The 135,885-nt window shown below is 48.8% G+C and overlaps 9 protein-coding genes across 29 annotated transcripts; 5 read left to right on the top strand and 4 right to left on the bottom strand.

Annotated features, from left to right (window-relative positions):
* Positions 1-2,132: 2,132 nt before the first annotated feature.
* EXOC7 (exocyst complex component 7) lies at positions 2,133-23,527 on the top strand. Of its 13 annotated transcripts, XM_065852053.2 has the most exons (22): positions 2,134-2,317; positions 3,020-3,085; positions 4,195-4,379; positions 5,059-5,164; positions 5,672-5,894; positions 7,538-7,705; positions 8,712-8,723; positions 13,570-13,662; positions 14,657-14,725; positions 16,066-16,211; positions 16,538-16,690; positions 17,337-17,435; positions 18,017-18,079; positions 18,366-18,432; positions 19,123-19,161; positions 20,210-20,275; positions 21,003-21,123; positions 21,544-21,639; positions 21,931-21,994; positions 22,520-22,561; positions 22,734-22,867; positions 23,278-23,527. In XM_065852053.2, the coding sequence occupies exons 1-22, from the start codon at positions 2,258-2,260 to the stop codon at positions 23,378-23,380; spliced, it is 2,175 nt and encodes a 724-aa protein (XP_065708125.1). In that variant the 5' UTR covers positions 2,134-2,257; the 3' UTR covers positions 23,381-23,527. The 13 variants fall into 13 exon arrangements, with proteins under 13 accessions (XP_071672913.1, XP_065708125.1, XP_065708126.1 ...); XM_065852054.2 differs by lacking the exon at positions 8,712-8,723; XM_071816810.1 differs by lacking the exon at positions 13,570-13,662 and having other exon boundaries at positions 2,135-2,317.
* A 6,048-nt stretch (positions 23,528-29,575) lies between these two features.
* On the bottom strand, positions 29,576-32,122 carry GALR2 (galanin receptor 2). The gene is made up of 2 exons (XM_065852615.2): positions 31,659-32,122; positions 29,576-30,335 (listed from the first exon to the last, which is right to left on the bottom strand). The coding sequence occupies exons 1-2, from the start codon at positions 31,997-31,999 to the stop codon at positions 29,576-29,578; spliced, it is 1,101 nt and encodes a 366-aa protein (XP_065708687.1). The 5' UTR covers positions 32,000-32,122.
* Positions 32,123-35,598: 3,476 nt separating this feature from the next.
* Positions 35,599-49,813, top strand: SRP68 (signal recognition particle 68). Its single transcript, XM_065852449.2, has 16 exons — positions 35,599-35,764; positions 37,436-37,502; positions 38,051-38,164; positions 38,315-38,510; positions 39,281-39,363; positions 39,587-39,696; positions 40,066-40,148; positions 40,393-40,533; positions 43,634-43,732; positions 44,052-44,116; positions 44,432-44,591; positions 45,280-45,374; positions 45,617-45,746; positions 46,188-46,263; positions 47,002-47,054; positions 47,519-49,813. Exons 1-16 carry the CDS (start codon positions 35,614-35,616, stop codon positions 47,744-47,746), a joined length of 1,851 nt encoding a protein of 616 aa, XP_065708521.1. The 5' UTR covers positions 35,599-35,613; the 3' UTR covers positions 47,747-49,813.
* Positions 49,814-57,635: 7,822 nt separating this feature from the next.
* EVPL (envoplakin) lies at positions 57,636-82,295 on the top strand. Its single transcript, XM_065852400.2, has 22 exons — positions 57,636-57,878; positions 63,736-63,835; positions 64,265-64,419; positions 65,067-65,190; positions 65,803-65,928; positions 66,249-66,287; positions 67,082-67,243; positions 67,852-67,959; positions 68,872-68,967; positions 69,429-69,554; positions 70,452-70,598; positions 70,744-70,898; positions 72,400-72,497; positions 73,308-73,489; positions 74,260-74,438; positions 74,882-75,020; positions 75,584-75,777; positions 76,095-76,245; positions 76,819-76,902; positions 76,988-77,098; positions 77,803-77,895; positions 78,473-82,295. The coding sequence occupies exons 1-22, from the start codon at positions 57,805-57,807 to the stop codon at positions 81,920-81,922; spliced, it is 6,093 nt and encodes a 2,030-aa protein (XP_065708472.1). The 5' UTR covers positions 57,636-57,804; the 3' UTR covers positions 81,923-82,295.
* Positions 82,296-84,759: 2,464 nt separating this feature from the next.
* Positions 84,760-91,343, bottom strand: CDK3 (cyclin dependent kinase 3). Of its 2 annotated transcripts, none has more exons than XM_071816729.1 (7): positions 89,423-91,343; positions 88,549-88,626; positions 88,025-88,145; positions 87,582-87,752; positions 87,050-87,151; positions 86,051-86,254; positions 84,760-85,656 (listed from the first exon to the last, which is right to left on the bottom strand). In XM_071816729.1, exons 1-7 carry the CDS (start codon positions 89,548-89,550, stop codon positions 85,531-85,533), a joined length of 930 nt encoding a protein of 309 aa, XP_071672830.1. In that variant the 5' UTR covers positions 89,551-91,343; the 3' UTR covers positions 84,760-85,530. The 2 variants fall into 2 exon arrangements, with proteins under 2 accessions (XP_071672830.1, XP_071672829.1); XM_071816728.1 differs by lacking the exon at positions 84,760-85,656 and having other exon boundaries at positions 85,667-86,254; positions 89,423-89,595; positions 89,725-91,343.
* Positions 91,344-91,447: 104 nt separating this feature from the next.
* Positions 91,448-95,056, bottom strand: TEN1 (TEN1 subunit of CST complex). The gene is made up of 4 exons (XM_065852600.2): positions 94,978-95,056; positions 93,940-94,046; positions 93,662-93,819; positions 91,448-92,365 (listed from the first exon to the last, which is right to left on the bottom strand). Exons 2-4 carry the CDS (start codon positions 94,023-94,025, stop codon positions 92,229-92,231), a joined length of 381 nt encoding a protein of 126 aa, XP_065708672.1. The 5' UTR covers positions 94,026-94,046; positions 94,978-95,056; the 3' UTR covers positions 91,448-92,228.
* Positions 95,055-113,611, top strand: ACOX1 (acyl-CoA oxidase 1). 3 transcript variants are annotated; one of them, XM_065852230.2, is made up of 14 exons: positions 95,055-95,227; positions 96,361-96,520; positions 100,958-101,118; positions 105,857-105,964; positions 106,479-106,598; positions 107,167-107,282; positions 107,481-107,650; positions 107,925-108,087; positions 108,791-108,981; positions 109,223-109,402; positions 109,988-110,093; positions 110,174-110,317; positions 110,866-111,072; positions 112,070-113,611. In XM_065852230.2, exons 1-14 carry the CDS (start codon positions 95,113-95,115, stop codon positions 112,118-112,120), a joined length of 1,992 nt encoding a protein of 663 aa, XP_065708302.1. In that variant the 5' UTR covers positions 95,055-95,112; the 3' UTR covers positions 112,121-113,611. The 3 variants fall into 3 exon arrangements, with proteins under 3 accessions (XP_065708302.1, XP_065708301.1, XP_071672828.1); XM_065852229.2 differs by lacking the exon at positions 100,958-101,118 and adding an exon at positions 103,990-104,150 and having other exon boundaries at positions 95,056-95,227; XM_071816727.1 differs by lacking the exon at positions 95,055-95,227 and adding an exon at positions 103,990-104,150 and having other exon boundaries at positions 96,382-96,520.
* A 1,055-nt stretch (positions 113,612-114,666) lies between these two features.
* Positions 114,667-125,907, top strand: FBF1 (Fas binding factor 1). Of its 5 annotated transcripts, XM_071816482.1 has the most exons (25): positions 114,667-114,765; positions 114,962-115,080; positions 115,406-115,433; positions 116,126-116,167; positions 116,480-116,570; positions 116,828-116,879; positions 117,217-117,249; positions 117,386-117,530; positions 117,793-117,906; positions 118,763-118,883; positions 119,108-119,241; positions 119,662-119,752; positions 119,868-120,317; positions 120,559-120,653; positions 121,127-121,185; positions 121,587-121,721; positions 121,900-122,000; positions 122,270-122,443; positions 122,943-123,050; positions 123,299-123,414; positions 123,694-123,812; positions 124,339-124,506; positions 124,690-124,873; positions 125,201-125,352; positions 125,602-125,907. In XM_071816482.1, exons 3-25 carry the CDS (start codon positions 115,409-115,411, stop codon positions 125,707-125,709), a joined length of 2,817 nt encoding a protein of 938 aa, XP_071672583.1. In that variant the 5' UTR covers positions 114,667-114,765; positions 114,962-115,080; positions 115,406-115,408; the 3' UTR covers positions 125,710-125,907. The 5 variants fall into 5 exon arrangements, with proteins under 5 accessions (XP_071672583.1, XP_065708397.1, XP_065708396.1 ...); XM_065852325.2 differs by having other exon boundaries at positions 114,667-115,080; positions 117,808-117,906; XM_065852324.2 differs by having other exon boundaries at positions 114,667-115,080; positions 119,871-120,317.
* Positions 125,908-126,277: 370 nt separating this feature from the next.
* PCTP (phosphatidylcholine transfer protein) lies at positions 126,278-134,442 on the bottom strand. Of its 2 annotated transcripts, XM_065852467.2 has the most exons (6): positions 134,266-134,442; positions 132,081-132,198; positions 128,983-129,062; positions 128,492-128,663; positions 127,942-128,009; positions 126,278-127,514 (listed from the first exon to the last, which is right to left on the bottom strand). In XM_065852467.2, exons 1-6 carry the CDS (start codon positions 134,410-134,412, stop codon positions 127,449-127,451), a joined length of 651 nt encoding a protein of 216 aa, XP_065708539.1. In that variant the 5' UTR covers positions 134,413-134,442; the 3' UTR covers positions 126,278-127,448. The 2 variants fall into 2 exon arrangements, with proteins under 2 accessions (XP_065708539.1, XP_071672649.1); XM_071816548.1 differs by lacking the exon at positions 127,942-128,009.
* Between the last annotated feature and the right edge of the window lie 1,443 nt (positions 134,443-135,885).

Below are 135,885 nucleotides of genomic sequence, written 5' to 3'. Positions count from 1 at the left end.
CGTCCTCCTTTCATCCGCTGGCACAGAAAGCGGCTCCTCAGGGCCTGCGGGGACCCTGATGCTGGCGGTTGGCGGGGCGGGAAGAGCGGCACGGCCGCGGTGACCGGCGGGAAGGCAGAGGACCAGGATTGTCTTGAAATTGCTGTTCCACCGGCTGCACCCACTGCTGGACAAACAGCCAGGAGAGAGCTGGGGGGGTATTATAGCCTGGCGCTCCTGAGCGTGCTTTGCACCCTTTTTCCCTGTGTTTTAACACACGTTCAAGCTGCAGCGCTTCTACTCTTTCTTTTTCATTTTGCCAGAAATAACCCCGGCTGCTTTGAGTCTCTGCATTTGACCAGCAAGGCAGTTTTTTTCCCACTGCCTTGCCTCGGATATGGCATTGCATCTCATGTTTGCACAGACTCCGGCAGTTTTTACATTATTTATTGGCAAACCGACTTTCTGAACATTTTTTCACCCTTTATACACCACCTGGCAGCTGGGACATTGGCTGGGTGCCTCTGTCCCAGCTCCCCTCCTTTGCTCTGAGGGTTCAGTCACCCCATGAGTGGCTGAGGAAGCTTTTTCACAGACTTTTCAGGAAATATAAAACACTGTCCAGGGGAACACGTACAATTGTTCCCCAGGCTCCGCAAGGGGAGATTTCCTTTTGGCTCTGGCTGTGCTTTGAATGAGGGGGTGAGTGTTAGCAGAAGGAGCATGGATTGCTATTAAAAAATAAAATATAATAATGAGGTGGCTCTGCTGAACAGGATAAAAAACCCTTCCCAATCAGACCAGCCCAGTGGGGAAAAGCACAAGAAGCTCTGGGCGCTGACCCTGGAAAGGGATCTTCTCTTATACCCATGGGACCAGATCATCTCTAGCAGATGTCCCCATAAAACACAGGCTGGCAGCCACGGCCGGGCAATGTCACACACAGAAAACACAGCGCCCTGGCTATGCATCGCCGCAGCCAGAGCCCAGGCACGGCTGTTTGCTGCGTGATAAGGTGGATCATGAAACATGCTGAAGTTGTCGAACAAAAGAGGCCCTTTGGGGCTGTTTCAGCTCCTTTCCAGAGCCTGGGGTGGTTTGACAAGGGGAAGATGGATGGGAACGCGCCGGTCCCTTTGCATGGCAGGAGAGTTGCCTTGGAGCGGGACAAGACGGCGGGAGGCTGGCACTGTCTGTGCTGATAAAAGCAGCTCCCTGCTCCAGGCTGGTTGTGGTTTATGGGGGGGTGGAGCCCCATAACTGTTTGTGATAAACTCAGCCATCCCCACTGCCACTGCAGGAAGGAGAGAGTGGCTTCCTTTCAGTGCTTAAAAGGGCCCGATAAGAAAGATGGGGACAGACTTTTTAATCTGTTGTGAAAGGACAAGGGGTGGTGGTTTTAAACCAAAGGAGGGGAGATCCAGGCCGGACATGAGGAAGAAATGTTTTACACTGAGCGTGGTGAGAGCCTGGCCCAGGTTGCCCAGAGAGGTGGTGGATGAACCATCGCTGGAGACATCCCAGGCCAGGCTGGACGGGGCTCTGAGCAACCTGAGCTGGTGAAGATGTCCCTGCTCATGGCAGGGGTGGCACTGGGGGAGCTGGGAAGGTCCCTTCAACCCACACCATTCTGTGATCCCATGATTCCCTGTGGTGTAGCCTTTCTTTCTGGAGAATAGATGCAGAACAGAGGCGGAGTGACTTGCATTCCTGCAAATGCCTACATTTCCATAATTCATGTTGAAATTTATTTTATTTCATTTCCTTGGGCTTAAAACCCTGTAATCTTCCTCCACACCTTGTTTCTCTCCCAAGGTGTGCAGCCTGGGCACGGCCACCCCAGCAGCTCAGCAGGTGAGAAAGCTGGGTGGCTTTGGACACCCCCTCAGGACAGGTGGGGACGTCGCTGACATTGGGGTTGGAGCGGCTGCTCTCCCCCAGGCCGTGCCGGGGATGTCGGGCTTGTGGAGCCCGCCCTGCCCTGAGGAAAAGGCGCTACCACACTGGAATCCGCCTCAGGACCCCAACATGGCCGCCACCACAACTGCTGTGCCCGCGCGTCTCTCCCGGGGCCCAACAGCGCATGCGCCGCCCGGCCCGTGCCCTCCCGGCCCCTACTTAAGCGGAGGCCGCTCCCTGAATGGCCGCTGGTCCGGTTGCGCATGCGTGGTGCATCTTGCCGCTCCCAAGATGGCGCCGCGGCGGTAGACGAGGGGTGGGAGGCGGTGTTCGCAGCGGGACTGAGCGGCGGAGCGCGGCCTCGGCGCCCCGCGACAGGATGATCCCCACCGAAGAGGTGTCGGCCCGCAGGAGGGAGATCGAGGGCAAGCTCAAGCAGGTGTGGCTGGGCTGGAAACCCGCTGCAGGCACGGCCGGGGCCCGCAGGCCCAGCTCGTTGCCTGGGAGACGGGGCCGGGAGCTGCCGTCCCCGCCGGCCCCGGGAGCGGCCCGGGGTGCTCTGCGGGCCTGCTCACCCCGCTCCGAGTCTGGCAGCACCCCTGGGTAGCCCTGGTTTTCAGGGTCAAAGCGTGTCTCTGCTCTCTGTTTCCTCCTCTGTGGCCTGATGGCTTCTGGGGGCTCCTGTGAGCAGCAGGCTGCTGTTTCCCCTCCATCTCCAGGCTTTGATGACTCAAAAACAGGCTTTGGTGGTCAGTTCGTGTTGGCCACTTGAGTTCATGGCAATTGGTGGGATGGTGCTTGTCTGATGCTTGTGTTATGGCAGGGAAACGTGGTCTGAACCAGTGTGTCCTTGTGATAAAAGTGCTAATATCATACTGTGCTGTCACTTGAGTGTGCTAAGGCTCATGGGCTTGGGGTACCAGAGTAATTCATAAAAACCTCAGTCACTGTGTTATGTACCTCTCAGCTTGGGCCAGTTGCTGTGATTGCTGCTAGGAGGTGGCTTATTAAAATGTGGCCTCAGTATCAGACTTGGTTTGCTGCAATGTTTAGCAGGACATGTAAAAACCTGCATGTAATGTTTAGTGCCTTAAATGCTTACTCTTCATAATTGCAGACTGTGTTTTCATCCTACTGGCAGGAAGAAGAAACTCTGTCCTTTATCAAAGAGAGCCTTGAGAAGAGTGACCAGCTTACAAAGAACATGGTAAGGTGGTCCTTGAAGTTCAGCCCTAATGTTGGACCAGGGTTTACCCCCTTTTCTTTTTTTTCTTTTTTTTTAGGAAAATCTGTTTTCAAGGCTGTCATTGTGCCCATCTGAGGAATGCGGAGTAATGAACCGCTTGCTCTGCATCTGTGTTTTACACTTCAGTGACTGGGCAAAGTAGAAAACTGATGGATGTTTTAGTACTAAACTTCTCTTGTGGGGGAGTGTGGGCTCAAATGAGCTGTTGGGCTCATCTCATAGTCTCTTTACAGCCTGTCCTCTCTCTTGGGAAGAGGCATTAATGGACCCCAGACTAGTTTGTGCAACAGCGTCAAGTTGTTGCTTCATGAAGTTAGGTCTCATTTGGAGTTTTATTTTGAGAGTGTTCTGTTTAAGAGGTAGAAAGTAATTATTGTGCTTTAATTGCTTGTAAGCCCTCAGCTGGTGTACTGTGTTCAGTTTGGGGCTCAGTGCTTTAAGAATGTCATAGACACCCCAGAAGAGCGTGGAAAACATGAGAGTGAGTCTTGAAAGAATTTAATTTTGGCCTAGAAGAGATGACATTAAAGTGCCCTTTATGAGCTTACTAAGATTTTTCTACCTTTCGGAAGCGATGTGACAGTCCCTTTTAATGACTATATGTCTATGATGGAAAAGAAGGTTCACACTAAACAGGTCCTGTGCCTTCATGTCGTGCATCTCATGTGGGTCTTAGTGATATGGAGGAAAGTGGCCGCTGGTTTACGCTTTTGTGGCTTGTTTTATCTGGAGCACCTCCAGGCAGTCCCTGTGGATTTGTTTTTTTGCTGTCAAATAACATTTTGGTCCTCCTTAGTACTGCTTGAAACATTATCCTCACACTTTAGAAACCTTTAATTCAAGTTTGGCTTATCTCTATATGGCAGGTGGTCTGTTTTGTGATTATTAATAGAAATTAGGACATAGAGGGATTAAACAGCCCACCTAAGGAGCCATGGCAAATTAGTAGCAGAGTCCAAAATGAGAAGCTGGGACCTGAAGGTCCTTGATTGCCTTGTTCTAACTGCTCCCCTACTGCATGAATCCATGTGGAAGGATGTCCTCAGCGCTGTTTCTCTCTTGGCGTGTAGGTTTCTATCCTCTCCTCCTTTGAAAGTCGTTTGATGAAGTTGGAGAACTCCATCATCCCTGTCCACAAACAGACGGAGAACCTGCAGCGCTTGCAAGAGAATGTGGAGAAGACCTTGTCCTGTTTGGATCATGTCATCAGTTACTACCATGTGGCTAAGGACACAGAGAAGATCATAAAGGAAGGGTGAGTTGAGCAGCTGGATCTTGCTGGGGAGCTTCATCATATTGGTCTTTGGGACAGAGGCAGGGGAGCTGACTCCACATGCTCATCATAATGTTCCTTGTACCCTTCCCACACTTTCCCCACCATCGCTCCACAGCAAAGCTCCTGATGTGACCTTCAGCAACCCCGAGAGGGTTAAGTCTTCTTGAGCTCTGCAGTACCATCTCTTCCAGGTTTTGCAGACATGTTGCCGTATGAATCTCATGAGCATTGGTGGCTTCTTTTCTTTCCTTCACCCTTTTCCCAGAGGTTTTTCCTGCCCTTTTGATGTTGCTGCATCCAGGATGAAGCGGAACTGTTCTGGAACCCCTTTCAGTCTGCGGGAGGGTGTTGGGATAGCTGTTGTCTGGGGTGGGATGTGCAGCTTCCTCTGCCTTTCCATTATTGGCTGACTGGGAGAGGAAGGCAAGGCTGGTAGTTGTGTGCTGCTCAATCACAGGTACTTCTGCACCTGCTGTGTGGACTGGGTGTTCTACTGTGGCACTGAGTGGAGGCAAAAGGGAGTCCCGTGATCCCTTCCTAGTTGAAGAAAAGGGAACTGAAATTTTATTTGCTCTTTTTATCCTGAGTTTGGTCTGGTGTTTTCTTAGTACCTTCTTTCTTCTTGGGGTACTGATTTTATTTTTGGTTTTATTTTCAGCCCCACTGGGAGGCTGGAGGAATACTTGAATTGCATGGACAAAATCCAGAAGGCGGTGGAATACTTCCAGGACAACAGTCCAGACAGCCCGGAGTTAAACCGTGTGGTAGGTTGTGGGTCTGGAACCTGGCATGGGTGAGACAGGAACAGACGCAACCCTGCTACTTCTCCTCTGGCAGCTGCTTGCTGCCTCCTTAAAAAGGTGTGTGGGCACAGCTGAAGAAACAATTGGTTTGGCTTCTGTTTAAGTCTACACTCAGCAGCATTTCTGCTCGTGGTGTTTTGCTCTCTTCATGCACTGCACTCCTGAAAGCATATCTTGCACGTGTGGTGGAGCTCATTTAATGTCCTCCTGATTAGCTCTTGCCAACCCTTCAACTGCTTGAGCAGCGTGGGAGATGTGTTTAAATCCCACTTGAAAACTGAGCAACTCCCAAGCGTTTTTTTTATTTAATTCACTTTAAAAGTCTCTTAGTTACAGGTGTTGCTGGAGCTTGAGTCACAAACCACTTGACAGTGGTTAGAAACACTTCAGAAAATATGTTCTTGTGTAGAAATACTTGTGGGTGATTACAGAAGCCCTGTGCTCCTCTGTCCTTCTGTTTTGTGCCAGAAATCCCTCTTTGAGAGGGGTAAGGAGTCTCTGGAATCTGAGTTTCGCAGCTTGATGACACGACACACCAAGCCGGTTCCACCCATCCTCATCCTGGACCTCATCAGCGGGGATGATGAAATGGAGACACAGGAGGAGATGTCTCTGGAGCATCTCCCAGAGAGTGTCCTGCACGACATCATCCGCATTTCTGGCTGGCTGGTGGAAAACGGCAGGAATCAAGGTTTGTAGTGCTGCATGTTGTTTTATATTAGGTGAGTGCTCTCCAACCGCTGCTTGTGTGTGGTTGAGAGCAAAAGCAGGGTGTTTGGGGTTGTGTAGCACTGCACAGCTTGGCTTGTAGATCACACTCCTTCCTCCGTGAAGCCCCTGCTCAGGTGCTGCTGTGACTAATAAACCTTGAGTAGTGCTGCTATTGGTAGCTACCAGCGCTAGCAAAACTAGGGACTGCCTTAGTGGCTCCTTTCAGGTGAGTAGTTCAGTCTGCTTTCAATCATCTTGAGATCGTGTTTGTTTTGGTTTGGTTTTTCAGCATTTGTCGTAAGACTCAAGTGTAGTTTTTCAGTTGAATAAAATGATCTGCTGCTGGATATGTTGAGAGTAAAAGCTGTGTAAATAAAGTACAAATTAACGTAATGCATAGTCTGTCCTGTAGCAGAAATCCATGTAACTTGCCTCTCTAATGCCTTCTGATGGAGCTGCAACTATCTAGTGCTCAGGTATTATAAACGTGCAAGCCACAGGTCGCTTATTCCTTTTCGGGCACTATGAACACAACTTTTTGCATTAAATGTGACCGAGGGTGCAGGGAAAGCAGCACAGAAGACTTTCTTCAGTCAGTATGTGTCTCTGCTTCTCTGCAGCGTCAAAATCTGCCTATAGCTTTATACTCTATGTAAATTTTATTAACTCTATATAACCCTTAACTTTTCCTTTGGGAGTGAATGACTTTGCAGACTTGTTACAGGAATCCTGTACTTTCACATACAGCTCCTGAAATCATCCCCCACCTCAATGATTGGCTTCTGAGTGGGGATTACTGTGCTTACCAAGCACGACGAACATCTTTGAAAGCTCCTTAAGAATTTTGCCATGATCAAAGGCAACTCAAGCTTATATAGCGTATTTTGTTTAGCCAGTTTTATTTGCTTTCAAATGATGGACACCTCATTTAGTTCCTGAGTGCCCTGAATCCAGGGAAGTGTGTAAAGTATCTCATGAAGAAACTGAGCACTTGAATTGTTCAACGTCTCCCATCAGTTCTACAGCTGATGTGCTCTTGGTAGTGATGCACAGGCTTAATTTAATCTCCTTAATGGGAGAGATGGGATGAATACTGCAGGGTGACCTCATCGCTCTCTGTAACTACCTGAAGGGAAGTTATAGCCAGGTGGGAACTGGTCTCTTCTCCCTGGCAGTTAGCAATAGGACAAGGGGGCATGGGCTTAAACTCTGCCAGGGGAAGTTTAGGCTGGATATTAGGAAGAAGTTCTTTACGGAGAGAGTGATCAGGCATTGGAATGGCTGCCCAGGGAGGTGCTGGACTCACCGTCCCTGGAGGTTTTTAAACTGAGATTGGACATGGCTCTTAGTGCCATGATCTAGTAAATGGGCTGAAGTTGGACCAAGGGTTGGACTTGATGATCTCTGAGGTCTTTTCCAACCTAGCCAATTCTGTGATTCTGTGAAAGGAAGAAAGTTTTTGGAGAAAATGGGAGAGGCTCTGGGAGAGAAAACCGCTTACTTTGAGTCCTACATCTACACTACTAAGTCCCCTTAGGGGCACAGAGTGTTTCAGGAAAGGTTTATTTAAACATTTAGTGTTCCCGTTTTGCTTACAATCTTGCTTCTACTTTGTCTCCTTAGATTTCATGACTGTTTACTTCCAAATCCGCTCAGTCCAGCTCGACCGCTCCATCAAGGGGCTGAAAGACCACTTCCGTAAGAGCAGCTCCTCCTCGGGGGTGCCCTATTCCCCTGCCATTCAGAACAAAAGGAAGGACACCCCCACCAAAAAACCGATCAAGAGACCAGGTGAGTCCCTGCAAGGGGGATCTCTGTCTTGTCCATCCACTTGTCTGAGTATTGAATGCGTATCTGCAGGCCCTCTCACTGCTGGGGTAGCCTCTGTGTCTGAGGTGTGCTTTTAGGACAGGAGTAGGGGTGTTATTTCAGAGATAAGCACCTCTTCTCTGCCCTGAATTCAGCAATGAGAGTAAAGACATTTTCTGTCTCCCTTTGTCAAGTCACCAGGTCTATTCTTTGGGTTCTGTAAAGGGAGGAGAGGGGTCTTGTGTACAGGGAGAGAAAAGGCTGTTGCCTTAACAAAGGAGTGAAGTAAAAAGAGACCTGAGAGGGCTGTAAAAGGATATGATCTGAGAACACCTGTCCTCAGCCTTGGAATATGGAATATAGCCTGTGCCACAGCAAGATGAAACTCAGATCTGATAACCAATTATTAAAGTGATGTGTTTTATGAATAAATTCTTGTGCTAGGAAATAAGGAGCTCATCAGGGGCTGAGATGGGGACTAGGTAGATGCCTTCAGAAATAACATCTGAAATTTTCTGACTTCTGGAAGGACTGTTAAAGCTGTTGCCTTGATCTATCTCTTCAAGAGTCATGAATGTGACTGGTGGGTTATTCCACCTCTCCTCATAATGGAGTTTTGCTGCATTTTTTGTAGCTATTGAGACCAGTCACTCTGGTGTACAGAGCGCAGAACTGGAGTTCCCGTCTCTGAAATGTGCCATCTAGTGGGAGCACAGCCAGGAGAGCACAGCAATATTTTACCTCTGTGTATCATAGCATGCTGTAATAATGATGGAAGTCAGAAAAGTTTGTATTTCTCTGTATTTGCCTGGCAAATACTCTGCTACCCCAGTGGTTTTTTGTGTGTGTGTTGTCCAAATGCTTTTACTGGGTTCAGGAAAATAGTAAGAAATGTGGGTAGGGAATGGATGGGGTGGGCAAAGGGAGGAAAGTAAATACCCATTTTAATTCTGTTGTGTTTATTTTTATAACCCTGATGTGAATGCAGTCCTCATCCCAGGTAATGTGTGTCTATGTGTGCGTGTGCTGGCCCTGGTGCTCGCTCTCTCTCTTTACTTCTGTGTGTGGAGAGGCTTTGCTGGACCTCTTCTTGCTAAAGCAGAGGGTGTGCCTGGGATATTTGGAGAGGGAGAACTGCCTGGAGAAGGCTGTGACATCCAGAGATCACCCCTCTGATCTTTTAAAATCAATCTGTGCCATTTCTGCTGTGCCCTGGAGCTGTTCCTGAGAGCTGATACACAAGTTGCAACTGGGGAGTGCTGTCACTCTCTGCATTTCAGTGGGTTTTCCCCTGACAAGGAGATGTCTCACCTCACACTTGGCTTTCCTTTGGAGTTTGGCAGTTAGTTACTTGCATAATAATTTGTCTCCAGTGTCAGGAGACATGTAAGGACAGTATCCTCCCGCAAAGGAGAACTAGCTATGCTGCAGATGGCAGAAAAACAGTGTTTAAAATTGCTGCTAAGCATGATGGCGGTCACTCATGTTCAGCTCCTGAACAGTGGCTTCTACCCAAGAGCATGATTACAATAGGTAAAAATTATTTATTTTCATTTTTCTCTACTGGAAAGATGCCAGGTGGGGATCTGTAACTGAGCCATGAGCAACTTGGGTTGTGGATGCTTCAAATCTGGTCCACAGTTCCCAGTTATCACCTGATACGGAAAAGATCGCTGGCTTTTGGTTGCTGTGAAGTCTGCATGGTTGGCCAATGTTTCTGAGCAGCCTGGCAAATGGCAACATCTTCCCTGTGCTGTAACTAACTACTCAGGGACAAAGGTAGATTTAAAAAAAATCTCTAGAATTTTTTTTTACTGTGTCTCAGATCTTGGATGTTCACATAGAAAGTAGAGAAAGGAGCCCTTGAGCATTTGTTCCTTACAAATGAGGATCCTACAAAATGGATGCATTTGAGCATCCAAAATTACTTGTCACAATGAATGTCTCTGCTGTAGATTTGCCAGAAGATTTTTGCCTCTCTTTGTCCAGGTCAACTGGAGTTTGTGAGATGGGCCAGGTAGAAGCACAGAGCACAGTCTGAATGCACTTAGAGCTGACAGTGTCTGAAGGAAAGAGCATTTTGAATCATCTCAAGAAAAAGTAGTGGCTAATTTGTCTCCAGTCTTCTGTGAACAAGTACAGAGAACCAGACTGTAGATCTTTAAGAATGGGGGTGGTTAAACCTCATACACTGACCGTCTTTTTGGCTACTAAATTGTACTAAAGTGAAATTAAATATGGGAAAAATAGTCTTTGAGCAGAGATTCACTGTTTTTTCTGCAGTTCTATCAGCTTTCAAGGACAGCTCATGAAGTGGAGGTCTAACACCTTCTGACACAGTAGCAATATTCATCTCAGTGTTTAATTCCCCTGATTTTAGGCTTTGTTCAATTATGGACAAAGATTTTTTTTTTTTCCTTCTTCTGTGCTATTGCTTCGGTAAGTAAAGTCCAGTCCAACCAAAAGTGTTTCAGACCTGGCGTTTTCTTATCATTCCAACAAGTGAGTTGATTTCCGTAGTCCTTAAGGAAGAATATCCCAGCGCACACCCCAATGCACACTTTAACCTGTTGCGAGGGATAAATAACAAACTAAATCTGATGTGCTATGACCTGTTTACCCACAAAGTAAAGAGCAAGAGAGGCTATAGCTAAAGGGAAGGTGAGGCATTAGGGACAGGGTAACAAGGCAGAAAACCCCCCTCTCTCCCAGTGCTATGTTGGATTTTGGAGAACATACTATTAATACATGTCTATGTATTGTTTCAGAGGGTCTTCATCTCTTCATTATTGTTTCATTTGTTGGTGTACTCTGTACCATCTCATGTTGTTACAGCATGCAGTTGAAAGTCTGGCTGCTGGAGATGCAGAGTTGCCTTCTCTTAACAGCAACTTGACTTGGCAAGTTGCGCTGATGAAATGCTCTGTGGGCTTTTTTTTTTCCTAGTAGTTTTCTGTTTGAAATGTCAGCAGCCTGTCTCAGAAGGCAAGTGTATTCAGGTTCCCAAATCAGCCTGCTGCAAACAAATGCACATAAAATATTAAGGTAGTTGCTTCTTTGTGATGCCTGCAGACCCAGCGCACTTCTGTTGGCTTGAGAGCAGCTCAGAAGCTCTGGATTACCGGGGAGGACAGGGACAGAAGATGCTCGTGGGGCACCCGGCCTGGCTGCCTACGAGCAAAAGCCAGGGAGTTTTAGCCAGTTTTGTATGGACTCCAGCAGCTGGTGCTTCAGAAGAGGATGCATTGCCCATCTGCTTGGTTAGAAAACTCTCTAGTGGAATAGAGAAACAGGAGCACAATGTAGACTTGGAAGACTGTGCCTCATACATGCCCAAAAGCTACTTAAATTAATAACTGGGCCACAGGAGCAAAAGTGTCAGGTGATTTTTTGACTTTTGGGGGGGGTTTGGAGGTTTCTTTTCAAGCCCTTTTCCAGTTTACCTAGCCTCGAGGTACTACCTGAAGGCAGGCTGTGGAGTCTGTGTGTGGCGGGATAAAGATCCTGTTCCTGCTTCCCACTTCCCGTATTGATCACTGCCTGGCTTGGATGTGATGATTTCATTAGTAGCTGAAATGCCATCCCATTTGGTTTGTGAGCTGCCTAACAGGGGAAAACAATCATGGAACAAAAGCATTTGGCTTCCACTGGAATCCATTAAAGCCTAATTGCAATGCCAAGTAGGGGGGATACAGCAGCACTGGAGTGATGCCTGTGAAGCTCGGTGTGTGTCATTGTAAACACGGGTAATTGTGCTTACTCAAATAAAACGCAGCAGAGGTAGTTTTTGCTCTCATCTGAGCAGCAGCTGTCAGGGTGGGCTGTGGAGACACACACCACATACCTGTGAAGTGAAATCCTATTCACAGCAGCAGCAGTTCAACTGTCTGCTTGTTTTTCACACCCATTTACCCTCTTTTTCCTTCCCCTGGATGCTTGAAAGCAAGTGGGAAAGATGCAAGAACTGGTAGAAGAACAGTACCTGGGTTGAGCTGCTCTGCAGCAGCTGGGCCATGGTAAGAGCAGGAAGAAAGAGCTCAGTGCATCTCCAGAACTTGCTACACCTTGCTTGCTCAGAGGAACTTACTATTGTGCCCAAACTCTTAAGATTTCTGAAAGTAGCTAATGATATAGTGGAAGTGTGAAGTGTGAAGAGTATCGGGAAGAAGTGGCAGAGCCCTCTCATTTGATCATGTGGCAAAAGCTACAATCAAATGCATCAGCACAGCAAGAGTGTTTAGTCTTCCCACCTCCCTGGTGTGGGTCTAGAGGGGAGTTTTTCCTGCTAGAAGAATGTTTTATGAAAATTATTTTTTTTTTTTCTTCACTAAGTGATTTAAGAACACTCTGAACTGGTAGAAGAAAAATGCTGCCAGTGAAACAGGACACATTAGGAACCATGTTCTGTTAATTAGCAAGTGCACCAGGTTAAGGCAGCTTGGTAATTCAGTGGGAACTTTTGCTATCCTTGTTTTTCCCCATTAGAGATGCCTTGTCTGGGGGATGTGAAGTCTCCTTCCCCCTGCCGTATATTGCTTTACGGGATGAAGCCATCCTGCACCCTGGGGTGCTATTCCACAGCAGTGTGTGGGTTTCCCATCAGGGTCACAGTCCTTAGCATTTGGGCAGCCCACACTCATTTCCAGGCTGTGCTGTGGCTCACAGTCACTGGTAGAAGTAGAGATTTTCTACGTGCTTGAAGTATTTATTACTTTAAAGCAAAAGAACAATTCTTAATTTTGGCAGCAGCATTTTTATTTCTCAGATCTCTCTTCATTTACTGGTTTCATCTGGGTCTCCTGTAGAAACTCTTTCTACCTTCCCAAAACTTTGTTCCCTGTTGCGCAGGCAACTGCAAAATTCTGCTGTGAGAGAGGGTGTCCATGTGATTGTGATAATTGTAGCTTGTTGCATGACGACTAACCTTTTAATGTGGAAACAGTGCTTAGTCTCCAGTTGTCACATTAACGCATTGTTTTGTGCTTTCTAGCTGTATATCCAGCATTGGTTTTTGTTCCCTTCTGTCTGTTTTTTGTGTGTTAAGTATAAATCTTTTAACCCAGTGGTTTTTTTTTTTTCCATGGTTTTAATTGATTTGCAGTTCCTTAGAAGATAAATGTCTTGGGGATTAGGGTGACTTAATACGAGTTAGGCATGGGTGGGCAGCATCTATTATTCTATGATTGCTGTGATGGGAATTGCTGCTGCGATTGCTCTCTCGAGCCCAGAGGTTGTCACCCTTTTATTGCTTCCTGTAATGTCAGAGATCATTCCTTGGCTTGGCTGTGGGGCTTCTGATGGGTCTATATTGAGCATGCTCAGAAAATACCCCTGGGAAGGGCACCTTTTTCTGCAGCTCTCAGTGGCTGTGATTGTGGCTCTGGGGAGCAGGGAGTGTGCTGCTGGACAGAAGTTGTCTGTACTGCAAAGCCCTGCTCCTGCAGCTGAGGGACACAACAAACCTGGTATGCTTGGATGCGAAGCACCAGTTTAAATAAAACCCTTACAGGGGAGGGTGCTTTGTTGCTTCCCTCCTCTGATCGTGTTTTCTCACCCAGCCATCCCACCTCACCAAACTGATCTGAGCACTCTCTGATTCTGTAACCCTGACTGGAATTCCTGCCCTCCCCCCACCAAAGCAGGAAAAGAGTCTGGAAATGCCCTTGTATCCGCACACTTGGACATCAGTTTGGCGTTTGTGTTCCTGCACTGAGCATGCTCATGGGTGCCCAGCATCCTCTTGCTGGGCCCAGGTGGCTTGCTGGTGGAGGGCTGGTGTTCTGGGTTTGTTTTCTTTCACTCATTTTCTAGGTCTTCTTGTCTCTTCTCTCTGGCTCTGGTGACAGGCACGATCCGTAAGGCTCAGAACCTTCTGAAACAGTACTCTCAGCATGGTCTAGATGGGAAAAAGGGGGCCTCTAACCTCATTCCTATGGAAGGTAATCACAGCTCTAGCTACTTCACCCTTGAGTTTCTCTGTGTATCAGCCTTGCTTTTCCAGGTGGGACTTCCATTAGCCTAGTTTTTGGTGGACAGCAATGGATAGGTACAGCTATCCTTGGGGAACCAAGGAGGTGCTGGAAGGCCAAATTACTTCTCTGAATTTTGTGTCTGAATATCAAAGTCTCCATAAACATGAGTACAGCTGGAGAGCAATGTTACTTTCAAGCAGCTGACCCACCGTAGCCACCTGGCTAATGGAAGCTCTGCTCTGATGACATCTGCTTGTGGTGTTTCTGTTCTCTTTTCATTTTTGCCTGGACTTGGAGATACTCAGTTTCCTAGTGACCTTTCCAAACCTGATGCTGAAGTGTCAGACCACAGCTAGCTCAGTGCATCATGCCGGAACATTTTCTCTGTGGAGACCTACGTAAATGGTCATCTTCCATAATCACCTCTCCTCTGCTCATAGATGTTGTACCAGATAAGGGAGAAGAGGTGACTTGCTTCAAAGCATCTGTAAGACCTTTCTGTCTCCTGCTCTGTAGGCTTCCAAAGCAGATCTCTTCAGCACCTGCATTGTAGTCTACTAAATTCCAGATGGTGACTAAATCACTCATTTGGGGGGAAAAAATTCTCAGTGCTGAACAGGAGATGGGCTTTGAGTTTGGATTTGTAATGGCTGTGCATACGAATTGGACTTCTGGTGCCTGCTATCCAATTCAGAACTTATGGCAGGAGGTTCAAGGGACTCCTGTGGCCCAACAAATGACTCAACTCGCGCTTCTCATCAGGTTTCAAAGGGTTGCTACTGCTACATAGCCCAACAAAGGGATTTGGTCAGGTAGCATTCCTGGGACTGTCTAGGGAAAAAAGTGTCCATCAGATCAAATAAGCCAAGCTTGAAGCAGCTTCCAGCCAGTGTGAGCATCCATGCTGTAACCGCCCTGGATAAATTGCGCCTTCTGTTTGTGCCGGCTGACATCTCACTAGGTCATGAGCATGACTTACGAGTTAAACACCTTTGCGATACCCTGAGCGACAAGCGTGGGCCAGCTGCGGGTAAGTACCATGTTGTCACTTCATAACAAGCTGGCTAACATCCCTTCTTTTCAGCATGTGTCACAGTAGTTCTGTAGCCAGCGGCTGTTCATCTGCATGGGCAGTCCTGGAGCATTGGCCTTCTCTGGCTATGAAGCTCTGGCTCTTCTCAGTAGAATTCACTCCTACTAATCACACGTACCCCAAGCCCTCAAACAGGGAACCCCAGCTTTGTCCAAGCAATGACTGGTGGCCACCTTGCTGAGGGACACTTCCCTATAGGAAGCTACTGGCTTGTTCGGCGCTGAATCGAAGCAGACAGGGAAGGGATCACGTGCAGCATGCGATACAGTGGGTCACTGTCCACCATAGGCAGTCTGTGAAACCACGTCACGTTTGTCTGTCCCCTGCTGACTATAACCTTTTAAAAAATCAACCTGAGGGGGGACCTGTCAGTGTAGGGAAGAACTGATTCTTTCTCCATCCAAAGATGCAGCTGTTGCTGGGAGGAGGGAAGGAGCAGCAGCCTGTGGCTTGGAGCAAGTCTGTGTGTAATCTTGCTGTCTTGTAGTAGTTACTACAGGGATCTGAGTAATGCAGGATGGTGTGAATCTGTTTGTCTGTCCCGCTGACCCATCCAGCTGGTGGTTGGTGTGAGTTGCTGTGGGCCCTTGTGTCACACCAGCACTTCTCACGCCTACCACGTAGGTTCTTTACTGGATCTTTGAGATATTCGTAAGCTAGAACTCCAATATTTGCATTCAGATGCAACGTTGTGTGGCAGATAGCTCACCTAGCTGTGTTGATATTCCTGCTTCGCAGGATTTCAGTGTTCATCTACCTGTTTTTTATCTTTTGTTTCTGCCTGTGGGAAGACACTGCCTACCAGGACAGCCTTGATTTCCCAGAAAGGGTGATGCAAAATGGATGTTCTTCATCTGCATGGCAGATGGAGATAAGGAATTCTAAAAATACAAGCAGAGATGTTGAATAATTCACCTCAGACCTTCCTGAGTTTAGTACTCGGTGTTCAAGCCCTTGATTAAATTTAGCCTGTATCCCAGAAGAGCTCCAAACTTGCCTTCTGTCAGGAGGCTGGAAAGAGCTGAAAGAGCCCATTTCCTGAGCTGCAGTTGATGTTCCCTCCTGCAGGGTACGCAGAGCTTCCCATGCACAAACCCAGGGGACAGGTTTGGTGAAAAGATGACTCTTGTTCTCACACAAGGATGGGTGTAAAGCCAGAATCACCTTTTCCAGAGGAACCTTGTGCTCCTTGTGTAAACCAAAGCCTTGGAGTGGACAGAGCTGCTGGAAGCTCAGTGTGAATTTTATTCTCTCTTAAAGCCATCTTGCCCTTACAGGGAGGGATGACGTCTTCGACATCGAGATCGATGCATACATTCACTGCGTTAGTGCCTTTGTCAAACTGGCCCAGAGCGAATACCAGCTCCTGACAGAAATCGTCCCGGAGCACCACCAGAAGAAGACCTTTGATTCTCTCATCCAGGTCAGTTGAGCCTCTCTGCTTGGCTTCTTTTGTAAAAGGCATACGCAAGGTCTTTTTCCCTTCCTCTTCATTGTGAGGATTTGGATTCCACCACCTGCTGTGGGTGCCCAAGCCAACCACGAGTGCTAGGACTTTCCTACAGGACCTCTGCAGGGAACAGGGGCCTGCACAGGCACTGGAGAACATTTACTCAGAGTCTCTCACTGGATAACAGAAATGACCCGTCACCTAAATTAGCATAATTAACGGGTGTCCTGCATTGAGCCCCTTGTGCTGCTTGGGCAAAAGCCGTCCTGCTTCCTTCTGACTCTCTGGCTTTGTTGCAGGAGTCGTTAGATAACTTGATCATGGAGGGCGACAACATTGTCTCAGCTGCCCGAAAAGCCATCATCCGACACGACTATTCGGCTGTGCTCACTATCTTCCCCATCCTTAAACATCTCAAACAGATGAAGCCAGAATTTGACCAGGTCTTGCAGGTAAGCGTTATGGGACTGGAGAGGGTCCTGTGGCTTGGGTTGTCTGGAGAACTTTTTGAAAGGGATGATCACAGTGTCTTTGAAGAAAGATGTGTAGCTTCTGCCCTCCAGCATGGACTGGAAGTGACACAAATGCAGCTTGCTCCTTTCTGTGGTGGCAAACCAGCAACTTGGCATCTCAAGCAATTCTTTTCAGTTCAAGACGTGACCTGGTGATGGACCATCTACATTAATTTGTTGTATACAGCGTGTTTCATCTCTGAGCTTAGTTTAGATTCTGCTTGCTGAATTCTGGAAGACGGGCTGCTCTGAGGACAGCCTACTTAGACTATGCCACAAGCTTCTCCAGGTATCAAATATGACCTTTCCATCTGCTTCCAACTGGTGACTGTGATGCACCAACCTCCTGTATCAGGTACTGCATTAGAGGAAATGTTCTGGTAACCATTAGGGTCACAACATCTTTCCATCCTGACTGGCTGAGGAATGCGGAATTTCACATGTTGTTGATGGTGTTTTAAATATTCTCCTGGCAGATGGAGAACTGAGAATGAGATGCTGGGCTAGAGGATCGGGGAGGGTAGGTGCTGAATGAAAGTTCGGACGCTGTTTTCCCTCTCTGATCTCTGATACGGGACTATTCCAGGGAACTGCAGCAGGCACTAAGAACAAACTGCCGGGGCTGATCACTTCCATGGAGACCACCGGTGCGAAGGCACTGGAAGAGTTTGCAGACAACATTAAGGTAGGATTCTCCTCAATGTTCTCTCTTAGCAAGAGCAGTAGACTTGGCAGAGGGGTTTGCTGAGCAGCACACCCAGCTTAGCTTTCTGCTTTCCATGAGGCCACATAGCTTCTGAATCTAAAGCAGGCCTGTGCTTACTGCATCACTTTGCCTTGAATACCAAATGCGTGGTGCTGATTTCAAATACAGGAGGTCTCTGCCTAAGACCTTTAATGGGCATACTACAAATAAATTGCCATGAGCTTCCAGGCCTCTGCAGATGTCAAGTCAATCTCAGAATTTAATCCTATTTAAAAAGAAAGAAAAATTGCTGGCTTCAGAAATTTTGGAGGACTCAGATTGAACTGTGAATGCACTGCCTGGTAGGTGAGCTGAACATTTGATGTTCACATGCTGAACTGAACCCTTGTGGTTCTGAGCTACTGTTCTGAGCGCCAGGAGATGGCACTGCGAGCACCGGGTCTGAAGATGTTGAGAGAGGATGATAGACAAGCCTACAGCTCACTTGCAGCAGCAGTTGTCTTGCAGATGACTTTAATTTCCTTACATGCTTACCTTATGTTTTTCTCTTCCCTTCTTAGAATGATCCGGACAAGGAATATAATATGCCAAAAGATGGGACAGTTCATGAACTCACCAGTAATGTATGTGATAAAGAGTTGAACCATCCTTTGTGAAAAACAACTTCTGAAATGGTTTTAAAAAGAGCAGTAGGGAAATTTCTTAAGTTAAGCTGTCTTAGTTTTGGAAGGGCAATTAACTGGCTTCCATGGAGGGATTAGCTAGTTACCCTTGCTAAGCCATGATGTGACTGTGTGGGTAAAACCCAGCAACTCAAAGGAGTGTAGTGGTTTGTTTCTTGAAGGCTCTTAATAGCAGAGATAGGAGAAGTGATGTTGGTTACTCATAACCTCCCTCCCTTGCTTCCAGGCCATCCTTTTCCTACAGCAATTGTTGGATTTTCAGGAGACAGCGGGTGCCATGCTGGCATCGCAAGGTACATGGGGTTTGCTTGGGCATGCAGTTCCTTCCCCAAATTGTCTGGATGTTTCCCCTAAAAAGATCAAACCTCCACATGCACTATGAGCTTGTTCTTCTCCTGTCCTTCACCCTGTGGTTTGTCTTGTCCTCCGATCTGCCATGACCACATAGTTGGTTATCTGGAGAACTCCAGGGGATGCAGAGAGTTTCCACATCCGCCTTCCCACACTTGCTCCTACCACATACCCTTAGAATGGTGTTTATTGCTTATGGACTTTGTGGTATCAGGAGAGGAGGATGCCTTGGTCGTTGAGCTTTAGATCTGGCACTGGGCTGGTCCCTTGTGACTGTACTGGAGTGAGGGTGGCTGGTCCAGCTGAGTCAGCTTTAGTTTAGGCTGTGCTGCCCTTCTCTGCCACATCTTCTGGTCAGACTATAACAGCAGCAGCAATAATATTCTTCTCAGCATGTAGCTGTGCTCAAGCTGGGACTCTGGTTAGACTCTGCCTCTCCTCTGTGATCTCCAGCTCCATTTGTGGCCTTGAAGGGACTCCTGCCTGCTCTCATGTGTAGCTGTGGCTGCTCTGTGTTAATATCTGCTTTGTTCTCAAAGGGATGGTGGTCTCTAACCTGTCTTTTTGCACTTTGCGTTTCTTTTTCTCTTTCCTCCCTCCCCTTTTCTCTCTGCTCTGCCTAATCTTTGTAGTTCTTGGGGACACATACAATATTCCTTTAGATCACAGAGGTAAGCAGACTTACCCACACATACCTGGTCATATTGCCTTGGACTCTGGTGATGTATGTTAATTCTCTATCCTTCAGGAGTGGTAAATAAGTTAACACATAATTGAAAAGGAAAAAAGGGGAGGGCAAGTAACTCTTGCCAATGGGTTGGAGAGAATAGGGAGGGCTTGTCACCAGCAGACAGTGAGGGATGCCACATGAGCTGGAACAGGCTAAAGCTGTGGCGCTGAATCTCTTTGGCACGGACAGCAAATTGCCCAGCTGGTGTCATGCTTCATCCCGTGTGTGCTCTGCTCCTCATTGTCCAGCTCCCAGCAACAGGAGCCTCGAGGCCTTTCCCATGGGGTGCTTCTGAACTCAGACCACCCGAGCTAGGACTGGCTGCCAAACTCTCTGGTCAGGGGAGGAGGAGGTAGCCACCCACATGTCCTGTGGGACCCATGCCCACAAGCCCTTGAGGTTAGAAAACCGCCTCTTATGCATAGACAGAGGAACATGTGCCAGCCTGGAGTCGTTGCTTGTACAGGCAGGCTCCCAAGCTGGCACAGTCCCTCGTACGGAGCAAAGCAGGCCCTCGCAGCAACCATGGGGATGGCTGAAACTTCCCAGAGCCCTTCTCCTTGTTTCAATTCCTGTTGTGTGCCTGCTCTTAACAGCTCTGGCTTATTTGTTCTCTGATCGCAAATTTCTAGTGCTTACAAAGCCTTTTTGGGTGGTGGGGGAAAGGACATGGAAGATGTGTTTAATGACTGTATTCCAGATCAAGACTCTATCCTCTGAGCACTAGGAAGAAAAGGAGAGATTTCTGCAGGGGTGCTCAGCACTTGTTGCAGATACAAGGGCTGAGGGGCGCAGAGCTCTTCCACACTCACCCTGGATAAGCCGCTGACAATTGGCACTGCAGCCAGGAGATAATTTCTCTGTCCGTGGGAGCTCTGCGCTAATTCCATAGCAACAGAGATGAGGCTTGTTTGAATAGAGACAGGCTGACCACCCATACCCTGCTTCCTTGTGGCATGTTAACTGGCCTAAGGCTCTTCTCTTTTCAGAGACCAGCTCTTCAGCTAGCAGTTACAGCTCGGAGTTCAGCAGACGACTGCTGAGCACCTACATCTGTGAGTATTCACACCAACCCGTTGCTGCCCTGTTCCCTGTCCTTCACTTGGCTCATTCTTGGGTGAAGAGCACAGGCTGTATTTCTTATTCCATGTGACCTTTCTGTGTTTGAGCTGGAGTCTGATGGGAGGGATAGATAAGGTGTCAAAGTGAGAGTTTAAGGCTGTCGCAGCTGGACAGGACAGAACACAGTGCAGCAGCTCACTGTGCTGCAGAGCTGTTGTCATCAGTTGTCTCAAACTATTCTGACCTGGTGCTTTGCACCTCCAGCCCCACAGAAGCTCCCAGCTGCCAAAGGGGCTCTAAAAATCTTGCGTTTTATAGTGAGATAGTGAGATGAGTTCACAGTGCTTCCTTGTACAGATACAGTGAGAATCAGGTCCATCAGATTCTTTGGAATCTGAGCCTGTTTCGTGGTCAGGCTGAGTCTGATTGCCCATAATGGTCCTGGGACCTGTTCTGAACACAGCAGGCAACGGTATTGCCGCTTGCAACAAAGGTATTAGTTCACAGCCAGGTTTTGGTGACTTCCTGAGATAAGATGTGCCTAAGGCTCATAGAATTGTTAAGTACATGTGGTTGTACCCTTCTCTGTACATGCCATTGGGGCTGTGCTGTTAGCTTTGCTGTGGGCCCATAGCAACAGTACAGAGCACTCAGTTTGGATTGTCAATCACAAGAAGTTTCAGTGCAAAACTTTTAGTCCTCTCTTTCTCCCTATTTTAGGCAAAGTGCTGGGCAACTTGCAGCTTAACCTTCTTAGTAAATCCAAGGTTTATGAAGACCCAGCTTTGAGTGCCATTTTTCTGCACAACAACTACAACTACATTCTGAAATCTCTGGAAAAGTAAGTGTGTATCCAGGTAGATATCCCTGCAGTGCAGGCTGATTCTAAGCATGGTTTTGGAGCAGGGCTCTGTATTGATTGCATTTGCTTGCTGGCTTGTCTCATCTCTACTCTATCTTCCATTCTTGAAACTGCCCATTTGAAACCTTTGCACCATTATAAACATCGCATTGCACAAGAGTGGAAGATAAAAGCATCAGAGATGGCCTTCCTTAGGTTGCAGAGAAACCTTTCATCTTGGGAAGACTGAGGGCATGGCTTTGGAAAGTAACTTGGAGTAGCTTTTGTCTCCCAATGTATGCATTTCAAGGTCCTGTTTATTGGAAAGATCTTCTTGTTGGGGCTTGAAATGTTACCATCCTGCTAGCAGCCCTGAGAGCAGATGGCTCATGTGCTTCTGCAGGTGTTCTGTTCTTTCAGGTCTGAGCTGATCCAGTTGGTAGCTGTGACACAGAAGACAGCTGAGAGGTCTTACCGGGAGCTCATCGAACAGCAGATCCAGACCTACCAGCGCAGGTCAGACAGTGTCCTCTGCTCTTCACTTACTTATGTCAGTTTGAAAGCTCCTTGGGAGCTTATGCTGCTGGAGCAGTGGGAGAGATTAGCCTAAACCAGAACCTTGTCTAAAACCAAAGCCAAGTATTTTGGTTTCCAGGCAGTTAATCTAACTTGGGAAGAGGTCACTGTGGAAAGTTTTGGGCTATGTATTGTCTGGGGTGGCCCTTGGGTCAGGGATGAAGACATAGATTTTTCTGGTGAGACATAACTCTTTCTCTTTGCCTCTTTCCTATCTCATTTCAAATACAGTTGGTTGAAGGTCACAGAGTACATCTCAGAGAGAAACCTGCCTGTCTTTCAGCCAGGAGTGAAGGTGAGAGGATGGACAAGGATGGTTTTGAGATTGCTGGAAGCATCTTGTCCTTTGTAATGTTCAAAAATTCCCAGAAACGTTCTTTATATCTTGTGCCAATATTGCTCTGCAGAGTGAATACTGTGGCTGGGACAAGATGAAGAGCAGCACTGCCTTCTAACCTCCCCTGCCCCACATTCATACAAGTCTTTTCATCTCTGCCTTCAATCATATATTTTTCACCTGGGCAGATGCTTCTATTTTGGATTTACAGAGACCTTCCCCTAGAAAGGGCTAGAAGCATAAAAAAGTCTATTTTTATGTCTGTTCTGGCTGAAAATTACCCTTGTTAAATCTACCTCAGATGAAAGCCAATTGCTGAATGTGGAGTGTGCTGCTCGCTGCAGCTTTCTTGCCCTGCTTTAAGAGAGGGGATTTAAGCCAAGTAGGTAGGATATTATTTAGGTTGGATGGGGAGCTGTGGGCAAACACTGTTTGAAATTTGTTTCTGGACATGAAATAAAATTCTTTTCTTCCGTTTTGCAGCTCAAGGATAAGGAGAGGCAGATGATAAAGGAGCGCTTTAAGGTAAGGAGGTGGTAAATGATGTAAAAAACATCCCTTTGTTCATTGGGACAGGCAGACCAAGCAGCTTAAGGAGGGGATCTGTCTGTCTGCTAATCAGTGGTGGAAGACATCAGACTCATTAAAAAACGGTGAGATTGCAGACTGGACACTCACTGAGATTTACTGTGGACAGGGTTTTAATGATGGGCTGGAGGAGCTGTGCAAGATCCAGAAGGCCTGGGCAATCCCAGACGTGGAGCAACGGGACAAAATCCGCCGGGCACAGAAACACATTGTGAAAGAGACCTACGGTGCCTTCTTAAACAGGTGATGACTTCTTCCAGTGTTGTCCTCTTCTATTTGGATTTACTGAGGTCTTTGGACTCTAGAGTAGCCCAAGCTGAGGCATTTTTCTGCTGTCCTGCCTTAGCTTCTCAGCCTGACACACTAAAACATCGCCAAGCTGAACTGTACTAGTTGTGAATGTCTCCTGTCACCCTGATTCCTTGGTCAGGGTGAGTGCAAATGTTCTAGCTAGCACAAAACTCTGAGCCACCCTGGGCTGTTTGTGCAAACCTCAGGAGACCAGCTGTAACCAGGTCACTTGCTCCCCACAAGACCCCGTGTCAGATTCAAGTGGAACGTGCTGGAGTGGAGCCGATTTGTGGCAGAGGAGGAGCCAGTGGGTCTCTTGGCATTCCAGTCATTTGTCACCTGGATGTTGTCTTCCTTTGCAGATATGGCAACGTGCCCTTCACCAAGAACCCTGAGAAGTACATCAAATACCAGGTGGACCAGGTTGGGGAGATGATCGAGAAGCTGTTTGACACATCAGCATGAATCTCCAGCTGTTGTGTACTCTGCAGCTGCCAAGTACAAGTTGGCACTCCTTCGGCAACCTTTGGGACTCCCTTCTCTTCTGCCCCATTGTGGTGGGCAGGGTGTTATACTTGTATTTATCAGATTTATAAACCTGTGGAAACACTACCCTCATGGCTGTCTTTGCCTGCTTCTGTGGATCTAGAGCAAAGTCTCTAGATGGCCACTGTGCTGCTGTGTGGGACCTTGTGATTGTGCATCTTCAGGCCTGGGTATAAATGTTCATGCTTTGTACAGCAGACATGGTATGTAAAAAAAACCCACGTGAAAACCTTGTGTGTACTGTTCTTGTGTGTAGAACAGGAGGCTGTAAGCTCCAAATGGTGCTGCCTGTGCTTCCATAATACGTTTTGGGGATCTCAATTCTGTAGGATCCCAAAGGATTTTCCCATTGTTACTCTTAACTTACTTCAATGATAGGATGAGATGTGGATTCTGGGGTATGGTGATGCCTGCCAGGCCTGCAGTCTAGTTATATACAGGGAATGTTTTACCCCAAAGCTTCAGAACTGTCCCGTGGCAGTTCCCTGTCCTCCATGAGACCACGATAGGAACACTGTGGCAGCCTGGAATCGTGACAGCTGTGAAACCAGAGGGAGCTCCATGGTGACCAGAGGCAGATTGGGTGGAAGTGTTTCCATACCCATTTCTACAGATCACCTTCTGCCTATCCCTGTTTTAGTTTGTTTCCTGTCTTTTAAATCTGATGCATCTCTTCCCTGCAAGCAGCAAAGTCTGATCCCTTCATTTAACCCATGTGCATCACTTGAGAAACAAGTGCAGCTCTCCTGTGTGTCTTGGAGTGATGCTGATGGGCTTTGCTACAGGACCTGCACTGGGATATCTTTGCAGCAAGGCCTTTCAGAACTTTGAAGCATATATGTGTTTCTGTGGTCTCTGGCCAGGCACCTCCTCCTCTCACCTTGCTTGTTCCTGCTGCTTGCTCTATTAATGTGATCTTGGTCATTATTTGTGCAAGGGAACACCTGAAAATACAGAGTTTCCATAGAGCCAGGAGTGCTCACAATAGCTGCTGCTTTACAATTTGGAGCAAATCCATTATTCACCTAAGCCCACGTTTACATGCGTGAGTGTGTGCTGGTGGAATTAACCCAGCAGTGGAAGAGCTGCAGTGGTTGTGTTGCTGTTTGGGGCACTGCAGACAGACCAGGCAGACCTGGGCATGAACTGTGGAGTGAGAACAAGCAGCAGCAGGGTGGAGAGCTGCGTTTTAACCCTTCTGCTGTTGTGTATCCACCAACTCTGCCTCTTTTCCTAGCAGGGTTGCTGCTCCGTGAATGTTGCAGTGGTGAGGGGGGCTGTTCTGTGAGGACATCAGGGCTGCACATCTTGGGAAGGGTCTGGTGCTGGTGGATAAGAGAGGCCGCGTGGCAGAGAGCAGGGAGGTGACAACCTGTCTTTCCACATGTCACATGGGAGTTGGATGTTAGAGCCTGGATGACAAGGCAGATCCTGTGGCAGACCCAGATGCTCGTCTGGGTTGTACTTTCCACAGATGGGATGTTTTTCACAGTGCTCTGACCTATCTAAACCACTCGTATCCTGCTTTCAGATCTCAAATACTTGAGGCAACCAGAGATTTTGGTGCTGGCCATTCTTCTCTTTCAGCATCAAGAGCCTCTCGAAGGTTGGCAGCTGCTGGACAGAGTGTTTTTTAAGCATAAGCAAAGCACTGCTGGCTTGTGCTATGTGCGATGTTGAGCCTCCTGGATACACACACTGACATCGACCAGATGGAGCTGGATTCCATCTTTCTGGATCTGTTTTTGCCACAGCAGGGGTCTGATCTGAATTTCTTTTTCCAGGAAAGCAGGTGGAACTTGTTGATGTGCTCAGGCTGAGACTGTAAAACATATTTTATTGTAGCTGATCCTGGGGTGAAGAGATTAACCTGGAATGGTGGCAGGCACAGCCAGGAAGGGCGAGCTTTGCTTGGAGCCTTTCCAGAGCATCTGAGCTTTAGTGCAGGAGCTGATACCCTCCCTGTGCTGCTGCTCCTGAGCTAACCAGAGCTCAAAGAAAACATGAAATCCTGCAGGGTCTGGGATAGCACCACATTGTGTTCTCTGGAGGCTTTGGGAACACCTCTGTGTGGCCTAATCTGAAAGAGGCACCTCTGCGATTTGCTCTCAGCCCGTTTCCCCAGGAAAGCTGTTACTAGTCTGGGGCTGATGAGAAGCTGGTCCGGCTCAGCATGAGGAGATGCAGTCAGAGAACAGGATACGGAATGTCCTGCTCCCCTTTTGGTCTCCCTCTTACCAGCACTAGAAGTTGGCTGAGTTGTTTTCTACCCCAGAGATGCTCTGGCCACATCTGGGGGAAGGAGGAGGGGTGAGAGGATGCTCTGGGGAGAGCCTGGCTTAGTGGCAGCCATGCGGCGAGGAGAAGCTGGAGGTGGCGAGTAACCAAGGAAAGAGGTGGCCTCTGCTGCTCTCAGGCGTATGAACCTTAGGTGGGAGCCCAAGACCCTCATTTTCCCTGAGTTAAAGGGAAAGAGGAGCCACCCAGTCCCTGTTTCTCTATCCAGCCTCCAGCTCACCCGGGCTCTAACTCTTCCTGCACCTCCTGCCTCTGCCCTGCGTAAGGAAGGAACCTGTGCAGGTGGATGGGTTCCCAGCCCTGCCAGCCTGCCTCTGCAACAGCTGGAGCTGCTCTGGGAGCAGCAGCACGCTTTGGGCAGAGCCACCCCTTCCTGGGCTGGGAGCGGGGGGACCTGTTCACCCCCTTCAGGCTGACCTCAAGTGTCCAAGTAGCATCCAATGCTGTGCAGCGCTGAGGAATGGCTCCGCGTGCTCCTTGGCTTTTTATGGTAAGGAATGTTTTTGCAACACATCAAATACAAGTGATCATGGCAGCCAGCACCATCCCTGTTACTCTCTTACGGCTGAGCGCTTCACACACCCCCACTCTATGAGCTGAGCACAGAGCTGCGGGTCATGCCACGACTGTGGGAAGGGGCCACAAACCCGACGTGGGGCTGCCCCATGGCACTGGGGCTGAGTCCCTTCTGCCCTCCCCACTGCTTCCTCCCTACAGGGTTCCTGTGGGGTGTAACACTCCCCCCCTGCCTCCTGTTCTGCTCTGGGGGACATGTCTCTGATTCCCAGGGGCTTGGGGCTGGAGCCCCATTGCTTTTGCTGCAGGGGGCAGGTGGGGGGGACATGTGGCAGGGTCTGGCTGTGCTATCTGCCCTTGTGGCTTGCTTGGCAATGACTGTTATGTTGGGGCTGCAAAAGGGGTTTGTCACCCCCCCCTGGCATGGGGACCAGCAATTTTGGGGCTCCTCAGAAGCTGCAAAATGAGCAGCTTCCTGTGGCAAAGCCAAGCTGAGGGGCAACAGCTACTGGTGGTGTTGCATTGTGTGTGTTTTGGAGAGGTGACCTGTCCCCTTTTCTTCTGCAAGAAGCAGGTCCCCAGAGACCCAGCTCTGCTGCTCAGAGTTGTCCCCCAGCCTGGGGGTTGAGAGGTTGGTGGCCAGGCTGTGGCCCTGGCTTTTCCCACAGTGGTACCAGGAGCCTCCTCAGGGCTGGGCAAAGAGTTCGGGGTGCATCTGGCTGCCCTGTGCCTGGTCCTGCTCCCCACCGGTCCCCTAGGCATGTGTGCTGGGTCACGCTGAGCATCAGTAGCCAGAGCAGCAGCAGCCCCAGTGCAGCCCCAGAGGTTTGCTCCTCCTTTTGGCTCCTTCCTCCTGACACCCCAGCTCTTGTCGTGTGGTGAGATAAGATACCTGGGAATCACACCAGTTCCTTCCCCCCCCCCACCACCCAAAAAAGAAAAGATGTATTTTGAGCCCCTCACCAGAGCATAATCCATGGATGGAGGTTTGCTGGCTAGTTTGTATATGCATGAGATGGTTATTTTTATTTTCTTGTGAACGCTATAAAAAGATGAACTCGGGAGCAGCTCCCAAACTTTCTGGGAACTCAACTCTACATGAAGGAGAACAACCAGGGCTAAAAATTGAGTGTTGACTCTGTGGGGCTTCCCCTGGTGTGACCCAGCGACTGGCACCACGATGCCCTGCAGCATCTCAGGTTGAGATCTGTGGATGCAGCTGGGCATGAAGGGGAAGAAACAAAACAGGTCTGGGGGGAGCAGGGTTGGCGTGTCCTCTGCCATGGCATGAAGGGACAGCAGATGCTGCACCCCTAGCTGTGCCAGCACAGGGACCCCTGTCCTTGGGGAATGCAGAGGTGCTGGGACACTGTCCCCATCCCGTGGCTCTCTGAGCAGAGGCAGATCAGGGTGGGAGGAAGATGAGGCTTTTGGCTGCATTTGCATGGCTGATTTGTGTTTTCCCTGGCTGGAAGGGTTGAGCAAGGGAGATAAATGCAGATGTAAGTAATGGAGCTGTTTATACGCTCGGTCCCTGTGACTTATGCTGTGAGCAGGCCTAGACTAAATATAATGGTTATTGATGTGAGGTAGTGGCTGATTTATGACCTTCTGTGTGGGGACAGGAAGATCTGGTTGTAATAACACTAAGTGGGGGAAAACAACTATTTGACAGCCCAAATCTTCCCAGGAAGAAAGGCCAAGCGCTGGGAGGGATGGAGAGGAGCAGGGCTGTGTTGGAACCTGGACCGTGGAGCAGAACCCCAGAGAGAGCCAGGGACCCAGATAGAAATAACCTCCTACATCCCGTCCCCATCCTGCCATGGGCGTGCCACACGGAGGGAAATCTGCACAGACAGATTTATACCCTCTGTAATGACTATTTATAGAGACCTGATCTTCACGGGTGCTTGGTGCTGCTGGGGCACAGCCCTGAGCATCCCAGGGATGCTCAGTGCAGCCTGTTGCAGCTGTTTTCATCACCTCCTCTGGCTCTGCCCTGCTGCAGCATTTTTGAAAGCGTTAATCGATCCTATTCCAGTGATGCTCTTCAGATCGCAAAATGATTGGTCTTTAAATAAAACCCTTGGCTGCTGGTGGTCATGGGGCTCAGCACCTCATGGGGCTCAGCACCTCGTGGGGCCTTCGCAGCACTTAGAGCAGGACATGTGTGAGTCACATCAGCCTCTCGTGTGCGGGTTTGGCTGCATTAAGGGGAGAATGGGCCATTCCTCGCACTGTAGTGGTTCCCCCGCTTGATGGATGTGCTTGGAGATAATAAATGGCTTCAACCCCACACTGGCCACAGTTTCCCTTGGGCCAGCGGGTCCCACCACCCCTCCAGCACCCACCTTTCCTCCGCTGTGGGCCAAGGGGTATCACAAGACAGCGGGACATGGGATGTGGCATAGAGGGTTTATTGCGGCTTCCCGGCTGACCGGGGTCCCTTGGCACCCACGCAGCCCCGGCTGTCCACCCTCATACTGTGGGAAAGCAGTGCCGGTGCTCGTCTTTGCTCTTCCTTGCAAGCACCGTGCCTGGGCTGAGGTGCTGAGCTGTGCCCAAGTTGTCCAAAAGCATTAAAATGCCCTGTCCTCTCCCATGGGACCACAGCTGTGCTTCCCTGGCAAGCAGCACCAGTCCTTGGTGACCTCTAGATGCTCTGCAGAGCCTGGCATGCACTGAAATGTCAGGGATGAGCCATGGTCAGCAGTGCAGAGCAGTGCCCTGTGCCCTCAGCAGTCCCGTACTTGGGCCAATCCATAAGCCCCAGGGAGAGATTAAAGCCCACCCAGCACTGACTGCACCAGGAAGGTTTATCTCTGGATTTCCACATTTCCCTCCTGGGTTTTCCTACCTGAGCTGGATTTGTGCCCGTGTGGCTGTGGCCAGCGCTGCCCTGCGATGCAGCTCCTGAACTGGGACACGAACAAACCGAAACTTCCCGAATATCCCTAAAAGTGCACCCTGTGAACTCCAGCCAGGTGCTGTGTTGGTTGGAGGGACCAAAGCTTTCAGTAGGCTCCAGGTGTAGATGCAACAGGGTGTAAGTTGATTACACCCAAGAGCTGCTTTGGGGTTTGATCTCTCCACTCCCAGCTCAGTGGAAGCAAATCCTGCCCTCAGATCCTCTGTTGATCGCTTGGCTGAGTCCACAGCCAACAGCATTTCTTTAACAGTTATGATATCTGGGTGCATTTGAATGAAAAAGGGTACAATTTCAAGCATTTTAACCCAAAACATAGCCCATCCCCAGCCCTGCGATGCTGCAGGAGGCTGCAAAGGTGGGAAGGAGCTCTGCTAGGTGATATTGAAGGTGATGAAGGAACCATCTGCTTTCTGCTGATGTCCCACCGGCTCTGGGACCTTGCAGTGCAGGGACAAGCGGCTGCGCAGGGCTTCGCTGCCATGGGTCACCTCGCTGAGCTCTGCCTCCAGCGTGCTGACAGTGTTTGTCACTTGGGCCACGTGCACCTTGTTGGCTGCCTTCTTGCGCAAGAGGCAGATGAAGATCTGCTTGAAGCCCTTGCGGAAGTGTTTGGAGACCAGGGCATAGACAATGGGGTTCACGCAGGAGTTGGCGTAGGAGATGAGATGCGAGAGGATGCGGAGCACGTACGTAGCATGATTGAGGGGGAAATATCCGAACCAGACGCAGAGGATGACCAGGTGATGGGGCAGCCAACAGAGGCAGAACAGGATGGCTACAATGATGATCATCCTGGTGACCTTTCGCTTGGCCTTTTTGGACTCTGACATGTCTTGGAGAGGGTCCACAGATCTCCACAGGTAACGAATAGTCCTCACATAAGTGAGGCTCAGGATCAGCACTGGGATGATGTAGCTGAAGACAAAGGTGCATATATCCATGACCTTGCGCTGGGAGATCTCCCAGATGGGGTGGCAGACGGTCAGGTTGGCCAACTGGAACTCTTGGTAGTAGCTCAGGTAAGGGCCCGAGAAGATGACAGAAAGCCCCCAGATGAAGCAGATGGCTGTGAGGGCATTTCTGGGCGTCCTCAGCTCCCTGGAGTGCAGGGGGTAGCGTATGGCCAAATACCTGCATGAGAAAGGGAGAGGGGGACAACTGCAGGAGGGCACAGATAGCTGCTCCAGGAGCAGATTGGAGAAAGGGCAGAAGTGATGGATTTGAGCTTTCCAGGGCAATTAGTACCACAGTAGATTCCCTGGTGTTTCTCAGAGTCCCTGTGCAGCACAGGGGGGCGAGGAGGATCCTTTCCCATGACACTGTCATCACCCTCTCACCTCCCAGTGATGCTTGTGAGGAAGACAGGGATGGTCCCTTTCTGTCCCAGCAGATCCTCACTTGATCATCACTTTGTCTGGCACAAGTGACAGTGGCAGTGAGGATATGGAGGCAGGAGCGAGTCCCCAGGGTCCCCAGACACCCCCTTCCTCATGCGGGCATGTGCAAAAGCACACCACCCCTTTTCAGTTCTGCAGTTAGCTGGTTCCTTAATTGTGCCCAGATCCAGAGCCTCGCGCAAGCCCCTAGTTGCTTGATAGCTCCATTCCTCCCAGCCCGGTGGGGTGCGGGAGGAGAGGCAGACCCTGGGTCTGGTTCAGCTCCTGGCGGGCTGGGGGGTCTGTCCTGGCAGCCAGCGCAGTGCTGTGCCAGGATGGCAGGATCCAGCCCTGCTCGGGGGCTGTTGGGACTCTTCCCAGGGCACTTTCCACATCCCACTGTCTCACGCATTTCAAGCACCCAGCAGAGCAGTACCAGGAGCTCCCTGCCTCTTGCTGTGGGTACTCACCAGCCCTTGCAGAGCCCAAGGCTGAGCTGGGATGGGGTAAAACACAGGCAGGAGCAACAGGCTGCCTTCTACAGAGCTTCCCAGCTAAAACCCACCCTGGGACAGTCATTGGGACAAGGGACAGCACTGGGACAGAAAGGGACGTTTTGCTAATAAAAGGGGAGGGTGGGAAAAACAGTGTCCCAGTTCAAACATCTCAGTGTCTTCTCCTCCCCAAGGTTTGCCCTGTTCCCTGTGGGTTGTTTGGAGGGTAGGGGCTCACTCTCATCCAGGGGCTGCAGAGGGACTAAACTTCTCTCTGCTTCTCTATCCACCCTTCAGCTGCCAGAGCCCATGGATAAACCCCAGTCCTACAGCTTCAGGGTCTGAAAACCTTCCCAGCTGAGTAGACGAGGTCAAATCCAACCCTCTCTGCTAGATCCCATCCCTAGTGGTTACATTTCCCTGCACACATGAACTGGGAAATGAGCCTGAATTCCCCTGGGAGCCTCGGGAGGTCACAGCAATCGGGGCTTGGCTCCAGGGGACTCTGTCGCTTCTCTTGCCTGGGGGGGATCCAGATAATTGGGACTCTCGGGGTCCAGGGACTCCCCCATCCCATTTCCTACCTGTCGAGGGAGACGGTGGCCAGGGTGAAGCTGCTGGCGTACATGGTGAGATAGATGAAGAAGTGGACAGCCTTGCACATGAAGGCCCCGAACACCCAGCCCTCCAGGGTGTAGATGGTGGCTTGGAAGGGGACGCAGAAGAGGATGAAGCAGAGGTCGGCCACCCCCAGGTTGAGGATGAAGAGGTTGGTGGTGTTCTTCACCTGCCCGTTGCGCAGCAGCACAGCCAGGACCAGGCAGTTGCCCACTGTGCCCACGAGGAAGATGAGGAGGTATAGCAGTGGGATGATCACTGACTCGGGCTGCCAGCCCCCCTCCGAGCCTGTTGTCGAGCTGTTCATGGCTGGGAGCGCACAACAAGTGTTCACGGAGCGCACAGCGGGGATGGACAGAGGAGGGTGTGTGGAGATTGCACTGGGGGTGCGCAGAGGGGGTGAGGAGATGTGACAGGGATGCACGGGAAAGGGGATGCACAGAGAGCGTGGTGGGGGGCGTACCGGGGATTGCACGGGGAAGGGGTGCACGGAGAGCACAGCGGGGAGGGCAGCAGGGATGCAAAGGAAAAGGGGGTGCACAGAGAGTGCAGCGGGGAGCGTATGGGGCATGCACGGGCAAAGAGGTGCCTGGAGAGCACACGGGAGATGCACGGGAAAGGGGGTGCACAGAGAGGAACCCGGTGGGGCACAGGCAGAGCCGGCCGGGGTTAGCGGGGCATGCAGGTGGGATGCAGGGGGAGCCCCGGAGGTGCGGGAGGGATGCAGGGGGGTGCACGGGAGCCGGGCGCCCTTCACCTCCTCTGGGTCGGCTGGGAGCCCGCTCGGTGCCGCTCGGCGGTCGGCACGGTCCCTCCCGCCGGCGGAGCAGGGGAGGCTCCGGGGCGGGGGCTCCCGCCCGGCCCCGCACATCGCGCCCCCAGCCCGCTCCGCCGTGGCCCCGGAGGGAAAACCCGATCCCTCGCCGCTCCCCACGGGGATAAATACTCCCCCCCACACACACACCGCGGCAAATGGGCTTGGATCGGTTTGCTCGGGGAGGGGCTAAATTCGGTGGGGCAAAATGCCCTTCGGTGATGCAGCCCCCAGGGAAGTGGCTGGGATAGCGAGGCTGGGCACCCTAAAGGGAGGTGGACACCCAAAACGGGGTGTCTGGGTGGTTTTCCTTGTTACTCCCCCCCGCGGTCACTGGGAGAGGGCTTGTCTAACCGCAGGGGCTGTGTGGTTTTTAGGAATGAGGGTCCTCTTGGATTGCAAATGTATACATTGTACAATATAGAGCTAAATCCTTGCACCAAAACACCCCAGAGGAGAGCTCAGGTTTGCAGGAGAATCTTTATTTTTCCTCAGGAGTTAGGGATCAGGGTAATTCATTGCAGTGATAACAAATCTTTTTCACGTCTCTCTTCTTTTCCTGCCTGCAAAAATGCCTGGTTTGTTCCTTCAGAGCCTTCACAGATGGAAGGAGCAGCTCCTGGGGAAAGCCCAGCCCCAGGGAGCTCTCACACTTCAGGAGCTGCCCCAGCTCCCTGTGCCCTCAAACACTCACAGCAGGGCACTAGTATTTGGGTTTATTGACCATGGTGGTGACTTTGGTGTCCCTTGAGCTGTGGGCAGTTTGCAGGGAGGCCAGGTCTATGCTCCTACTGCAGTGAGCAAACTGATGATGGGAGAAACAGTTTCTTTCCAAACGCCAGCACAACTCACAACACGCAGCACTTTACGCAAAGGTCTGTGGCAGGATCGTCCATCCAGAAGCTGCAAAATAAATTCCTGGTCTGAGATGTAAATGGGTTATTTGGGCAGGAGTGCGGCAGGCTCAGGATCTGGCCTCTAAGGGTGCCCGAAAGCAAAAGGAAAAGGCAGGTTGTAAGGGTATCAACCTCTCAGGCTGCAGGGGCTGGTGGTGCAGGGGTGGTGTGTGCCTGGCGTGAGTCCCTGGAGCTGGTAACCAACCCTCTGTGGATTTATTCTCTACAGCTCTCCCTGCAACACCAGAGGCAGCTCAGACCCACTGCCTTTCTGTAAGGCTCTTGTGAGAGGCTCCACTTAACACAATGGCACAGGCTTGTGTTGTCCTCCTCTCCCTCTGCCCTGGAGGAAGAGCAGAGCTGGCTTTGCAGCAGGAATCCACTCCCCGAGCCAGCAGCTGACAGCTTTATCCTCTCGCTTACAGACTCCAGAGGAGCAGCACAGCTCCATGCCAGCAGGCACGGAAGGCAGCGTGGCAGAAACGTGCCCACGCTAAACCCAGCGACTGTTCGGCCATCGGAGCGGGTCCCTCGGCGTGTGACGTGTGGGTGTTTGCGTCGGGGCGTCTGAACACGGGTGCTGCGGTGCCAACCTCATCCCGGCCTGTCCGAACCACCGTGGCTGTGAGAGAGGAGCAGGCACTGGTAAAACACGCTTCGATTGGTGTGTTTCTGCTTGGACCGAGCGTCGTCCTGAAACACGGGCTGGTTTAGAGGGGAATGGATCCCCGCGAGATGCGGTGGAAACCCAGAGCAGACAGAAACATATAATGGTTGTATTTGTGTGAGTATTTAGGATAGTAGGTATTCAGAAAGAAGTGTGGTGGTTGTTCCTAAAGATGTATCTCAGAGCCAGCCCTAAAGAGCAGCTTTTCATGGAGGTTGTAATAGACTTAACGGTATGTTTGTTAATCAAACCGGTCTAAATGGATATGTTATCAGTGGCTGTGAAACCTGAGCATATAACATGATATTAGTACATGCTGCCATTAAACAACGCAACCTGTATGTAGTCTTTGTAAAAAAAACTTGTTCCACAGATATGTATAAAAGTGTAATTTGGTGTACCCTGCAGAACATTCAGGAAGAGACTGACAGAGATAAGGGCCCAGTTGCATCCTTGTGTGAACGAGATAACGGGGGTCTTCAGCACAAAGCAGAAGGAAAACCAGCTCAAGCCGTTGGAGTCTTGGCCAAACCCAGTGTGCTAGGCCAAAGATAAGAAATGCACGACAAAATAGACTGCAGCCTTCATCCAAAAGACCCCTGCCCGTGATCACCTGGAGACACTGCGCAGGCACAACAGGAAAGAGCCAAAGCTGAAGACTATAGACAAAATTCCTTGGAACTCATTTTAATAAGAATGGCCTTTTTAAGGGAAAGTTATGAATGTGTATAGATGTTCCTGAAATAACCATGACTATGTAATCCTTTACCACATTTAACCCAGCTTGCTGCTGCTGGAAAGGCGCCGTGGTGGAGCGCAGACTCCCCGGTCGCCCAGCGCTGTTTTGCCCGCTTGCCGTAATAAATCCTAAGCAATTTATTCTGATGAGTGCGTGCTATTTATCGTGATCGTCTATAACAGAGGTCTTCAACCTCCACCCCAAAATCACATTTATTTTACTAGGAAAGACTCAGTTTCACTGAGTTTCACTGCCTGGCTGGGACTGAGCAGGGCAGAGCCAGCCCTTGAGCAGCAATATGGGGAAACCTTGGGAGAGGGCTGGAGGGGGCTGATCCTGGGGCTGGGGCGTGACCCTGCGGCCGGGGGGGGGTGGGGCGGTCCTGGCGACTGATTTGGGACCTGGGGTGTCAGTCCTGGGGTGGGTGAGGGGGACAGGGCGGCGGAGTCAAGTCCTGGGGGCTGATCTGGGGGCTCAGCCCCGGGGTGGTTGATGCTGCAGCTGGGGGGTGACCCTGGGGCATCAGCCTTGGGGCAGACGAAAGGGATGTGGGATGCGGGGGGCGATCCTGGGGGCTGGTCGGTCAGCGCCGGGTTGGGTGTGGGGGTAAGGGCAGGAGGCCCCAATCCAGCCGGGGCGGGGGACACTACCCAAATCCCGCGCAGGAGCCCAACCCCAGATCCCGGGTCCCACACCCACGGCTGAGTCCTCCCCGATCCCATCTTCCCCCGCGGCGGCCGCGCTCTCCATGGCCTCTCTTCTCCCGGCCCATGATGCAGCGCGGCGGCGGCGGCCCGGGCGCAACATGGCGGCAGAGCGGCAGGGCAGCGGCGGCCGCGGCGGGGCGGGAGCCGGCGGGGGAGGAGGAGGAGGCGGCGGCACGGAGGAGAACAAGGAGAACGAGAGGCCGGCGGGGCCGCAGGCCGGCAGCCTCGGCGACAGCCTGGGCCTGGAGAGCATCCTACGGCGGTGCGGTGGTGGTGGTGGGGGGACGTGGCAGGCCCGGCCGCGTGGGCGGACGTGGCGGCCGCGGCGGGAGCGCGGGGCCCGGGCGGGCGGGCACGGCCCGTGGGGCTTCCCGGGACGGGGCGGTGGAGACTCCGCCGTCCTTGTGCAGAGGGGTCTACCCAGGCAGCGCTGAGCGGTGCCCCGGGCTGTGAGCCCCGCGGTACCCGCGGGAGTGTCCCTGTCCCCCATGCTGTCCCTGGGTACGAGGGTTCGACTAGGATGCCAAATGGGGGGGTCGGCTTTTCACCTCTGAATTGTGGATTTATGGTGTGGACTGTGGGGTTGTCCCCTGCAGGGCCAGGGGTTGGACTCGATGATCCTTGTGGGTCCAGCTCGGGACATTTTGTGATTCTAAGCTGTTCGTTCCGAACGTGTGACAGCTGTCGGCAGCTTCAGAGCAGCCCTGTGCGCTGGGCAGCGTGCTGGAGATGAGAGCAGGCTCTCAGTGATCTTCTGCTGGTAGTATTAATGTTCAAAGTGGGCAGTAGTGGATAAAATAAATCTAAGAGCCACATAGAGATGGCAAACTAGCTCCTCCAGATTGGGCACTTCTAAAATCTGATGTGGCACGGAAAGCTCATGGCATTTTTCTGCCTAAAACTTCGATGTGAAACTAGTCCAGCTGCACAGCTGCGATAGAGCTGAGTTTCATCTTCTAGGTGAGAAAAAGACTCAAGTGAAATACAATTGCAGTTTTCCATTTAGTATATAGCAGGTGTTGTAAGGTTTGTAACCATTGAATAAGATGCAGACATAGTGATTGCCCTGATAATGTTAGGAATACCTAAATCAATGAAAAAGTAAATAATACAGGGAATATGGATGCAGTGAGTAACTGTGCAGGCTGAAAGTCTGAAAAAAAAAAGTAGACAAACTAAATTAACAACAATAAGGATGAGGGTGCTATGTTGAGGCACTGCAGTTTGACTTGTTTGATCTACAAATGCAACCTAATTCAGTGTGATAACTATTGATGTAGGTTTTAAATACTTAAGAGACTTTCTTTTAGGTCTGATTCCAAGAAAACACTTTGATAGATATCTGCCACTTTAAACTTTTGAAGTCTGGTCATTTCTTCTGCTATAGTAATAGTATTTCTTTTGATGGTGTCTTTGTATAGGGTGGTTTTGGTTGTGTGGTTTTTTGGTAAACCTTAAAAGTGAAATTTGGGGATATAAATAGATATAGCGCAGAGATTTGTTTATGATGGAGATTTTATTTCACAAAATAAAAACTTTGTCATGTAAACTGAATTAATAACACCAGCAAATGCTCGGGCAGTCAGTTATACTAGCCCAAATATGCCTGTTGGCAGAGCTTATTATCCCGAAACAAGCTCTGGTAACAGCAGGACTCTTGTGGTTGTCTATAAGAGGTGGTACGTGTGGTGCATCTTAGTCCTGGCCTTGGTGACAACCATAAAGCTCTGAATCAAGCAGTGGAGTCATCAGATCTCTTGGGACCATCAGTTCTCTCAGCTGTGCACTGTTAGGAGGTTTTTGGGTGCCCCTCTGTTCAAAGTACCTTTGTTCAATGAAACCTATAGAATTCCCTTCTGTTGTTTTGGGGTAGAACTGGTAACAAACCATACTGTCCATCTGCCTTAACACCGGTCACAGTCCTTCAGATTGTGAAGGAATCTCAGCAGCAACACGGTTTACGACATGGAGACTTCCAGAGGTACAGGTTAGTAAAGAGCGGGGATCTCTTGGAGTTACTGGTGTGACTTGGCTCACTTCGTTTAAAATGTAAACCCACTGTATCAGGCAACAGAAACGATCTGCCAAATAAATACCCCTTGACAGGTTGCTTCATGTGAAGCTTTTTTTCCATTAGATGTCATGTGGCTGTTCTGTTTAGGAGGATACAGCCTGGATCTTGTTTCTCCATTGCCCTTTAAGAGCTTGTTTGGTAACACCTCGCTGATAATCAATATAATCTTCCAGAACGGAGTGTTCAATAAAGATATGTAAAGATACGTAAAGAACATAATTCTTATTTTTCAAGATGAAGAATTATTACTTGTCTTCTTACTATTCTTGTAGTCTGTTAACCACTGGTTTACAGTTAGTTTTTGAACTACCTCTTACCCTATGTCATATATGGAGTTTTTAGTTTCTAAAGTGTTACCTGTTACAGCCTCCAGTCCTTTTTTTGTTTTCTGGTTGGAAAGACCAGTAGACAAAACCTAAGTTGTTCTTTGACCAAGCTGACTGTGGTCGTCTTTTCTTTAGGGGTTATTGCTCCCGTAGGCTAAGGCGGCTCCGAAAAACTCTCAATTTCAAGATGGGAAACAGGCATAAGTTCACTGGGAAGAAAGTAACTGAAGAGATTCTCTCTGACAACAGGTACAGTCACGGGATGGAATCGAGCATTCAGTATATTAGTGAATAGTTTTCTTTCAGTAATTTATTTTCACGTGATGAAGAGCTAGTGGCGATGTTGTAATACTTGTTTGAGTGTCGTTATTTTTTCATGAATCTTCCTCTGCCTCGTAGATATTTGCTGTTGATTCTGATGGATGCAGAGAGAGCCTGGAGTTACGCCATGCAGCTGAAACAGGAAGCAAACACGGAGCCTCGCAAACGATTTCACTTGCTGTCTCGCTTGCGCAAAGCCGTGAAACACGCCGAGGAGCTGGAGCGACTCTGTGAAAGTAACCGAGTGGATGCCAAAACAAAGCTGGAAGCTCAGGTAACCACTGGTACTTTGATCTTGTCTTACAGCAAAAGCTGGCTAAGAAACCTTTGGGTGTTGGGTGAAGAGATTATTCTCATCTAGCAATGGATTATCAAAATTGGCTGATTCTTGAACTGGATAATGTCTGTCTTTGAACAGCATGGACTTAAAAATAACCAGTGGTACCAGCCAAGATGAGGACGTAGTGTTTAGGAGCTGATTATGTGTATCAATTGATAGTCCTTTCTTTGAAGAGCAGTATATGTAATAAAAAGAATTGAGAGTAACTAAGATGATGCAACACAGCCTAAGAAACTATGTTTATCTGTTGAGTTATCTATTTATTAAATGCCCTAAAGTAGCCACCTGGAACACAAGACTTGTGGCTTTGGTTCACAGAACACAGAAAGCAGGTGTTTTATGACACCAGCCTCTTTCAACAAGGGGCTGCAGTGCTACTCAGTTAATTAAAACTGCCGTTTTGCAGCTTATTGCTGGAAAAAACAAGTTTTGTGATGTCAGTGGGATGTGTTGATTGCATAACAAGCAATAAACACCTTTGCTTTCATCTCGTTAGAAATGTAGCAATGTCAGTTAAAATTTAAAAAAATAGGTAGCTAGTAACCCATGATCCAAATGAGTTGTCTTCTGTGGGAAGAGCAAATGAAAAGGGCAAGGCTTAATTAATCACTTACTGTAGGCGTCACAGCAGCCTTTGTGCTAAAGGTTGTACAAATGGGGCTTTCGATCTTGGGGGAATTAACTTGGCCTTGCGCTGTCTGCAGGCGTACACAGCGTACCTCACGGGAATGCTTCGCTTTGAACACCAGGAGTGGAAGGCAGCGATGGAGGCTTTCAACAAATGCAAGTGAGTTCCCTCACTTCACCAGCTTCATTTAGTAAATAGTATCAATCTTATGAGTTTATATACTGTATATACAGTGACTCTGTAAATTGTGTAGTTAATCATGCACTTAACTGGGAGGTAACACTGAAGAAATAGCATCCTCCAGAGTAGAGACACAAACTCTTGCTTTAAGATAGCATCTCACAACACATACTGCGGTATTAATAATTATTCTTTGCTGCAGGACCATATATGAGAAGCTGGCCAACGCTTTCACAGAAGAACAGGCTGTGCTGTATAACCAGCGTGTGGAAGAGATCTCGCCCAACATTCGCTACTGTGCCTATAATATTGGTAAGGAAAGGTACCTAATGTCCAACAAAGAACAGGGCTTGTTCACAGAAGAGAAATAGTATCTTGATAGTTAAGTACTCATCTAAGTGATATTGCCATGAATTCATAATATTTTGGGCAAATTCTGTGTGTGTTTTGGGTCAGTTGAGCAGTGGAGAAATATACTTGTTTTGCAACAGTGCATGTGGTTATGTGTAAAAAGAAAAAATACCAGTTTGCAGTAGTTGGCTTATGAAGTCAGAATGAAATTGCAGATTTATCCACTTTGTTTCCAGATCGCCAGTATAAAATCTATTGTATAACTTTTCTATGTGAAAATAATTCGTGAACTCAGATGGAGATATGATGTTGATTTGTTAATTCTCTCAGGTGACCAGTCTGCCATGAATGAGTTGATGCAGATGAGACTGAGGTCTGGTGGCACCGAAGGTCTTCTTGCAGAAAAACTGGAGGTAACTTCTTTGCATGCTTCAAGTTGAAACACTATTGTTCTTATGAGCATAAGTATTGCTGCAGCACATGATTCAAGAACAAGAACGTGTCAGGAAAGAGCAAGCAAACCTGGGCTCTATGGGAAACCATGCTTTCCTAAAATGCTCTTTGGTTGCAAAATAGTCCAATTCTAACATGAATTTGAAATGTTCAGCTTTGGATAACTTTAAGTTCAAGCTCATGAGTTCAGTCCATTCTCTGCAGGCACTGATTACGCAAACTCGAGCAAAGCAGGCAGCCACAATGAGCGAGGTGGAGTGGAGGGGAAGAACCGTTCCTGTGAAAATAGACAAAGTGAGGATCTTCTTGCTGGGGCTGGCTGACAACGAGGCAGCGATTGCTCAGGTAACCCAGGAACCATCTCTGGTGCTGGTGTTCTAACCATCCTCTTTCCTTCAATGTGCAAGATCATACATGATACCCGGGCTAAAAGCTTTTGAAGAATCTTTTTCTCAAACTTGGGGTTGTAGACCAAAGGTAAAAGTGGGAATATTGACTGTAACCGAAAGCTGAAGTCTCAGTTGGGGATGGCTCCCGCAATGTAATAAGTTGTAGTCTGGGAGATCTGCTCTGAGTGTTGCTGCTCTTTTGAACACTCTGCTGCCCACAAGTGCTGCCTTTCAGTGGCAGGGTGATAACTGTTATTATTTGTAAGTGACTTAGAAATGCAACTTACAATTTTAAGAGTAACAGATTTTGAATTACTGTTCTCATTTCTTTAAGTATCTTGCTCAACTGCTCCAACTTCAGAGCAACCAAAAGGAAAAAGCTGTGTGTTAATCACTTGTTTTCCACAGTAAAAACAATTTTTCACGTGGAGCAGGTGCTATGAGATTTGTAGCATTCTCTTCTTGACTTACGCAAATCCTCAAAAGCGGGAGGAGGATTGCTAAATGTCACGATGTAAATCAGTTTCAAATGTAACAGTCTGAAACAACTCAAGAATAATTATGATACATAGGCATTTAAATGATAAGATGGAAACCTTACAAAGGTCTAAGGCAAGTGGTCAAGATCAGGAGATAGTGTTAAGAAGATGGTGTGAGTGGGAGAAACAGGATGTGGCTGAGTAGGAAACATAATCAGTCCTGTCATAAGATTATGAATTGTATGTTGCTGAATTTATTTTTTCTGTAGGTAGTATGTCAGTATGGCCAGCAGGTGGAAGTGCAGCTTAGAATTCAGTGTTCTCTCATCTAATTTCCATCCTGCCAGGCTGGCAGTTGGACCTTTTCAGTTTAATTGCCCTCTTCGTTCCATAAAGCTGTGACAGAACAGTGATCTGAATGTGTTTTCATCTTGCTTTGTGTTCCTTGGAAGCTCTGACTGAACAGAGGAGTTTTGTGGTACCGGATCAGAGCTAGCAATGGTGAGAGCTGAGTGTACTGCAGCAGTAATTACACTCCCAGAGGGCTAAAACTTGACCTTTTGAAAGCAGTTCTGCAGTTGCTGTGTCAGCTGTGATGGGCAGTGCAGCCTCAGCTAAAGGTGTTGTGGTTCCTGGGATCTTTGTCACCTTTCTGCTGCTCTTCACCAAGTTGAAATCCTAACGGTGCTCTTCAGGGTTTGATTAGAAGCGCATACAAATGTCTGTTTTGTATAAAAATGGAGATTCTCAGCACAATTATACCATTGCCTTCAGTGTCTTGTTGGTAACGGGAGAAAACAAATAAGAACAAATAAGGCAAACTGAAATAGAAATCCAAGTCTAAAATCACTCAGGTCGACCCTTTTGTAGACTCGAAGACGTGACTTCAAGGGCCTGTTGACTAACCAGGTAGAAGCGAGAGGGCTTAAGGGCAGAGCCATGAAATTGTGCTCATGTCTGGTGTTGCCTCAAGGGTTCTGCGGTCACCTCTGGTAACTGGGACTGTAGAAGAAATGAGTGGTGAGAATTAGTTCTGAGACAATACACAATGTTTTGGAATGAAGGAAAAATCAGAAGTGAGTGCTGCCAGACTTTCAGAAGTGGCTTCAGTTCCCTGGATCCATTAAAGATGAAGCTGTGCTTTTCTATCATGGCACTTATGATCTGATTTTATGATCCGATATCTCCCGAAGCAGAACTTAAGTGCATTTATGCAGAGAATCAGTTTAACCTTAGGAGTTTTTGCTTAGGAAGGAAAACCTTTGTTTTACTGCACGACCCAGCCCGTTTTCTGTTTGTGCTTGACTGATGATGTAGCTATGTCTGTTTTCATTTTTGTGCATACAGTGAAATTGCCCTGCTGCTCTGGGCGAGGTTGAGAATGCTGTCAGACTCGTCTCTGCTGATTCTCAGTAGTTGGTCCCACCTTAAAAATCCTTGCAGCAAATCTCAAAAAAAACCAACCAAACAAACAAAAAACAAAGCAAAACAACAAAACCCCACACAAAAGCAAAAAGACCCCCCAAAACCACCTTCATCTTGGGTCAAGATACCTGAGGCCATGTGAGGGAGTAAAAATAACATTCCCTAATGGGTTTGCAAACTTGAGGAGAGACAGAGACTGTGTGGCTGTACCGAAGATAAACCAGTGAGCATGTTTTTAGACAGCTTTTTATTCATTTGACAACTGCACATTTATGGCCGCAAAGTTCGTCTTACGCCATTACAGAACGTGGAAGTGGTATAACGCAGTGCTGATATGCTTTAATCCCTCCTTCGATTGCTGAGGTTGAGGTTTGTTTCTGGGTGGTTTTCTTTTACCAAATCACTAAGAGTGTTATGATCCCCATCTGGTCCCTTCTCAGTCACCTGCGTGGAAGTTGAGTTTGGTTTTGGGTGGATTGTTTAATTGGGTACTTGATATGTCAGCCCATTAGGCAGAGATCAGGCTTAAACTTGTTTTTTAAAACTTGTTTTTGAATTTTGGTTTTGGAGCAGAAAGCCAAAAGCTGCTTCATTCTCTGACAAAACTTGTGGTACCAGCAGAAAAGCACCGTCACTGCTGCTACTGAAATACAGGGTTACTTTAAAAAATGCTTCAAACAAGTGAATAATTGCCACTGTGAGCATTACTAGAGTGGGAGTGGAGAAAAGATAATCATCTACATGTTCTCACCACATGAGAAAGGTTAAATCAGCATAACAAGAGCAGGCTGCCAGTTCAGTAAAGCTCAGCTCTTCTGTGGCTGGGCCTTTCCCACAGTGCAGCCCAACCACAGCTGTTTGGAGCAATGTGGGTGCTCTCCTGGAAGGGAAGGGAGTTTCTGGGATGGCAGCTCTTGAAGGGACGAGGCGATCAGAGCTGTGTGTGTTAGGCCTTCAGTGATAAATTCTGGGCACAATTCTGACAGTTTGTCTCCTAGAACATGTTGCAGACAGGTACAGATTGGGGTTCTCACTACCCATGGATCTTAAAGCCATAATTTTGTTTAATCTCCTCAGTTATTTTTTGCATCACAAAATGCAAAATACAGAAATTTCTAGTAGGTATCTGTCTTAACTTTCCTTCATTCTTAGGCAGAAAATGAGGAGACAAAGGAACGTTTGTTTGAATCTTTACTCAGTGAGTGCAGAGATGCCATTCAGGCTGTTCGGGAAGATCTGAAACCAGACCAGGTAAGCAGCAAACATCAGTGTTTCTACTTCTAACAACACAGCGTTTCTTTGGGACTGATTTGGTATTGTAAAACTTGCTTAACAGTAAAAGTGACTGGAACTTATTAAATAAAAAACTGCAAGAGAGTGTGTCACCTTTGATTTTTGTCCTCTTCAGAACTGGAGAGGGTAAACAACCGTGTAGAAACCCTTCCTCTTTTGCCTGGAAATCTGCTATAACTTCCCTGATTTACCAAACTTTGAGTTGTTTCTGACGTTTTCTTCTCTTGGCTGCCAGTTTCAAGTATATCATACAATGTTTTGTCCCCAATTTCTGCAGAAGCAGCGGGAACACTCTCTGGAAAATGATTCTGGGAAAGTGTCCAACATCCAGTACTTACACAGGTAATAGGCAAACACTGCTGCCTGTGCTAGCGTGATGAAGTCATGGTCTTATGTCAAGATTTTATTTTGGTTTGGTTTTGTTTTATGAGGTTTTTGTTCTGGGCCTCTCAGATCTCAAGGGATGACTGTATGGATAAGGATCTCATTTATGCAGCTTCGAAAACATTTTGCTTAAGACTCTCAGTTGACCTTTCAGCTGTTTTTCTCCTACTAGTATCATCTTAGACTGGAGGGAGGAGTTTTTTTCAGAACAAAGAGTAATGTCTGAATAGTTATCCCAGTCTTCTAATGGTATTTTATCTTAAATCTCCGTAGTTATTTGACTTACATCAAGTTGTCGACAGCCATCAAGCGCAATGAGAGCATGGCAAAGTCTCTGCAGAAGGCACTGCTGCAGCAGCAGCGCTCAGAAGAGGACGGCAAGCGCACGCCGCGGCCTCAGGACCTGATCCGTCTGTATGATATCATTTTGCAGGTAATGCTGGGAAAACAAACATAATTCTTCATACTAACTGGAGAACTTTGCTACAAAAAAGTTAGTGTTGAAAATATAGCAGTGCAAGTGAGCTGCCCGTGGAGTCTGAGGAGCAGCTCAATACCTATAGTAACCTGGTTGAAAATGTCCAGCATGTACATGAAACACAACGGAATCCTATTTGTGAAACAGAAAATGCTGCTAGAGTGGATGTCCTTGGTTTTACACTCTAATGCAGTTTTAAAATAGTTTTTCTGACAACTTTATGCAGCACCTTGATCACTGCCTTAGTTTCTTTCACCAGAAGCAGCAGCAGCAGCTAAAAATACTTAATGTCCTTCTTCTTCATAAGCAGTTTCCCAGTTTCTCACATAAATTTTCAATTAACTGTGGAAGCCTGTGGCTGAAGCCATTGTGAATGGGAAATATGAAATAATTACTTGGTGTGAAATCAGAGGAGTCTTTGTCCTAATTCCTGTTTGTGTCAGGAAATCTGTCCTGAGGGCAAACTTGCACAAGTTTCAATGAGTGTCCTTCACAAGTTTAGCATACTGATAGTTAGAAAGCTGGAAACTATTTCCATGGGAGTGTATTGTTGACTTGTTAAAAGGGGCAGCTTTCTCTTGCTTCAGCACATTCCAGAGGAAAACAACGCCTGAATTTGTTCCTCCATCTTTATTTTGCACAGAACCTCGTGGAACTGACACAGCTTCCTGGCCTAGAAGAGGACAAGAACTTCCAAAAAGAAATTGGATTGAAGACACTTGTGTACAAAGCTTACAGGTGACTGAGAAACAGCCACATTTTCCTTAGCAGGCCTTATGTCTTCAAATGTTACTATTCCAAAGCTCTATGTACTGTACAGGGCTTTGATGCAGTTTCTTCTGCTCTTCTGTGAAATGAAGACTGGATGTGAAGGGGAAACTGACCAGTGCTACTTGATAATATTTCCTGTTAGCAGTCGTTTGATTTGGCAAAAGATGTGGATGACAAACATGTCAAGGATCCTCTCTTTACTGTTGCAGGTGTTTCTTCATTGCACAGTCCTATGTCCTGGTAAAGAAATGGAGTGAAGCTCTTGTTTTATATGAAAGAGTGCTGAAATATGCCCGTGAAGTTCAGGCAGGAGCTGGAGCTCATAAGAACAGCTTGAAGGTAGGAACCCAGTCGGGTCTGTAGAAGGGAGCTGACATTTATGAACTTCTGTCCCAGTATTTATTGTCAATTAGATGCCAGACAATTACGATTCAAGACTGATGTTTAAGCAGGGAGAAGAGTAATACAAGTGTGACTGCTTGGCATATTATAGTAGAGACTTTTTAATGATGTGAAAATGCTTCAACTGGCCACTTGTTTGCCAGTTGTAACTTGCTGTAAAAGTTCCATAACAATTTACCGCACTTCTTCACATGAACACTTTCTGTCATGCGACTCGTGTAGTGCCTGAAGGACTGTACTGTAGCTTTTCCTGTTCTGGGAAAGCTTATCAGTGCTAGGACATAATTTCGTAGTTCTTACTCTGTCAGGTTTTACCTTTACCCTCACTCTTTAACTGGTGCATTTCAGGCTCTCTTTTAATTTTCTTTAATGACCTAGGAGCTGCCTGATGTCCAGGATCTGATCACTCAAGTCAACGCAGAGAAATACTCCTTGCAAGCAGCAGCTATATTGGGTGAGTTGCACAATTATACTGGAGCTTTAACGTCTCTTGAATAATTCCCTTGCACCTGTTTAATTTCTGAAGTTCCATGTGTTTTTCCACTTTACTCTGATTAGTGTAGACTCTGGAAAATGTTTTTTCCCCTCAATTCTAGAAGCTTCTAGTTGTGTGTAGTGCAGCGTGGCAACCAATGGCTAGACATTTGGCATCTTGCTCCCTGCCCATGAGGATGTGCACCTCTTTTGGTAACACACACAAAATATTCTGGTTTAGTGTTTCATTTTTTTGCTGCAAAGAAGGGGAGGGCAGTGATACTCTGCTCTTTGTCAGTGTCAACCATGTTAGGGGAACTTTTGGGGAATGGATGAATGTTGTGATTTCTTGGGCTGCTGTTTTTGCTGTGCCTGCTGCTGGAAACCCAAGATAAGTTATGGGTTGCCTTGACCCCACTGGGGTGTTCTTATCATCTGCTGCTTTGTGCTTAACTCAAAATCTGTGCTTCATTCAGGAGCTTCTCACGATGGTTTGAAAGAGCAGCTCTCTGTGACTGGAGAGCTGTGTGGGCTGTAGACGAGTATGTGTGATCCTCTTGGTCTAGAAAGCAAGTTGATTCTGCTAAAAATATTGTCTTGCATATCCTGGAAAGGAAGGTTCATAGTTAAGCTTAAAGGACAGCCAAGTCCTGAGACAGCCTTGATTTACACCAAGATCTTTCCTCTTATACTTACCACTTTTTCTTCACTTTTGTAGATGCAAATGATACTCATGAGACTGAGTCTCCATCTCAGGTCAAGGATGGCAAGGTAAGAGCCGAGAGCTCAGGTGAATTCCAGTAGTGTTCTTAACAAGTATTACTTTTAACCTGTTAGCTCAGTGTTTCTTACAATTCCAGGAATGTCGTGCTGATTGGAGTTTGGTCACAACTAGTGCATTTAAGAGATTTTATTAGGTTTGCTTTTGTTCTGCAAGTCCTGAAGGTGGCTGACAGGGTGGGGTTCCTTGAGTAGAAAGTCGGCTGCTGCTTGCAGCTCCTAGTGTGGAATCTTCATTTTTAAAAATGATCTTTCACCCTGCACGTGGGAAGGTTTTCCAGAGATCCAACAGTGATGCTTTGACAGGGTTCAAATCATTTTCAAGGGCCCAAGATATCACACAAGGGAACTTCAGCTTCCGTTATCTCAGTTGCCACTTAATCCTCTTGGCTTGTTTGACCCTCGTCAGCTGTGATTTGGCATGTGTTTGATTCGCATTTCTGTATCTCTTTCAGCCACTCTCGGAACGGTTTGAGACGTTCTGTCTGGATCCGTCTCTTGTCAGCAAGCAAGTCAGCCTCGTGCACTTCCCGCCGGGCTTCCAGCCCATTCCCTGCAAACCCTTGTTCTTTGACCTGGCCCTTAATCATGTTGCTTTCCCACCTCTGGAGGACAAGGTGGAGCAGAAGGCCAAGAGTGGCCTCACGGGATATATCAAGGGCATCTTTGGATTCAAAAGTTAACCAGGACCCTCTGAGGAACAGAGGTTTTATTCTGCATTGAAGAAAAAGCTCCAAGAGGTTCTAGAACACAAATATCTGCACCTGGAACCGACAGAGGGAGGTTTTACCATCTTCTTCCCTGTGTTCTGTGTATATGTCTGTGCACTTACATTCTCTCTCAGTGTATTAAAGACAAACAATCTATTCATATGTACACTATAAATAGCTGAAAATAATCTGGAGCACAGAGAAATTCCATTCTGGTTGGAGAAATTGGAGCTTGCTTTGTGACCAGTGGCCTGTTCAGGGCTGGTACACATCTACTTACCATGGACCAGGACATAGGTATAATTTGATTGTTCCCTCCTCCCCATTATTCTACACTATAATTTGGTATTTTGGTCTAAAAGTCTGGGTGTGATGGGGAAACAGAGGCAAAAGTAGATGCAGAGCTAAACCAGCAAGGTGAGGCTGTCTACGCAAAGGCTATGAAACAGTAGCCAAGGGGATTAACTTCTCTTCCCTTTTGACTCCCAGCCCTCACTGAGAAACACGTATAAAGAGTCTCTGTGTTTTTTAAAAATGTAACGTTCAGAAATGACAAAATAGAGCTGCTTATTGAAAAGGATGGCAGATATCAAATGTTAATGGTTACCCAGTTGTGCTGGAGTATGACCCAAATTTGTACTCTGGGCCAATCGGATCCTTCTTTATGGATACTCGTTTTGTTAAATACCCAAATACAGCATAGAACTGACTCTTACAAGGTTTTTCCTGCAAAACTGGCTTCATGGGTGGCTTTAGGAATAACTACTTGCTCTTCATGGGAAGTTGGGTCTGTCAATGTTAATTTTGTCTCTGATCTAAACCTTGCCTGAAAACAAGATGGTGTTTTTCTGGAGTTCATCTCTTGCTTTTTCCTCATCTTTGGTCAGTAGATACACCTGAAATGAGGAATAAGCAACAGGAGACAGTAGGTTCTGGAGTGATAGATGTTCTCTGTCATGCCAGACATATTTTTATAAAGCTCCCAGATGCTGTGGTGATAGACACTTTCAAAATGCAGGTGACTGGATAATTGTGATCATTTAAATGGGGCAAAAAACACAGCACTTGGGCAGAACTGTTCCTAAATAAAGTATTTGGAGGTTTCCACCAGCAGTGTTTAGGTTTGCACTCAGTCTGTAGCTGGAAGCTGAAACAACAGTTTGTTCTGGCTGCCTCAGCTCTTCTGCACCCGTTGGCTTGACTTTGCGTTGTTTCCCCGTTTTTAGGCATTGGACTTAATAGGGGTGGAAACAGAAGAACCATTTTAAATGATTGGATTGTTGTTGTGGGAGTTTTCAGTGCAAGGTGGATGTCAGATGAATGGAGGGAATTAACAATTCCCATTATTTTAATATGAATGTTCGCTTCTTTGTTCCAAGTTGATCTGATTTGTGAGTTCTCACAGTACAAAGCAGCTTTCAAGAGGACTCTGTGCTCAGAAAGAGGTAAGAGGAGGAGGAGGAACTTCTTGACCATGTTTCACTTCTGCAATATGGAAACAAAATGGAAATTTCTAGTGTCCTAGCTAATTCCATTTGCCCCTGGATGCCAGGGGGATTTTGCAAGAGAAGGAAGAAGTGTAGAGCTGAAAGAAATGTGGAAGGCTGTTCATTAATCAGATGGCAGTTTGTAGAAAACATGGTCTCAAATGGCAGATTTCTGTTCCCCATAAAGCTTCTTTCCTTTTAGGCAAGGAAAGGTTGTGCCGTAGCCAGTGCAGAAGGGAACTGGTTGATCTGCTTCACGGTACCTCTTTTGGTGTATGTTAATTTGAGCTTCTCTCTCCTTTTCAGCTTTTATATCAAATCACTTTGAGAACTCTTCTATTTGGTTTGCAAACCAAACTTCTTTCTGCTTTTCTACCACAAATCGATGTGGTGCCTGGATCGATTCCAATGAAACTCGTACTGCAGCCACTTTTTAGTTGGTGACTGTTACAAAAAGCTACGAGCAATTGGCCTCTTTATGTCAAACATCTTTTGACAGTTGATTAGTTGAACACAGATAAGAAATCTGAAAACAATAAAGTTTTATTCCTGACCTCTGAGGCGTGTAGTTTGTTGGGCGTTGAGAACACCAAGCACTTTGCCTCCGAAGAGTTCAGAGGATCGAGGTCACACCATCACCTGGGGCTACTTAACCCCTGGAAAATGGCCGCTTAGTTCTGGAGAAGGATCTTCAGCCTGAAGGCTCAGATAACAACCTGCACCACTGGCAGAGGTAATTGGGCTTATTTGTTTTGATGTGATGTTAGTTGGAAGTGAGTAGAGTGGGGTTTGTGAGCAGTGTTGTGACTTAAATTGTGTGTAAGGCACTGGTGAGGCATGAGGAAAAGGTGTAAAATTGTAGATAAAGAGGAGAAGGGGAAGTGATACTGTTAATCGCGTCACCTGTGTGATGAAAACCAGACTCACATAGTTTATTGAAGCTTTTAGCTTGGAATGGCGAAGGTGGAGCTTGGAATGGCGAAGATGAGGCTTGGGGAGCAGCAGCTCTAAGGGAGCGGTGACATGTCTGATGTGACAAACCCCAAACCGAGTCCCTTGGGACTGCCAGGTGTTAGTTGTGCCTGCAGCAGGATGCAGAGCACGGGGTTAGGGTGCTGGGAAACCTGCCTGCACCAGCCTTTCATTAGCTTGCATTGTTGGCTTTAAAGCGTTCGCTCTATTTCCATGAATTAATTGGCAAGTTGGCTGCGTGTTTCCCTCAAACAGGCAGCTCCAGCAGAGTGGCCGAGATTATTTTAAATCAACTTTTCCTATGCAGTATCTTTGGGATGAGCACTGGAGTTTTAATTACAGGCTGAGCTTGCTATTGCGTCAATCAATTAGAATAGGAATGAGATGTACATCATGGCCCTCAGCCCCACCATCCGCGACACACCTGTGCCTTGGGCGACATTTGCCTCTGGCCGTGCCCTGCGAGGGGTCTGGGGACAGCGAGGGGTCTGGGGACAGCAGACAGGTCTTGAGGGACTAATGGGACATAAGAGAAATTATCAGCAGGAGATAAACTGGGCAGTTTAAAGAGAATAATGAGAGGAAACTCGTAGAATAGTGATAGTCTGGCCTGCGACCTCCTAAGTAATAGTCTGTGCCTCCTTTAAAATGAGGAAAAGGGGGTATTTTAAACTGAAGGTATTGTGTTACTGGAGAAAGTCATTGCTGTCTAACCCAAGCTCCTTCAGACAGACAGACAGCATCCCAGGCGAGCTCTGGCAGCCTGTGTCGTGTGCAGCTGGCAGGGAAGGGCTGCAGGCCCTGGGATTAAGTTGCGGGAAGTCCTTGTCCAGCTACAGGGACAGTGAGCAGAACTAGTTCTAGGGAGAAGATGCATCTGCTGAGGGATGTCTGCTCCTGCAGAGCTCGTCAGCTGCCCCGTTAGAGCTGTGCGCACAAACACCCCGTGGTGTTCGCTGGGGGTGTAAACCGGGAGTTTGCTCATTTGAAGAAGTGATTTGATGTGATCTTGGTGGAGGCATCCCAGTTCAGGCTGGACGGGGCTCTGAGCAACCTGAGCTGCTGAAGATGTCCCTGCTCATGGCAGGGGTTGGGCTGGATGAGCTTTGAAGGTCCCTTCCAACCCTAACTATGATTCTGTGACTCATATGGCTGCTCCTCTTTCTCCTCAGGCTGGGATTGCTGTTTTCAGGCACCAGAACAGCTCGGGGGAGGTTTGTCTGCCAAAGAAGAGCCTTTGTGATCCAGGCGGGAGGAATGCGTGGGGGGTGCCCCCAGTGTATAATGGGAAGCTCCAAGAGGAAGAATATATAGAACAAGAAGCAGACAACGACCCTAGAAGCTGCTGGGCAGAGGTGGGCTGGCAGCAGCCTGTGTGCTCTGAGCTTTCCTGGGGCTCAGGCTGGAGCAGCAGCAGCTCTTGGGGGCTCTTTGCCTTCTGCTCCCTCTCCTCCTCGCGGCCCAAGACGTGCTGGGCATCACCATGGGCTGTAGCTGCCTCTCCAACCTTGAAACCTGGGTCGCTGCTTGAGTCCTTCCTCCCAGGACCTGCCCTGGCACTCGGAGGGTTTGGTGTGGAGCGACCGAGTGCTGCAGGAGCTGATCACGCAGCGGTTCAGAGGGACACGCCTGCAGCGAAGGTCGGTGCTGGGCTCACCCAAAGCGCGCCCAGGGTGAACGGGTTTGTGAAATGCAGCCGCTCCCTGACCCTCTCCCTTTGGGTGAGGTCTCCTTGGCCTGAGCGCGCTGCTTTGTGTCTGAGGAGGAAACGCTCCGTCCTTTGCCATCCTGCTGCAAATTGCTGGTTTTACTGCAAAAATCCTGTCTCTTGTGGAAGTGGATCACGGTGGGCTTTGGTGGGGACAGAGCCTGGGGGTTCTTGCTCCAGAGCATCCAGCCTGAATACCTGGAGTGTCCTCACTCCTTGTTTTTGTTTGCATTAGGGATTTACTTTTTGCACTGAGGAGTGAATGATTAGTGCTTTGCTCTGTACTGAGCTCCAGATTACAATGTTTGAACTAAAGCTAAGCCTAAGTGCAAATTCCTGTATGGGAGGTTGGCAGCTCTGTCTGTCCCCCGACCTGTGTCCCCAGCCCTTCTATGGGCTGTTGCAAGTAACCTGGGGTGAAAACCTTCCCACCTCTGGCTTAGAAAGCACTAATGTCTCAGAGGGGAGATTTAAAACCACTTTCAAAGGCTGTAGTTTGCATGTCTGTTGCGTGCACGTGGCCTTGGGGGCAGCTTTCATGTGCTCCAGTGCCATCGAATTCCAATTCAGGCCCAGGTACTGGTGTGTACTTAGCATTTCTAGGCACTGCTGGATTATGATCTTTGGCAATCTCCCTGCTGCTGGGCACCCGTGCTGTTGGGGTTATTAAAGTTGAAATTCTCACTCTGGCAATAGTCTTCTTGCCCCTGCCCTATGGAGCCGGGGGCCGGCGGTGTCCGTGCACAGACACAGCGGATTGCCCGGGGCTCACACGCTGAGGATTAGTGACGCTCACCCCAACCCATGGTCAGTCCAGGGAGCGCTGCTGTGGCTGCTGTGGTGCCCGAATGACTAAAGAGCAGCATCAAAGCCTCTGGATTACCTTCAGTGTTTGCCTTTTTCCACAGAAGCAGGAGAACATCTAATTTTCTCAGAGCATCAAATTAAGTTGGGGAAGGCAAAGTCTGGCTGCACAGAATTAGTTGTGGTGAAGAGATTCATCCCACTCCGGTCCCTGCCTGTGGCACAGAGCACTCAACACAGGATGAGGCAATGGTAACTCAAAAATGGAGCTTTGCAGGAGATTCACATCTGGTGAAAAATCACTCGGGGCTTCTGAGCTGGCAGGCGGTGGTTGGAAGGGTGTGAGCAAAGCAGCTCTTTTGGGAGACATGGAAGAAGCCAACCCCAAAAGCTCTGATCTCCCACCCTGATTTCACGAGATGCTTCTCCAGCTGTGCCCTGTGTGGAGGTTGCCTCTCCAGGCAGGTGCTTAATTACCTCTCGTTGCCTGGTTAATGATCTAAGACACATCTCAGCTCCAATCACCGTGTTGAGGATCAGCTCCCTTCAGCAGTGGCACTGGATAATAAAGCCAAACGTGCAGGATGCATCCTGCAAGTTATAAACAAGTTCTCCAGACAAAGTCTCTTGAGAATCTGCCATTAGTGAATTCATTTAGTGCTATTACAGCCTTGCTAATCCTCTGGGGAGAGGAAAATTAAGCTAACACATTAGCTGCTATGGGGAATTGCCGTGATGTCCTGCTCGTTGGCTTTAGGGCTTAAACTCAGAAGAAGCTGCAGGATGCTGTAATGAGCATGGAGAGGCGATGGGGTGGGAAGCAGGCAGGTCCTTTTGATGTCTGAAGGGTCTAGGGATGAGTAGTCTATAAAAGCCTTAGGATTGAGCTGTTAACGCAATGGCATGGTGCAAACATTCTCTGTTTTTAGGGAGAGGCAAAGGAGCAGGACCAGGATTTCCCATTTGTGCCAGGGAGCTGTGCTGGATTCGGCCTCTTTTGTTTATCTGGGGGAAGGTCCTTGGTGCTGAGCTGCTCCAAAGGCAAAGCCCCTGGCAGGGTGCTGAATCCGGCCCAGGAAGCTTTTTAATGGGTCTTAATCAAACCTGCAGGGGAAGTGTGTGAGGTCTTTGCACTTCCCCTCCTCTTATCAATTGATAAAGATAAAGCAAAGCAAAGTGAGTTTGATTACTGATTTTAGACTGAAGAAAATCAAGTGTTGTATTTTCCCAGTGGGACAGCAATTTTTTTGAAACAGGTGGGCTATTCTGAGTCTCTGGGGTTTCGCTTTGGCTTGTATGAAAGCTGCTCCACAAAGAGGAAAAGGGGCTGGGGAAAAAATGATATTAAAAGGTGCTATTCTTGGTGTCTGTGAGGAAAAAGGAGGCTGACTTGTGTGTGGTAGGAACATGCTCTGCTGCCTCCCGAGCTGGTGAGCCTGGGGCTCCTGCCTCCCCTGGCTGCTTTTCATGCTTTGCTCTTCATGCTCCACTGTCCTCTGCCAATTGCTTGTGACAGATCAGTCCAGGATTGTTCCCGAGATCTTCCTTCCCCGACACGTTCCGTGCTCACCAAGGTCCTCTCCGCAACTGTGCCTGCCACCTGTCCCTGCAGGTGACTCCCTCATCCGTGCGAGCAGCGTCTGGTTCTGGGACTGCTCTGTGCACCCTGGCACGGCTCCAGCCTGCGGGGATGGATCCCCAGATCCCCTTCTGGAAAGCAGATAAAATTATCATGATGTGACTTCCCATACCAGCTCCTGCTGTGCCTGGAGCTCTGCCAGGGCAGCCAGCCCCAGCTCTATACCCGCAGGAGATACGTCTCAGCCCCTAAAATGAGCTGTAGCCTCGCTGGGGACCTGCCTGGGCAAGACACAACCTCCTCTTGGGTTGGCTTTGGCTGCAGATCAACAGCAGCACCCTCAAGACTGGTCCACCTGGGATGAAATGAAGGCTGCCCATTCCTGACCCATCTCTGCATGGATGATCTGCCCCAGGGAGCTCAGTGCCTGTTGCAGGACAGAGCGATCCTGTTGGTATTAAGTGGGGGTCTGCCTGCCTGGGGTGGTCGGGAGATGGGAGACCCTCGGTAATGCTGTTTTGGATGGGTTTCTCAGAGGTCTGTGCTTAGGTTTCCAGCTGCAGAGGGGTAGATACCTCTGGGGGCAGTTCTTCCCGGGGTTTCAGGCTCAGACCCAAGTGCCAGGCATGGCTGTGTGGGTGGCTGTGGTGCAGAACTGGTTGAACTGGTCTCCTTGCCTGTTGCTTCTTGCAGGGCTTGGGTGAACCATGGTACTCTGCCCTGGCACAGCTGGGGCTGGCCTGAACAAAACCCACTGAGGATCCGGAAGTGATTTCGGCTGAAACCAGCAGTGCCCGTCGCGAGTGTCCCCCTGAGGATTCTGGTGGTGACGTCCCCTCCCCCTGCGCAGGCTGCGGTGGCCATCGTGGTGTGGGGAGCTGTGCTGCCAGCAGGCAGAGCATCCCTTGCTCACAACAGAAGTTTCCACAGCAGAGACTCGTTCTGGGCTGGATGTGGTGGCAGAGGCGCTGGGCTGGCAAAACCTGTCACCCCAGAGCCATCTTTGACTCTTCCGCTTCCCCCTGGCAGCGTTGTGTCCTGCGGCTGGGATGGTGACAGAGCCCCTGGGGCTTTGCTGAGTGCTGGGGGAGCCCTGGTCCCGTCGCGGGGACTCTGTGCGGGATGAGCGGGCTGGCTCTGCCTCCTCTCTTCCCACCGGGTCTGGCAGGTCCCCTCACCACCTGGGTGCTCAGCATTGCTCCCAGACCGGGGCCCACAAGCATGCAGGATCTGGCCCTACACTTCAATTTGTGTCTCACACCATCCGCAAGCAAAGCGGACGGGTGCTCCGCTGCCAAACACGGTGCTGCTTCTCACATCAGCCCGGAGATTAGCCTGTGTTTATCTGTCCCGTCTGCATACGGCTGCCAGAGTGTGTCTGTGTGTGCACAGGGGTGAGATCAAAGAGTATCAGATTTTTAAATGCTCTGTCTTTCTGAGGGATCCTTGCCAGATGGGGACTTGGCTGGGGAAGGCTCACACCTCTGTCTTGTTAAACAGGAGAGGAAGGAGCTGGTTTAAAGCTCTGCGGGTGAGGAGCTCCAGCCCTCGGCTCCAGGTGACGTGATGGATGGCGGGGAAGGAGGTGGGGCAGGGGGTTTGGGATGTGCCTGCTTTGCTTGTTGTGTTAATTCTTAGAACTTCCTCTGTGTATGAGCCCTCTGTCTTCTGGGCAATTGCTGCCAGTCGATCTCATTCAACTTAGTTTCCTTGGAATTCGCTTGGATCAGTTCCTTGGGTTGATCCCCTCCTGGTTTGTGCAGAGAGCAGCCCTGCAGGGAAGGGGTTGTCCCAGGCAACCATGGGCTTGTGCTCCTGGTTTGTGTGGGTACAAGCTGAGCTCTACTTGGCCTCAAATGCTTTCAAATCTTGACCCTGAAAAAGCTTCAGCTTGCTTTAAGCCTTTGAATGCAAATGCAATGGGGTCTGGTTCCTCCTCCCTGGGGCTCTCCAGCTGCTCTGCTCAAAGAGCATTGTTGCTGTTGTTGGTCAACTGGATGTTGGTAACTGGATGTTAATGACAAAGGGGCGATCCTCTCAGCAACTGCTTTCCATCCTGTCCGTAGCACACAGCAACAGCAGGGCCTGAAGCAGGTCTCCATTCACTTCAGATTAATTGGAGAAGTCACCTCTCCTCCTAAGGTCCACACCAGCTAGGAGAGCTGGGAGGACCACCCGCCTTCATACTTCTGAGATCCCGGTGTGAGAAGCAGGGTCCAAGCTATGCTACCACCACGAAAACATATGATTTTGCAGCTTGTAGAAGAGCAAAACCATAGCAAGCCCCTTGCAAAGCAGCCTTGTGCCTTCTCTCCTGAGACAAGCATGATTTGTTTTGTGCCAATTTAAAGAGGACAAAGATGTCCCCCAGGAAGTGGTGATGGACCTGCGTTGTCCTTGGACCACATGAAACAGGGAAGAACAGGAACCTGTGGTGTTCTCATGAGTGGCTGGTGCTAACGTGGGGGCTGTGGTCCCCATCTGCTCCTATCTCCTTCCTCCCCTGGCTTCTCTCCCTGGCCCTGCACTGGATAAGGATCCCATATCCCTGCAGGATCTGTGGCAGATCAGCCTGAAACACAGGGCTCCTGGTTTGTGGGGGACTTTGAACTTTGCTTTATCTGAAACCAACAGGATGTGGACAGCCTGGGCAGGCATCCCCAGGAGATGCCGGGGTGTTGTTGGGCTGTATGGGGAGCCTGTTGGGACTCTGAACCTTTGCTCCACAGGGGAAAGAGCTGGCCAGAGGTAAAGCCTGCTCTAAGGTCTATATAGAGCCTTGGACTCCGGTCTTTGGGGCTTTGGTACCTGAGTTTGTCCCAGAGCCTGAATCCCCCTGCCTGAGGCTCCTGTGATGCTGCGCTGGAGCTGCCAACATTCCTTCTGCCATGAACTCTCGGTATTTTGCTGGGAGCTGGAGCAGCTGGTCCTGAGCCCAGGCCAAAGTTCAGTGAACTGTAAAATAACATCATGTTCTGCAAAACAGGGGTTCTCAAGCTACTGCTCTGGAAAAACTCCTGGTTGGCTTTGTAGGGCTTCTGCTGCTTCTCTAGTGTTTAAAATGCAAGAAGGCGCTTTAAGATGTGATTCAAAAGTTGCAGTGCACTCCCTCGAAGTCATGTTTGCAGACTTGTACTCCCACCACAGCCCGTGTTCTCTGCCCCTCTGCTGGGAAACTGCTGCACGGTTGTGCCTGTGTGTGCCGAAACACTCTTCAAGCCAGGGCGAGGTCTCCCATTCTCCCTCTGGGGCTCTGCTCTTTCCACCCCAAACTGGTTTTTCGAGTCATTTTTTCATATGTGCTTCCATCTCTGCTGCTGCTCACCTGGGCTTGGGGAGGAGCCTCCCTGAAACTGCTCTTTAGCGCATTGCCAGCCTTTCCTCGCTGAGTCTTGTCATTCCATCCCAACAGACCGGAGCAGAGAGCCAGCGCCCAAGACGGCTTTGCAGACTCCAGGACACCAGCTGGAACCTCACCAACATGTTCAAGGGAGTGGGCAAAGGCTCCCCGAGCAGAAGTTCCCCCAACAGAGGTTCTCCTGCCAAGCCTAGCAAGTAAGTGTGACTCCTCTCCTCTCTAAGCTGTCCTGTGAACCATGGAGGAAGATGAGGGATGGGCGCTTGATGTCTCATAAGCCACTCTAAGAACCATCCCTCTTTGTGGGGAAGACAGAAAGTAGGGGTTTGCTGGGAGCCAATGCCAGAACGTGCTGCCCCAGCTCTTGTCCTTGTCTTTGCTGGGCTTTGTGCTCCAGCCCAGTAGTATCTGTGCAGCCCCTGGGATGTGCAGTGCCTGAAGATGTGCTCAGAGCTGTCTTAATGAAGCAGGGAGGTGTAAAGCCCCTTTTGGGCAGGTAGGAGTAGGGAGATTAAATGCAACATCCTTGCTTGGGTGGAGCAAAATCTGCTTGATGGTGAAGCAGATACCAGCCTGGATTTGAGATCCCTGGACTCACTGGTCGTGTGAGGCTGGTGTGATGTTGCCCTGGGATCTGGGATCCCTGGAGAAGGATGCTCGGTTTGGTGCTGCTCAGGTGGTGAAGATGGGGGAGCAGTGGGTTTGCTGGTGGCTGCTCTAATCCACCCTGGTGACAGGCTGGGCCTTTGCAGGTCAAATAGCTGAGGTTGCCTCTTCCAGGCCTCAGGCATCACCAAAAGGATCCGACAGCTGCGTTCTCCTCTGAGGACATTCCCCAAGCTCTGGGGAGTGAGATGTGTGATGGGATCAGGATACTTCCTGAGGAGAAGAGGGTGTTCTCTGGCAGGGGGTGCTCCTGCAGAGAGAGTGCTCATCCCTCCCTCCAGCTGTGGTTGCTCAGTAATTTTGCATTTCCTAGAGTTAATGAACTGATTCTACAGGAATCCCCATCCTCAGCCAGGGTTAGAGGCTGAGGAAGTTGCAACGGGGCTTGTTCTGAGGAGGAGGGGACCTGTAGGGAGCAGGCTATGCTGACCCCACCACTTGGCCCCCCAGCTGCAGCAGCTGGGGATGGTGTGCGTGCAGACGGGTGGACATGGGGTGATGCTGGCACCAACCGCTGCATTTATGGGGGCCAAACCCAGTGTTAGCAAACAGCCACTGAGGAGGGTGGTGGCTGGTGCTGCTGGGCAGGGCAGCGGCACCTGGGGAGACGGGCCCTCCCACAAAGGTTGAGGCTCCCACCTGTGGATGTCAGGAGCTGCCCCCCTGCCATAGGATGCTTCTGCCTTGGCAGAGCTGAGCACTCACAAACTCACCTCAAAGACAGATTTGGGGGCTGTCTGAACACTAAGCATTTGTCAGGGACTGAATGCAGCGAGACAACTCCCTAAAAGCCCTGGAGCTGTGTCAGCCCCGGAGTTTTCGTCTCATTAATTCAATCTGTCCACCTCCCCAGCCTGTGCTGCGTGAGGCTTCCAAACCTAGGCTGGGGATTTTGTGTGAGGCTTCCTGAGACAGCTTGGTGCAGCCCCCGCGGTGCCACAGGAGGGTTTGGGCCAGAGTCTCCACCAGCATGAGCCTCTCGGGATAACTGGAGTCCCATCGCATCCCAGCAACACCTCAGACCTTTTCCCTGTGCAGGATGGGGGCTGCAGCCTGAAGCACAGCAATTACCAACCTGGTTGTGCTTGCTTTAGGAGGCACCAACCATCAGACAAAGGCTAATGGGTTTGGCCATGGCCTGGGGCTTGGTCAGTGCCCATATTAGCTGAGAAAATGAAGGTGAATGAGTTGTCTCAGGACCAGCCACCAGCACATGCTCTGCAGATGACCCCAAGAAAATGTTAGTGGCCCATAGCTGCTCCTGGTGGCCCTGAGGTGAGAACCTCAGCAGCAGTCGAGGTTCCCTGCCTCTGGGAGTCCCCACTTAGCATGGACACCTAGAGAGACACCTTGTCTTGGTCCTTGGGACCATGGGCTGAGCATTCTGGTTCACAGGGCTCTTTGCTGTCTCCACTTGGTGGATGCAGCCCAGGGAGGCAGTAGAAAGCGTGAGTCTGTCCCTGAGGAGCATCCTCGCCATGCCCAGTTCTAGGAGGTGCCACACTGTGGGGCTGGAAGGGAAAATTCATCAGGTGGAACTGAATCAGATCAGGCTGGACTGGCTGCTCAGGTGCGATCTTGACAAAGGCTGTGGGTGGTTTTGGAGATGGATGGCAAGTCATCATCTGGTTTAATCATCTCCTGGCATTGCTGCTTCTGCCACCGCCGCCCTCTGCTTCTCCCTGGCCAGTCTAGAGCAGCATGGTGGCCAAGGGGACAGGCACAGGCTCAGGGGACTAACCCAGCACTTGAGCTGGCAGATCAGAGCATGACAGCTTCTGTGTGTTGGGGAGAACAGACTCAGCTTTGGGGTTTTACCTTGAAGCCAAAAAGCAAAGTCCCCTGGAAAGAAGGGATGCAGAGAGTTGGGGACAGAAGGGGGTGGGTGCTGTGGTCCTGCCAAACACGCTCTGGCAGAGAAGTGACTGGGAGTGGGGGACAGTCCTGCTCCTGCTAAGAGACACCATCCCTTGTGTGCGGTTGGACTGTCTAGGAGGCAGAAAGTGGTGTGAGAAATGAACCAATTAATAATTATAATAATAGTGCTCTGCCTCTTCTAGGCATGAGATAGCCCTAGGGAGGAGGCCTGCTCTGGCTCTTGGAGGAGCTCTGCTGAGCCTTGTCCTCAGCCATCTCCACCACCCTGAGGCTGTGGCTGTACAGGTGCACCATGCGTGGAGTAGGACCCAAGCCTTGGGAGTCCAAGGGATGCCCAATGTGAACCTGTGGCTCCTTGTATCCCACCCAATTCCAGGCTGCTTCTCTGCAGCCTAAGTGTCAGCATCTTCACCCAGAAACACAGAGCCCCTCTGTGGTCAGCTCTCTTGGAGTGAGAGCTTCTGCCCAGAGGGCAGCAGGGATGGGGCAGGGGGGACATTCCCAAGGAAGGATGGTGACATGGCTTGGGGGATGTTTGTACTGGTGTCAGCACAAGCTTCTCCTGTCCCTGCTCATCTCTGCACAGTTTGTGGTTGAGATAGAAAGATCCATGGTGGTTTAGATCCTTCTCCAAGTGCGCATCGATTAAGTGGGTTCCTCAGCATTGCTTCTACCTTGACCAAGGAGCACAATGAGTTGAGGAGGCTCAGCTGAGCACAGCCAGCTTCTTCACCCATGCGTCAGGCCTTCTCCAGACTCCCAGGACAGCATGTAGACAAACCTCTCCTCCTAGGACATTCCCTCCCAAAGCCCGTCAAGCATCCAGACTGGTCTTTTGCAGAGCCCCTTTGCCCCTGAGATGATGCTCTCCAGGAAACATCTTCTCTGCAGATCAGGTGTTTTCAGCAACACCCTTGTTTCTAACCTCAGGTGCTCCGTGTGGTGCAAAGGCAGATCAGGGTGGGGGTGGGCAAGGCTGGACCCCTGTGACCAGGAAGTTGTTGAAGTCTTTTCAGTCCACAGTTTTATTGTGGCTTGGCCTAAACAAAGATGATTTGTGTATCCAGTGTTGTGAACCAAGAGACGGAGTGTCCTAGTGCTTCCTTCAGCCAGGATGGGGGTACCACCAGGAATAAGCGGGATTTTACTCGTGATTTACACTCCTTGGGAAGGATGGATCTTCACTTCTCCACTCTTGGAGCTGCACAGAGGTATCTGTGGTCACATCTCGACGGGGCTTAAACCCGGCACCATATTCACGCATTTCCCAGGTGGGAGTTGAATTCAGCTGGACCAGGTGGATGGTGCTTGTCCCGGTGCACAGGGAGCGGCGTCCATCCCCTGGGCCTGTGGCCAGCCCGTGAGTCACCCTCTCCTCCCTGCGCAGAGAGCCCGGGCAGGAAATTTGGGTGGCGCTCAAGTATGTGCTCATGGGACACCACCTCATTCCAGGTGTGTCGGGGATGAGTGGGAGATTGTGTAACCTCCTGGGGAGGGGGACCTCTTAGAGCTTCCAGCCTGCAGAGACATCTGTGGGGCACAGATGGGGCAGGGGAGATGTTTAATGGGATATGAAAGACAGGTTGTAGTAGCCAGTGATGCTTTGATGATGATGGATGCCTTGCTTGGGCTCTCTGTCTCTGTGATCCCTGGAGTTAGACCCTGTAGAAGAAGGCATTGCTGGAGCACTGCAGTCCCTTTTTTACTTTGATGACATTCATTTTGCAGGCAGAGAAGCTGAGACAGGGCCAGGAGACGCTGCCAACTCAAAGCCTCCGAGGGAACTGCTGTGTTGCATGCCCATACCACCCTTTTGGGAATTCAAAACGGAGGGAGGAGTTGGAGAAAGGGGACAGCAGGATGCTGTGAGCAGGAGCACTGGGCTGTGTCTCTTCTGGAGTTACACGGGCTCAGTGTTGGTCAGCATGGGCTGAGCTGACTGGAGACACAAGCTCTGTCTGTGGCATCCAGTGCTTGGCTTGGGGTGACTGTGACACTCACTGGCGCTTTACAGTCACTTGGGGCTGTAATAAATGAACATCCCAGCATGTGCTGTAACCTTTGGTATGAACTGTGGAATAGCTGGAGCCACAATGAGGAGATGCAGCAATGATGGAGCCATTAAGGGAACCGCTTGTGCTTTGCTGGATTCAGGGGCTAGGAAGGAAACTACACAGCTGGAGGGCAGATGTGAGTGCCTCTGCTGCAGGACATTGCCTTTCTCCCATGTTTTTCCTCCACCAAAGGCACAGAGCAGGTTGCACCAACCATCCTGTTGCTGCTCAAACTCTTTCCTTCTGGTCTCAGACTCCAGAGTCACCATGTAACCGAGCTGAGCTTCTGCTGAACTTTGTCCCATCAGCAGTTGTACAAGGCCTGGAGTGCCTGGGTGATGCTGTCGGTCCTCATGCTCACACCGCTGCTCACCTGCATCCTGGCAGCATGGTGCTCTCCTTGCCTGGAGGGCAGGGCCGGCACTGTCCTCAGGGGCAGATGCTATTAGGAACAACAGGACATGAGGACAAAAGTGGCATCAAGGCTTGTGCTTCATTGTCTGCAGGGAGTTTTGGGGCCACAGCTGCGGAACCCACCCCGTGCCTTGCTACAGGCTCTGGATCCAGCTGTTTTGGCAGGGCCCTGCATGCTCATTCGTAATAGTGGTGATGGCACCCATCGGTTGTGTGATGGCACCAAGGCAAGAGGCAATAGGAAATGGTTTGATGGGGACCTCCAGTGAACCTTCACTGGGGTGAGGAGGGCTGTAGGTGCACCTAGGGAAATTTGTCCCCAAGCCCTGAAAGCAGCAGGACTGCAGCAGCCCATGTGGTGCCCAGAGGAGGTTGTAATCTGTGTAGAGAGTCCTTGTCCACTGCTGCCTGGTCCTGAGGTGGGACTGGGCTCTCCAGTTCCTCAGTGATCTGCACTGCAGAGCTCTATCTGTGAAACAAGCTCACAGAATGGCAGCTCTGGGTCAGGCTGAAGGACCGTCTTGTCCACTTCTGCCAGCAGCCAAGGGCAGACACCCAGGGAAGTGCCTCCAAACAGGGCGAGCATGTTGTGCTGCCTCTGCAGGGTGCTTTCCTGGCCTCCAGCCATCTGTGGCTTTGGGTCTTCCCAACCCAGATGTGGTGTTGGTGCATTTGGAAGCCCTACAGTGATTTTTTTTTTTTTCTCCCCCTCCAATGCCTTTGGAATCCACGTGAATCTTTGAGCATCTGTGGTGTCCAGAGGCAAGGAGTTGTCCAGATGAGCTGCATGGTGTGCAAAAATCCATCGCCTGCTCGCTCTGAACATGCCACCTCTTACCTTCACTTTGTTGATGGCAACAGCCAGGCATCACCCACTTGTATGTGTCTGTGCCCTTAGCCACAGCTGAGACTCTTTCTTTGGAGACCAGGAGGACGTGAGGGAAAGGCCTGAAGAACCACACCTGTGTCAGGTCCTGGGCAATGATGAAGAGGGTGAGAATTGCCTTCACTCACCCCTCTGCTTCACTGCTCCCTCTCTCAGGTCTTCAACAAATGAGCTGGCTGTGCTCATCTCCCGCATGCAGACAAATGCTGACCAGGTGGAGAAGGACATCCTGGAGACACAGTCCAGACTCAAGCAGGTGAGCTGTGGCAGAAGGTGGTGGGGAGGTGAAAGCCTTTGCCTGGCAATGCAGTGTCTAAGATAACAGGTCGAGTGTCTGCTCAGTGCATCAGCTTGCTTGGTGCAGGTTTGGGGGCTGACTCGAGGCTGGGGAGGAACAGATCACCCCACAGAACCTCCCAGCCCCTGGGGCTGCATACCGGGGCCTCCCAAATTCTGCCCTCGGTGCTTTCTTCTCAGTGCCTCACGCTTCCCACAGCCAAAGCTGTCTCACCTGTGTCTGCAGTTCAGCAGCACAGCCCTGTGTCCCCCAGCAGCCCCAGCCTGACCCACACCAGTCCCTTGGATGGGAGAGATGCTGGAGCAGGCAGCTTGGCCGAGTGTACGCTCCCCAGCTGCACCCTTGTGGTTGAACAGGGCTTTTTTCTCTGCCATCCCTGGTCTCCAGGATGCCAGCAATCACCAGAAGAACAAGGCTTTTGAGTTCCAGCCAGAGAATGCCAGGAACCTGAAGGAAGCGGAGACCCTGCTGAAGGACCTGTTTCTGGATGTGGACCGTGCAAAGCGGCTGAAACACCCTCAGGCTATTGAGATAGAGAAAGAGTGAGTACAGCGGAGGGGACTGGTGTGACAAGGGCGCTGAGCAATTGGGAATTCCCCTAGGATCTAGGCTGAGCTCCAGTCATTGCCATGAGAGAGTTTCACCCTTCTTCCTATAGACTTTAGCCTTAAAATCAGGGCTTCTGTCAATATATTGTAAAGACAGTGGTGTGCAGGGTGGCTGCCAGAGTGATCACTCAAGAGCCCCTGGTATTATTTGGCAGGTCTTTTAAAAGTTATCAGAAAAAGGCAGGGTTAAAATGTGATCCCACTCCCAGGACAAATTCCCTTCTCCTCTGTCTTTCCTAAAATGAATGTCTTCTGCTCAGGCAAGCAGAACTGGGTGTTTGAATGGGAGAAGAGCTTATGCTGGCCTCTGGTACTTTGCTCTCCAGCCCTTTTAGGTGGAAATCAGGAGGGCAGAGTTGTTCCCTAGCTGTCCCTGCAGCTTCCTCCTGGATTGTAATTCCCGAGACATCCCTGAGATGGAGAGCACCACAACAAGTGCCTTCACTGCAGAAGGATGCCAGTGTCACAAAGGGACAACAGAGTAGCCTGGGTCTTATAGTGACATCTGTACTCCACAAACCCCACTTTGATCTTCCCCCATCTAAACTGACACAGAGACATGTGCCTTTTCTCCTTGGCAGCATCCAGCAGCTCCACGACCGCGTGACACAGCTGTGTGCGGAGTACCGGGCTCTCTACGAACAACTGAACATCCCAGATGTGGGGCCCAGAGTAGACTGGGCCAGGATCCTGGACCAAAAGATGGTAACAGCAGCTGGTTTTAGATGTATCTCCCAACTCCTACAAGGCCAGATAATACCTGCTATTGCCTGTAGGGCTCTGCCAGACATTGTTGAGTATGGTGGAAGCAACCCTGAGAAGGAGAAGGACTCTTCTCCCACCTCTTAAAACCCTCTGGAGGACCCTCTTGATTGACCCCTTCAGATTAAGAACTGCCAGAGGGAGATCAGGTAGAGGTGCCCTGCTGTGGGATGAAAAGATGGAGTAGGTGATGTCTTTGCAGCCCTACATCCTAGGGTTTCATGCTGCAAGGTCTTGGGTATGTGGAGTGCCCAGTTTGGAGTCCACTTGGATTCTCTTTGAAATTGGATGGTAACTGTGTTCATCCAATGCGTGTCATCACGGGAAGAGTGGCAGGTTCAGCTTAGGTTTGTGTACCAGGGTTATACAGCCTAGTTATCTTTGCCCCTGTGTATGGCTGGAGAAATGGGAACCAACAGCAATCACGGTAAACAAGATCCCTTCCTTCTGGACTGCTTTGAGGCACCAGATCTTTTCACACCCTGCCAGCACTCACTGGAGTTTCTCCCTGAAGTAGTCTTTCATTTTAGTCTCTTCCTAACCCTTTTTGCACAGAAACAAGTCAACGCGGGACAGTACGGCCCTGGCATGTCAGAACTGGAGAAGCAAATTGCTGAGCACAACATCCTCCAGAAGGAGATTGAAGCCTATGGCCTCCAGATCAAGAACCTCCATTCTGGGGTAAGGCACCCTCTGTCCCCTCCTTGTTCCTGTTTGCTTCACTGGGGACCCTGTCGGCTCCACTTGCTCTCTGGCCATGTGTCCCATCTGCTCCTTCACACAGTGAATATCTCCCCTTGTTCTGCAAAGGCCATGGGGAGACCTGAGTTTGGACAGATCAACCCATGCAGGGGCTGGGAAGGTAGTTCCTGGGTTCCTGGGTGGTTTCTAAATCACGTTCTATAAATCAGCTCATTAGCATCTACCGCATATTTTGCTAATTTTTGTTTGTGTTTGTTTGTTTGTTTTCTTCCCTTGGTCTTGGCTGGTTTGCAACCCAGGATGTGGCAGATTTAAAAAGCCAGTACAAGGACTTGCTGGTAAGCTGCTCGGTGGTTTTCTGGACAGATGGGGTCATATAGCGAAGTCACACCACCCCTGATGGACAGGGAATGCCCAGCTCAGGGAGTAGTTACCTCTGGTCTTGCACAGTGAAGTCGTGTCCCTCGTCTCAGGGAGGCTGGACCTTTGGAGGTCCCTTCTAACCCAAACTATTCTATGATTCTATGATCATCTTTCTTCCTCTCCATATTGGAGTGGGTGTAAACTGAGAGCATGCTCACTGCCCTCAGGGCAATGCTGTGGGTGAGATCTGGGTCTCCTCTCCATGGATCATTGATCTGGTGTTGCCAGTGTGAGCGCAGGGTTAGGGATGTGGCAGCAGGAAACCCTGTCCCAGCCCACATGCTGTTCCAAATGGGGATTGCAAATGTTGAGGCTTGCACCGATCCCCAACAAGGGCTCCAGAGAGGAAACGAGCAGCCAGAGCAAAGGAGGTGGCTGGGAAGAAGGTCCTGGGTTTAGCCAGCTGTAAAGGTTAATGCTGAAGAATCGCATCTGTGAGGAATACAGCAGAGCTGGGCCAGCTCTCAGACTGCCCGAGGCACCACCCCACACCTGAGATTCTGGTTAGACAAACATATCCTGTCTGTGGAGGAGGGAAAGGGAAAACCAGCCCCATCAGATAAGAGCAAGCAGGGCAGATGTCTCATGAAGGTTTCTGGGAACATGCTGGTGGATGTGCAACACGAGCAGGGTCCTGGGGAGCAGGAGGATGAGGGAAAAAGGGGTCTTCAGCCTGAGCACCAATGCTGTCTCTCCTGTGTGTGTGCAGAAAGCCTCCATCTGGCGAGGGCAGAGCCTGGGCAGCCTGTACCACCACCTCCAGGGCTGCACCAAGGAGCTGGGCTACCTGACGGACCAGCAGACCAGGATCCTGAAGCAGGACTGGAGCGACCAAATGATGGACGTGCAAAGTGTGCGTCGGGAGTATGAGGTGAGCTCTCGGGGGCTGGCAGTGTGTCCTGGCCATTGGGGGCTGGCCAAGCCCAGCGTGCAAAATTTGTAGGGTGGATCCCATCCTCCTAGACATCCACCACTGGCTCTGGTGTGTTCCCAGAGAGGTCTGACAGCACTCGGCACAGAAAAAGAGGTGGGAGAGATACTCTGAGTCCACACTGGAGTTAAGGATGAGCCATTTTGTGTCCTCTCCTGTTCCATGAGCTGGCAGGTGGGATCACACAGGAGAGAGCTGCTGGTGAGGCTGCCAGTGGTCAGAGGGGAGGGAGGGGTTCAGCGTCGTGTCAGCCTCGATGTCCAAAGTACAACACCCAGTGACTGCTACGTACTGGGACCAGGAAGAAGGGAGGGATAAGTGACTAGGAAGGTGCTCTTTGAATGAATTCCCTGATGCTTTCTGAGGCCCAAGTGTGTATAACTTGTTTCAGCTTTGCTTAGACCCTTCCTTTTTAAAAAACAAACAAACAAGGATGTCTGTGCTTTGGGAGCCTTTTCTCTGCTACATGTGGTTGGGTGCCCCAGAAACTGCTCTGTGCTCCTTGTGCTGTGCTCATCCACTGTCATGCAGTTTCTTTTCCCCTTCAGAACTTTAAGTCCAATGAGCTGCTCAGCCAGGAGGAGCTTGTGAACCATCTCCAGGATGACGGGGATAGGATGATTGAGCTAAAGCATCCCGCTGTCAAGCCTATACAGGTAGGGAAAGGTAGTTCCCTCCCAAATCCTGTAAAAGAATGAGAATGATTTCCATCATTTGTGCATCAAGAGCCAGGAGACAGGTTGGAAGAGACCTCTTCATATCTTCTGCAGAGCTACTCTGTTACTCTTCCCTTGCACATTGCGCCAACTGTACTGCACCTCTTCAGAAACCTCCAAGAGATAGTGGCTAACATCTGTGTGCTGGGACCAGCTCCTGGGCTGGTGCTCAGACCTGTGGTCAATGCAGCCACGTTCATGCTGCTGAGAAACTCGAGCTGTGACACAGCACGACCTCCCCCAGCTGAAACCAGCTCCCAGCCTCCACAGTTGTATTTGCAAGCCTGCAGATGCAGTGGCAAGGTGTGGTGGGCTCACAACCACCCACAACACTGGACCTGAGACCTCTAGAGAAACGGTGGCTGCTCTGTATCAGCCAGGTCCTTGTGGAGCAGCATCCTTGCTCAGGCTCAGTATCAGTGTTGGTCTCTTCTCCCAGGTAGCAAGTGACAGGATGGGAGGAAATGGCCTCAAGTTGTGCCAGAGGATGTTTAGATTGGATATCAGGAAAAATTTATAAACAGAAAGGGCTGTCGGGCATTGGAACAGGCTGCCAGGGCAGTGGTGGAGTCACCATCCCTGGAGGGGTTTAAAAGATGCAGCGATGAGGTTCTTAGGGACATGGGTTAGTGCCAGGGTTGGGTTAATGGTTGGACCCAATGATCTTGAGGGTCTCTTCCAACCAAAATGATCCTATGATTCTTTCAGGTGATACCTGTACACAGTTTTGTGTCTGCTCACCAGCAGTCCATGCCCTTCCTCTGATCTCTGGGGCTTCTGGGGGAAGGAGATGGGTGGTAGGGGAGGTAGGACTAGCTGGAACCCACTGACTCGTGCTCTGTCCCATCACAGGCTCACCAGGAAGCCTTGAAGAACGAGTGGCAGAATTTCCTGAATCTCTGCATTTGCCAGGAGAGTCAACTGAAAAGCGTGGAGAGCTATAAGAAGGTAAAAAGCAACAGGGAGAGCATGGGCGGTGTGGCTGCAGGGTCAGGCCAGAGTGGGCAGGCTGGGAAGAGACATAGTGAATGAGGATGGGAGATCTTTTGCTTGCACCTAGCCAGGATATTTTGGGGAAACACTTCTCAAAACACGGTCCTTTGGTGCTGCAGTGAAAGATTGGTGCCCAGCTCGTCCCATCAGTCCTATTGTTAATGTGCTGGTTTAGAAAAGAGAGGCAGGGGAAGGTTTGCTCACTGTTGTTCCCTAGGACTTTCCTGTTGATCAGGATTATTTGCATGTGGCTCAGGTGATAGAAGGTACTTGTTCAAACATGCACTCTGAGCATGGTCTGTAGGGTCTTGTGAGCCCCAGACTGTGGAAGAGTCACTGGGAACTGAGAGACTGCACTGGACTTGGACACAGTGATGTGCTCCTGTCCCTGACTGTTTTCCTACCCACACCTCCAGTTCCAGGACGATGCTGAGGCTGTGAGCCATTCCCTGAAGAAGATGAACTCCGACCTGGACACCAAATACAGCAAGTTCAACAAAGATAGCCCTGGGGTAGTGGCAGATCTGCTGCTTCAGCTGGAGGTGAGGTCTTCAGGGCTGGTGGCACTAGCCAGACCTAAAGGGCAGACCAAACATTACAACCTCCCCAAACATTACAACCGTGGGGAAAGGGAAGAGGTGGGTGAATAATCCTACCAGGGCAGCTCATCCCAGCCGTGTGCTAGACAGGGGGAATGCTGGATGCTGAGTCCCCGTAGCCACAGAAGGTCCATGCTGTGGGGCAGTGACCCCTGGAAAGAGACTGATCTCCATCAGTGACACACTGTCAGGCACCAGGTCACCATCAGAGTAAAGGAGAAGTGGGGGAAGGAGCTGTGTGTTGTCCTAGACATGAGACACTTGGATTAGAGGGCCTGCAGAGAGCATGAGGTGCTGGTATTCAGGCAGTGGGGAAAGGTTCTCCCATCTCCTCTGCACTCCCAAGAGCCAAGGGCGAGGAAGGGAATAAAGAAATCTGACCTCAGGGTTGAGATGTGGATAGGAAAAGATCTTTGCCCAGGAGAGAGGGAGGGGACAGCTTCAACACGTTATCTTCCCATGCATGCAATGCATTTCGATCCTGAGGGGTACCGGGATCTCACAACCTTTTGATATTGGAATGTGGCCACCTCTTGGCATGTCTCTGTTCCTCTTCCAAGAAGAAAAACTTCAGGAGATTTAGTATGACAGTGTGGGATCACCTGAGGTTAACTCAGGCTGTGCCTTCAAGGCCAGATCTGCTGCGAGGGAAGGAAACTGAGGAGAATGTTGGTAATGAAAGGGGAGGAAGGGACATGGAAGGGTCAAGACTGGAGATACTTCTGACTCCATCCCAGCAGCGATCACACAAGGAGGGACAGCTGGCCTCAGTGTACCCACTATAGCGTGACCCCTGCTTCCTTCTCATCCAAGCCTGATTGCAACCACTGTTTTATCTAGAATGAAGAGAAGGCAGTGAAGCAGGCAGAGAAGAGCATCGCTGACCTGAAGAGAAGGAGCAAAGAGATCAGCCCACTGAAACTGCGCAGGACACGTCCCTCCCAGACCCTCACCTTGGACACCCTCTGTGACTGGGATGCTGGGGAGGTGAGGGCCTGACCAGCAGTACCCTTAGATGAGACAGGCAACTGGATTCTTCTTTGGTTGCTCTAGATCTTGGCTCCATGGTGGGAGAAACTGGCCTCGTGTCAGAAAGCCAAACCATTCACTGCATTTTGTGTCTTTGTCGCAGGTGCAGCTGACCAGAGGTGACAAGTACACTCTGAAGGACAACAGCAACCCGGAGATGTGGGTGGTGCAGAGCAGCACTGGTGTGGTCCAGGAGGCACCTTCTGCTTGCTTCTCCATCCCTCCACCAGACCCCGAGTCCATAGACAAGGTCAATAGGTGAGTCTGAGGTGGAGACCCTGACCCAGAGAGATGTTCAGACTTGCTCTTAGGTTGCAGCCAGCCTGGCTGCCTCAACTGCAGAGAAGCAGCAGCTGGGAACAGACCTCTAACTATCTAGTACAAAATCCCTCCTGGAGGGCTTGTTCCCTGCACCCAAGTATCTCCTCCAGGTTCCTGCCATTCCTCAACAACACTGCACAGTGCGCGGACCTTGCTGCCAAAGAGCCTCCTGGCAGTCAGGCTTGATTTCTTCACCCAAACATGTGACTTGTATAGATTTGACTAGATTATTTGCAGAATCAGTCTGGAGCTTGGGACTTGCCAAACAGGATGGACTTATCTGTGGGATGTCCTCAGCCATCCCCAGCTGGAGACTAAGAAACGTTCCTTGAACCACCATGTAGTCTGCTGCCTGGTTGCTCAGTCAGCTTCTATGGTATCCCAGGATGGGCATGAGCCGGTAGAGCAGACAGCTTCCATGTTACCTTTTTAATCATGTCCTCAGTGCTTGGATAAATCAGTGCTGCCCAGGCACTGTGGAAAGACCCCAGCCCAGATTCAGAGGTACTTGGGCGTGTCCGTGATGTGAGTTTGGTTCCCCAGTCACACAGACATGATTATTTCATTGTGTTACTTTTTTCTGAGTGTGTACCCCTCTTCACTCATCCCAGATTACCAAATCCTTTGGATTTATGGGTTTCATGCATGTTTTAAAACAGAAAAGTTTGTGACATCCTCCTGGATAACAGCTCTGCAGGTGTTGCCTGGAAAACTCTTCCCCTTTTTGGGCTACATTTGACAGCTTGTTTCTTTTTCTGGTATTTGCTTCCCTTCCTATGCTAAAATACTTCTTTTATTTCTCAGTTTGTTTCACCACTCAGTCTCTCTGAGTGGAGCCATGTCCTGGCCCTGCAGAGGAACAGCCCTTGTCTGATAACAACCTAGGCAAGCTGGGACTTGCTGCTTTTAGAGCTCAGTGTTTAGCTGGAGCAACCTATAGCAAGGATGTGAACTACCCTGGTCCTTCAAAGGTCCCTCCTCTCAGTGCTGTCAGTCTTTTCTCACCCTGAGATTTTTTTGGTCCTTCCAGGCCCTGCTGATCCCAGCCCTGGCTTCATTAGAAAGGAACAATCCTTCCAAATGAGACCTCATGTTTGTCGTGCAGCAGCCACAGAGGCAGCTACTGGTACTTGTTTCCTGCAAAGCTCTGCGGTCATATGAAATAAATTTCCAGCTTTGTCAGCATCTAGCGAGAGCTGGAAATGGTGGCTCCACTGGGAAAACCAGCTGCTTGAACTGACTGGGTGCTCTTGCTGCTGTCCGCTTTCCAAAGGGACATCTCTGAGTTACAACAGGCTGCAGGATCCGAGCCTGCCCCTGCCTTTGGAAATACTTTTCCCATCAGAGCACAAAGCTGCTGCAGGGTGGGCTCTGTCAGAGCTTGCTCAGCACAGCGTTTCCCATCGCGTTGGCTGAGGATGCTCCTCTCTGCTCACAGGCTGGAAGGGGAACTGAATACAGTGAAGCAGAAGCGAGCGGTGGTTCAGAGCACCCTGAGACGCAGCCACAAGGAGCAGGTTCAGCCCAGCCAACAAGGTATGTCAGCTGCTTAGTCAAGCCCTCTCCAAAGCAAAACCTGTACATCTCCCTTGCGGAGCTGCCAGACCTGGCTGAAGCAGAGCAGCCTCCCGAGCAGGCAGAGATACCTGCGGGTTGGTGTGAGGATGACTCCTGCTCTACGGAAAACAGCAGCCGATGGGATAACCTGGTTCCTAGAGCTGCCAGTCTCAGGCAACTCACTTACAATCTCTGTTGCCCTTTTCAAACCTCTGAGACTGACTTTCAGGTCCATCAACTGTTGCAGAATATTTAGGGTTGCAAGGGGATGTGCCTATTCAGCAACCTTAATTAAGACTTCTTTGGGATCCGGGTCCCTCGCAGTTCTCTTCCTAGCCGGGGGCTGTGGAATAAGCAGACAGCTATGGCCAAATCCTGACCCCTGGCTCACTCTGTTACCCCCACAGTTGCAGTTCAGGAGCTCCCAGCAAAGTTAAGCAGGGATGTGTCTGCATAGCAGCACATGGCTGTCTGTCCCTCTTTTGGATTTGAGCTCTGGTTGGCTGGGACGGAGCTAAAACCATTTTCCTAAGCCTTTGCCTTGGATCAGCACATGTGTGATGCTTTGCAGATTAGAAATGTTAACTGACTGATTAATGGTTGCATCCAAAACCCATGCTCAGGAGAAGCCTGTGTGCTTCAGAACTGCAAAACAAAGGGCAGAGCTTTGTGGTAGGACTCTCATGAGAAGGAGATGGAGCTTTAAGGTCCATCTATGAAAAAGCTGTGCACTGAGACTGGGATGGAAGATGAGAAATGGTGATTAATCTAAGCTGTGTGTCGCTGCAGCTCTGTCCAGGAGCACCCCTGTAGCTCAGGATGACCCCCAGGCTGATCAGCTTCTCGGTAGCCTGGATCGTGTTGGCAAGGACCTGGTTCAAGTAGAGAAGGAGATCTTGAACCGAGTGAGGTCTCCAGTGAACTACAGTGACCCCACCGAGGACCTTGCCAGGAGGATCAAGCACCAGCAGGTGGGTGTTGCTGTGGGTGTGTTGGGGCAGGTTGAGTTTTCAGTAGCACTGTGTCCTTGGCCTAAAACAGACCTGACATAGGAATTACACAGGATATGAGTGGCAGTGCTTCAAAAGAGAAACCTGTGCTGCCGTTTCAAGGGTTTCAGGATGGCTTGAGCCCTTGAAATGGGACAGGTTACGCCAAAGCCTAGGGAAATGCAAGCTCTTCCCAAAGCTCAGCTCTGTAGCTAGATGGTCCATTCATTTCAGAGCTGCAGACCAGGAGTCAGACTTAGGAAATCCTCAGCCTTGTTGTGGGGTTGCTGTCACCCTTCGCTCTCAAGTCCGTAGCATAAAAGACAACAACGCAGAGGGAATTAATCCAAGGAGCAGCTTTGCCTCACCTGATGGGGAGTACAGGCTGGTAGATGTAAGTGGGACAGAAAAAGAAGCAGTGCCTTGGAGCCCCCTCCTTTTCTCTGGGGTGAGGTCCGGGTCTGTAGTAGTTCAGCTTGTTACATCTTCATCTGTCGGTATTTACCTGTCCCTGTCAGAAAGATGGATTCAGGCAGGTAGGTTGCTTCCACCCATGTCTCTTTGGATCTCTTTCCCACGCCCTGCCATTGCCAGACAGCCACAGTCTGGATGGGGCAGTGCCCCAAGGGCCAACTCCTAATGAGAGGGCTACCGCACCCTGAGCCCCACAGCAAAATCCGCCCCCCAGGGAGACACGTTTTCACAACTGTTATGACTGTGTTTGGTGACTCTGCTCCCATCTGATGTGCCAGGAAACGACAAAGAAACTTGAGAACCTGGGGGCAGCCAAGGATGCCCTGCAGAAGGAGTGTGAGACCTACCTTTCCAAGAAACCCACCAGCACCTCAGCTTCCCAGCTCCCTGTCACACTGAATGCCCTCAGGAGCAAATACAGTGATGTCAATATGCTCTCCAGCCTCTACAATGAGAAGTGAGTGATGATGACAAGGCCTGAAGGGGGTGAGGGGAGGAAGTCGTTGCACAGAGGTGTCAACACAGAAGCATGAGAGAAAATGCTTTCGGTCTAGATTCGTGTTGGTTGATGTCCATTCAGCCCAGTGCAGGTTGGAAACCTCCCATCTGTCACCAAAGGCACCTCTGAAGGAGTTCCTGTGTGTAATCTGTGCTCAGATGCCCCCACTGTGGGAAGTCCACCACAATGGGCGTGTGTCCCAGATCTGCTGTATGTGGTGAAAAGCAATATATCTGATTTCTGGGCAGCATGACAGTGTTGTGAGTGCATATTCCTTGTTCTCTGCCATGCTGCAGAAGCTCTGATGTTAAATGAGCTTAAACATGCAAGATCAGAGAGAAAAGGAGAAGAATGGGGTCTTTTGTAGTTAACCTTGTCTTGTCTTTGTTTCTCTTCCCCAGGGCTAAGGCTGCGCTGAACCTGGAGACTCAGATTGAGAACACAGACAAAATCGTCAGCACATTTGAGGCCAAGCTGGCTCAGGATAGCATCATTCCTGCATCCCCCAATGCCCTGCAGGATCGGGCCAATGATCTGCAGGTAGGGGAACATCAGGCTCTTTGTTAAGGAAGGGAGATCTCTGGGCTCAGGTAGCAATGGTGGGGACAGATGGACTTTGCTCATTTGAGCACCTCAAGGCACCAACAGTGAAGCCTAAGGACTTGTTCCTTGAGGGGTTAATGTTGGTTTTGCAGGCTGAGCTGCACTCACTGGCTTGCACAAAGCTCTGCCCCTCGCAGGTTACATTTGGGGTCCCTACAATACACGAACAACTCAGCATCAAACCTCTGGTGCTCTGCCTCACACTCACCCCTGTTCTTTCCTGCTCCAAATCCCCCTGCCCCATCATTAGCACTCACAGCAACCCTTTTTTAGCTTCCCCAAAACTTCTCCTTTCTACTCCATGCACCATCCAACCCATCCTGATTCCCACCTTCTTTACTGAATAAGTCTCACTGCTCAATCTCTTCCATGCTGCACGTCCAGCTTGGAGAGCCTGGGCAGCACCCAGGTGCTGCAGTTAGTACTGGTGTTAAGGAGGGTATTTCTGGTTGACGCATTGACTGGGGCAAACCTGGAGGTGTCTTTATTTCCCCCTGCAGAAGATGAAGCGGGAGCTTGTGGCCCAAGAGGCCTGTGTGCTGAAGCTGAACCGGGGGCTCAAGGATGCTGAGCACAGCTGCAGCGCTGTGCAGAACAACTTCCAGGAGTACTGCCCGGACCTGCCCCGGCAGAAGCGGGAGGTGCAGCTCCTCAACGATCGCTACCATGCCGTTGCAGACCAGCTGGATCAGCGGTGAGGAACTCGGGTGTCATCTCTGCTCCCCTTAGCTAACATGGACCAGCATTAGAGTCCCAAGAGCATGTTCTTCATTGCAGGACACTGCAGGACACTCTCCTTTTCAATCTCTCACCTCCCAAGTTGTGCCCATGTTGCAGTAGGAAACCTGATGCGCACAGAGTTGTTGCTCTCCACTCAGGGACCAGTTGTCAGCCCCTTGTTTTTGTTGGTGGTTTTTGTGGTGTCATTCTCACCATAATGTCTTTTTGGGAACTTGCACATGAATCTTTACCATTGCTTTTAATGTTCCTGTTCACCTTTGTGCTGTGCAGAGAGAAGACCCTCAGAAATATCAGCCTCATCTACCAGCAGTTCCAAAACTCCAATGAGAACCTGATGTTTTGGATGAACAACCTACCCAAGCACCAAGTGAAGACCACCGATGGGCCAAGCCAGATCAATTACAAGCTGCAGGCACAGAAGGTACGTTCCAGGGCAAGCATCATAACCTGTAATATTACAAGGATGGGAGAATTTCTCATGAACGGTGTGCAAAATAGTACCAACCAGCTCCTATGTCACAGTGAATGAACTAGAACAAGGAGACAATGGATTGTAGCCCACAGATGATATATCTTGCCCAGCTGTGTTCATCTGCAGTGCTGGTGTTCATCTGAGCTAGTCACCCCCAGGCTGATATCTTCTCCATGGAGAGGATGCACCCAGATCCTGAGAGATTGCACCTTGGGCTTAGATGCTACATCTGGGTCCTGCATCTTTCTCTCCTTGAGTAGATCCTACGATGGCCAGCTCAGCTGAAGAGATGTGAAGGTGTCTGTGCTGGCTAGTATTTATCTCATGATAAATCAATGTCATAAGTCCTGGGCCAATGAGAGTGCTGTTGGGATCCTCTAAAGCCCAGGAGGCTCTTCCTAAATGTCATCCTATTCCCACCATTCCCTGCCGTACCAGGCTGAGCTACTGCTCTTGCTTGCAAGAGTATTAATGGTTTGCTGTGTTTCAACCTGTCCTTAACATCATGTGTCTCTTCTGCAGAGGCTGGTGGAGGAGATAAAAGGCAAGGAGCCTGAGAAGAATGCGGTGGTCAGGCTATCCCGGAACGTGCAGTCCACCCTCAATGTATGACTGGCTTTCCCCAGGTTGCACTCCCTTAGCGTCTCACCTGAGAGATCCCAACTGATTCTTCTGTTTCTGCTCTGGACAGGACTATGAGCTCCAAGCAGGCAAATACAGCTCTTCTCTGGACCCTACCTTGACCGACTTTGCTGCCAAGAGGCTGCGTGTGACCCCTCTGCAAGAAAGCATCCAAGCCCAGGTAAAATGTAAAGATGAAGACATAGAAATGCTTATGCACTGCAAGGCCTTAATCCACTCTTACAGCCACAGCTGTTCAAGGACAAATGTCATCAGAGATCTCTTTGTCTATGGGATGAAGCAACACATGAGATCCAGAATTAGGGCTGTATCTAGTACCTTTAGTTGATATTGAGACCTTTGTCTCAGCCCTGCAGAAGCGTGGCAAAGAGCAAGTCATTTTCTACCTTTCTGAGTATTCCTGCTGAATGGTGTTTGTGTCACATTCTCTCCAAATTTGGGGACCTGTTTTAGTGGTGCCGTAAAGACTGACTTCCATCTACCTGGGCAGAGCAAGTGATCAGGTACTGGGGACAGGACTCAGGCAGAGCTCCTGCGTGCTCTTCCCAGTTACATTCCAGTTCTCCTGCATCACCTTGGGTTATTCCATTCATATGTGGCCCAAGGTGAATTTGTAAGTCTTGGACCCTGTGCAGGCCAGCAAGTATCTAACAGGCATTCAAATAAGTGGACAGGATCTCCTATATGAGTCCTTAGACTCTGTGTCTCAGTTTTTCTAGGAAGTCAGATGGGAAGACACTAATCCTGGAATGGTGCAGTACACAAAGTGCATCCAGGTGAAATGAGGTGGTGGGAAAGTGTGCCCTCCAACAGAGCTGTGTCAGGGTGAGGGGGACAAGGGTCTCACCGCTGTTTCTTTTTCAGGAAAATGATGTAACCAAGCTCTACATGGAGCTGGCAGCAGAAAATAAACAGCAGCTCAGACGGCTGGAGTTTGCCAAGAAGATTGTTGAGAAGGTACCAGCTTGTCCAGATAGGGCTGCTCTATATTGGGGTTTGAAATGATCTTTTCAAAACTGTGAGCAATCTGGTCAGCCTGGGATGCCCCCACCATTTGCCAGGTCTCCACATCTAGGTGGGAGGAAGGACAGGAATGGAAACCAATGTGAGAAAAAGACATTTGCCACCTCTGTGGGCCCTCAACTGTCTACTAAACTGTAGTTTATGCTAGGGAAAAAAAAAATGAGTTAGGGCTCTGGAGTCCTGTTCTCAGCTACACCTAATCAACATTCATAGACTGAGAATTCTGGATTTGTCTGTGGATGTGACTGGAATTTAATGCTCACAACCTTCTGGAAACATTTCAAAGCAATAGGACTTCTATGCCTTTCTAGGGCTTGATTCACCTGTAGGAAAGTTCTCTGGTCTGGATAATGTTCAGTGTGCTCAGGAAGGACAAGAGATTAAACTGTGGTTTCTGTACTGGTTCTGTCTCCTGCCATGCCTGGTCATGGAAAAGGCCTCTGCACCAGATTTAAACAGTGATTCTGTTTCCCTGCCTTATTTTCTTTTAACTTTTGTTTTTCCCTTGCAGAAGGAGGTGCATGAGGACATTGAAGCTGTGCATGAGCAAACACAGCACTCTGAACACAAAGCCACAACAAGCAGGGAATCTGAGGGCTTGAAATCGCAGCTGGAGGAGGAAAGAAGGAAAGTGGCCAAGATTGAAGAGGACCTGGAAGAACATAGAAACAAGCTGCTAATGTTGAAGACTCAGAAGCCCATTGAAAGAGTGGAAGAAAAGGAGGTAATAGAATATTACAGAGACCCACAGATGGAGAGCAACCTGTCTAAGATGGCGCAGCAGATCGAAGAGGAAGGCAAAAAGAGGCAGCGACTGCAAGAAGACATTGAAGTGATGAGCCGTAAGCTTGCCCAGATGGAGAGTGAGAAGAAGGTCAAACCTGCCCAGCTCCTCACCAAAGAGATCACAAAAATTGAGAAAGATCCAAGCCTGGATAGCGAGGCAGCCGCTCTTCGTCAGGAGATCAAACGTCTCCAGGAGGAAAGCTTGGCTGCTGTTTCTGAACTCGAGCAGTGTAAGAGAGAGCTGCACATGCTGGAGCGAAAGCAGCCCAATATCCGAGAGAAAGTGGTGGTGAAGGAGCTGATCAAACTGGAGAAAAACCCAGAAATGCTGAAGTCCGTTAGGACCCTGCAGCTACAAATTGATGAGGAATCTTTCAAGAGGAAGTCTGCAGAAGAAGCCATAGTGAAAGTGAAGAACAAAATTGAGGAGGTGGAAAGACTAATTGAAACAGCAGAACCCAAAATTATTGTTAAGGAGGTGAAGCAGATAGAGCAGGACCCAGAACTATTGAGAGAGTCTTCTAAGCTTAAAATTCTGATTGAGGAAGAGAGAAGCAAAAACTTGATGCTTATAGGTGAGCTGGGAGAGCTGCAGAGCCAGTACAGCGTTGCAGAGAAGCAGAAACCAAGGGTGGAGGTTAAAGAAAGGGTCAATGAGATTTTCCTGGTGGATCCTGAAACAGAGCAGCAAATTGCACACTTGAAAAGGGAGCTGCAGGAAGCTACTCTGAAAAGGACGAAGGTTGAAAGCGAAGTGGAAGAGGCCTTAGCAGAGCTCAATGTCCTCAGGTCACAGAAACCAGTGGTGGAACTGAAGGAGGTTATAGAGGAGGTGGTGAAACATGAGAAGAGTCCAGAGATTCTTAGAGAAATCGATAGGCTGAAACAGCAGCTCAATGAACTTGTGAACACCAATGGCAGGACCCAAGAGCAGCTCATTAGGCTGCAGGGTGAAAGGGATGAATGGAAGAGGGAGAGATCCAAGGTGGAAACCAAGCTGGTCAACAAGGAAGTCATCCGATACGAGAATGATCCACTCTTGGAAAAAGAAGCTGAGCGCCTCCGTCAAGAGGTACGTAACATGTCTCAAAAGAGGAGAGCTGCAGAGGATGCAATCTATGACTTGCAAAATAAATACATGCTACTGGAGAGGCGAAAGCCAGAGGAAAAGGTAGTTGTTCAAGAAGTGATACTGACTCAAAAGGATCCAAAGCTCCGAGATGAGCACAACAGGCTGAGACGGAGTCTGGATGAGGAGGTGAGCAACAGGCGTCGTCTGGAACGCGATGTGCAACAGGTTCGGGCACTGGTGGAAGAGCAAGAGAAGTTGCTCAACTTCCAGGAGGATCGAAGCAAGAGGCTTGCACTAGAGAAGGAGATGAGGCAAATTACATTGCGAATAAAGGAGCTGGAGGAGAGCCCAGCACCAGTGCAAGAAAAGATCATTATGGAAGAAGTGGTGAAGTTGGAGAAGGACCCAGTCCTTGAACAGTCTGCCAGCAACCTGCGCTTGGAGCTGGACCGTGAGAAGATGGAGGTGCTGAACTTGCAGAGAGAATGCAAGAACCTGCAGATGCAAGTTGATGTCCTGCAGAAAACAAAATCCCAGGAGAAGACCATCTACAAGGAGGTGATTAGAGTGGAAAAGGACAGAGCACTGGAGAGTGAACGTGCACGCATCTGGGAGCTGCTGAACAGGGAGAGAGGGGCCAAGCAAAAGGCAGAGGAGGAGGTACGGCGGCTCAGGGAGAAGATCGAGAGAGCTGAAGGCATGAAGAGGACATGGGCTCGTGAAGAGACGGAGCTGCAGAAAGCCAGGAACCTGGCCATCCAGGAGAGAGCCAACTTGGAGGGTGAACTGCGGGAGCTGGAGAGGCAGAAGCAGCAGAAAGTCCTCTTCCTTCGGGAAGAGTCCAAGCTGCTCAACCAACGGACCGAGAATGACAGGCAGAAGAAGAAGCAGCTGGAACATGAGTTTTCTCTGCTGGAGGCAGACATCCTTAGGGAGAAGGACCAGATCTACAACAAAGAGAGGTTGATTCGAGATCTGCAGTCAAGGGTCAACCGGGAAGAAATCAATCACGAGACCCAGATGAGAGAGACAAACCTCTCCACCAAGATCTCTATCTTGGACCCTGAGACGGGGAAGGATATGTCCCCTTACGAGGCCTATAAGAGAGGCATTATAGACAGAGGCCAGTACATCCAGCTGCAAGAGCTGGAGTGTGACTGGGAGGAAGTCACCACCTTGGGGCCAAATGGGGAAGTCTCAGTTCTCCTTGACAAGAAAAGTGGGAAGCAGTACTCCATCGATGATGCGCTAAGGCTGAGGAGGATCACAAAGGAGGAGTACCAGCTGTACCGAGATGGCAAGATTCCCATCTCTGAATTCGCCTTGCTGGTGGCTGGGGAATCCAAACCTCCACCATCCCTCTCTATTGGCTCCATCATCTCCAAATCTCCTCTCTCCTCACCCACCACCCACCAAACCCAAAGTTTTTTCCCCTCAGCCTCGCAGAAGGGCTTCTGTGATGACACATTCCCCATTGCTGGGGTGTATGACACCACCACCAACACCAAGTACAACATCAAGACTGCTGTTGCAAAGAAGCTGCTCGATCCCATGACAGCTCAGAAGCTCTTGGAAGCCCAGGCTGCCACAGGGGGTATCATAGACCTCATTTCTTGGGACCGGTTCTCAGTCCACAAGGCAATTGAGAGGGGGTTGATTGACAGAACCTACATGCAGAGACTGCTCAATGCCCAGAAAGCTTTCACAGGGATTGAGGACCCGGTGACCAAGCGAAGGTTGTCGGTGGGAGAAGCAGTTCAGAAGGGATGGATGACCAAGGACAGTGCTTTCCCCTACCTGGAGGTCCAGCATCTAACTGGAGGGCTCATTGACCCTAAGAAAACTGGTCGCATCCCCGTGCTGGAAGCTGCCCAGACAGGGATGATAACAGGTGATCTGGCCAACAGGCTCCAGGATGACTCCAACTATGAAAAAGATCTCATTGATCCCATCACTAAGGAGAAGATAAATTACAAGGAAGCCATGGCTCTCTGCCAGAAGGATTCGCTGAGCAGCTTCCTGCTGCTCCCGGCTGCATCGGAGGGTTATCAGCGGTACCACCAGCCGAGTCGTTCCCCCAAGCTCTCACGATTCAGGCATTGAATGGATTCAGGCATCTCCTGGATCTGGTTCGTTCAGGAGTTCATCCCTTCAGAGCACCTCTCCCCATGGAGGCAGCAGCCATCACAGAAGCGTAACATCTGGCATTTAGGGCTGCACATTCTTCTATCTTAGCTATCTCTGCTTCCAAACGCAGCGTGGTCGTGCGAGGACGAAAGTGTGATTGTGAGCGTGCAAGGGCCTGACACACAGAGGTCCCTACTGTCCCCATGCTGCTGCTGTGACAGCAAAGGGGGGTTCATTATGAGAACTCCACTGGCAGCAGATTAAATGTGGTTATGCCCAGAAAGTGGGAAGAGCCAGAGCGTTTTAATGTAGGATCGTTCTTCTGCATGCAATAAATATAGAAAGTGCATCTCTGTGGCTGTGTTATCTCTGCAGGATGAGGCTGTGAAAGGCTGAATACAGGGCGAGTCCTCTCCCCGTGTAGTCCTGTGCCCTGCAGCCCCAACTACAAAGGGTTTGCAGGCTCTTGCTCCCCCTGATCTCTCCCTAAATTTCTTTCTGCATGTGAGTCCATATTTTTAAAGATTTTGTTACATTTGTCTTTAAAACCGAAAACCCATGAGACTTTGCTCCCTGGTCATTTGGACACCTCTGTAAGAAGGACTGGGTCATCAATGGGTGCAGTTCCATGTTACGTTTGATCCAGTCTAAGTGCAGGCAGGTACTGAATGGGGCAGCCCGCCCTGTCCCCTCCAGCTGCCTGTCCCTGGTGCCTCTCTGGCCACAGCCCAGTGATGGTGGTGGCTGTATGGTGACTGGGGTCACTTCACTGAGCTGCTGGCAGAGGAAGCCCCAAGCAAAACCAAACCCTGTTGAAGTGGATGGTTTCTGGGGCTTGTTCTATTCCTGTATAGAGGCAGACGTGTTGCAAAGGAATTACTTCAGTAACAGGCTGATGATGCTTGTAGTCAACAGTGATGTGAAACTGCTGTCTACAGCCCTTGGCCTTGGCGGCAGGATCCACCCAGCAATACCTGAAAATCTGCACTTGCTACTTCTTTAGGCAAGGTTTCGCTCCTTTGGGTCACTTCTGGTATCAGTCCTTGCTGATGTGAACAAGCCCTAACTCCCACGTGTCACTGTTGAAAGTTGAAATGTTCATCCCTAGCCTCAGCCTCATTCTGAAGAGTCCTCTGTCTTTATGGGATGACAAAAATTACTTTCTGTTGACACAAGCTGCTCTTCCCCGCTCTCCCAAAGACTCTTTTAGCTGATGCTGCTTGAGAAATCCAACACCTCCAAAATAATCGCTAAGGACAGAGGTTTTCTTCCCCTTCTTCCCCCATCAGAGCCTCCATTCCCATGTAGGCCAGCTGGGATTTGCAGTCCAAGGAAGAATTGTTCCCATGCTGGCAAGCCCAGCACAACTACAGGTCCTGTTACCTTCCTGCTGGTAGGCAGCACTCAGCATTAACTACCTGAGCCCAGCTATGGAAACAGCAAGTTTCTAGTCCAGGATCTGCCCAGGCTCTGTCCTGTGCTCTGCGTGGTCTGTGTTTATTGCCAGGCCTAATGGCATAAATGTCCTTCGTATTTATGTCTTAATGCAGATTTTAGAAAGCAAAACAAAGCTTTTCTGCAAAGAGCTTGTCTGGTACAACACAAGCATTTGTTCGTGTAGAGCAGAAAATGGAGCAGTGTCTGTACAAATGAATTGTCCTTAAAACATGTTTGCAAAGGCAGGGAAATTATTCCCATGGCAGAATTCATCTCTGTCTCACAAACACGCCCCTGCGAGGTGGGTGTTATTGTACAGATGCCATGAGATGCTGCAGGAGCACAGCAGGGCTTCAATTTTCCTGCCACATGGGTCTCATGACTGCTGCGTGAGCCCTGCTCGATCAGAAAACCAGCCCTCCCCTACACCAGGTCAGCTCTTGCCAGGCAGCCTTTCCAGCATGACTCCTAACAGCAGCTTCAAAAGAAAAGCAACCCCCACCCACCCCCAAAAAACCTAATTTGTGCAAATTGCAGGGTTGAGTGAGCTCCCTGAGTCCTGGCGGCTTCTAAAGCTGCAGGGGAAGAACAGGTGGGAGGTGCGGCAGGGCCCGAAGTGAGGTGAGCAACAAGTCCCAGGTTTACTGTCGGGGATCTGTCAGGAGGTACGGCTGCTACAAGGATGACAAAAGCCTTTTTCAACATCAGGAATTAAGCAGAGCTTACCCTGCTGCCTTTGGTTGGGTGGGGAGAAGGAATGAATGATAGAGGAAGCCAAAGGGCAGCGGAGCTTGGCTTTAGACGGGGAGGTCTTAGGAAATGAGTTTTTTTTTTTCCAGAGGGACACTAAAAGTTTCACTCCCCTGTGCAAATTCTCTGGTATCACAGGTGGAGAGTGAGGTTTGTGCTACAGCTGTGTGTGAGTGTGAGAGCTTTTGAGAGCTGTCAGGATGTGCTGAAATCAGTTCTTAGGATCACAGTTATTGGGAGGACACGTGTGTGCATGTGCATGAAAAACAGGAGTGCAGAAGTTTGGCTTCCCTAAGTTAAAAATCTGCCTTTTGAGTATTTAAATAAGCAGAACCTAACTCTGAACTGGTTTGTGGCAACCTCTGATGGAAAGTAAGCACATCTCACCATGCCAAGACAGCACTGTGCTGCAGAACCATCAGCTCCATGTTCCACAACAGAATCAAGAGCACATCTGTGCACCTGCCAGGGATTTGAGGTGGAAATGATAAAAGAGTGCAGGAGATGAAGAAGGGAGAAGAGGTCTATGGAAAAAAAAAAGGACCAGACAGGCTGTCCTGCGTCACTAGCCCTATGGGCTGCACCAAACAACAAACACTGAGGTTTCTGAACAAATGACAAGCCTTTATTTTTTTTCTGTACTGAAAGAAAAACATGAAGATGTCAAAACCACATGAAAAGTCAGTGACAATTCTCCAAATATTTGAACAGCAAAAAGACATTTCCAAGGCAATAAAGTGAAGGAAACAGCAGTACGTCTAGAGCGATGATGGAAAGCCAGTGTTTCAGCTGTTACTGTTTCCAGCCATATGCAACAAGTGCTTTATACTAACTGGATCTTTTGGCTTCTTGGTCCCAGCTAAAGCACAAGTTAAGACACTGGATAGCGCTTTTCAGCTTGTGAAACAGCAGAATGTCAGTTCTGTTAAACAACTCAGATTAAACAACCCAGTCTCTGATAACAGCAAGGGGCAGAACGAAGAAGTGTTCCGCTACCCAAAGCGGAGCTCCAGCACACCCTGGTGTCAGAAACTGCCACCGACAGCCCTGGGGATGATCCAGTGCTGGAGTGACAGAAACCGCTGTGTGTCACCTTAGCTCACTGAGTAATGCAAGGATGAACCTCTGAAAGATGCTCTCATCCACATTTCAGTATTTTATGCTCATAAATACCCCACACCCTTTTGCAAGTGATCTTTTCAAAACAGCTCAACTCACTGTAACCAGACAAACTTTTCCCCAGCAGCAAGCTGAGAGTTTCAAAACACAATATCCTCCTCCAGGCTCCTCAGGAGAAGTGAGACCCTGGGTCCAAGCCAGCCCCCCTGCTAAGTGCCCAAAACCAGGTATGCAACTGCTACTTGGAAGTGCGAATGCAGGAGGAGAGCTGTTCCTTCTCATCTGCTATGTCTCTGCAGCACACATCGCTCCTCAGGGTTCTGAGGGCTTCTCCTGGAGAAGTACCGGTGACTGAGAGCATCCTTGGCTGAGATGCGCCTGTTGGGATCATACAGGAGCAATTGCTGCCAAGAGAAAAACCCAGCAGATTTAAGATTTAAAAAACCAAATGATGGATTGCTCCTGCATGCACGGGTGCCCAGATGCAGATGTTGCTTCTGCCTTTTCCCTTCTCTGGGCTTCAGGAGTAACCCACAGCTGAAGTTACTGTGGAGATTATGCTAGAAGTGTTTCCTGACCCTCAATGCAGTGGTTTCCTAGAGAAACCTGCAATGACAGTCCTGCTTCAGAGCCAGGACTGAGCCCTATTTGTGATTCAGTGTCTGCGATGGCAGAGTTGAGCACCAGAGCCAGATCAGCTAACCCACTTGCAGGCAGATCAGTCCCAAATATCCCCATTCTTTGTCCAGTTTGAAAAATCCTGTTTGTCCCCACGTCTTGTTCTGAACCCTCACTCACCACCAGTAAGTCTCTACCATCTTGATCTAAGTTGGGAACAACATGCTTCATGTCCTTTCTTGCCCACCGAGGAAAGTCCCTCTTGTAGTCAGGCAACTGGGTCACCCCAGGCCAGGTCACTTCAGTGGGAGTGCCCAGGGTGCGAAAGATCCGGAAGAGCTGATCAATCTCAGAGTCCCCTGGAAACAAGGCCTTCCTGGTCACCTGGGGAAAAAAAAAAGCCAGCTCCCATCTTTCCACCAGCTGTGTGCCCTATTTCCTGCTGCAAGCAACCTTTTGTCCCAGCAGACGCAAACAGCTGCACAGACCAGGGCAGTTACAATGCAGCGATTCTGCCAGACACTGGTTGGGAAAGTCCCCGGGGGGTCTCTCTGCTTGTCTGCAGCTCCTCTCCATGGATCCCCATTCCCTAGGGCTATCCCCCTTTCAGCCAGTCCTTAATGCCTCTGTGTCTCCAGTTTCCTAACACCCACTCTTGCAGGCTATTTCCCTCCCCACCTACTCACCCAGGCTCTGCTGATCTGCAGCTCAGAGGCTTTGGGAGCTAGGGACAGTGTTATTACACTGTAGGGATAACAAGAGCTCTTCAAAGTGGAGTATGGACCCCTAGGAGATCCACTCCGCCATGCTATGAGTGCTAGTTCTCTGCATCCCATTGTGGGCACATATGCAACAGTCACCTCCTCCCAGGATGAAAATGCTGCAGCAACCAGACTGAAGTTACCCCTTCTGCAAGGACAGGCATCACTTTCCCATGTGCCTGGAACTGACTACAGAGGCTTCTTTGCCTTCTGCCAGGCCACTGCTGGTGGCAGATTTCCTTCTGAGCTCACAGCTCAGGATTAGCTAACCCTCAGGGTGGACTTTCCATAATACACAGCCCAGCACAAGGTGGGACCACAATGTCACAAATGTTCTGCATCTTGTCCCTCCTTCCCCACTTCCCATTGCAGCTGCCTCCTTCCTGCTCATTAAAGAGACTATTTAAACCCATTTTACCATTTCTGCAAAGATGCAGCCGATGCTCCACATATCCACAGCAGTTGAGTAGAATTTGCATCTCATCAGTATTTCAGGTGCTCGGTACCACAGGGTCACCACCTGGTAGGAAACCAACAAACAAGCTTTGTTTCATTTCCCTGGGTGAAACTAGAGGCATGGGATCCTCTCTTCTCAGCTGTAATGCAGTGATTGTACAAATCAGAGTATGCTAAGGCCATGCTGCATTAACAGACACCTTAGTGACAGCAAGATTGGGATTAACAGATCACTTCTTCAATGGGACACTCAAACAAATAAACACACTTTATGTAGACAAGGTGGGAAGCCAGCTTGCAGGCAGGCTAGGGTAGACACAGTCAGCACACTTTGTGGGGACATGAAGTAACCCTTTAGCTGCGGGTTAGGTTAAGAGCACATAACTGGGCACACATGGGCCTCTGTTATGGATGAGTAACTTATGATGCTGCTGTTTTCTACCCACTATGGACTGTGTACCCCACTCTCAGGTAGCAGGGAGCCCCAACAATACCTCATGAGTGTACGTGCGCAGGGGGACTCCAAAAGCTCTTGCCAGTCCAAAATCAGCCAGCTTGATTGTTCCTGCTTCGTTAATGAGCAAGTTCTGAGGCTTCAAGTCCCTGTGGATGACTCTGTGGGAGTGGCAGAAGCTCACACCCTGCAGCAGCTGGAAAAGGTAGTTCTAAGGAGAGAAGAGATTTCAGACAAGGCCACAATGAAAACACTTTGAAGGCTGGATCATTTTGGATCATTTATAGACCTGAATGGGAAAAAAGACCTTGCTATAATACAACAATACTTAGAGACACACACAAACTGTTGAATGCCTCCAGCCAAAGACGAATGTCTTCCAGATGCCATCTGGGTAAGAGCAGCTCAGTGCTGGCTCTGCCCAGCAGAAGGCAGCAAGGACACATGCTCGCTGCCCTGCCGGTTACTGCTTCCACACTGTACCTTGACCACACTTAAAGGAAGCTCTCCAGTTTGGGATGAGTCCATGTATCTCCTCAGGTCCTGATTCAGATACTCAAACACCAGATAGAGCTTCTTCTGGCTGTGTATGACATCCAGGAGCCTGCAAAACAAGTGCAAACACTTCCTTCAGTATCTTTGTGTGGGAATCCATGCTATGAAGGAGTGTTAGTTTTTTACAGAGTGCATGGGAAGGCCTTCTCCAGACCTTTGCCTAAACATACTCTAACAGCCCAGAGGGATGGAAATATAAAAGCAGCATCTAGTTTGGGGCAGCAGCAGCTTGGACCAGCCTGTGTTGCTGGAGTAAAGTTGCAGTGTTGCGGGCTATCGCTGCAAACCAGAGAAGTGCAAGTGACTCCTGCACTTTCCTTTTTATTTTGCTCGTTTCTGTGCATTCAGGGAAGGACTGGAAGGCTCCTTGTTCTGCCTGTACCCAGAGCTCCCCATGCGGATGAGCAGGAGGTCGTCAACACGCTGGTGGGGAGGGTTCTTCCAGGTCTTACCTGACAATGTTGGGGTGCTTCAGCTCCTTCAGGAGGGAGATTTCTCGGATCGCGGTGCTGGGGATGCCCTCCATCTCCCTGTGGCAGAGACAGATGACATGGCACCCTGTCCCCCAGTGGGATCCCACAGCCCATCGGGGTCCTGTGTCCCTTCTCCGTTCCATTGTACCCCCTCGCCTGCCATGGGGAAAGTCTCTTACACCCTGGCTCAGGATGGAGCTGTGTGTGGGGTGAGCTGGGGCAAGGCAGGGGGACATGGAGCCATGGGGAAGGAGAGGGAGGGGGTGACCTAAACAGTGCAAGCTGTGGGGTAGGGCTTGCTTGGGGACACATTTGGAAAACCAGTGGTTTAAATGCCAAAATCTCACTTTCTGGAGGTAGGGGGTGATGAACGCTCTTTGACCCTCAGGCAGCCACCTCCACTGTCCTGAGGGGCCACCATGAGGTGCAGTCCCACTGCCATGGCCCTGGTCCACACTGACACCCCTCATCACAGAGACAACCCAGGGCAAAGTAATAAGCTTTAATCTGCTCAGTCCCCACCCTGGAGGGGTTGAAGTCTGCCCTGCCAGGAGGCTGCACCTCAGTAGGCCCCAGCACCCCTGAGGGAGACAACACCTCCCAAAATGGCGGCTTCTTCCCCCTGCCCTGGGCCGTGGCGCCAGGGCCAGGTGGCACCAGGTCAGGCCCTAGCTGCTTGCAGGAGCCAACAGAGACATTGTTTTCCCTCACGTCAGGCTTTTTTTGAGCCTCGTGCATCACTTAGGACACTGGGCTAGGCTTAGGGGCCACCTGCTCGTTGCCAAATGGCAGGTGTGCGCAGGGCTGGGACGAGCCATGGCAGCCCCCAGCACCGAGGACTTGTCCCACTCACGAGTCCAAACGGATCTTCTTGAGGGCCACCAGCTGCCCCGTGCGCTTGTTGCGAGCCTTGTACACCACACCGTAGGTGCCCTCTCCGATCTTTTCCACCTTCTGAAACACCTCCTGGAAGGCATCCATGGTGCCACCTCAGCCTTGCGACGGCGGGGGGAGCAGCTGGCACTGCTGAGGAAAAATACAAGGTAAGGAACCCCCAAACAAATGTGCGGAAGGTGTTTGCTCTCTCTGTGTGTCCTCTGAGCTGTTTTTGGGGTCTGGGTGCCAATTTGGTGCTCCCCGAGCACAAAGACCTACCTTGAGGTGGGGCGGCTGCTGGCAGACAGGGCTGCCTGGGCACGCTGGGCCTGTTTGGGGGTCTTGCACAGACCCAAAGAGCCAAACACACCATGCACCAGCTGCCCAGGAACGGTTGCTAGTAATCGAGGCTGCAGAGTGTGTTGGCTAAAGCAAAAATGGAGCAAAATGGGTGCAAAGATGTGATTTGGGCCAGCAGGAAAGGCAGCAGGGACTGCGCAGGGCCAGGGGATGCTCGGCAGCTCCGTTCGTACAGTGCCTGGCGTCAAGGATGGGTAAATAGGGTTCCCTGGGATGTGCTCAGGTCAAACACTCAGCAGAAACGCCTTTTTTTGTCTGTTTGTAGTTAGTTTTTTGGTAGTTGTTGGTTTATGGGTTTTTTTGTCCCTTTTGGTTTTTTTTGGTCTTGCACAACTGTCCCTTGAACCTCCCCACCGTGAGCTGAACCACTTGGTCAGCCTCTTGCAAGCTGTCCTTGGGTGGGCGTTAATCATTGACTTGACAGACAATAGAACACAAAATTTAAAAAGTATTATGCATTGTGTCATCAGGAAAGGTAGAGCCCCAGGGACTGTCTTCTGGAGGAGCTTGTAGGCTCCATGTCTCTGGATGAGCCCACAGGCTGCAGACCCCAACATTTAGGTGACCCAAAAAGGACTGATTTAGCCCAATGCTGAACTACCAGCTCAAAATTTAAAAAATAAAATATTATCATGATTTCTCCAGTTTGAAAGAACCAAGGCGCGGTTGCTCTGTGGATGAAGAGGGATCCACATGGCCACGGCAAGCTCTGGCGTGGGTTCTTCAGTGGACTGTGAAGGTTGAGTTTGTGCTCATGTCTCCATCCAGACTCATTGCCAAATTCACTCTCCTCTTCTTGGCTGGTTGTGTTTGTGTTGGTTTTTTTTCTCATAACATTTATAGGAACCTGGAATTTCAGACATTCCCAGTCCTGGCATCTTGGACATTCCTAACTCTCTGGCAAATCTGGCCATTTGGATAAAATTTAAGCAGGGGGAGGAAGGTAGAACAGACAGGAGATGATGTCTAAACATAAACACATCATGGCAGGCTCTTACAAAACCAGGTTAAAATCTTACTTCTTGAGGTCATGTTTGCAGACTCGTGCTGAGACAGGACTTTTGTATCTCTGTAACTGCATGAAGATAAACACAAGGCTATGATTAAAGATGATAGCAAGCGCAGAAATTACTGAGTCAACTCAGGCCCTTGAATGAAGTCCGCAGGTAGCAGGGGACTTTGCCAACACCTGCTGCATTTTAACCTGCTGTTGTGCATTGTATGGCTTCAGTCCTATTTTCTGAGCCAGAGAATCTGAGCAAAAAGAAGAAAAGGCTGCAGGTGGCTCCTTTCCCCTGCAAACCACAGTCCCAGCTCACTCCAGGTCTGGGGATTCCTATAGCACAGGAGAGTCTTTTCTCTTGCACTAACTTTTTATTCTCATCTCACTTTAGTGATTTTCTGTCTTTTTGTGGATGGTTTAATTCTGCTAAGCGGGCTCGGCACCATGTTTTTAAACCAGAGTGGCACTGATGTAACTTCATCTCCTCTTCTAGCAACTTTTTCAGCACCAAGCACCTCCTTACACACCCAGTACTTAGGAGGAGGAAAACTGCATATAGCTAAATTTTCTTACATCATCTATGGAGTTTATGCAGGGCCATATCAAAAAAGAGGTTTTTAATCAATAAAAGACAGGCTGTTTTATTTTTCAGTCTTTATTTAGGAAAGTATCAATCAAAACCTCTCAGTGCTTCAAAAAAGGAGTGATTTCAGGTTTCCTAAACTTAGCTGTGTCAAGCAAGAAAGTCAAGTGGTGTTTCTCAGGGCACTGCAAATATTTATTTTAGAGCTCAAGTCAGTTCCCCACCTTGGACACCAGCTCCTGAAAACCCGAAGAGGCAGGTGCTACTGAAAATAGTGACTCGTTGTTCTTCTTGTTTGTTTGCTGGTCAGTCCAGGTATGTGAGTGTTTTGCCGGAATACTCCCGTGTGGCAGCTCCGTCACAGTAACCAAACACACACTTTCATTGACCCGCACCCACACAAAGCTAACGAACTCTGTCCTAATGCCCTTTGCCTCGGATCTGATGACAGCCCAATAACTCGCTGCGCTTTGGCTTTTGGGTGTGAGCTGTTTAATATGAGATTCGGAGACTTCCCCTTTTTCTGATGTCTCCAAGCCTTGCCTCACAGGAGGATCAGTATAACTCGAGCACTCCCTTTCCTCAACCACCCTTTGAAACAGAGAACGAACCTGCTTCCCAGAGCTATTTTCGGTGATGACATTTGGCATGAGTGGACAACCCACAGTCACATACTGACTCACAGTCTTCAAGTATTTCCCTGCTTAGTGAATTTACTTTGCCATTTGCGATGGCAAAAAGCAGTATGTTGCAAACCCACCTTCTAAATTTACTTCTAACATATTTCTTGCAAATGGCAGGGCAGGGACCAGCGTATGGCTGGTGTCAGAGCTGCTGTCAGGACACGCTGTTTCCCATCCGCTCCTGCCTCTCGCTGAAGTATTTCCTCTGCTCCTGTATGGCTTGTTCCAGCAGGGGCACATTCATCCCTTCCACGCAGGTCAATATTCGTGCCTTTACCACTGGACCCTCACCTGGGAATATAAACAGGAAATTTCCACAGAAAGAAAATCAGATGGAGCAGCTCGGAGGCAAACAGACCTAAGGCAGCATATGGCTCCAGCTAGCCAAAGAATCATAGCCTGAGACCTTGCAGGAGACCAGACCAGCCACATGCCACCACCGATGCGAGCAGCAGGCCCAAGAGCTGGTTATTTCAGTGACGAGCTTTCTCTCTGCCCTCTTGGCTACAAAATGCTGGTGACAGACACCGTGTTCTCCTTGCACTGGGGAACAGTGAGCCCAAGACATGTCAGTGCCAGTATCAGTGTCTACCATGCAGCATCTACTTCATAGCTGGATGAACTTTGGTTTTCCCTGTCTAAAAAGCATCAGGGATGGGTCTAAACTCATTTCTGAATGACTCTGTGCAGACAAGAAGAGGACAGAACAAAGCTGGGCTTAGAAGAGGCTCGATGCAGACTATAACCAACAGTTTATCAGTGGCATTCAAATGGTAACACGGAGCTGCTCAAAAGGGGCCAAGCATTAGTGACAAAGCTGCCATCTCATCCTGTTCCCCTTCCACTCCTGCAAAATGGGGGCAACTCACTCCTAAGCTGTGATGACCCAAATAACATCTCTTTCTAAAGGAATTTTACAGCAGTGACTTAGCAGGTCACTCATTAGATGGCACGTGCAGTGTGGCTTTCCATATGCTACCGAGGATTTGAATGGCATGAATGCAAATGCTTGTTACTAGGTGCGGCCAAGACAACCCTTGGGATTTGCTTCACAACCTCCCAGCCCAACCCAGCGCGCACAAAGCCCCGTACAGCTGGAGCAATGCTCAGGGCACGCTGGTAAAGACAACAGGCATGACAGAGCCTGCCTGCATTCCTCACGCCCCATGTCTGAGGGCAGGGGTATAATTAGAACCTTTCAGGGATGGCAAAAACCAACCCTGCCAGGTCACAAAGCAGCATTGCTGCAATCAGCCACATTTGGAGGGAAGAGGATGTGGTGGCTGGCAATGATTCCTGAAGGCTTTAGCCCAAGTTTCACAAGCTCAGTGATGCTGCTGAGGTGCTTCTTGTTTCTAACAAAATCTGTGTCAGAGCACCAGATTTTCACCAAGGTATGGGTAGCTTTTCTCATGGTCAATGGGGAGAGACAGGCTTCTCCTGTCCCAAATCACTCATGTGATGGAGGCAGGTGCAGGAGATGAGCCTTGGCCAACACCAGCCTCAGTGACAGCGTCTCACCATGCTCCACGAAGGAGCTGATAACCATGAACAGCAGCAAACGGTGCTGGTTCCTGGAGCATTTACCTTCCCTGTGTTCAGCCTCTCCCAGGACCAAGTAGCAAGATCCCAGCTGGGCTTGGAATGGCTCCACAAACTTGGTGTCCACACAGACCCGGTACTGAGCTGAGCTGTGCTGAGCAGTGAGAACGGCTTCGGACCGAGCCAGGTCATAGTGGCATAACCTGGGAGTGATGGATTTGGGAAGCTCAGTGGTGCAGAGACAACAATTCCAAACAAAGGGAGGAGGGTTAACCAGTAAAGAAAAGGCCTGGCCTTCAAGGAGAGCAGGGTCCCCTTCTCACCTGCCAAACGTCCTCAGCGCTTCCCCCTCTGGGACTGAGCTGTTGATCTCCCACGGGAAATAATAGACACCAGCACTTGGCAGCATCTCACACACCTGCCGCTGGGCCTGCAGTACAGCAAAAAGTCTGAGTTCATGATCCACGTACCAGGTCACGCTGCCCCAAAACTTCTTCCTTGCCCAGGACCCCCCACCCAGGGGGCTGCAGGAGCTGCACAGTTTCCCTGCTGAGACCAGTTTGCAGCTCAATGCACATGCCAGGCCCCAGGGATCCTGGTGTAAAGAAGGGCTGCTGTACCCCACCGCAACCCAACACGAACAGCAATGGCCAATCCACCAGGCTCTCCAGGTCTCCCCCAGGCTACGGATGGGTTGAGAAAGGTTAAGGAAGTGGGAAAAATGGTGATTGAGAAGTTCAGAGATCTCTATATGCGATATATGCTACATGCCCATTCAATGCACTATTTAATGCACATGCAACCTCAACTGCAGTGTGTTACATGTACATTTAATGCACACTTGGCCCCACGTGCAGCACATTATATGCACATTCAGTGTACTAATGCAGTATATAATGCATGGCCAGCCCCAAATACAGCATGCTATATGGACATTTAATGAACAATTTAATTAATTATTAAGTGCCTGGCTGTGGATGCAGCATCTTGTGTGTACTCTCAACGTGCTCTTTAAGGCATAACTTAACGCATACACAGCCCCAGCACATTATATGCAGACTCGATGCACCATCTCATGCACACCTATTTTATTGTATGTTTATTTAGCCCACCGTTCCAAGCGCACAATTTAATACAATCCCGGCCTCAAATGCAAACAGCACACCCAGTTCACCAGCGCTCCCTACTCCAGGTACAGCACATTACCTGTGCATTTAATGCACGTTATCTGTGCATTTAGGGCACGCGCAGCCTCAGCTCGCTGCACGCCCAGTTTAATGCAGGACTTAAAGCACAGTTTAACACCCGCCCTCTCCAGCTGCAGCCCGCTCCGTGCACATTTAAACCCGATTTAACTCAACCTCAGTTCCGACTCCAGCTCCGCGCTCCGCTCACCGCCGCGGTCACATGTCCGGGCGCGGCGTCGCAGGACGTGACGTCATTGGGGGCGTGGCCAGCAGCGGAGGCCGGGGCCGAGGTCGAGCAGAGCGGCCGCGATGGCGGTGAACACGGACCTGCGGCGGGAACGCGCCGCCGCCACCTTCCAGCCCGAGCTCCTCACACACATCCTGGACGGCGGCGCCGAGCGCACCCGCCGCCGCAAGGAGATCGGTGAGGGAGGCCCCGGGCGGGCTTCTGCCTGCTCCGCTGAGGGGCATGGGGCCTGTCCGGGCTGGGGGGCTGTGAGGAGAGGGAGACAGCCCGGAGCGGGGGCTGAGGGGAGGAGGAGGAGGTTTTAGGAGAGGGAAATGGGAGGTGAGGGGAGGCGAGAGGCTGCGGGAGAGAGGGAGACCCGAGAACGGGCCTCCAAGGAGAGGGGAACCAGGGTAACGGGGGTGGGGGAAGCCCCGGATGAGGTGAGGGAGGAAGTTTTGGGAAGAGGGAGGAGAAGGTGGGGAGAAGCTTTGGGGAGAGCAGAGGCTTCAGGGAGAGAGGGAGGCTGTGAGGAGGGGGCCTGCCTGGAGGGAGGGATTATCAGTCTAAGGAGTTAGAGGGGAGCAGGAGTAGTGTTATGCTGTTGATCCCCCTCTCTTCTTCTCCCCAGAAAGGATTTGGGGTGACTTTGATAGAGCAGTGACCTTTTACCATCGTCCAGAGGGTGAGAGGCAGTGTCCTATGGGCATTTCTCTTGGGCCTTCTCCCCTCCCTTTTCTTTCCTAGATTGCTCTTGCTCAACAGTACAAATACGACTTGTTTCTCACCCACCAATACCGTGATTCATGAGATTAATTGAAATACCTCCATTCTCTTTTCCCAGCATGTGCCAGGATGGGATTGCTAGAGGCTGGTGTTGTGTAACTTGTGTGCCAAAGGGGACACAGAAGGTCTGTGGTCTCTGGGTACTTTGGATTCCAGTTGGTATAGTGGGAATAATAGCCGTGCCCTTCTGCAAGGAGTTATATGGGGATCAAAGTTCATGTTCAGTTGTTACAATGGCTATTTGAGGATTTGAGATTGGTTTTGAGGGTCCTACAGGTCTTACATCAGTGAATTAACTTCCTACCAAGTCCAGGAGGGATCCCAACTTAAAATGTTGTTTATGTGTGGAATGGGAGAGTGCCCCGTTGCTAGAATCCCTCTCTCCAAGAGCTTTGTTTTCTTTCTGATTTTGTTAACTTTTGTTTTTAACTTTCTGATATCAGTACCTTGAGGTACAGCAAGTGAAATGTTGACTAGTTTCTCACTCACTGTCTGTTGAGGTTTGCAGAAACTGAGTTTGTTTTCCTCTTCTGTTCTGTCCCCAGAGGCCTTAGTTTTTAATGACCCTGACTTCCAGCATGAGGATTTGAATTTCCTGTCCCGCAGCCAACGCTATGAACAAGCTATCAGGAAGAGCTCTCTGATGGTGATGAAGTTAAGAGAGTATGGAATTGCAGACCCGGAGGAGATCTACTGGTTTAAAAGGTACCTGGCTGTAGAGTTTGCTTCTTGTATGCACTTTGTTCATCGCTGAGGACAGTAGAGTTGTGCTTTTTGTCTGTTTCCTGTCCAAAGGAAGATAAAGACCCATATGAAAGCTCACTGAAGTCTCGGCTTCAGTGAATTTCAGGTGAAACCCTGATTTCCTGAATATGTTTTCTTACATTTTTTATGAGAAATGCACCATTAATAATTACACGTTTTTATTTTATATAGTGCAGAAAGTAAAAAGTGCAACTTGTATTTTTTTTATTTTGGTTTTGTTTTTCCAAAAGGAATAAAAAATGCAATGAAATATTTGAATCTGAATAGATCTGATGAGATTGCAGATTCTAATGAAATCTCTTGAAGCTGTTTATTTCACTTTGCACTTAGACCTGATAAAGTTGTGTTACAGACATACTTGAAAATGTTCCCAGATAGCTTATAAGTAAGTTCTTGTTTATAACTATCTGTCCTTCAGGCTCCTGGTGCTATAGTGGTTTCCTTTGACCTAGAGGCTTTTTGTTGTGTCTGACCTTTTGTTTATCTGATAGTATTATCCTTGGATTAAACTAATACAAATAAAACTGTCTTTATATCTGAGTTTCATTCCTTTCAGCTTGCAGGGAACTTAGTTCCTGGCTTTGATGTATTTCTCTCCTTAGTTCTATTAAACTTATTCTGATGTAATCAAACAAACTGCTTAATGGTGAGATTGCACACCTCTAGAAATCTGGATGCAATACTGTGAATATGTCCTCTGGCACATTAAATTAACATTTTACATTAAGTAGTGCACCAGTAGAATCACAAGCCTCCTCTGACTGGATTTGTAGAAAAGCTGTTATTGGCCTCAGGTTGTGAATATTAGGACTAGTTAGTTGAAACCACCTTGTCTGCTGTAGTTTTAGTTTCAGAGAAATTGACCAATAATGACCTGTAACAAGAAAAAAGGTCTGATTCTGTTAGATTATTCAAGTACTGCATGGCAAAAGTTAATTATTAATTTTTCCTACACAGGGTTACTAGAAGTGGTAGGGAAGCTTATTCAATTATTTTGGTGGAGAAAAGTCTACCCTTTATACCAGCTGGCAAACTTCAACAAAGTTTGCAAAATAAATGCTGCCTTTGGGTAGCATTACTGACAGTATTTTAAGAAAATATGACTTTTCTGAAGTAGTCAAATGGTAGATTCTGGTTTTGTCTTTTGGTAAATTTATTTGGGAGTCAGCAATTCTTAACTTTAAATAGATGAAAGATTAGTATTCATACAGGTAGCAAATAATACATTGTATCTTATGTGATATGAATAGTCAGGTATGACTAGTCATAACTCATGATCCAAAATCAACGGAAACAATGAGGCAGGTTCAAAGTCAATTCTAATTCCAGACATTCAAGATTTCAAAACATAATTTCAATTACTGTAGACTGACTGTATTTTCCAGTGTCTTCTGTAATAACGTGTAGAAGAATGAAGAGCAGTACATATACTTCCCACCATGTTTCTGTGATGGCAACTATGTCATATCTTTCCTGCTGCACGATGGCTTCCAAATTCTCTTGTTTGTTGCCCATACTGCATGCATTAGAGTACATGCACTTCAAGTGGGCTGCTGATTTCACAACCCCGTGTAGCACTCCAGGCTGGACACAGAGTGGCTGGAGAGCAGTCAGGCAGAAAGGGACCTGGGAGTACTAATTGACAGGAAGCTCAACATGAGCCAACAGTGTGCCCAGGTGGCCAAGAAGGCCTATAGTATCCTGCCCTGTATCAAGAATAGCGTGGTCAGCAGGACAGGGAAGTGATCCTTCCCCTGTACTCTGTATTGGTGAGGCCACACCTGGAGTATTGTGTTCAGTTCTGGGCCCCTCAGTTCAGGAAAGAAATTGAAGTACTGGAGCGGGTTGTATCTGCCTGATACAACTGCCTTTTATTAAGTGGGTGGCATTGGCTGCTGTGAAATCTGGAAAGGTCTGCATTGCCAAAGTAGTTTATTACTGTGCATCCTTCTCCTGTAAGTGGATTTGGAACCGCAGCTCCCTTCTTGACCCGCTGGTTGTCGCAACAAGTCCGACTTCAGTCGTGGATCAAATGGCTGGTGCTAAATGCAGCTGACCACAGTTGGTCTTGATGTAGTAAAGTACTTGAACAGTTACACAATGCAGCCTTTGGAGAACAAGCTGTGTAGGTAGTGGGAGATGCCAAGTGGGAATGTAGAAATTGGGAGGGGAAGGAGTAAGTGTTCCGAGGAAGAAAAAGAAAACCTGTTCTTCCTCCCTTCACAGCTCACACCTCTCTTGTTTGCCCTGTGTCATGAGGAAAATGAGATTCTCTCTCATTGTCATTCAAGCTGTTGAAAGGCACGTTAAGAAAACTGTAATCGTTCAGTGTAGAGCATGCAGAGATGAAAAGTTTCTGCTGTTAATTAGCCAGCTTTCAGTTCTGCCTCAGCTTTGTGGATGCAAGAAGCTGTTAAAATGCTGCATGTTAAGTCAGTGGAATAGTGTGACCTTCTGACTCAGATGTTATAAAGTGTCTGCTTGTAAAATGTCATTCTTGCTCCTATCAAAGAAGGTGCTAGTTAGGCATGAAATATCTGGCACTGGCAATTAAACTTGGTACTAGGCAGTGAAAGTTGCTGGTGTGACCTTTGAGACGTTTTATCTTCAATGCAGCGGTGTCTGACCTGGTTTTTCTGAGAGCAAACCATGTGCTGCATCTTCTTCACAAATTCCTTCAATGGCTCCTGAAAATACACAAAGAACTGTTCATGCTCTTCCCAAGCTGCTCTGAAATACCGTATTTCAAAATCAGCATTCATCTGCTCCCTGTAAGTCTGATTTATTGGGCCCAAGGAATAAATGCGCAGTAATTGTACTGTAGGCAGCGAGTAAGTAAATGGCGCTGCTATTGCTCTACAGGTCCTGACCTAAAATAATAACTAACATAGGAAACCACAAGAATGCTGAAAAGTAGCCTGTCTCATTGTCCTCATTGTGTTTTTAAGCCCTTAGTTACCCTGATAACTTTGGCTTTGTAAACATGTGCTGCTGTAGGCAGTAGAATATTTTCAGGTCAACAAACTGGCTGCCTCAATCCAAGAATTCTAGACACTGTACCCACACTCACACCAGCTCAAGCACAGTTAATACATTAAGCACCAGCGTTAGATCACTTGATTACAATAATACTGATCCTGCAAAAATCCATGTCTTGTTCAGTCTTGTCCATTTAAAAACTGTTCTATTGAAAATAAGCATCTTCAACATGCAGTTGAGTGGTGCTGGAGAAACTTTGTCCTGTGTTTTTTCACTCTATGGCTGATTTTCACGGTTTATGTAGGTATTTGGTTTTGAATTATCAATTATTTACACTCTACTTCTAAGCACTCATTCCAGGCATGGTGTAAAATGCCAGCCACAAATGCTGCTGTAATTTGACCAACTATATGCATAGCATCCCCTACTCACTGCGCATCTGTGTTGGCAACAAAGTCTCAAATATGCTCCCTGGGCAGGTGTTAGTACCTCAAGATGAAAGGGTATATTAATATTTTCCTTGTAGGTATCTAGGGTGAGTGGGAGTGATCCTGGTTGTAGATACTCATGCAGAGCGCTCGTTTGGTCTTCTTCTGTCTTTGAGTTTGGATGGAATAAGTGTTTGTGTGCAGTAGGTGGAAGATGAAAAAACTGTTCAAACTGCAGAATGTTGAAGGGAAGATGCTGCCATTTCCTACATAGCTTTTACACAATGGAACTTTCAAGCATGTTTGTGTTATGGAGCTTATTTTAATTAGGAATGTACTTTGCCTGCTGTGGTGGCTACTAAATTGAGTGTTCTCACATGAAATAACTTCTGTTTTGGTGAAACATACCTAAAATGTCTCATCTTGTTTTTTCCTTCCATTCCCTCCAGCAGTAGCCTGTAACAGTAATTTTAATTGAAGGTGGGTTTCTGATCTCCCAGCTGTTACAAGCAGCTACAGGTAATACAAGGCTCTTTTGAAAAGCACTTGGGCACCTAAGAAGCCTTTTCCTTTTCAATACATAGTGCTTCTAGCTAATAAGGCCTAGTGCTAGGCTACTGGTGGTAGTGTGATTTATTCCCCGCAAGCCTGAAAGATGAAGGAGAAAATAATGTGCTTTTCATGTCTTCAGTTTTAAGTTCCACATGAATCTTTGTAGAATAGTGTTTTTTCCAGTTGTATAACAGCTGGATTATTAGGGTGAATAAAATACTTGAAAAAAACATCTATTTTCCCATTAGTGTTGCCTCGGATGCCTTCGTATTTGGATGTTGCTTGTGGGACAAAAAAAAAGAAAATGGTGGAAATAATCAAGGAGATTATTTCTCTTATGCTACAGTTGCAGAAGAGCCTTTCAGGATCGCGGTAACAGTAAGACTGAGATCCAGATCACTCTATTTCTCTCCTGTAGAACATGCTTGGGCAATTTTCCTGAACCTTTCGGTCTCCACTTCACCATGTTTCAAAATACCGTAGAGACCCAAATGACTGCTGCTCAGAAGGAGAAATGGCTGCCTCTGGTCCGTGGAGTCAAGATAATTGGCACCTACGCCCAAACCGAAATGGGACATGGTTAGTTGCCTTCAGGGATCAATGGGTAACCTCTTTTCTGTAACCCCACTTTGTAAACTGATGATGCTCCCTAGGTAAATCTAAAAGGTAAAATAGTTTGGTTAACTGTGGATGTTTCCTGCCCTGTAGCCAGACAGTTGCTTCATTTTGCATCTTAACAATCACAGAGTTAGTTTTGGTCTTTTGCAGAATGCACCTCTTAGTTGATCACTGACTTCGTAGTTGTTTACCTTCGCTTTAAGATGAGGAGGTTGTTCTAAGCCCTGGGAGCCTGAATTTCACTTGAACTGGTTGGAACATGTCAGTCAAATGTACTGTGGTTTTTATTTTTGCCTGAATTTGGGGCATTTGTGTCTCAGTTGTTAGTGCGTGACTGGCCTGCACAAACAGATCAGAAGTATACCTTTAGATGCAATGTGGCATGGTGTGCATTTTTGGGTTTGAAGGTAAGGTATGCTTTGCCCCAGGCACTTTTCTTCCAGATGCTACTTCATTGCAGCTGTACAACTTCATGGAAAAATCTTGGTTTCAAAGAAGAAAAACATCTTATTCCTACTGTTGTTGAAAATTACTTTAATATATTTGAATGGAATAATGTTTATTGGATCAGAAAACAGTCTTTTAGCCGAGAACCTGGAATTATGGCTGTTAAGTACCAACAAGAATAGTACAAGAAACCTGAGACTCCAGTGCTGGCATCTGAATTTGGAAAGCACGATACGTACAAGTCTGGACAATTGCAAAAGGCAAATGGCAGTGCCAGTGGCCTGGCTGTTCAGTTGCAGCTACTCATGGTAGCTGAAACGGTTGTAGAAGATGCAGTGGAGGAAATCCTGTCATGTATTCCACTTGGGAGAGGTGGAACAAACCAGCCCAGCTCAGCGCCGGAACCAAAGAGACAACGGGATGGCAATGCTAAATGCCTGCTAACCTTGTCCGCTTTGTCGCACCAGCTTCTTTAAATCAGACACATCCACACCAAAGTGATTTGTTTTACTTGCTATTTCACACTATATCATTGCACTTTCTTGCCTGGAGATGGTCTGGTTTGCTTGTAGTTCTCATGGGTTTTGGTGGTAAAATGAGTATTTTGAGACTTTCTAGAAATAATATAGTGGTAGTATGGTAAAGTAAGTATACCTTACATGCTGAATAATCATATTGTAGCTATTTGACATTCCTACTGTGAATGTTGAGTATTTAGCTATTTTGTCAGTAAAACTTCTGCGGTAATTCTGACTGAACTCTGCTTAATCTAATCCTGATATTTAGAAACTGGTATTGAATTGAATCCTAGTCTGGATGGGTAATTGCTAAGTTTTATCTTAGTGAGTACCTATTCGGTAGCTTGTGATTTTAACCAATAACCAGTGAATAGGTCTCTTGGGGGAAAAAAAAAAAAGGAAGCAGCAGCACAGGGTTAAAAAGGAAGCAGCAGCACAGGGCTGAAAAGGAAATGGAGTAATTAAAACACTGTCCTGTTTCTACCTGGTTTTGTAGCTATTGCTAGTAAATAATTATTTTCTTTCATTCTTTGACTGTCGGCCATGTACTTCTCACCAGTACCGAACTCACTTAAAATCTGGTGTTCCTGATAAATCATGAGCCCGCTATTGAGCTTGGTCACTGTTCAGTCCAAAAGCTTAGAAAACATTGCTCCTGAGTTTGTTAGATGGTTGAGTTTATTTGCAGGTGCTTGAGATTATCAAAGGGAAGAACTACAGTTCTTGGGAAGCTCCAGGTATAGAGCTAGTTCATACTGATGTGTATTTAGAGGTAACACAAGGATGCATTCTTCCCACTTTGATAAGAAAGCCAACAGAGTTTGAGCTAAGCTCAGATCAGTGCTCTTTCCATAATGCATATCTTGTTTAAATTAGATATCTATTCCTATTAAAGACCCATTACATTATTCCATACATAAATGTGCCAGATGGACAACATTTGTACAGAAGATACTGATTCTCAATATACATCCCAACTATTATAATATTCAACACTATCAATATTTAAAGATTTAACTAAGCATGTAATTCTTTATATTGAAAAATTTAATAGACGGGTTAACTACCTAACAATGTGTGACAGAATTTGGAGGAAGAATAGTTCTAATGAAATGTGTTTAGTTGGAGAGACTTTCTGCTGGTGATCTACTGGTTGAAAAATGTTGCTTTTCTTGCCATGTTGTTTATGTTCGCAACTTTGCCACATGCAGAGCACTGTCCTTTTAAGAGAGTTTTTAAAAATAGCAGAAGTGGAAAGGAGTTGAGCTGGAATGTAATATACACTAGTTGTGTCTAATCTTTAATTAAAAAGGAAGTCAACTAGATAGTACAGGCAGTTAGGACAAAGTTCAGGGAAAACCAAGCTCATTCAGCTGGGTAATCTGGGAATTCTACCAGGTCATACCCTCAAACCATGGAGGAAAAAAAGGGGACTTCATGTCTTTGGGTGAAGTCTCGCTTCATCCAGCCAGATCACGTCTTCATCAAACTGACATTCTGACTTGGTTTAACTCGGGTATGCTCTGGTTTCCAAACCACGGTGGTGGTCTGATTTTCCTTTTGGTTTGGATTAATCCTTTTTCATCAACCATGGTGCATCAAAAATACAGGAATGTTGCAAATGCATCTCATGTATGGTTAGAACAAAATGTATTGCAATATGTTTATTTCAGAGTAAGTGTAATTTTTTATTATTCAGGCCTGAGAAAAGGACAGTGCTCTGGCTTTCTAAATTACACTTGCTGAACTCTGATTTACACATGATTTTTTTTTCCTTCTCTTCTCAAATCTCCACCATCAATCCTCATGCTTGCTTCCATCCCATAAAATTGCCTTCACACTCCCATCCCATGACACTTCTTCACAGCTTTGTTCATCGTGGACGGCCTGAACCTCTGGACCTTCATCTGGGCATGTTCCTCCCCACCCTTCTCACCCAGGCAACCCCAGAGCAGCAGGATCGCTTCTTCATGCCTGCCTGGAACCTGGAGATCATTGGCACTTATGCCCAGACGGAAATGGGCCATGGTACAGTACATTCACTAAATGCTATTTCAGAAATGGCTTTGTGTACAAAGGAGTTCCCCTGCCTGGAAAAAATGGTGCGTGCTTACCCCACAATGTTATGTGTGCAGCTGTGGCCCTAGGGAAGAGCAGACTGCCTCTGAAATTTTAAAGAGATCATTATGTCACATGCTGCTTGCCCTTTTTTTCTCCTACGGGGGAGATTGCTGTCTGTATTGCTATGTATGAGCATATCGAATGCTCTTGTGCCATTCAGACCATAATCTATAGATTATTGCATATGGCTGTGGGATGTCAGTGTGACATCTGTTCATTTCTACATCTACCATTCTTTCCAGTATGACTTCTGCTTTACTTAATGTTCAGTGTGAAGACAAAAGGACAGAGCTTTAACGTAATGAAAGAGATGGCAAAAAAGTAAGAGTTGCTTCTTACCTCAGGACCAACCTTGGATCAGAGAACCTGTGGATGACTTGGTTCCAATGTTCATGTTTTGTGGGGAGCTTTATTCTCCTGGTTATTTAGCTCACTCCTATGTGTTCTTTTTATCAGAGCATGAAATGTTATTTTTTTCTTTGCTGTCTCAAGTAGACTTTGTTGCTATTCCTTTGCTTTCAAGCTTTGAAATGGATTTGGAGAACTCCAGCAGTATTGTGATTGCAAAAGTTTTAATCCCAGTTTCAAAGGGAGGATATTATGACCTGGGAGCCTTTAGTTTTGACGTCTGGGAGTTGCAGATGTGACTTTTTTTCTAAAAATGAGCAGGACTCACCTTTGTGCTGAAGTGAGATGTAGAGACTGTTTGAAGCATGAAGTCTATGGAGAATCTCTTGCAACTAGTGAGGTCTGAAGATCCTTTGCTAGCAGAATAAGTTTGTGTTAAGCTCCCTATGGAAGTCTGTGATTAACTACTATGTGCTTTGGAAATGTGGTTGCATCAAGATGATAACCTTTTTCATGTTGAAACTCTTGTGTAGAGTCACTGCTGTCTTGCTCTGTTAGTCCAGACTATCAGGAATGTTCACAGCTCATCAAATTTAAGCAGGTAGGCCTGTGTGATTCATTTTCTTCACACGTGCAGGGAGAAAGCCACAAAGACAAGTGTGTGAAGAGTTGGGGGCAGAAGACAAAGACTGTTCATGGAGTTGTTACCTTCATCTTTTTGCAGTCTGTTCACCTACCTGCATCGATACCCTGGCATATTCGTGCCATTATTTGCTGTCTTGGAGAAACTGCTCCATCAAGGGAGGAGAATTGTAGGCCTGATGAGGGAATGAAGAGATGGTGGGCACTACTGTTTCGTCTTGTGGCTGACAAGTGTATGATTTTTATTTTGCAATTTAATCAGATTGCAGTTTTAGTGAAATCCAGGTGAGCGTGTTTTTGTGAATCTTTTTAACTGAGAAAGGGCTTCTGGTGTGTAACAGCAAAAAGGTGTCAGATTGGAGGTGCTTGGAAAACTAGTCTTAGACCACTGGAGGAAAAAAAAACCAACAGGTTTTCTGAGAATTGGCTTCAGGTCCCAGAATATGATCGAACTATCACTGGTTCTTCCTTAGTTGATTGATACTTAGTCCTTTATATAGCCAAAAAGCAAAGTTAGAATTTGTACACTACTACTGGAGTTCAACTTTCCATTGTCCAATTCTGTCCTTTTCTCTGTTTTGTGATTGACTTTCTGCCAAAAAACCACGTTTGCTTGTTTTCAGGAACTCATCTTCGGGGTCTGGAAACTACAGCTACTTATGACCCTGCTACCCAGGAATTCATCCTCAACAGCCCCACTGTGACCTCCATTAAGTGGTGGCCAGGTGGACGTAAGTGCATCACTGTTTGTCTAAGTCTGGAAGATGTATGGAAAAACTCCGTGAGGTGATGTCATGTGTATTATATATATAGATTGATGATTGAAAATTGATCCAAAGAGTTTCCTGAAAAGCAGTTACTCTTGCACAATTAACAGACTTACCAGAGCGTACTAAAACTTGGGATTATCTGTGTGCTCTGGATTGTTTCTTGGAATCATTCACACTGTATGGATTTGGTATAACTTTTGACTGGTTGTATCAAAATGTTTATTTCCTTCAGCCCCACTGGCAAGTTTGCCAAAGACTTGGTTATTGTGTAGTCAAGAGGATCATATTGAAATTTCATTGAATTGAGCAACACTGTTTGTCTAGCTGTAGAATTCGGATGATGATCAGTGTTGTAAGTCTGGTTTTCTAATGCATGATATGGTTATCTCAGATCCTGCTTTGAGGAAAGAGCCTCTGTGTGTATAAGCTTGACTATTGTTTTTTGTTCTCCTTCTGACTCCTGCTCCTTTTGCAGTTGGAAAGACATCGAACCATGCCATCGTTCTAGCTCAGCTCTACACTCAGGGCGAGTGCAAAGGCCTGCATGCCTTCATCGTTCCCATACGGCAGCTGGGCACCCATGAACCTTTGCCAGGTAAAAATTAACATTGAGGGTTTAGCGCTCATGGAATACATTAACTCTTTTTCTCTCCATTTCTATACAGCTGCGTGTATCCTGTTAACATACATGGCTTATTTTACTAGCTGATTTCGGCATGTAGGTGATAGGTCACAGGGCTTAAAGGAATCTGTGACTGACCTACCACTGAGTCATCTTTAGTGTCCTGCTTTCAGTGTGAAGGTTAGTTTCGGATTGGATTCTGTCCCAGTGTTTCCCAGCTATGCATTCTGTGAGGCAGTATGTCCTACTTTCTGAAAAGGAAAGAATACCTTTCATCATCGTTTAGCTAGAAGTGAGCTGGATGATCTTTAGAAACAGCTCCCCTCGTGACTGGATAGTAGGACTGCATGTAAATTGTGAAGATCCCCATGTTTTGATATTCGCTTTTCCATCAAACTGATTAAGGTCTTAGTTAGTTGTTACTCCTAATAATGCCAGGACTTGCTAGAAAACTAAAAAGTCTCTTTATTGGTGAAAGCTTGAACCTCTCACATGGTGTTTAATTCCTGTTTCTTAATGAAAGCGGCTTTGTCTGTGGCAGGTATTACAGTGGGCGATATTGGGCCAAAATTTGGTTATGATGAAATGGATAATGGCTACCTGAAAATGGACAACTTCCGAATTCCTCGGGAAAACATGCTGATGAAATATGCCCAGGTAAAGCAGTGCCTTTCAGCATACACTGTCAGAAATTGACATTTCAAATGCTTTTGTGTGGTTGAATAGTATACCAACAAGATTTGAGGTTGCTTGTAAGTGCTACTTGATGAGTTTACAGCTTAAGATGTGAACATGTAAAAGAAAGGAAGGAATCTTTAAAAATCAAAAGGGTTTTTGGTTTTGTTTTTTTGGTAGGTTGAACCAGATGGCACCTATGTGAAACCACTCAGTGACAAGCTGACCTATGGGACCATGGTGTTCATCCGATCCCTCATTGTGGGTGATTCAGCTCGCTCCCTGTCCCGCGCTTGCACCATTGCCATCCGCTACAGTGCAGTGAGACACCAGTCTGAGCTAAAGCCTGGGTAAGTGCAGTGTTACCAGAGAGCAGACTTAACTGCTGAGGGAAAATTCTCAAATACCGGAGGGAGGAGGGACTGTGGTTGATTTTTGTTTTGGCACTTAAAGATTTAATCCAAGGAAGTGAATAATCTTTTATTCTTGACTGTATGGTGTTAGTCTGGCTTGAGACAGATGCAGCTTGTACTATCCAAATGGAGAACCTATGTAGAGCGTAACAGGACTTGTGCAGCCGTTTGCTAGCCACTGGCATGCTAACTCATCTGTGTTTTCCTCTAGGGAGCCAGAACCCCAGATCTTGGATTATCAGACTCAACAATACAAACTCTTTCCTCTCCTGGCAACAGCATATGCTTTTCAATTTGTGGGAGCTTACATAAAGAACACCTATCATCGAATTAGTGGAGACATCAGTGATGGAGATCTGAGTGAGCTTCCAGAGGTACTGTGTCCTCTGTGGATTTTATGTAAGGTTTCTTCACAGCATGGGAGAAAAGGCATGAAGCCTTTTTGGCTTTCACTCAGGAGACATAATTCTTTAGATTTGGAGATCCTAAGTCCAGTATGTGCTGGTGACTTTTATTTCTCTATTTGCACTATTAATTTAGCAGTCTTTTACAAAAATAGAAGGAAGTAATGAAGAGTGAGAAAGCTACTTTGAATATATAATATATAATTTTTTTTCTATGTATGATGGCATGTCACGTGGTAGTGGAGTGAAGACTGGCTGTGTTTGTGCTGTAGCTTCTTGATCATTTTTGCAAATGACTAGGGTAGAACTGGTGTGTAATCAAAGGTATCAGTACTATACAGAGGGGTTAGGGTTGTAAAATGTCAGCTTTCAGATAGGGATTCTGTCTGAGAACCTAATGTGACAATAGGCAATTGAGGACAATCTGGTACATATAATGCTTAGAGACAGAAAGGACAGGGTACTCAAAAGAAGTCTTCACATGTACAAATGTTTTCAAACAAGGGGTTTGGCTCAGAAGAGAGTCCTTACAAGAAAAACAAGACCCTGTGGGAAAGTGGAAGAATGGTGTTGACTCTACTTTTTTCTGGGAGCCGCAGTACTTAGCATGTATGTGTGCAAGCCTAGAATGGAAAATTAAAAAATCTAACTTGACTTTGCTTTTGTCCCTCAGCTGCATGCCCTGACAGCAGGGCTGAAGGCATTCACCTCCTGGACTGCCAATGCTGGCATTGAGGAGTGTCGGATGGCCTGTGGTGGGCATGGCTACTCTCGCTGCAGCGGCATTCCTGACATCTATGTCACCTTCACCCCGTCCTGCACCTATGAGGGAGAAAACACCGTCATGATGCTCCAGACAGCTAGGTATGGTAGCTTCTGTCTGGAGACATTCTTGCCTTGGCATTATGATCTTTGTAGCTGAAGTGATGAGCAGAAGAGTATTCCGTATTACCGTGAAACTAGTCTCCCATGTTTCTGTCCCTTGCCCTATTTTTGACAGAAAAGTGTACAGCTACAACTGTTCTTTGCTAGTCTGACTCTAAGAAAGATTACTTCTCTCCAAGCAGCTCATAAGTAATTTGCTGTTTGTTGTCTCTGTTTTCAGGTTCCTCGTCAAAAGCTACAGTCAAGTGAGTTCCGGGCAGCAGGTCACTGGCATCGTGTCCTACCTTAACGAACTCCCCAGACAACACATCCAGCCACAGCACGTGGCTGCTCCGTCTGTGACTGTGCGGATCAGCGACCCAGCCAGCTTGGTGGAGGCCTACAAAGCACGTGCTGCCTGGTGAGTTCACACTTCCTAGCCTGAGCTGACCACCATAACATCGTGTGTGTTGGGAAATGGTAGTGATGTGCTCCCCTGTTAATGTTAGTCTCAAGATGTTTGCAAAGCTTTGCTGCATGTGTTGCTTTCAAGAAATGGCACGCTTTACTAGGTTACAAGAGGCTACAAACAGCCTACCCATAGCCTAGGTACTCTGCTGTGTTCCATTTTGAAATATCTTTTCCTATTTAAATGTGAAGTATATTTGAGCATACAAATACCAACGTTGTTCAAACTGCTCAGAGGCCTATCTGGAGAGGAACAATCCTGTTGTGAAGGAAGTATGAGAGTAGAACAGATAGCTACGTGTAAGTATTCAGGCACCATGTATGTGCTGGCAAATGTTTTATTCCTCTGTAGCTGTGTTCAGGCTTCAGCAGTAATGATGGGGGTTTTAGAGCCACAACCCCTCGCTCCAGGCAATGGATTCCGTCGTGGCATGCAGCCTCTGAGTTCTGATGTGTTAGACTGAAATTCATAGGAATTCAGTGTACTTGTTAATGAGGTGTTACTGCATAACCTGTTTTTCTTCCTTCTATGAAATAGGCTTGTAGAAACTGCAGCAAAGAATTTGCAAGCTGAACTGAACCACAGAAAGAGCAAGGAAGATGCCTGGAACAGAACTTCAGTTGATCTTGTGCGAGCATCTGAGGTTAGCGATGTGCCTGATAAATGTGCTATAAGAGCTCATCTCTTCATGAACCTGATTAACCTTCCATTCTTTTCTTGTAGGCACACTGTCACTATGTGGTAGTGAAGCTTTTCACTGCAAAGCTCTCTGAGATCACTGATGCAGCTGTCCGTGCTGTCCTGACTGAGCTGTGTCTCCTGTATGCACTATATGGTATCAGTAAGAACACAGGGGATTTCTTGCAGGTTGGTGTCTTTCTCCAACAACTTAAATCTCTAGAGCCAGAGTAATTGTTTGCAAAGATGCTTCAAATGCAAAGTTGTGTGAATGCTTAGGTGTAAGGTCCTGACTGTTGACTTCCAGAAGGCCCTCAGCAGTGCAGGTCTGCTGGAGGCTCTGGCCATGCAGAGTTGGATGAGAAATGGTAATATGGCACCTGTCCAGGTTAGCTTAAATGTTTTCCAGTTGCTGACCAGGTGTTCTATGTTGAAAAACAAGGAGTTAATGAAGAAGATTGCTACTGTAGGTAACATGCAGGCACTCTAAAGAATGAGTCTCCCATCAAGGGTGAAATAGCAAGCCAGTATGGTGGGCTATGTTAGGCAGCTCCTTTTGCTTGTATCCTGTGGCAGATTGCCAGTTTGATTACTTAGCACTTACAAAACACTACATTTTCTTTTTTCCTCAACTGCTGGATATTTATGGGGAGTAGGGCTGACCTACATTAGGCGATGGGGAAGGGAAGCTTCTTGTGACTTGCATACTCTTCTGATAATCTTTTTTGTCTTCCAAGGCGGGTATTTTGACTGATGCCCAAATTACTCAAGTGAACCAGCGTGTGAAAGAGCTCTTGGCTATAATTCGTCCCAATGCAGTAGCACTAGTAGATGCCTTTGACTTTCATGACGTTCATCTTGGATCTGTGCTTGGCCGGTACGATGGCAATGTCTACGAGAACATGTTTGAGTGGGCAAAGAAATCCCCACTGAACAAAACGGAGGTAAAGAAACCTTAGTTCTTCCTCTTAGGCCACATCTGCCCAGGGAAATAACTCAATTTAGGGTTGTTAATTTTGATCCAGTAATCTCAGCAGGTAATGGGTGAAGGAGGGAGAAGAGTCACTAGTGGTAATGGATGAAAACAAGCAACTTCTGCTCCTCTGCTTTCAGCAGATCTTGTTTAGTTACTCTCCCTTGCGAATCTCATATGCATCCCTGTTGGGATACTGTTGAGTTTCTCAGTTGAGGGAGGAAAGAATTCTCTCCCTAGAGGAAAAAAAAATTGAATAATCTTATTGAATTTAAAAGCAGTTATAACTTGTTAATTCTGCTTAGTTACAGGAGCTGTGAAAGCCTTAGCTGTTTCCTGTGAAATCTTTCAGTGCCTTTGGGCAGTAATAATGACTGGAGAGAAAATAATTGCTCCCATGTAGTACTGAATGTCAGGTGTTGCATGTCTGCCCTAAAGCTGAAGCTCAGCTAATAAAAACAACCGAGTTGACTAACAGAAGAGGGCACTGACTTCTCAAGTCAGAACTCTAAATCCTGTCTCGGTGGCTTTTACTGCCTTTGTTTGATTTGGACAGACTGTATCTCCTGTGATGGGCTGCCAGAGACTGTGATTGTAGTTAAATTCCATCAGAACTTGCTCCCTTTTTGTGCTTCTGAAGTCAGTGGGGCTTAAGAGCTTCGCTACAGTCCCCTTAGGAGACCTCTAGCAATTTTCTTTTAATTACAAATGCCAAAGAACTGTGTGGATGTAAGGTATCTTGCATTGTTTTCTTACAGGAAAGGTAGTAGGGAGGCTGTTTGTTCAGGACTCATGCTTTGTGTCATATAGGCACTCAAATACAGGATGTAACTGGCTGTTCTATCTCCAAAGTGTCTCAGATTCACATTTCCTTAGTATAAAAAACACATTGCAAGATGTGAAGAGAGAAAACTATTTTAAAGCTCAGGCCTGACCTTGTTGTAACCACCACCTTTTCCTCTTCACAGGTTCATGAGTCTTTCCACAAACACCTGAAGCCGTTGCAAGCCAAGCTGTGAAGCGTGTTGGTTTTGGAAAATGCACACTTTTCCTGGCCTGAAAATGGGTGTTGACATCCTTTCTTCAGGCACCTGAATCAAACCTTTCAAACCCTGGTAGCTGTAGGACAGTGAATAATTGTAGCCACTCTTTCCACTTTTATAAATCAAGGTGTTTGGGGAGAGTGCATAGGAATTGATGCCTGTTTTTTTTTTTTTTTAAAGTGCAATTATAATGGTAAAATTAACCTTTTGAAAAGTTTGGAAAGCTTTATGGATTCATACAAGGATTGCTTTTGTGAAGCTGCTAACTAGAGGGAAGTTAATGTCAACTGGAAAGGTAGCAGGATTTTACTACTAAGTAGTTAACAGCCCTTAGGCAGTAACTTCTAATGAGCAGTTATGTTCTCTCCCAAAAAGCATCAATGTTTTTCTTTTTTAGGATTAGCACCACCTCTCCTTGTTTGACAAATATTTATGCTCTCCAAAGCTTCCTGCATAATTTTGTGCACATGAATCTGCCTGTGGCACCACTTTGAGGTAACTGGGAAGTAAAATCCCCATCTTCCTCTGGAGCCTCTGCTTCATTCATCTTTCCAGAAGACACCTTCACATTTTCCAATACATCCTTGTTTCACTGCCCTGCAGAAACTCCCTTTGCCTCTCTGCCATCTCCAGCATTGGCACCTTACTCATTGTTAATAGGAAGTCAAAGGAGAATATAGTGATGCTGCTCTGAAGAAAAAAAACAAAACAAATAGTAATAATCAGCTTGGTGCTGATAGTAACGTTCTGCCCTTTTAACTGTTAGTATTTTTGTAGTACTATCTCAAAGCACTTTACAAATGTTAATTTTGGCGATTTGTTGTGAAAAACCACATGGAGTGGTAGAAACTGCAAATTTGACCTGGAATGATGAAGCCAGTATTTGAGGGCAGAAATCAGTTGACCAAGGTCCTTAGGTCTTCAGATTATTCTGTTTTTTAAAGGCATTCTTCAAGAAAATGACAATCCCAAGTGTCCAGATCTTTTTTTTTTGGTGTGGTTTATTGGTTATTTTGTTTTCCTACCCATGCTTTTCTAAGGAGCTTTCTCTGATTTGCTTCATTTTGGTTTTATATTGACTTGGGACTTGCACAGCATTGTCTGGATTAACAGATGAAAGATTTTGCTTCTAACAAAACCTCCTGATGCCCCATGAAATCCCTACAACTACACAAAATCCTTGCTGTTCTTCAAAACCAAGAACAATAAAACCTCTGTTCACAACGGATAAGAGCAACTTTGAGCTCTTAAAATGCTAAAAAGCTTCAGCACAAACACGGATCCTGCAGTTCCGAGGCAACATCTGAGAAGCTGAATCTCTGACAGCTTTGGTATTGAGTCTCTCATTTTGGATCAGTTTTCATGGAGGACTTTTCCTCATGCTCACAATCAGACACAATCTTTGGTTCCACGTGCAGTAGCTTAACAGAAATAAATGTATAATTTTAAATAAAATAATCAAACTTGCCTTTTGACTGCTTAATCTTTCAGGTCGAGGGGAACTGCTGCTGTTCAGGCAGCCAAAGAAGGTGAAGGGCTTTGCCTTTTGTCGAGTCACTGGAGCAGACTGGGGAGGGAGAACAATGCTATGACTGCATGGACAGAGTTAATCACAAAAATGGATCTCATTTAAAATAATAGCTGAAGCCAAATGTAATTAAATTACCTTTAATGAGTGGGATTTTGTTGTCTTTCTGGCTTTGCTCCCTGGCCTCTGCACAACCACGGGAGAAATAAAACCAACAGCGAAGCTGCCTGGGGCACGTTGCTCGGTATCAGGATGGCTCATAGGCCAGTGAAAGCTCATGGCCGCCAACAGCAAAGACTGAACAATGGTGTTTGGCAGCAGCAGCTTTAATTCACGGAAGCCATTTCTTAAACTCTTTTTTTCCTGTTTTTTTTTGGAGGACGATAGTGATGTAATGGCAGATGCTGCACTCCCTTGCTAGTGGTGAGGTTAAGGTACCGTTTCAGTTTGCTGCTGTTAGTGGTAATGCCACAACCTTGGATGATTTTTGTTGTGTCTCTTGGTCAACAAGTCATGTTTCAACTCTGCTAAATGTCCCTGCAGCTTGGTGAGGACTCACCCATCCTGTGACAAAATGTGACAGTACCGTTTCCGCAAGTGTTGAGCCTCTTCTGTGCAAGTAGAAGTGATTTCAGTGTCATGTAGTTACAACTGCGCTTCCTCGTTATCAATCACCGAGATAGGGCTTGAAAGCCCAGCAGGGGCGATTGTTTGTGCCCAAACCAGCCTGATACCTTGGAAGGTCCAGCTCGGGGGCAGTGAAACCCCCGTTCCCGGGGTGTCTGCCCCCCATAGGGAAACAGGACATCCCCGCTGCTGCCCTGAGCCCCGCCTGGGACGGAGGTGCGAGGGTGTTGCCCCCCCGAGCTCCTCCCGCCGGGCCCCGGCAGCCGGGGCTGGAGCTCCCGGGCAGGCGGGGACTACATTTCCCAGCACCCCGCAGGGGGAAAGGAAGGACCGGGCAGGAAGGGAAGGAAAGAAAAGGACCGGGCGGGAAGGGAAGGACCGGGTGATGTGCCCGGGTTGCCGTGGGCCGGGGTTGCTGCCGGTGGCACTTGCTCCTTCTGGGGGGATTTTGCAGAGCGGTTCCTTGGTGCGGGGGCGTCGTTCCTCATGCAAACTGCTGCAGGGGTGCAAGGGAGTTTTAGGGAACAGAGGGTTGTTTTTAAGACTCAGATTGAGCTTTCTTTCGAGAGTCTGGGAGGAGCCGGGGGGACTGCAGAGGGGCCCCGGGCATGAAATGGACGGTTTTGTAACAGCAAATTGGGAAAATCCTCCTCTCCCTGCAGGTAGTACGTTGGTGCGGACGTGACCAACAGTGCTCGATCGCCCTACAACGTGGTGGTGCAGATCGTTACAATCTGTAACCGGACTCAGAGGAGTAGGGGACAGCTGGAGTTGTGCGGTGGTGAGTGTGATGGGTGCTCAGGCAGGCCGGGGAAATCCCCGTGTGATGCTCTGGAACCTCAGTGGGAGGCAGGAGCCGTCCCGAGGGCTGGGGGCTCCTGCCCGGCTGGCAGAGGGACTGAGCTCCCTGGTGTCACTGAAGGGGTCACATCTCTCTGCTCCCCCGGACTTCCAGCTGCCATTTCCCAAGCAGTGCGGGTGGGATGAGGGCGTCACTGGTGCTGCTGGAGTTCTCTGGAGAAACCTGCCTCTGGCTTGAGTGTGCTGAGAACGTCCAGCTCAGACTCGCTCTGTTTTCTAATGAGGGAATTTGTCTTTCTCCACAGGCTATGCAAGCCAAGAAAAGTTTAAGAGGTACGTACAGTGGTGTGCTTTCCTTTTGCTGTCTATCCATGCTTGGATCTGCTGGGAATGCCTGGGACAGAGGAGGAGGGACACTGGGATGAGGTGGCAGCCCTAACTACCCAAATGGTCACCATGCTTGTGTGAAAGGTGCAGCTCAGGGCATCGTGTCATTCCTGACCCAAAGACATTCACCAGCCTCTCTAATCAAAGGGATTTGCTTCTTGGGCTCTTGTATTCCTTTCTTGGGGGCTTTCCTAAATCCAGGGGAGAATATATGCATTTATTTCAGTTCTTCCCCTCCCCTGCTCCCTAATTGGTTGCTTAGAAGACTTACAGCCCCTGATACTGAAGCAGTTCATTTGGGGTTGCTTAGGGGCTCTGAGATACTGTCAGGTGAGAATTCACAGATCAGGTGCTGCTTGTGGCCAGCAACTACCTGAAGGGAAAGCAGCTGGCTCGCTTGATACAGAAATCTTGTTTCTCCCTCAGCAAAGCCAGTTTTACATCATAAAATACAAGATCAAGTCCTGTCCCTGGCAGCTCTCTCTAGAAGACATGGCAGGCATTTCATTGCTGATGCTTGAGACCAAATCTTGTTCCTGGGGGATCTCAGAAGAGCAAGCCTTATTGACATTGGGAGCTTTTCTACACCAGCTCGATGAGCTCCCCTACCTCAGCACCTTTAATTTGTCTTGTTTCAGGCTCCATTGATGACATCCTCGACGACCTCCTGGGATCTGAAGGTAAAGCAAACCTTCTTTGCAGCTGAGGTGCCAGCATCCTTGTCCTGGTCCTCCCTTCCTGGGAGCAGGAGCTGCTGGTGCGAGGGGCTCCAGTTGTGAGGGGGATGAAGCAGAGAGCAGAGGGGAGAGCTGGGTTCCCAAAGCCAGAGGCCATGGAATAGGTTGGCCGTTGATCTGGGGACGCAAAGTAAAGTTTGTCTCTGATTAAAAGTCTCTGTGGTCCATGAGAACCCAGCAAATCCCCCCTTGGAGCGCCTAGGCCAGGACTATGCCTTTGTCCATCATCCTAATTTCTCTCTGTCTTGTTTTCAGATGAACCCAGTGTCAAATCTACCAGAGCTTCCCAGGCAGCCGGCAGCAGCGGTGGGAGAGCCTGGAACCCCAGCGTGCAGACCAGCAAGAAGTGAGTCCCTTTCAGGAACAACTTCTCCCACTTTGAGATCTCTCTGAAGCTTTCCAGGAAAGTGGGGTGCCTCCAGCCCTCTACATCTTCCATAAATATCCCTTAAAACCATTTATTGCTTAACCACAGCAGTCCTGGCACTACCATCTTTTATCCTGGTGTTATTTGAGCCTCATTTTCTGTGTGCTGTGATCTGGTTGCTCTGGTGTGCTCGCAAGCTCGCACGTGGCACTGCTAATGTTGGGCTTGTATCACAGGTCCGTCCTAGAAGATGATTTCTACAGCAGGCTCGCTGTCGAAGCTGCAGAGGTGAGCCCAGAGTTGGGGAGAGAGCCTGGATGTCCTGAGGGCTGGGACCCCTGTGTCACCCCATCCCAGTGAGCAGTGGGATACCAGAGATGAAGGGAGAAGTTTGGCTGAAGAGGCATCCCTGTGTGGTGGGGAAGACAGGAGAGGGGAGCGGGTGGATGGTGGAAAAAGGGCTCCCAGGTACCCAGGAGGAGACAGAGCAAAGCCAGGGGGCAAATGCTGCTGCAGCCCAGCCTTCCTGGGTGCATACAATGAGGAAAAGCAGGGGCTGGAGCAAGGGGTGAGGAGTTTCCAAAGTCTGCTCCTCTGTCTGATCTCTCCCCTCCCTGGCATGCAGGGATCCAGTACGTCGGATGTGCAGAGCCTGGGGGTAGGTACAGAAATCCCCCCATCTCCCCACTGTGTGCTGCAGCCACAGTGCCCAGCACCAGCCTCCCAAGGGAGAAGCAGCACTGAGGCATTCGCCATGCTCACCCTGTGCCCGTCCTTGTCCTCTTGCTTTCCAGGACATGGATGACTTGGACGCTGAAATCCTGGGAATACCAAAACCTGGTTCTGGGCCATGGAAGACCCCCATGAAAGGTTCTGGGATAAGTGACTCCTCGAGGGGAGCAGAGAAAACCACAGGGAAGCTGCCAACTGCTGGGAAAGGTAATAAGGAGATTCTGCTATTTTGCAGCCTGCTTGCAAACAAGCAGGGGCTGATTTTGTCCTGGGTAGGGAACAAAAAGTGGCTTTGTTCCCTAAAATCCATTTCCTGGTCCTTTCTGGGGCTGTCCCAGACACAGAGTGTACACACGATGAGGGATAGTGCTTGGCTTATTGCAGAACTCTATTTCTAAATAACATTGATTTTGTTTGGTTTTATTATTATTGTTCTTTCCTGCCCCTACGGGGTAATTCTCGAATCTAGCTGATCCTTTGGCAGATCTTTTATCTGATAAGGAGCAGGATGGTCCCAAGAAGGCAGCTCCAACCAGCAGTAAAAGTAGCTGTGATAGAAAACCAGAAGAGAGCAAAGGGAAAGGTAAGCGGGGTTACTCGTTGCATCCTCTCTGTATTAAATGGATCAGTAGACTGGCTTAGTTTGTGTGAGATCCAAACTGATTAAATCAAAAGCCACCTAGTTCCATTTCTTATGAACTGGTGTGGTCATTTATAGAACAACTTGATAACATGGTTAATTGTGACACAGCTCACTAAATGCTCAATATTTCCAGTGTGCCACAGATCATGGAACTGGCCTTTCCTTTCTGGGAATGGAGGCTCAGATCTTACCTTGAACCTCACCCAGCCTGTTCTGCACGTTGCCAAATGAGAACGAGTTTTCAGGGTCAGGCTGTAGCATCCCCGGACCACGCTAAAGCCCAGCTTGGGCACCCTGGGAGGGATCCAGCTGCACTGTGGCTCTGTTCCAGGCACTCAGCCCTCTTGTTCCTGCAGCAGGGATGCTCATGGGTCTGGCAGTCCCCTAAAATCGCTTTGCACCCTGATAAATCCATTCTGGGCACAAGTAGCAGCTGATGGGTTTGTGCAAGGACTAAGGTGCATTGGTGGAGCAGGGGCTTTGGGTGAGGGGGACAGGAATCATCTGATTGGAAACTTGTAAAGCTAAAAAAGCTCCTGGTGTTGGCCAGAGCTGGAAACCCCTGTGTCAGTGCCCCCCAGCAATGTCCCATCAGTGGATTATCAGCCACAGAGCAGGCAGTGGCGCGTTGTCACTTTGTCACTTGCTGTGAGATTAGGTCACTGAAAAGAGTTATTTAAAAATGACTTTGTAAATCATCCTGAGAGATAAGCGCAGGCAGGGCTGCTTTGATCTCTTGTTTAAAAAAAAGAAAAGCCCCTCTCAAACCTCTTGCCACGTGCGATCCCATCCACAGAGCCACCCCAGACACCCCTGCGCACAATGGCCCCGGCCCAGCGGAGGAAGGATCTCATGTTTGAAGTTGATGACGATGACGACATGCTGGAAGCACTGGGATTTGGCAGCGGCAAGAAAGAGTAAGGGCAATGAGGAGGCGGTGGCAGTAACGCAGGGGGTGGGCTGCGTGTTGAGCTGGTGCCACCGTGCTGGGCGGGGGGATGCTGGAGCCTCTGCCTCTGGGTCCCGGCAAGGGCCAAGAGCAGCTGGTTTGTCAGAGAAGAGCCAGAGCAGCCTGGCCAGGCTGAGCGAGGAGGAACAGCTCTGCCTCTGGGAGAATCAATCTGCCACCGTGTCCCCACAGAGAGGAGCTCCGGCCAGTGTGCCCCAAGCTGGATGAGTTGTTTGGAGGAGGCTCCGCGACCAAAGTCTTGGAAGAGCCGAACACAGGAGAGAGCAGAGACTTCAAACAGGATGAAAAGTCCCAAAAGCAGCCAGGTGAGCACAGCCAGGGATGTTGGGAAGGCTTGCAGAGGTGACAGCGTTGGCCTGGGATAGCGAGATTTATTTCTAATGCCTATACAGGAGAAAACCCCTTTCTGTCGGGGTGAACAGGGTGGTTAATGGGCTCTCAGTCAGCAGTGGGGGGAAGGTGGTTCGTGCTGAAGTCTTGTACTCTCCACTTGAGGCAGCCTGGGAGCATCTGTCATTGTGGGCTAATTCCCAACAAAGATGCATTTCCCAGCCACGCTGGGGAGAGACGTTGCTCGCAGGTTTCTGAGGAAGATGTTTCCAGCTGTGTTTTCCCAGAAGCAGCGATCCCTGTGGGGGTTGCAGGGCAGGAGGAGGAGGGGAGGGCTGGTGTCTTTGCAGTGACTGCTTCTCTGGGTGCTGACTCAAGGCTGCTTGTCTGTACAGAGAAAGAAGAGCGTTGGGACAAGGAAGATCTCATTTTTGGAGAATACCAGCCCTCGATGGGCTCCAGGCCATCAAGGAGGCAGTCGGTGAGGTACGGTGCTGCGTGTGTGTCTGTACCTCCAGCCACCACCCTGCTGTCCCTGCAGTGGAGCAGGCAGGTCCCTGCGTCCCCTGGCAGGGAAGGGGTGCAACTGCTTCTCCTTCAGCAGGTTCAGAGCCGAGAACATGGCTGAACCAAAGGCAGAACCCCGCTCCAAACCATTCCCTCCAGCCAGCCAGAGCCCTGTGCGTCGCAGAGGGTCTGGAGCCGACTGGCTGGGCTTAAAAGATGAAGTTATTTTTGACTCGGAGCTACCGTCCCCCGTGAAGAGCAGCACGGTGGGCATTTCCCCCAGCTCTGCCACGCAGCTCCCGGCCGCAGAGGAGGCAGCGGCTAAAACCGGCCCAGAGGAGCAGGAGGACTGGCTGATGGCTGCCTTGGCTCGCAAGAGAGCACGAGCACAAGCCAAGGCCGAGGAGAGAGAGACTGAGCCTCTGGAGGCTGCAGGGGAAGGGCCGTGTCCCCGCTCTCCCCTCAGCCAGACAGCCGCCTCCCCAGCTGCAGCACAGCCCGCAGCTGCGCCACAGGGCACCGCAGCGAGCACAGGTGGCTCCAGGTGAGACCTCCTTCCCCTGTGGGGCATCCTCCATGGAGAGAGAGAGGTCCTGCAGAGAGCAGCTGCGGGTGTAAGATGGGGAACAGGGAGGGCTGGTCGGCAGCAGCCATCACTTTGGTCTGGGACCTGTGTAACTGGGAGGGAAGGCTTTAAACTTAAAACAATGCCAAGCACAATGTTTGTGACCTCTCCCAGAGCTGTGACACTGCTGTGAGTCACTTGTGTCTCTGTGCCCACGCAGGGGGCTGGTACCCTGGCTCAGCACAGTGAAACCTGCCTCGGTGAGCCCGTCGGCTACTGCAAAGGAGGATCCTTCTGGAGATGCCAGCACCATGGGTGCGTTCTGTGTGGTTGTGCAATTTGGGCAGCGGGTTGCAGAGAGGGTCCCCTTTCCCTGCAAAAAAACCAAAAAGGCAGGAGCTGCAGAATTGCCCTTGGCGATGTGGGAGCTGCCCAGGTTCTTCCCGGCCATTGTAACAGTGAGCTGTGAGCTGCAGGATCCCCCATCCCTGTTCTGCTGATCTCCACCCTGCTGCCTTTGGCGCTTAAGGGGGCTGCAATGGACTTGTTCTGGCTGAGCAATGGGTGGCTGTCAGTTCCTGTTGTCCCTTCTCTCTCCCCCTTCCCTCTTGCTGCCCCCACACTTGTCCCACCAGTGCTGTGTGCTGGGAGCCCTGTCCTGCCCTGGGCTGAGGCTGGACACCGGCTCAGACAGCACTGAGAGCGGCTTAGGGACCCCAGCCTCCTCCTTGGGTGATGGAGATGATTCCCATTGCCGTGTCTGAATCACAGATTTGTTCAATTTTCAGCGCCCATGCCTTCATTGCCAGGAGAGAAGGAGATACCAGGCACTGCCCCACTCACTCAGGTGGGTCTACTAGGCCTGAGCCCCAAGAGGGGCAGGATCGGGGGGTGATCGTCAGCCCTTCACTGCCAACTTGATGGATCTGACTGTCCATGCTCCCTGAGCAGGAGGAAGGATGGGCTGCACTTTGCTTCTCTGGGAGCCGTGTTAATAGATGCAAAGTGTTTGGAGACCCCCAAGGTACCACAAGTTGTATTTATCAGGCCAAAGTGCTATGGGTGCTTTGGAAACCATGTGCATTTACAATGCTGCACTGCCCGAGCAGCATGTATGGAGTTCCCAGAAATATATCTATAATATCAATGAGACAGCAAAAGCTCCCAGAGGACTTGTGGTCTTGTCCTTGTGTCTGTCCCCAGACAAGAAAGAGCCCAGCGGGCCTGTGTCTCTCTCCATCCCCACAGGCAGAGGCCCCAGCCCTGGATGTGCTGCCCGAGAAGAGGCTGGGGGCTCCTGCAGCCCAGCTTTGTGAGGAGTCATCAGGCTGTCGGGCAGAGCTGCTCAGTGTCAAGGCCCATGTGGCGGAGCTGGAGGGCAAGGTGAGCCCCAGCGCCTGCTGGATGGGGAACATGCGTGACCTGGGGGGCGGAGAAGGGGCCATGTCTGCTCCAAACAGCATCAGGGTGATCAGAGAGAGGAGGAACCTCCCTGTCCAGAGATGCCCAGGGTTTCTGTCCCCAGAGCAGCACAATGACCTTCTCCCCGGATGCCCGGCAGGTCCAGATGCTGGAGATGCTGCAGGAAGAGCAGAAACTGTTACTGGAGAGTGTCCAGAGGCAGCACCAGGAGGACCTGGATCTCCTGAAGAGCACCCACAGGTACCGGGCTCTGGCCTGTGCTCCCCTCCGTTCTCACCAACGCTGTCCCCTGGGTGACAAGGAGCAGGGGTCAGTCCCATTGCCAGCATGTCCCCAACCAGGGCATGGCACTGGGCAGCAGCTGAGGGTTCAGGGCTGCGGAGAGTGAAGCAACCCCTGCCTCAGTTTCTCCACACACAAAACACCACCAATCTGCTTCTAAATCCCTATGTGCCCTTTGGGTGCAGAGTGTGACTTCTGTGCCGTGACCCTTTGTGGGCTCTGGGCAGGACCTTGATGAAGGTGCAGGAGGAGACCCACAGGCAGCGGGAGGACATGTTGCGGTGGCAGAAGGAGCAGCTGCTGGCTCAGATGGAGCAACAGAGGCAGGACGCGGAGCAGGAGCGGGCAGAGCTGCTGGAGCAGCACCGGTTGGACCTGGAGCAGCTGCGGGAGATGCAGAGGTGAGAGCGGCACGAGCTGCACGTGCGTGGGGCCAGTACCACCAGGCTCAGCAAAGGAACCAGGGAACGGTTTGGGGCCATGGTGAAAGGAGAAATCGGAGTCCAGAGGTGCTGAGCTGGGGCAACTGGGTAGCATTTGCAGTGGGGATTTGCTTTGTAGGTGGACACAGGGAGATGCGGCTGGAGACGTCATTCCAGAGTGAATGCCTTGTATTTTGAAAGATGCTAAACCGCCTGTTTTCCCTCCACCAAATCCCTTTTATTCAGGTCAGCGAGTCTCTCATGTCCACATAGTTTGGGACAAGGAGAAATCCCTTTCTGGTAGAGAAGCCCATAACCCCTAGATGTGGTCTGTCCCAGATGTGCGATGTCAATGGGACAGACCATCCTGCCAGCTCAGCAACTGGGACCTGGTTCTCTGCCCCATGACCACAGTGCTCATCGTGGGGAGCACCAGTTTGTAACCGCCCATGGTGGGCTCCTTCCCTGTGTCCCGCAGGGCATCTGTCCAGAAGCTACGGAAGGACTACGAGGAGCACATCCAGCACTTGAAGTGGCTGAAGGAGCAGGAGATGGATGTGGTGACCAGTGCCATTTCTCACACCAGGTACTGATGGCCCCGTGTTGGTCCTTGTCCTACAGGCAACTAGCCGTGGACCACAGGAGCCACCCCTGTCTCCCTGCTACCTGCAGGCTCCCCTAAGCAGCAGCTACGTCTTCCTACTGCTCTGCTGTCACCCCGAGAGGTTTGGGGCAGGGCTGCCCAGCCTATGGCCCACCAGACATCCCCCTCTCCATCTTGATGACACAAAGTATGTCCCACAGGGTTGACCCTGCCCTCGCTCCTCTCTGCAGGTCTCTGAATGGCGACATGGACCTGCACGACCTGGACTGCAAGGTGGAGGCCACACACCACTCTGCCTCCCAGGAGCTGGCCACGAAGGCACAGCAGTGGGACAAGCAGCTCAGGAGTAAGTGCCATTGCTCTGTGCCAGAGTGGCTGCAGCGTCCCTGCTGGGGCTGAGGACACTCGGGGAAACAGGGAGACAGTTGGGCTCTGAGTCAGGCAGAGGCTGGGAGCCCAGGCTGGCAAAGCTCTGCCTGCCTTGGTCATGGACATCTTGGGGTCTCCCCCTTATGAACTGATGTTGTGGGGATGTGCAGAAGGTGATGAACACAAATCTGTGCAGCTTTTCTGTGAATATGGTGTGGCCAGAGGGGTTTTCCCAGTTGCTGCTGCCTCTCCCCAGTGCTCCAGGACAGGCTGTCACAGCAGCAGAAGGACATGGAGGAGGAGCAGATGCGACTGCAGGAGCTGGCGGCCAAAACGGAGGCAAAACTGGAGGAGCAGACTCGGCTGATGGAGCAGGTGAGCCCACACTGTGTTCTGTGCCCGGACCAGGCTCCTGGCTGGGTCTGGGGTGCTTGTCTGACCCACGGGGGTCCCTGGCCTGGAGCCCGTGAATGACGTCTGTCCCAGACACGTAGATGAGGTTCTGAGGGATATGGTTCAGTAACAGTGTTGACTTAATGATTTGACTTGATTTTGAGGGCCTCTTCCAACCTAAATGATTCTATGATTCTATGTTTTAGGGTGTGCAACCAAAATGATTCCGTGATTCTATGTTTCAGGGTGTGCAACACGGTGAGGGGCTCCGTCCTTTCTGGGGAAGGAATGTTTGTGTGTGTGTGTCCAGTTCCAGCTCTACCAGCCCCAGTCCCCACACGTGGGTGGGCGAGGGCACTGCTGGAGCACCTGATGCTGTGGCTTTGCAACTGAACTGGCACCCATGAGGAGCTCAGCAGGGGCAGGGCTCTCCCATCCCTTGGGAAGTCTGAGATGGTGTCTGGGACAGGGCAGGTGATGCATCGGTTTCCCCCGTGCCCCATCCTAGGAGCGGGCGGAGCTGAAGATCTGCAGCCAGGAACTAAAAGCCAAGGAGGAGCAGCTAGGGAAGGACCGGGAGAGGCTGGACGAGGCCTGGAAGGAGCTGCGGATGGAGAAGGAGAAGGTGAACGACGCTGCGCTGCGTGTGGAGCTGCAGGAGGAAGAGGTGGAAAAGGTAAGCAGAACATCTCCGCTGCATTTGGCAGCCATGCACAGGCTGGCAGCACAGATGGGGTTTCACACCCTTCATGAATCCCGGTCCTGTCCTGGGAGGGGAATAAAGGGACACAGAGAGGAGCCCCATCCCAGGGCAGCAAGGATCCCTGTCCCCAACTTCCTCAGCCGTTCTGCTTTGCAGCTCTTGGCCCAGAAGATCGTGGAGGCACACAGGATAGAGTCAGAGCACCAGGCCAGGCTGCAGGACATGCTGCAGAACTTGGAGCAGCTGAAACAACAGCAGCAGCAGCAGCGACTCCACCAGGGAAGTGTCCCCTCAGCCCAGGACCTCGGTGCTCTGAGCAATGGCCCCTCCAGTGCCATGGGTGAGCTTTCCTGTGTGGTATGGGTGGGAAGGGATGTGCCGGGGGGCAGCTGCACTTGTACACACTTCTCAGGAGGCTTGGGATGTTCCTGGTGGGTGGTTTAGTGCCCCCGTGTGTAAACCTCAGGTGTGAGTTGGCCTCCTCATCCTCTGCAGGAGCTCAGCAGAGCTCTCTGAGCCAGGGCAGTGGCTGGAGGGGTCAGGAGGGGAGAAGCAGGTGGGTTAAAGCCCGTTTGCCCTGGGAGGCTGGGGAGGACCCCACTGTGGAGACACACAGGCAGTAGAACAAGGGATACGCTGGTGTCTGCATCTGCTGTTCCTCTAACAGCAGTGGCACCTTGGGCTCCTGTTCCAGACGTTCCACCTCTCGTCGAGACGCCGCCTCGCCACAGGTTCCGGGACATTGGGGAGGTCATGGCCGTGGCCGACCGTGCCCTACTCAGTGCCCAAGTGCAGACGCTGAGGTTCCACATCCAGAAGGTGAGGCAGGGGGAGAGCGGGGCTGGAAAAGGCTGTGGAGCAGCTGGGGGGAGCTGGGCTGGGTGAACCTGACGGGGGCCTGAGAGCCAGGGGTCTCCCGAGACCACGGCTGGGCTGGGCTTGCAGAGACCACAGAGCACCCAGAGGAGTGACACCAGAAGGAAGGAGAGGTGGATGCTCGCAGCTTGACAACCCCCTTTCTGTGGCACTTTCTGGTATTCATCCCATCCTTCCTTCCTCTCTTCTCAGGAGAAATATTCGTTGGAGAATGAGAAATTATTCCTCAAGTCCGTGAAGAAAGCCCCATATAACACTTCATCTTCACTAACGTCGTGTCTGTCATTCTCGGGGCTATGATTTTGTATGTATGTTTGTGTATAATGATAACGTATAATGTGTATATGATAATGTATAATGTTCACTGGAAGTTGTAAATATAGTGCTAGTTCTTGTCAAATTTCATAGTTTGTTACTCTGTATATTAGTCAAGTTTTATCTTTCTATTTGTCTTTCAAGTTCTTATAAGTAAACAATTCCTGTTTCCTTTGAATTGTATCTTTGTTTTATGGCTTCCTGTGTCTCCTTTTGACCTCCTCTTACCCCCCTCCCCAGTCTTAACACAGACATCGGTGGGGGAGGAAAGCAATCGATAAATCATCCTAGTTGTCTGTCTTTAATCTTGGAGTGTTCATAGTGTCAAATCTTTCCCCCGGTGCTGTGACACCACTGTTGAGTGGCCTCCATCCCTCAGGGCAAGTGCCACCGGCCACCCGGCCAATGCTCCTGGGACACAGCTGCTCCCATGGGGTTGATTCCATGGGCCAGTGGGCTGGGACGACCGAAGGGGTCAGTGGGATTGCGGAGGCTTGGCTTCACCAGCGCCCCAAGGATGCTCCTGTCTAGCTAGATGGAACAAGACACTGCATGGACAGAGTAATGATTTATTGGAAACAAATATTTACACAAAATATAAAGGCAATCACGTCAACCATTTCTTTTTTAACAGGACAAACCTACCCCACTTCAAGATTTGTTCAATAATAGGATTAGATTTAATAATGATGCAGAATACTTTAAATCCCTGAGCCTTAGGCCTCCTCATCTTTTATGCACCCCATCCTCCCCAATTCCCCCCAAAGCTGTTGGATGTTTAATTTCCTCCTCAGTTGTGCTTGTCATGGATTACCATCCAAAATTACAATTTCATTCTTTACATCAGCATGAAATTTCAAAATGCAAGCAAGCCCAAGTTCCATGCCAAGTTCATTCACATTCAGTTGCAGGCATCCAGTTCAAAATTACTTCCAATTTCAAGCTGGTATCCAACTTACAGATAAGGGTACTGACTCCGAAGATATAACTTGTTCTCCTTCAATCAGACATGGAAGCCAACTCCTCCTTTTTTCCTAGCTAGACAAGCCAATTGTTTTTACTTTTCATACAGGGGTATGGAGATGTGAATGCAAGGCTTTACGCACAAGTACTTTTATATCTGGACTTAAAGCCGTGACAAGGATGCTTAGTAACAGAGGTCAGTTCCTACTGCAGCCTCCTAGTAATTTTCCTATATGCCCTCAACAGTTTTTAGGTTTCCAGCAGGCAGACAGTTTAAGAATGTCAAACTTGGGTAGCAAAAGTGTTTCCTTCAAAGCAACGCAAGCTCTAATTCTCAATTTCAGTAGGAAGCCACCCTGCAAGGCCACAAAGGTAGATCCAGGCATAAGACATGCAGAGAATTTTCAGTCCAAGTTCAGACATTTTTCCCAGCAAGATCATTGTCCCTTGTCTGAGGGTGTAATATTTGAATCAACAGGACTCCTCAAGCTGACACACAACAACAAGCGTAAGCAAAGCATGGGGGACAAAGCTAAACCTAAGCGCTTTCAAAAGGATGCAGCTGATGGCGGTGTCACCCTGTCAGTGGCTAGCTCTTCAGCTGGAGATGGAAAGAGAGATCTAATAAAATTCAAGGCATAAATCCACTAAAATCAAATTCTTTCCAATATTGGAGGTAGATTTTTATCCAGTGTAATACACAACGGCCACTCCTGTAAGTGCAGAGCTCTAGGAATTAAACAATTAAGATGTACTTTGACCTATGTCCTCTTAGAATAACTACAGCAGGCTTTTTGCATATCCTTCAAGAAAGCAGGCACACCGCTCTGTAAAGAGAAAAGTGGAAAAGCAATTATCGCATAAAGTAATCACAAAAAACTGTTAATCAGGATGAGAATTCCCTCTATGTAGATCATGCCTTAAAAAACACGTACAGGACAATTCTAAGATCTGCTACAAAGCAGCAGACAATTGCTTTAATACTTCATGGACAGAATTAATCATTGACATTTGCTTGTGTTAAGGCTATTCACATATGCTCTGGAATATGGATTTGTTGTTTTTGTTGCAGGAACTTACCTGCCTGGTTGACTAACGGAAGGAATTTGAAAGGGAAAAAAATTAAGACAACTGCCAGTCTAAAAATGGGACTGAATACTTCTACCCAGCATGCAGAAGACAGGGATGGATGCAGTGAACACATTGTTTGAAACAGATCAGGCAACGACAACTGTGCTGTCGGCCGTTACTCACCTTGGCAGCCCAATTGACCAGCCACGATGGGATCATGCCGCCAGGATTATCAAAATAGTACATACAGACTAGAGATGGGAGAGAAGTCACCAGAGAGTTATGCAGCCATGGTCTGAGTATTCGCTCTAACACCATATGACAGAAGCTGTTGCTGTGCATGGCTGAAGCACCAAGTACAACAGTTCTGCTCTAAATTCTTCGCAAGAACGTCAACTTGTACTGAAGTGGAATGTGAAGTAAGTACAGCCGTTCCCAGGTAACCTCTGGGAAGCTGAGAGCACCACAATGTTAAATTAGGCTATTGCAAACCATTTTAGGCAGCTTGTCTTATAAAATAAGGTTGTCTTTAAAGGACTAATCTCAGACAGGAGTCAATCTCTAGGCAAACCCTTTAATTTAGACATCCATCAAACACGATACTTGAATCCCTGCTGAGTTAACCAGACCACAGTTGGTTTTAGCTTAAAATTCCCAGTCTCCCTCTTTGTGCACTTTTATACACACATTCTTTGGCTTTGTGACTTGTGATCACACTTTCTTGACCTCTTACCTTTAGATCCAGTCTTGCCATCGCTTTCAATTGCCAGACTTTGTTTATAACTTTTAACTCTGATAATACCAGGCTTTTCAGGGCACTGAGGAACAGACACGCTTTGAGCTAAGACAACCCAGATCTTCCGCCCATCCACATCCATCTCTCGACATTCGCGAATATAGACATACTGTATGCTAAGTTGAGGAGGCATGTCAAAACATTGTCAGTTTGACAGATGATGAATGGACAAGTGAATTCCATTACAAATACCAGCTCCTTATGCTTCTACAGGACTCAGTCCTGCAGAGTAATAAATCAGCTCTGTGAGCTTCAGCTGTGTGTGGGAACAGGCACCCACACTCTTCTCCGTGCTATACATATCCATGTAAAATGACTGCAAGGTCTTAGACCGAGCGCAGCAGAGCAGTAGAATCTACATATTATTGGCATTCCCAGATGACCAGGTGACAAAAACTGCAAGAGGAACAAAAAGCTTGAAAGGATACATCTCTGTTTGAGAGAGGAAATGGGTACTTCACTTCCCAGTAGATGACTTTTTCACCATCATATGTTTTCTCATATAGTTCTACAGTGGAAAAAGGAAGATTGTTAGAAACTTTTGTTTTCTACAGCAACAGAACCATACATGGTGTGAAGAACTGCTCAAATTTCAGACATGACCACATTTTACACGCAAACCTTATGTCAAAATTGATATGTACTTGTAGCAGAAGACATTAAAAGAAGTTCTGCAGCAGGGTTGTTCAGGAATCAAACGCACAAAACCATGCGACCTGTTTTATTGCTGCTATTGAATTCATTGATAAAAAAACAAACCAAACAAAACCAATAAAACCCCAAACAAATAAAAACCCCAAACACTTTCAGCCAACTCATTCCAAAGCCTTTCCATCTCAAAGCTTTTTTCTCGCCTATGTAAACCCTGAATAATTCTGAGCCTCAAGTACAGTACGATTTTTCACAAGCTTGTCATCATTCTTGTAAATGACTCTGAGTTAACAAGGAACTAGGACAAGTACTGCTTTCCCAAAGAGGTCTTACACGAGGGATTAGTGAAGTCTGAAAAAGCTACTAGGAATTTCACAGCAGTATATACAAGCAGGGAACAAGAGGCTTGAGCACTTTATGAGCCTTCATGACACCATCCTCATTCTGCCCAGAAATCAATCAGAAGGCAGTTGAATAGGAAGAAAGTATCTAAGAATAGTCTCTAAAACATGGCAATGACTCAGTCAGATCGTAGCGTGGCATAAAGGAGAAAATTAGTTTGAACTACATAACTGCATTTGAAAATGTCTACTGCACAGCTTCTTCCCGTGGGGTGGTAATTGCCGTTATCAGGTTAATGGACCAGACAAGCCATGGGGCTGAGCCGGGGTAATTCCTGTCTGCTCGGGGACTGGTCATTATGTGGGTGCGGTTAAAAGTGTGTGATCCAGAAAGGTGGTTCGTGTTAACAGAGCAGTCTTTTCCTCCTTTTGAGCAGAATTCTGCCTGAGGCGCAATATATCCTTCAGAGCCAATGCACACAGGCTGCCACATCACCATCAGTGGTTTTGAAAATAAGGCTAAAACAGATTTATGATCTCATTGCCAAGGCGAGATGGGTGCCACAGATGGAAGATTCTTTCCCTATATAACATGTTCCAAACCGGGCTTCTGCTGGCGTGCCCTGCAAGTCAGCCACAAAAACATCTTCTCTTCTCCAGGCTGCAGCAGCACTGGATGCTCAAACTCCTAGCGCTGGAGCGAGCTACAATATTACGGCATCCACCAGAGGTCACTGGAGCTTTGGCTTAGTGTATTAGATTTACTTCCACTACTAACAGCAAAGCTTTCCTTTTCCAACATTTCGGAGGCCTCAAGTAAACCCTTGGCAAGAGCAGATCAAAGCACGACCCTCTGAAGTGCCCACAGGAATCCCGTCCATATCTGCCTCCTATCAGGCCTTATAAAGAGTTTTGCTGAACAGAACTAGAGGACAGAGATCAACTCCTCTTACGTTTAGTGGTACCTTTTCAACTGAAAAAGCAGCTACTTCTACCTCGGTCATGTTTTTATCTTAGTGCCAGCCTGCAGTTCAGCAGAGCTCTGGACAGCTGTGACTGCACAGCTGCATGAGCAACAAGGAATATGAACACTAAAACAAATGGCAAAAAGGCTCTGAATGAAAGCTTTCTGTTTTTTCTCCCTACATGTGAAAGAAGAAAACCCAAGCTTACACAGTTTACACTGAAATCAGTAGTTAGCACTATTTAATCACATGTACAGTTCTAAAGAACGGGTGGATTTGTGCCAGTGTTTAAGCTAAAGGGAAAGTGCTAACATTACGCCTATGCCCTTCACGAGTGAAATTCTGTGAAATGCTGGACTTGAAGCACCAGCGCAAGTATAAATTCACAGATTAACATGTCACGGTCAACACGGATGTAAACACCAGCTCTGAAACATTATCTAGCTTTTAGTTTAAGGGTGTAGCTTCCCCCAACTGCTTCCTTTATTTTCTCTAAGAAGGTATTACAAAAAGTGTGTGTTTAAGAAGGATTCAGTTCTCCTAAACGCACAAATCAAAGACTACTGAATTAAATTAAAATAACACAATATTTTGACATCCAATGTGATAATGCTGAGTCCCACTCCAGCTCTTTTTGTTTCATTAACGGCAAAGTGGCCTTTACTACAAGAAAGCTATTGCCCCTTTTGACAAATAACACTTACTAATGAAGACAGAGCATCTTAAGCTTGACCAAGTACTGACATTAGTCAAATGTGTGGTTCTCTGTACGATACAGCCACAGGCATTACTAGTAATTGTTCACCACAGAGCAGTCCTAGACTTAACAAACACAACATTTAATGATTCTTTCCTTTTTAATACTGTTCTTTGTTCAGCAAAACACTTCCACCCTGTTTTAGTTTTATTGGCCTGAACCAATGTTAAGCACAGGCTTAAGACGGAAGAGCTCCACATCTCCAAAATAAATGGGTTATTGGATGCCTACACCAGCTGAACCCTCGCCTTGTCACTGCTGACTTAAGGGGTTCAACTCTCTTTTTCAAAGACAACATTAACTAAAAACACAGCTAAATTAGTTATTCCTTTCTCTGTAAAAACCCAAAGTCAGCAACTATTCTCTCAATAGACACTTATTTCTGATGGTAAAAGGTGCCAAGAACAACCAGTGTTTTCAGGAAAGGACCAGACTGGTGCAAGCCATTGCACTGCTCCGCTGCAACAGGCAAAGAGGCACAAAAGCTACTATCTCAATTTCTCCCCAGAACATCTGCTAAAATTTAACCTAGGAATTACAACCAGAAGCTGCAAGGTGCTTCAGCATAACAAGTGATGCCAATTATATGCTTTAACCAACATGGGAAGAATTCATTCCAGAAGGATGCTATATGGTGAGGAGACATTAACTGTTCCATGTCATTTGCAGAGTGCAACTTTATCCCAAAAGATACTTAAATCTGTCTGAAAGTCTTTGGATGCAGCAACTTTAAAATACCTTTGAACAAAGTCTTAGTGGGAAGAGTCACTGTGGACATAAAGCTTGCTTTTAAACTGCCTAGATGAGCTTACCTTTAACATACTGATCCCATTGTTTTCTGAAGTCTAAATCCATATAGACGTCCGCACACAGTTTTGGGGGACAGTCAGCAAGACCACCGAAGATTTTATATTCATAAAGTCCAGATTGCTGTGGAAACAGAACAGGGGGAGGAAAAGTCACACAGGAAAGGGAAGCACTCTGCAGCAGGGAGAACAGCTGAAGGAAGTTAGGTGGGGCACAACTACGAATTTGCTCAAGAGCTGTGAAAGCAAGTGTTCAAAAAACAATAGAAGATTCAGTCTTTAACCTCTCGACTTTTTGATCTATACATGAAAGTTTAAATCCAGACAGGCTGCGCTGCCCAGCACAATGGCGGTTCCTTCCCTTACACCAGTACTCTTTTAGTGCTTAAGTAGTTCCAAGGGAACGTGTTTCTACACACACCCCTTTTCATCTCCAGTGGTCAGTGCAGACTAAATCCTGCGAACCTTAAGCTTACCAGAAGCATTAAATTGTTATGGCAAGGTCTCCATACCCTATATATAATGTACTTGAGAATCACAGACATTTCCAGGAGGTTACCGAGTACTGCACGATCTGGAATAGCTCTCCAGTGAGTCAGGTGTGCTTATACTTCAAGCTGTGATACAGGAATGTTTTACAATGTTCATGCTTATATACAATGTGCTATTATATCTACCTTGAATATTTATCGGCTACTTTAAAGCTGTCTGCACTGAAGGGGTGGGGTGCAGGATATCTCCTATGTTAATGCTTTTACTGTTTCTCTCAACATATGGAAACTCCATCTGTGCCTATAGAGCAATTTTGTCCTATTGTTAGTACCAGTTCAGGACTAAATTAAAACAATGAGAGTATTTTGAATATACAGTGTAGGAGTCAAATTCAAGCATTGCCAAGGAAAGAGAGGGACGGATTATACAACATTGTTAGTGAATGGTTGGGGTTTTTTTCTATCAGTTCAGTCATTCTTATATCTGTAGCCTTCAAGTTCTTATACTGTAGCTCAAGACAAACCAAGAAATTATGTTCTTCAATCAGTGGAATGGAATACAGCACAGAGCAGGACAGCCCTGGAGATCTGTTTGTGTAGGCTGCAGAGAAGGTGGAAAGAGAAGGCAAGAAGAAATAAAACTGCTGCCTTCAGCTTCCTGCACTGCCACTGCTGTAGTGGACTTGCGGTTCAATATGTGTTAGAAGCCAGTTTTTCCCCTAACAACTTTAAGCAAAACCCCTTCTCCTGGAAGTTGGTTCTTCTTCTCATGTTGCAATTCGAAGCAACTGAAAGACAAAACGAACAAGAGACTTCTATCCCATCAGAATCAGAAGACTAGACTTGGAAAAGCCCCTCGCATCCTACCCAGTCTGTCCATTTCCCCTGAGCTGGGGTCGTGCAAGGCACTGCAAGCTCAGCTCTGCTGTGTGTGCTCACCCATGCACTTGTCTTGCTATTGCCAGTTACCATGTTCATGCTGTAAACAGGGACTATTTACCACCAAGAAACTCTGAGGTGTATGAAGTCACTTCTTTTTTAAAAAGAAAAGATACTTTCCTTATCTTGTCTTGCCTTTCACACAAACCCATACGTTTGCTTTATTTGCTATTTTTTTCAAACATGACTGTGCTTGAAATGATTCCAAACCCTTCTAAACTGCCTCCTGATTTTAGAGGGAGAAAGGTGCAAAATCAGTCTGAAGGGAGTTTTGGAGAGAGGCAGAAGGGAGAAGCTCAGGAGGATGCTCCAGGACGGGCGGTCTCGCCTTCACCACCCGCATCCTCGGAGGGGTTCGGGAGTGGGACACACAACCTCCCCGTTAGACCCACGGCTGCTCCTGCCGCCGACAGCACCTTCCACCGGGAATTTCTCCAGCCACCAGCTCTTCACAAGCTTTAGAGCCTCACAGTTCGCAGGTTCCCCCGGCAGTTTGTGAGAACGGTGTTTACTGCAGCAGAGCCGCTTTCTCCATCAGCGGTTAATAGCATTACCCTGAAAGCTGCTTGCTGCGAGCCCGGCGAAACTGAGCCGAGGCCGGTGGCGCCCGGACGGCCAAGGGAGCTCAGAGAACCGGCGGCTCCGGAGCGGGACGTGCCGCGCTGCCCCGCCCTCAGCCGCGCTCCCCCGGCTCCCCGCCCCGGGGGCGCGTCCCCAAGCCGCGCTCAGCCCCGGGGCACGGCCACCCCCCCGCCGCCCACCTCGTCGTACAGCCGATAGATCCTCACGCCCATGCTCTCCACCAGGAGCTGCCACGGCCCCCCCGCAGCCGGCGCCGGCTGGTCCAGCTCCCGGCAGGCGGCCCGAAACTGCTCCTCGGAGAAGCCCCGCGGCGGCGGCGCCTCCATTCTCCGCGCCGGCAGGAGACCGGGGCCGGACCGGGCCCAGCCAATGGCCACCACCGCCCCTCCCCGCCGGCCCCGCCGCGTCCCGGGGCCGCCGCGCCGCCATCACGGGCTGCGGGGCCGCGGCGAACCGGAGGGCGCGGGTGTATGTCGGTGTAAACCCGCCGGTTTCCCCGTGCTTCCTCCAGTTTATGAGAGGGACTCCGTTTCTCGGTGGTACGTGCGGTCTGCGGCCGCTATTTGTGTGTGTCATCGGTGTAGCGCCAGAGCAGGGCCCGGTGCCCTTGGTGTGTGGCTCAGAACCTTTCGTTGGGTGTTCCCCAAGGACACAGATTGAATAGTCTCTATGGGCACGTGTATATATATATATATATGTATATATATTTTATTATTTTTTTTCCCCCACGTTTTAATAAAGCAGTTTCCGTTGCGGACTGTTCCGATGAGAATATATAAAGAACAAGTTCCAATGAGAATATACAACGAACGAGTAGGCACTGTCCAGCTGGTTGGTCAGTGTGTTTGACCCCAGCACACACGGAGACCCAGCCAGCCAGGCAAAGGGGACAGCAAAGAGGTGGCCGCTGGTGGCCTGGGGTGGGTGGGGTGGAAGGGGACACAAAACTTTGTCACAGGGTTGAACTCAGGAGGACAGGGATGCACCTCACACCTTGGGTTTCTGCTGAATGACATTGGCTATAACAATATGGGAAATGTGTGAGGCTGGAACATTCAGGGCATCAAAACATGAAGTGGCTAGGGCAGGTTTTCTCCTTGGAGTTGTAAATCTGTTCTCATTACAGCTTTATTATTCTAATTCCTGTGAGGTTTTCCTTCTGAACGCTGTGTCCTCGGAATAAAACACAAACAGCTCTGAGCTATGGGACATCATCAAACCTACTGACTGACATAGAGCCTGCTTGACAGCACCAGCCCAATGGACTTGGTGGTGACCTCTGCACAAGGCTGGCAAAATGTAGCTTTTTCTAGCTTCCCTGCCAAGTGGCTGACTTCTTTGACAAAGAGTTCACTTATGTCAGCTGTCCCTTCCAGTTACAGTCAATTGGTTTGCAAGCAGAGCATGAGGATTTCTGCTGACTCTGGTTTGGACAATATAGGCTGAGTGTCATCCTTGCACAGCCCAGAAGACTTTGGGGGAGTTGTGGCAGAGGGCAAGATGGTCTCTCATGACCCTTCCCCCAGAATATAAATTTGATGTCAGAATTTGACCTTTAGCATCTTTCTAGAATAATGTCACTAATGGTGGAAAGTCTGCTCATACATCACCTGCTCTCACCTCCCCAGTGAAACCGCTAGGCAAACATTCCAGTTCTTTTGGTTTCTTTTTGCAGTATGCGTGCGTGTATTATGAGCTTGTATTGTTAATAATTATATAGTATGTATAAAATATTTTGTGTTCTTTGTGAATTGCAATAGTGTGCTTTCAGTCAGCTGAGCTGGTTCTCCAAAACACAG

This window comes from Patagioenas fasciata, chromosome 18 (assembly GCF_037038585.1).
Source record: "Patagioenas fasciata isolate bPatFas1 chromosome 18, bPatFas1.hap1, whole genome shotgun sequence".
Taxonomy (NCBI): Eukaryota; Metazoa; Chordata; class Aves; order Columbiformes; family Columbidae; genus Patagioenas; species Patagioenas fasciata.
Note: the sequence above shows the minus strand (reverse complement) of the source record. Positions and strands in the feature narration are given on the sequence as shown.

Bases quoted from the DNA above. Each gene is read 5' to 3' on its own strand.
- EXOC7 (XM_065852053.2), top strand. From the start codon at position 2,258: ATGATCCCCACCGAAGAGGTGTCGGCCCGCAGGAGGGAGATCGAGGGC. The intron at 13,663-14,656 runs GTAATCACAGCT...ACATCTCACTAG, and splicing joins TAACCTCATTCCTATGGAAG to GTCATGAGCATGACTTACGA. The intron at 17,436-18,016 runs GTAGGATTCTCC...TTCCCTTCTTAG, and splicing joins AGTTTGCAGACAACATTAAG to AATGATCCGGACAAGGAATA.
- GALR2 (XM_065852615.2), bottom strand. From the start codon at position 31,999: ATGAACAGCTCGACAACAGGCTCGGAGGGGGGCTGGCAGCCCGAGTCA. The intron at 30,336-31,658 runs GTAGGAAATGGG...TTTCTCATGCAG, and splicing joins GCCACCGTCTCCCTCGACAG to GTATTTGGCCATACGCTACC.
- SRP68 (XM_065852449.2), top strand. From the start codon at position 35,614: ATGGCGGCAGAGCGGCAGGGCAGCGGCGGCCGCGGCGGGGCGGGAGCC. The intron at 38,165-38,314 runs GTACAGTCACGG...TCTGCCTCGTAG, and splicing joins GAGATTCTCTCTGACAACAG to ATATTTGCTGTTGATTCTGA. The intron at 39,364-39,586 runs GTGAGTTCCCTC...TCTTTGCTGCAG, and splicing joins GAGGCTTTCAACAAATGCAA to GACCATATATGAGAAGCTGG.
- EVPL (XM_065852400.2), top strand. From the start codon at position 57,805: ATGTTCAAGGGAGTGGGCAAAGGCTCCCCGAGCAGAAGTTCCCCCAAC. The intron at 63,836-64,264 runs GTGAGCTGTGGC...CCTGGTCTCCAG, and splicing joins CACAGTCCAGACTCAAGCAG to GATGCCAGCAATCACCAGAA. The intron at 77,099-77,802 runs GTAAAATGTAAA...TTTCTTTTTCAG, and splicing joins AAGAAAGCATCCAAGCCCAG to GAAAATGATGTAACCAAGCT.
- CDK3 (XM_071816728.1), bottom strand. From the start codon at position 89,550: ATGGATGCCTTCCAGGAGGTGTTTCAGAAGGTGGAAAAGATCGGAGAG. The intron at 88,627-89,422 runs GTGAGTGGGACA...TCTCTGCCACAG, and splicing joins AAGAAGATCCGTTTGGACTC to GGAGATGGAGGGCATCCCCA. The intron at 87,753-88,024 runs GTACAGTGTGGA...TTCTCTCCTTAG, and splicing joins TTCCTTTAAGTGTGGTCAAG to AACTACCTTTTCCAGCTGCT.
- TEN1 (XM_065852600.2), bottom strand. From the start codon at position 94,025: ATGCTGCCAAGTGCTGGTGTCTATTATTTCCCGTGGGAGATCAACAGC. The intron at 93,820-93,939 runs GTGAGAAGGGGA...CATCACTCCCAG, and splicing joins GCGCTGAGGACGTTTGGCAG to GTTATGCCACTATGACCTGG. The intron at 92,366-93,661 runs GTAAATGCTCCA...TTATATTCCCAG, and splicing joins AGAGGCTGAACACAGGGAAG to GTGAGGGTCCAGTGGTAAAG.
- ACOX1 (XM_065852230.2), top strand. From the start codon at position 95,113: ATGGCGGTGAACACGGACCTGCGGCGGGAACGCGCCGCCGCCACCTTC. The intron at 105,965-106,478 runs GTAAGTGCATCA...CTCCTTTTGCAG, and splicing joins TAAGTGGTGGCCAGGTGGAC to TTGGAAAGACATCGAACCAT. The intron at 110,318-110,865 runs GTTGGTGTCTTT...TTGTCTTCCAAG, and splicing joins ACACAGGGGATTTCTTGCAG to GCGGGTATTTTGACTGATGC.
- FBF1 (XM_071816482.1), top strand. From the start codon at position 115,409: ATGCAAGCCAAGAAAAGTTTAAGAG. The intron at 116,880-117,216 runs GTGAGCCCAGAG...CCTGGCATGCAG, and splicing joins TCGCTGTCGAAGCTGCAGAG to GGATCCAGTACGTCGGATGT. The intron at 119,753-119,867 runs GTACGGTGCTGC...CTTCTCCTTCAG, and splicing joins TCAAGGAGGCAGTCGGTGAG to CAGGTTCAGAGCCGAGAACA.
- PCTP (XM_065852467.2), bottom strand. From the start codon at position 134,412: ATGGAGGCGCCGCCGCCGCGGGGCTTCTCCGAGGAGCAGTTTCGGGCC. The intron at 129,063-132,080 runs GTAAGCTCATCT...TTTCCACTGTAG, and splicing joins ATGGGATCAGTATGTTAAAG to AACTATATGAGAAAACATAT. The intron at 128,010-128,491 runs GTAAGAGGTCAA...TCCCATCTCTAG, and splicing joins TGGCAAGACTGGATCTAAAG to TCTGTATGTACTATTTTGAT.